This window comes from Manacus candei, unplaced genomic scaffold, assembly GCF_025592945.1.
Source record: "Manacus candei isolate 608988 ecotype Guabito, Panama unplaced genomic scaffold, ASM2559294v1 h1tg000011l, whole genome shotgun sequence".
NCBI classification, from domain to species: domain Eukaryota; kingdom Metazoa; phylum Chordata; class Aves; order Passeriformes; family Pipridae; genus Manacus; species Manacus candei.
This window is the reverse complement of record NW_026138059.1, coordinates 22378311-22499903: the sequence shown is the minus strand read 5'-3', so window position 1 is coordinate 22499903 and position 121593 is coordinate 22378311. Positions and strand designations below refer to the sequence as shown.

General features: G+C 36.7%; 1 protein-coding gene across 1 annotated transcript; it reads right to left on the bottom strand.

Moving 5' to 3' along the window:
- Window positions 1–10102: 10102 nt before the first annotated feature.
- Window positions 10103–86430, bottom strand: MEI4 (meiotic double-stranded break formation protein 4). The gene is made up of 5 exons (XM_051778050.1): window positions 85753–86430; window positions 76451–76702; window positions 64006–64541; window positions 50653–50784; window positions 10103–13849 (listed from the first exon to the last, which is right to left on the bottom strand). The coding sequence occupies exons 1-5, from the start codon at window positions 85772–85774 to the stop codon at window positions 13598–13600; spliced, it is 1194 nt and encodes a 397-aa protein (XP_051634010.1). The 5' UTR covers window positions 85775–86430; the 3' UTR covers window positions 10103–13597.
- Between the last annotated feature and the right edge of the window lie 35163 nt (window positions 86431–121593).

Genomic DNA, 121593 nt, shown 5'->3' with positions numbered 1-121593 from the left:
ATTTAAAACCAGAAATAACACAAATATATAATAAAAAAGTGAAATTCTAAGGTAAGACTCCAATAGGAACAAAAGGAGAAATTGCAGAGTTGCAGAGATTGTATTTCGTGCAAACTTAGTATTATCAGAATTTCATTAAAACTCTGAATTAAGGCAAATTTTGATATGTGAGTATTTTCAATTAATTTCATATTCATCTTATGCTTCACCTATTTTCTTTGAAATTATTCACAAGTTAAGTTAGTGTGTTTATACCCTTTGTCTTTGTAACTTGTAGAGTTTCTGTACTAGAGGAGGATTATTCTTAAAATTTTGGGCAATCTGAAGCCTTCAATGCGTGAAACTTGGTACTGGGTATAGCAGGCCTCAAATTTTAGAAATTAAAATGAATGTTTCAAAATCTACCTACTTTTATGCATTAAGAATCTTATGAAGCTAATGGGTTTTGAAAAAAATCTTATCAAACCAAATAAAAATAGAAATTGAATGCCTGATAATTCTAATAAAAGTATAGAATACAATAGTTTTATTACAAGATATATTTCTTACATATATTTATATATAGAGAGAGATGTATTTACCCTACTCTCAACACCTGTAAATGCCATTTTTCCGCTCCATGATTTCATGATAATTTCAACACCTTAAAGGTTAATCTTGAAAATGCTGTGGACAGAAACCTATGCTAACATAAATTTCACAAAAATCACAATTTTAACATAGTTCCTAATGAGGTTATTAAAGCTGAACTCAATCTTGCTCATACTAATTGCTCTTTATTTTTTGTATTATGTTTATTTACCTTTATTTCCTGCACACTACTGAGTGAATCCATCTTTACTCTCAGTTTCTCTCTTCTTTAATATTTCAGCTGCAGCTATTTCAGGAGACAGTCTCCTGAAAAACAGGTATCTCCTATTGCAACTTTTTAAATTGCTACCAATTTTTATAAAAGTTTCTTTTTTTCCATTGTATACTTTGAGGCCCTATTCCCAGTAAAGCTGTCCTTTAGAAGGTCAAACCAAGATATTCTTTTTCTGAGTGATTTCCCTTCCCCTGAGTCTTAATTCCTTTACTTTCAAGCTGTTCCCCCTTACAATTACCATTTCCTTCAGGATGATAAACACCAGAGTTGATATACAGGTAAGATCAGTGGTGCTATCAAAGATTTAAACAGGTGCTGGAGATGGAATCTGAATATATAACAGGACCCCTAGCTTTAATGATTCCCCCCTCTAAGCCTGGCTTGTTCTCCTCTGCCTTGGGGACCTTATGTGGACTGCCATTTAAATTTCCTCTTGAAAGTTTACCCATGGCTCATACATGCTACTACTTGAGTAAACTAAAAACTGACAAAAGCAGCATTAGCAAAAAGTAGTGACAAATATTGGTGAATGACTGCAGAAAGCTATCCTGAAGCGTATTGCAGAAGAGGGTGTTAAGACTGACAGCATTTCATACTGTCCTAAGTGATCTGCAAGAAGGAGTAAAGATTGTATTAGTGACAGTCTCAAATATAAGCAGACCATAAGGAGACAACTTGCAAATCACAAACACAGCAAAGAAATCGATATGAAAAATTAATCAGAGGAATAATTAAAACACAGAGAATTTCAGTTAACAGAAAAAAAATGAAATCAATGTCTTCAGGAAGAAAATAGTCTTGAAGAGATTTCAGCCCAGGATGGTATTTTGGTTCCAATGGCTGATTATATTTGGCTGATATTTGGTTCCAACGGCTGATCCAACGTGATCTCTCACATGTCATCTAATTTGGAAGCACAGATACTAGCTGTACTTTTAAGGAATCCTTTTCTCTGACTTCCTGTAATTCTCCTTCCTGGGAGTTCAGTCCTCATGGCTTGCCACACCTCTAATGCTCTGCACCCCTGCTTCCTCTAGGACTTTTCCTGACACCCTGTCCAGAGCTTCTGAGAACCTTTGATGACATTTCCATGTGGGTAGGATGACATTTAAGGCAAAGGGCACAAGCCTTGTGATGGAATTTCTAAATACACGTAGCTGGATATTAGGCAAAGCCTAATACACCCCCACAAATTTCTGGCAACAGGCACATCTGTGCAAAAACTTATTTCAATCTCTGCATGACCTTTGAAACCTCGGGACTTTGTTTGTACTGGGGAATCAAGAGAGTGTCAGGACAGAGAAGTTAAGTCACCTATTGCTGAAATTTCAGAACAGTCCCTGGTACCTTCTTTTGACTGGTCATCTAGCACGTGCCTGTATGATTCCCTACAACTCAGCCCAGGGGCTGGCACAGGTCATCCCACAACAGCTGTTTTGGACATGGCAACCCTGATTAGAAGACTACATAATTTTAAGCTGGCTTAATGTCCAAAGGAAGATATGGTGATGTGGCTAGTACAGATGTGGCCTTTGAATCTTAGGCCTCACCAGGGTGGTACACATCTTGCAGACCTCAGAACAGGAACTGCAGCAGGCAGGGAGCCATCCAATGCCAAGACACTTAGCAAGGCCCTGTTTGTGCAACGTTAGTTTCTGGGTGAATAACAAGAAGGATGTGTCTTAAATGTTACCCTTTATGCAAAATGATAGTAAAGTACTTGAGAGCCACAGGTTATATCTGTTCTGAAAATATTTGTCCAGAAGCCTTTCTTAGAAAGACTGAGCAGGGACAACTGATTTTCAGCACTTGGATGAGTGACCTCCCTGGATACTGTGTAAGAAGAATGAATGAATGTCCTTACTACAACCTTCTGGGGCCACCTTTCAAAACAAGATACCTGCAAATGCATTTTGTGAGAAGCCCTACAGATCATATTGGCTTAGGATAATTCTTTGCATCTATGTGGTGAGTGGTGCAAATAGTACAGGTATCTATGAGAAGAAAATGAGGAAGGGGGAAGAGAGAAAGGAGTTAAGTGCACAAAGAGGAAAGGAGAACCCAGAAATCGGTAAAATTGCAGACAGGTTTTTTCCTGACTGCAGCTGAACTGACTGAAAAGGTCAGCTTCCAGTTGCTCATGACTGCAGCTGCCTGGGATCATGAAGACCTACTGAACTGCTCTTGTTCACACCCCAAACCCATCTCAGCTGAAATGAGCTACCAAAAAGAGCACATTCGTGCTAGACTGACCCATCTTAACCAAACACCTATTTCAGTGTGATCAGAGACCGGCTAGAAGATCTTAGCTACTTCTTTCACTGAAAAAAAAAATAAAAAAGGATGCACATCTAAATTGTAATGCACAAACCTGTCCAGTAGTGTTAGTGGACTTAAGTGACTAATGTATTCAGCACATTGTACTGTGGTTTTTACAAGCAGCTGCAACACGTTTAAGGAAGATTGCAATCATACAAAGCAGACCAGGTGGAGTCACAGCTAGAATTACTATTCTCCAAGCAGAATAATGTTATCAGAAAGCTATTATCAAATCAGCTCAGGATATCAACACAAATAATGCTGCCTGGAAAGACTGAATCACAGGGGACAGCCTAGAGAGTTAAATGAAAGCAAATGAGGAATATAAGATCTGACCAGGGACAGGGAATATTAAATGGATGTATTCCTGTTTATCAACACTTGGTAGCACATGTAAAATGTTCTGCTGTTTATCAGGAAATTAGTAAGATGTTTGTTCACTAATCTTCCTTTGAAGTATTGTTGACATGAATTCTGTCCCTAAGCCTAAAGGTGGATTTGATGATTTGGTTATGATGAGCCCTTTTTTTTTCAAAATGTTTTTGAAAATAATCTATCTGGAAGAAATACAGAATGAAAAAGCAAAATTGCACAGGCTTCTCCATCAGTGTAATCTATAAGGTTTTTGTCTTTCCTGCTTTTTGGGACAGTAGTGCTATGGGAGTTTAGGATTCATGCCTCTGCTTTTCTGTTAATTCCTGCATCATGGGTGCATCCTGAAGTTAAAATAAATTAATAAATCAGGAACTGGAACAAAAAAACCCACCCTAATTTACCCCAAGTAAGGAACAGAGAATCTAACCCTTCATTATATCTGCGTGCTTGCAGCCACCAAAACAGGGCTGAAAGATCTTGCAATAATAAAATAAGTAAGAAAACCTTGGGATTGTTTAATTTTAAAGGTGATCATAAAATTTCAGTATTTCACCCTTCTCATTAATATCCAAACAGGTTCAGATTAACTCTAATTGTATGGTCTGCCAACCAAAGCTGAAGACCTGAGGAGAGGGGAGTACTCTTAACAGTAAGAGTAGATTTGATATTTTTGTGCGGTCTAGTCACAGAATGCAGCAAAGCCTTTCAGCTGTCAACATTTTCCCTTGTTAAAAACCAAAACCCTTATTTTATTTCATAAGAGCCATAAGGGAATTTTGTGTGGCATAGGATCACTAACTCAGCAGTGAAATGACTTGAGTGCAACCCGCCTCTAGTACCCTTTTCAACTTTACGAGAAACTAATGAGTAAAAAAATCAGAAAGTGTCAAAAATAATTCTAGTGAGATACAGGAATGGCACTTATTTCTTCAACTTACTTGTTTCACTTGTTGCCTTAAGTGATTTTCATACTACAGTATAAATTATTTTAAGTAGGTTTTCTTTCTCATTAGGAGAAAAAACTAGAAATGCCAAACAGAATCCTTAAGTTCATAGTCTGTTTACTTGTTACAGTTTCAGATGTCAATTTTGGTTTATATAATCATTAGGAGAAAAAAAAGAGAAGTAGAGTATGCTGCTCAAGAGCATACATTAATATCACACAGAAAAGTTTTCAATAGTAGCTTAATGCAAGAAGGAATTTGGAGTCCAGTGGTATTCATATGGAACAGGCTTCCTTCATCCTTCTCTTAGCTTCTAATATATGAGTAGACTTTTGAAGGATCAAATAGTACAATCCATTTTCTGAATAATAGAATAAATTGCTGCGCAAAAAAAAAAAACCTATAAAAAAATCTATTATATTCTAGTAGTGGCAGCCTAACATTTAAAGTGTTGCATAATTTTTTATAAATTGTCTCTACTGAAAAGAGCTTTTTATACAAAAAGAGAAAAAGTGTCTCCTTTGAAATTGTTTGTTTGCCTCAAAAAGTAAGTGATAAATAAGGACAAATTAATACTGAATGGGATATTAGCAATCTACATTGCCTAGTTATGAGGGGCTTCTTTTTTTTAAAAAAAAAAGAAAGAAAAACTGCAACTGGCTCTCCATTTAGGAAGCAGACTGTGCTTAATTTTATAAAGAAGACCTGTAGTGAACTACCTGCTAAGTGTCTGAGTGCCTGCCCTAGTGATCCAAACCAGTTCGTGCTGTAGATCCCAGAGGTGCACAGTACTGAGGACACAGCACTAGGCTGTAGGAACATTTTTCCTACTGCCCGTGCTATCTCCAGCTAGGCAAGGACCCTGAAAGGCATGATTTGGTCTTGCTGCTTGGACTCTTAAAAGGATGACACACTGCTGAAGGCTTTCAGAAAATTTTGGTGGAGTTGGCACTTTCTGTGACGCATTATCAGGTTTTGTCATTTTGTTTCTTTGTTTTTCTGATCTGTCTCCTTTCTCTTGTATTGGAGGACAAGACAGCCTCAGAGTAAGGTCAATGTGGAATTATCTCAGCTCTTAGAATCGTTTTTATGGATGGCTACTAAAATAAATTGAAAGATTAGCTGGAAAACACTCTTATCTCTAAGGTCTAAAGAACCTTGATCTTGAGAGGACTCATTACCATGTGAATAACAAGTACCCAGTGAGGTACCAGTGAGGCATCTTGATATCCTGCAGAAGTCCTGAAAACAGGTACTGAGAATCCCCCTGGGGATAATTAGCCCTCTTGTCTCCACCACCACCCCACGCCTCCCAAAAGAAAAAGAGTACAGTCACTAAGAAAAATAGTAAGCTACAAGATTAATCTCATTCTTTCTTTTTCTGGCTCAAGACATATTTCCTCATCTCTAATATGAAAGACAAAGCTCAGAATATGCAATGGTCAAAAGTAACAACTTTCCAGAGGAAGACATACTGAAGGGTTGTGAAGCTCAGCAGTGACCCAGTATCTTCCTCAGGTAACAAAAAGAGTAGTATATAAGTACGTTCACAGCCTTCAGTGGTTGTAAACCCTTGATAATTCTGTATGTTGAAAAGATAATAGAAAATTAGGCTGACACAGTTTTTACTTGCATTCAGCAGAAATATAAAGTAAATGCTTCACTAATGCAATGGAGCTGATTTATACTACAAGAAAACAGATTAGACTTTGTATCTGCCTTTTAAAAGTCCTTTCTATGCTTTACTTTCTTTCAGTACATAATAGTAATTTACAGGAGTTTCAATTTCTGGTGTTTTCTATAGAGTTTTTACTTCATAATATTCCTCAGACTCTACAAACTTCGCTGAATACCTCAGAGTATACTTATGAAATTTGTGGGTGTCATCATGCTGCGGTCAGGGGAGGTTGGTTACTCTGGAGGACAAAGATGAATTTCAGTCTTCATAGGCTGGAAAGTCTTCAAAGAATATAACTAAATTCAGTAATTATAACAAAAAAAGCTATGCTTTGACAGAAGAAACACCAGAAAGAGCAGCTGACAGGACAAAGCAAGAAATCACCAGGACATCTTAGAGGAGTAACAAACATCATTACTAAAATCTGCAGTATACAGTTTCTCATGCTGTTGTGTCAGAGAAAATGTTGATGAATGCATGTGTGCTGCTTTTTAAGCCACATATACCGAAGAGTTGAATTCTGTAAGGTGCCAGAACTGGCCTTCATCAAGTCATGTGAATCTATGGCATTTGCAGAAATAAGAAAAGAAAGAAAAAGACTGCTCTTTAGAGCAACCCCAAACTTGTCTTGGAAGTCTTTCTATTCACTGTGGGATATTCCTGGTTTGCTGAGACTGTTTCCTTAAGTATAACTTAAAAGAGTATCTCAAACATGAACTCAAGCCTGGTAAGCAGTGCTATTATTAAGGATGAGCCTCTCTAGTATAACTATTCTAAAGGTGGGCATAACCGTAAAGAATTCAAGATGAATTTGAAATCAGCAAGTTGAAAAGAAACCACGTTGAAAGAATGGCTTAATTAAAGCAAGGTTGTAAACTAACTTTGCTTGTTCAATTAAGAAAGCAGGTGCAGACTAAGTGAATTTACTTAAAAGCAAAAAGGGAAAACTAAAATATAGGAGGGTGGAACAATTTATATAAGGGGGAGGTGATCTAATAAAGGTCTAAGTGAAGCACACCATCTGGATGAAATTGCAGAAACTGTCTCAACTCAAGGCAATTAAGAACTGCAGAACAGCAAAAGACCCTTTCTAGCACGTGACAGGCAAAAAAAAGCACAAAGCAGGAAAGCTACAAGTACACAGCTATAGAAACAATAAGTATACAAAACTTCTTTCAGCTCTAAAGGGAAACATACATATATGGACAGCTAATCAGAGAACAAAAACAAACATCCTATGCTTTATTTGTGCTTTGCATTATGAATAATTAAAAATATTTTAAAACTTGCCCCTTTTTTCACTATTCAACTGAAATAGAGTAAGATGCTAATGTTAATGTAGTCCTTTGATTATTATCTGACTGGAGTTCTTAACTGCTTCTCTTTTAAGCTGAAATCTGAGATGGGACAGTGAGGTATGAAGAGTTTTATTTTTTTTTCAAAAAGGATTAGAATTGAAGAAGCTGAAATCAGATTTGTGGCTGTGAGGGAATGAGGTGACAATACCTTACTACAAAAACAATCTGCTTTTGCCCTGGTATTTTCCCTTTTTTCCTGTGAAGAGGTTAAATGATGTTCTTTTAGAGTACAGATCTCTCTGCACATTGTGTCTTTGTTGCCCAGCCACGTGATAGTCCTGTACTCCTCATCCCACTTAGCTCTTCCAGTGCTGTCAAAGGGTCCTGCTCACATACACCTCCTTCTTCATCTTCTCCACAGTCTTATTTTTTGGGTTCAGATGCTTCCCCCTTGGCAAGGGGATACTGAAGATAGGTACAGGAATTATGATTGTGCAGGAGCTAAAAGAGGTTCTGCATGTCAATACTGTATTTTTAATATGCTTGCTCAGAAGTCACTGCTATTTTACCTTGCAGACAAGGAGCACTGCAGTGTTCCCTTGCAAGTCGGGAATTCTGGAGAATATCCTTCACTTCTACTGTGTAAAACAAGTTATGAGTAGGGCTTTCCACCTCTGAGAAGTTGTTTTGGTCCACTTAGTTGCCCCTGCAGGCTAGACATGCTCATGGGTTGCAGAACTAAAAAAAAAAAGCAGAAGCTGTAAGACATTTTTGGTTTGATGAAACAGTCATTCTGAGTCCTCTGTTCCTATACCAACTAAAGACTAAATTCCCTTGTCTAGATCATATGAACAAAAAATATGAACATATATTAATGACCTCTAAACCTATAGCTTTTTAAAACAAGCTAAGCTAAACTGAATTTCAGATTAAATAATTTTATACAAATCTGATGTTCAAAGCTAGATTTCTTGGAAGTGAAAAGATAAACTTAATTACATTACTGATGACTTCCAAAGTGATTTACCTCATAGTATTTCACAGATGGCTTTCAATCAAATGAAAGATTTCTCAAAGGATGAAACTTTTTGTGATAGCAGGCACATACAAGGCTGAGAAACTTGATGCCCTTTTTAGTCTCAGCCTTCAACAAGGTCTCCTGGGCCCTCCTGCTTAGGTGAACATGTTCAGTAGGAGGGACTGTCGGGGTAGCTGAAGATCAAGTTGCGGTTTTGTCATATTTCAGCTCGTATATGTCTATATCTTCCCACTGTGGAATCAGGTGGTTTAGATACATGGGTGCTGACAGATTTGGTCAGTGTCCTTGCAAAGCAAGGATAGGCTAAAAACCAGGTGGGTGAAAAAATTACTTGATGATCAAGCTCACAGTGTAGTGGTTAACAGGTTGCACTTTACCTGGATGCCTGTTACAAGTGGAGAAACAAAGGGAGCCATCAGGGGATGTGTCCTGTTTAACAACTTTACCAGTGACCTGGAGGAGGTCATGGAGTGTACCCTTATCAAATTTGCAGATGACAAAAAAATTGGGAGTCCTAGTTGATATGCTTGAGGGCATGGATGTCATTAGAGGGTCTGATGATGGCTGGAAGAATGGGCTGACAGGAGACTATGAAAGGAAGGACAAGTGCTAAGTGTCCAGCCTGGGAAGTAAGAGTCCTTTGCAGTGATACAGGAGTGCCTGGCTAGGGAGCAGTTCTGCAGGCAAAGTCCTGGGGGGCCCTGGCAGGCAGTGAGCTGACTGTGAGCCTGCAGTGGCCATGGCACTAATGAGGGCACACAGCATCCTGTGCTGTGTCAGAAGGAGCACACATTGAGGAAGGGATTACCTCCCTATAATCAGCACTCATTAATCTGCATCTAGACTACTATAGCCCATTTTGGGGCCCCAGCAAAAAGATGCTGATAAACTGAAGTGTGTTCAGCACAGGGTTACCAAGATGGCTGGGCCTAGAGCAGCTGTGCCATGAGGTGGGCTAAGGGAGCTGGGTTTCTTCAGCCTGGGGAAGAGATGGTTTCAGGGGACCTAACAGAAGCCTCCAGTGCCTGTAGGAAATGTATTAAGGAGATAGGTCCAGGCTCTGGGTGGTGGGAAGACTGAAGACATGTCATAAATGAAGCAACTATATACAAATTCAGACTGTATACAAGGAAACATTTTTTCACCATGAAGACAGTGAAGCAGAAAAGCAGGTTATCCAGTCTCCATCCTTGAAAGTTTTCAATACCTGACTGAAGATTAAAACAGCAATAGACAATGTTGATTTGACCAAGACTGGTTTGACCCCACAGCTAAATTTGATTCAACCAGGAGGTTGGACTGGAGGCCGTGAGGTCCCCTCCAGCCCAAATTTTCCTATGCTCATGTGAACATCAGCTGAATGTTGCACCACAGTAAACTATACAGTGTTACTCTGTACCAGTACTGAATGAAAAAAAAAATATTACAAGATTAAAACAAGGTACACTTTTTTCCCCCCACTGTTACCAACATATATAAGCAATAACTTGTAAAATCAGTAAATGAAAAGTATATTATGAAAAGATTCCAAATTAGGCTTACAAAAATATCCTAAGACAGTTCACTTCAAAATCCCACCCACTACTGTCATTAATAGGTATGTAAAATTCTTCAGTGAATAGAACAGTGAATGAACAGCCATAGAATAAAAATTTATTTTCCTTGTCTCATAATTTTTCTACTCTCATAAAAAGAGACACTCTACCACAAAATTCTTTTTAAAACAGATGGAGACAAGTACAGAAGACAGTCATCCAGGAAGCTAAGAATGTGGCAGAAAAACAAATTACAAAATCATAAACTGAAATTAGGCTACTAATAAATAATCACTGCTAATTCAACCATATAAATATATAATTTAACCCTGTGTGTATATGCATATATATATATTTGTATTTATAAGGCTGAACAATTTGCATTTTCAAAACATTATCATTTTGCCAAATTTTAAAGTACATTTATTTACAAAAAGAATCTGCAAGACAAAAGAAATATCCTTGAACTGTTCATTCTAAAACTGTAAGTGTAACTCAGGTGACACACTCCAGGGAGCAATGACAGATCAGACCGAGTTATTTTTTAAGTGTTTTCTGTTTAGTTCTACGATGTGTTATGCTCAGCACATGGGATTTTGAGATTGTTCTTTTGAGACATCCTACACTCAGCAAAGAGCACAGATACTTTCTCTGGGTTTGGTATTCCTCTCTGGAGGTCAGATAGGTAAAAGTTGGATGTGTGGATGTAAAACTAAAAGACTTAGTTTAAGTCCAAGACTTGTAACCTGGTTGTAAATCTTCCAGGGACTGTCTCAGTCATCCTGTTTTATTACAAAACTCAGTGATGTTTACTCAAGTTACATCTAACAGTCATCAGACAAGACTAGAAATTGTCTGAAGAGCAGGGATTTAAACCTAGGATTTCCTACTCTAAAAAACAGATAAGGTATCAAAAAGGTAGGATTTAGTTTTCACATTAAGACACCTAAATGGATGTTCGTGAGCTGTATATCCATGCTCACGCTATCACCACTGCTCAATTCAGTTGTCTAAGCACACACTTTAAGTGACAGTGCCACTAAAGATGCTCCAGGGTATCAGAGGCATCTACATGAAGAGAGAAAATGTGATGCAGGTCTTAGAGAAGATCTGCAGTCCTTTGTGGTAGTAGCTGGATACCCAGGCCAAAACATTGGGGTACTTTGCAAGTGTTTCATAGATTGAACATCTCAACCACAGGGAGACATCTAAATGCACCTGTCTACCTTTGCACATCTTCATCTAAAGGCAAGTCCCATCTTGGTGAAAAATCTCTTCAAGAAATGCGAGACGACAATCTAATGAGTATTCTGATTGCAGAGGTTATTGCTCCCACCAAAGCTGAGGTGCTCATTAATGTGGTTCACTGCATTATTTAATTTTCCACTGAAACAGATGAAGAGAGCCCAGGTGACCAGGTGACATCCCTTTTGCAGAGAGGCCAGTGTGTGTCTAGATTGCTGCAGTGGCATTACAAGGGGAACTCTCACTGCCTCAATGCTTTCAAAGCTGCATAACAGTTTCAAACTCCCGTCAGAGTATAAGTGCCATGTAGTTATGCCATCTCTGGACACAAAACCTCCTCTCTCTCTATGCTGTGAAAAAACATGTCAAAAATCATGTCTCAAGTGAGCAGTTACTTCAAAATTTACCAGCAATGAATATATTTCCCAAAATATCCATTGCTTTTCCAGTGGCCTAGAGAGTTTGCTGGTGAGAAAATGCTACATTCTGCAAAGAAGAAAATATGCGTCCCTTTGTGCTCCTGTTGTTTTACTAGTGAAAAAAATATTTTTTGCCAGTCAATCAGCAAATGTGCAGTAGTGTGCAATCTAGTGCTGAACCTGTTGTTTGGAACTAGAGTCTTGAAACACACACAGTTTGCTATTATACAGATGCCAGTATCCTCCTGTGTTTAGTGTCTTTTGTTTACAAACTACTTTTGAATGAAGTTTTTTTGAAAAAATGAAAATGAAAATTATATCAATTAGATAACAGTTCATTTTGTTGACTTCTCTCCTTGCTCTTTTTGTAACCATGTTTTCAGTGCTGTGGAGGGAGAACTGATTCTCTTATCTTAATGAAACAACCAAACAAGCAAGTAAAGTAGTAATAAAAAGGGCATGGCAGTTCCTGAGTAGCTACAAAACACATTTATTTTCTTTAGCTTGGCTAAACTCATCTGATTTTGTCATGTGACTATTCAGAAATACTTGCTTTGCAAATCAAACATTTCTGTGGAAAAAAATTTGCTTAAAGAAAGCGTTAAATAACTGTTACCATATGACATATCAAATATGAAGAAACAGAACAGTGGCCAGTGTCAAACTAAGAAACACTCTTTGGGGAGCCAATTCACCATCACAGTAATTCACCTGCCAATTCACCTGCTTTCTAAATATCAATGTGTTTTACATATTTATAAACAATGGTTTATTACTAAATAAATGCATTCAAATTAACAAGATAATGGTGTTTCAGCGAATTTTCCTGACATAAAAATTGATCTGATGAAACAAGTGCAAGGGGAAGGATAAGGACTAATTCTCAAAATTTTTTATATTTACAGGAAATATGCACTTCTAGGAGACATAATACAACTAAAATGTTGTTTGTCTACTAGAAAAAAAGTTGTTTATCATTATAGTTATCCTCTAGATAAATTAAGTACTCTGGTTCTGTTAAGGTATTATTGAAATCACACTATAAAGACCTTTTATGTTTAAGATAATTTTTGTTAAAATCTTTTACTTTAATTATTACTATGAATATAATACCATCACACAGGAAAACAAAAATTAAAAATCAGATAAAACAAAGAGGATTTTATCAATATTCATTAATTTTGAACAGAGAGGTTTGAAGTAACCACTAAATGAGTTATATTTATTCAGATTAGATCTCTGAAATCATTACTCAACTCAGAATGAATTAGGCCTACTGTACCTACACTTGTGCATACACAAGCAAAGCCAAACAGTATACGAGTGTAAGAAAGCTGTAAAACTGAGCACCAGATTTTATTTTGCTCAGGTAATGACTATTTTGATTAAATTGTTAACAAAGTATGTCCTATAACTATTTGTAATGATGAGTTACCAAGTTTAAAAATAAGCATTTCTATTTCTGCCAACCAGACACTGTATCTAAATTATACAGAAGCTACACAACTCTTAAAGGACAGGCAATAGTTTCCTAACTTGGAATCTCTACACACATTTTATGACTCAACTTTAAAATTCATAGTGTTTATTTTAAACAGCACCCGAAACAACTTTCTGTGTTCCATTTTCCCTGTGTACAGAAACACCAACATATTGTTTTCCATTACATGAAACAGCATTTATTCAAAATGGCACCTGGATTATTACATATTTTTCTATATTTAAGTTTGGAAATAAACTGCATTATCTCTGAAACTGGTGTATAGAATAGTAGTTTAAAGTAAACGTTTTCCAATAACAACAATTTTCCTGTCTGGCTTGAAAACCCTCCAATGCATACCCCCCAAACAAATGCACTGTTAAAAAGTAGGCTGCTTGTTTTAATCAATTTGCATTTGAGCTGAGTTTAAAAGAACATTCACTCTCCATAAAAATAAAGAAAACAGAGGGAATTCATCTGAGAGATGAAGAATAATTTGATCAAGGTTCTTCAGAAATTTGATTTTTTCTTCTCCTTCATAGTCTGAGCTCGAAACGTTACTTTCTTCTGTCTTATTTTGAAGAAGTTTTTCCAGAATCATGCACAAAGGAAAAATATTCTCATACTGGGTAATGTCATACACAGACTGGACCTGGGAATAAAATAAAATCAGTACATAAGCACAGTGTGAAAATGTTTCTGCAGCACAACATCTCAGATGACAGTGTAAGGAACACCGTTAAAATTGGCAGTAGTATTTACATAGTCAGAACAGTTATACATTCAGGATGATTGTTTCTAAGAAATGCTTCCTTTTCTGGTGGTAACAGCCAACCATACTCCATCATACTATCAAAAGTCATCATAACCTCCTCTTCATGAGTCAGAGAGTTTTCTTTACCTAATTATCCACAGGCTGTGACATACAATAGTGATGCAGAGAAAAACAACAACAATAACAGCTTTGTTTGTTTTAGGCATATAATTAGAATTGGTGGATTTCTGTTTTCTGAGAAATAAAATAAAAAGCAAAAAAGAATTTTTTACTCCTAAAAATAGACAATCACCTATTCAATTGACACCTCTAGAAAACAAAAGTCCAAATTCTCAATCTCAATAGAAACTACACAAGCCAGTTCTGAGTCAGTTCAAGTGGAAGAGTCAGTTTGCCAAATTAGCTCACTGACCAAACTAAAAAATTTTTAAGTCTTACAGCTTAATCCAATATAAATTTACCTGTCCTGTTTTTGGAAACTGGAATTTTAAACAGAAGCTTCCTGAATCTCTTCCGTACATAGGAAATAACTGGGAAGATAAAAACTTAAATCTTGGGGAGTTGTCTCTCTGGAATGAAATTCTGTGTACTCCTTAACAGCAAAAATCTACCAATAATATGAGATGACTTTGTTCTGAAAAAGGCTGCAATTACAGTAGGTAGATGACCAGAACTGAAAGGTAAAATCATTGCTGCTAGAAAATTAATTATATATTTTAGAAAATGGACCGATAGCTCTAGCAAGTCTAAAATACTGTTTATGCCACTGGTACAAAGCCAGACAGGTCCAGGCTTTGATATGGGTCTATGAAAAAGTATGAAATAATTTCACTCAGACTAAATTACATACTGTTATAGACTTTCTGAAGTGTGAAATTTGTTATACAATTATTGTTTTTTACAAATAATGCAAGCTGGTTTTGATTCCATTAGAATCTAACAAAAATACAGCACTTTACTTTACTTTTACCTTCTTCAGGTAAAACTGTGGAAGATTGTGGCTCAGAGATTGCTCACTTTGACCTTAGTTCTTGTAATTTGGATATTAGATGTACGATGTTACAAGCAAAAAATCTTTGTTTGATTCTTAAGTGAGGAATCTATATAAAATGTTTTAGAGAAGCTCTTCCAAGCAGTTAGGCAATTGTGTTACTTTCAGTAGGTCTTGAAAATTGCAACTAATTGCAACTTAGTAAGCTATCTAATTTATTATGGATAATAGAAGCTACAAGTTAACTAATTAGCTTTTCTCTGCATTAAAGGAAGATTATTTTAGTCACACAGAACTGACTTTGAACAGAAAGGGTAAGTCTGATGGCAAGGAGGAAGTATTTTTTCAGAAAATTGCTTTTCTGGAGACAAACGCACTTTGAAATACTGTATTATAAAACCATGGGGGAAAAAAATCAGTCTAGAACATTTTCTGGCTCAAGGCTTATTAACCTTTCCAAACCATTTAATAATCTCAACAAAATGTGTCTGTGTTTCTTCTGTTAGATGTCTTCCATAGCACTAATTGATGCAATTACTACCACTGCACATTTATGCCACAGAATTTGTAGAGGGATACCTTTACTGTTACCTAATGGTGCACAGTCAGGTAATACAGCTACTAATCTTGCCCACCAGTGTCTGTAGGTGGGTAGCAGTGTATGTGCATGTACACACACACAGAGCTAGTCCACCCAGAAAGTTCAGAGGGTATGGCTACAAATTAGCAAGCCTCATATATATGCTGCTATTCCGGAATATATTAATACCAACCTTAAGTAACACTAATTCTGTTCTTCAGAGCGAATTTTAAGATAATCACTCTTGTTACAGATCAGATGGGTGTGCAATATGGATTTTGGACACTATCTTTTATGAGATCAGTCCTTGTCAATTTTGCCTCACCAAGTACTTTGAAATGTGTTTCCTAGCAGTAATACACATTTTCATGATCCTCAGTTTTTAATTTAATTTTTAAAATTATTTTCTTATTATGATTTCTCAATACAGACTTTTCAGAGTTAAATAAGTTTAAAAAAAATTATTTATATAAGATTGAGCATTACATGAGATGGAAACAAGGGTTACAAGGACCTCCTAGCTGGATCTGATGATCTGCTAATCAGAATTAACGTATTTATATCATCAAGTTCAAAATGCAGAAAGTGTCAAAGCTTTTGGTTGAAATTAATTCTCCAAGCTTCTCCTACATTACATGGAAACCACCTGGAATAGAATGCATATTTACTACATAATCTGAAAGCAGCGAGAAAGTTCTCTCACCTGTCTTCTTTACAATGCTATCACAAGAACCAGAACTAATATGTTAAAGGAAACTGCTATGTTCCAGGTCCCTGGCCCTTTATCATACTTCCTCTTTGGAAAACAACAGATCAGATGGCCCTGGATCAAATTCCAAGTTGCTGCTCTCTTACTGGACAGAACTGGAGTCTTACTGACAGGTCATGAAATAGATTAGTGCAATTCTAAATGGCACTTAGAGTATTTCTTTTTCTTGTCTTAGTGGTTCATGCATGTTTATTTAATTTATTCAAATGCCCTTAAAAACAGCAATATAAAACAAGAAAAGGAAAATAAATTTAGTCTTGAATAAATTCTCTACAATTCTTAGGTCATTTCAGTAGCCACAAGTCATATTTCTAGTGATGAAGTCTGTGAGTCTGGAATTTTCACATGCAGAAGACTGATATTACTTTCTCAGTATAGGTGAGTAACTTTTATTCCTTTTATATCTCAAAGGACCTACAGAATAGAGAGAATATTTTGACAGTGCAAATAAAAATTAGATGAAAAGAAAGAAGGTATGTTCATGGCAACTAGTATTTGCTTCCATTCAGCTCAGATACTTATGTAAGCAATGGACAAAGTGTTATCAACACCTGCACACTCTCTGTAATAAGACAGAAGCAGCTCTAACTGGGGAAAACTTCTTTTTGGTTTAGAACGGAAGACTGAAATGCTGAAATTTTGGACAAAATTAAAATAATTAAAATTAATTTAGAAGCACCACTATGATTGATTAATGACTAAAAAAAAGTCCCGTGATGATACCACATTTAAACGTATGTTGCAACAAATAATTATACAACATAGTGCTATATAAAATACTGACATATTGATACAAACTTTAATCAAACTGGAAAGATGAGAGTTTATACACTTCTGCTGTTTAGGAAGTCATAAAATTAGCACTTCTAGAAGATAGCCATCTTAGCAGAAAAGTATTCTGTCCAAATCTTCTCAATCCATCATATTCTAACAGTTTTGCTTTTTGTAAATTTTTTCTTGCAACTTTTGCCTTTCCCATTTCTTGGAAAACCTTTCCTATGCACCAAGGATATAACTTTTTTTGCTAGCAAGGTGTCTTTTCCATGTCTCAATACAAAGTTGAAAGTTGGTATTTCTCCTCTTTTACATGCATATTTTTCAGAGAAGCATAAGGGGTAGATTGAAATAAACAACAGGATCTGCTAAAGCCTGGCTAGTTTTGCCTTCAAATGGAAGCACAGGCAGTAGGAACTGCAGCACCACCAGCTGCTGGGCTGTGACCACTTAGTTAGGGAGGATGGAAGATAGAATAGAATCAAATTTGCCATCTAGCCATTTCCAGGAAAAATTCCCCATGGCCTGTCCCCTCCTCAGGGAAGCAAATGTAGCCAAAGCTGCCATGAATTTTCCAGAGCAGGTAGACACAGACAGAGAGCATACATTTTTCTTGATGCACCTACCACTGACCAACACATCATCTCAGCAAATAGTCCCAGTGCCCCTTTGCTTCCTTGCAGGTAGCTGCTAGTACAGGCATGTACATGTGCAGACTGAATTCCTGGCAAGCAAATTCCAATTCATGGGCTAGGAGCCATAGAGCAAGTGTAAGCTGATGTCTTGGGTAACACAGAACATAGGACTCACACAAACTACTAGAAAATATTTGAAGTGGAGAATGCCTGTTAGAAAATGTCTGAGCTTGATTTACACATTTCTAGAAACACACAATCCTGGAGACGTTGCTTAATGGGCAATTACTCTGGCTCTTTTTTGTTGTTGTTGATTTATTTTATTTGCTGCCTTGGTTTTCTGGTGGTAAAAAAGGATACTCCATCTAGAATTAAGAGGAAGGCATGTGGTACTAAACAACATACTAAATGCAGCCACTGCTGTTCACAGAAATAAAAAAATTACTTCTGTGCTCACTATGCCTACAAACAGGAGGAGGCTTCTCTAAAGCTGTCTTCCATATTTTAACACTGCAGTTCTAACAAGTATGTAATTATAAAACCAAGTTCCTAAATAGACAAATATTTGACAGCATCACTTTTGAGGAAAAAAGTTTCTAATGTAGCATAATGAAAAATAAGAAAAGAGTGACTGACTGGAAACTCTATCAACAAGCGGTCACTTTCTAGTAAATTTTGTATTTGCCAAGGGAATGCTGACCAACTTAAATTTTCAGTAAAATCAACATTGTTTTACTGTACCCATCCAGTCTAAATCAGAGGTTAATGGAAATATATTTCAAGAATGACTAAATTGTTTCCTCAAACGGCAGTACATTCTCATTTTATGAATAAAAAAGATTAATTCTCACAGGGAATTCTCTTCTTGACCCTTCATTTTTCTTTCGAGAAATCCCTATCCAGGTTACTCATTGCTGTGTTCAAGTGTTAAACACAAGACATTTTTTTTGGAGTACAGTATGTGCACATTTGCATAGTAGGCATTTTACTTCAAAATAACACAGAAATCTTTTAACTGGATGTTCCACAATCATGTGAATAACCTCTACATGGATCATTAAAATTTACTAAACCAGTAAACACAGTATAAGAAATCATAGTAGGATAAAAGATTATCTCTAATTGCTCTTTAGTGTTTATATAATATGTTGATATGCATCCCTAAAACATGTAAGGCAGGCAGGCATGAAAGATTTTATTAAGAATCTTTTTGTTCTCTTTTTAATACTATTGTGTTTTGGTAAAAGGTAATTACAATTGCCATGACACTGGATTCAGCTTTTAGCTGATTAGCACTTCCCTTTAATTGCTTTTTGTTTTGTGATTTAAAAAGCCTATTTCCTGAACATCCCTCCCAGTAATCATAGTCCTCATAACCATGTCAATATTCACCTGCCAAGTAAGTTCAAACTGATGTATCCCCTCTTTCAATACTTAAAGCAAAATTCACATCACCTAAAATTCCTTATTTAAATTTATACCCCCATCCCAAATTTTCAAAATATTTTGATCTTTTATTCAATGGGTTCTGAAACTCTAATTGTGTCATCTTTATTCATTCTGATCATTTTATTCTCAAGTAGCTCCCTAAGATTCTTAGAGATCAAGACCAAATGTGACTGCAGAAAGGGTCAAGGAATTATCAGCATTTGTGAAAGTTAAATTCCAGAGGAGAGACCATCAGCTAAACTCTTGAAACAACAGAATCTACAGCATGTGCAGTGACTGGTCCTGAGCAACATCCTGCCAACAACACTTCAGATGTCCCAGCCAGCCTCATGCTAGAGAGGTTTTAGAAGCAACAGTAAGAATCTTGTGAAAAGAGTATCTGCCCAGACACAACAATTTGGCATACCCTGGAAAACGCTTTTTATAGAATTTCAAGTGCTTGTTCTCTTTGCTATCACCCAAGAGGAAGATACTTATACCTGAGGCATCTATGCACTGTGCTTCTTCCACACATCACTAAGCAGGGTCATCCGTTACTAGCCCTTTCTATGACACACAGAATTACAAGCAATTCCCAAGCCATCTTAAGCAATATTATTCTTATCTAGTAATACAATTTCCACAACATATTGTAAGAAATTAAATATACCAGCACTAGAGCACTGACATTTCCATTTTGGAGTAAGAATCACAACTATTGCCTTGCAAGTAACATAACAAAAACACAGAAAGCTTTAAAAAGAAAATTCTGATCCCTTTTATCCTGTTAAAGAAAGTTAAAATATAAGGCACTAACATATACCATTTAGAGAGAACAACCAAAAAATATGAATGTATGAACCTTCTTGGGATAATGGGAATCTATAAACATATTTTACTCCAATCTACAAGGCATATACTTCAACTCTCACTTCTGTCATGTATGTTATTTTTAAAGCCTATTCTAAAATTATAAAAATTCATTCTTTACAAGTTGAAGCATGTGAAATATGTTGTTTCGTTCTGTTTTCAGCAAAGAATCTGAAATAAAGATTGTGAATGTATCTATTATAATGTGGGTCCTTCAAAATCAAATGGGCTACTTAAGCATAAGTCTAATTTAAAAAAGACACGATCGAGAGAAAGAAACCAACAAAAACAATCTAATGAAATTTCTCAGTTATGAACTCTTCAGTATTAAAGGACTTTGTTGTGGTTTTTTGTTTTTGGGGGACTTGCCTACTTGCAAGTGTAGGAGTACCACATGCAATAACCATATCATTAAAATAATACATGTTGTTTGTTGACATAGAAATCATATTCTCATCCTACAAGAAATGTCATAAAGCATACAGCAAGGCCAGTAATCTAAGCAAGTCTTGAAAATAAACATCACACACATAAAATTTTTATAGGTAAAGACTGACACTAGTGTAAGAAAATTGCTTTGAATAATAGCAAAAATAAAAAATCTTCTATTAATTAAAATAATCAGAAAACAATGGATTGGTGAAAAATACAGCTATATTAGTTTCAAAAGGTTTATTGACAGAAGTTTACCTATCTTTAGAAAATGCAGAGAAGTACTGAAAGTGAATAGCAATCACACATTTATTTCTACTTAAATTACACATTTATTTCTACTTAATTGTAATTCATTAATTTTTGAAAAGAAGCTTTTCAACATGCTTTTCAACTCATAAGGCTTTTTTTTTTTTCTAAAAGCATAATAACTTTGCCTCACATTCAGCTTGACTTACTAAAATTACCTCTTCCAATACTAATAATGGAAAGCATCAGCTGAATCTAGCAAGTGGCAGATGGCTGGTACGAGGTTATCATACAACATGCACTTAAATTGCTTGCCACGGGACACCGTGAAAGCTGAAGGCTTGCATGGGGTGAAAGAAAAGTAAGCAATCATCTGAGTGAAATCCACTGAAACACATGAAAGAAACAGTCACCCTTCACCTTAGATAGCCCAAATTGCTGGATACTGGGAGACTGCTCCTGGAAACATTTCCAAACTCCTACCTGAACGTCTACTATAACCACTCCCAGAAGCAGAATATTTGACCTCTCTGACGGCATGGTCATTCTCATGCTTTCCTATCTCCCAGTCTAATTTGCTGCCCTACCCACTATCAGTGTTAGGTTACTTCAGAAAAGAAAATATTCCACTTTCCAGACCAAGTTAAAGCTTGTTTTCAGCTCTGAAAGCTTGCAACCATTGCTACTATATACATCCAACACTTCAGTCTTCCTCCAAAGCCAGAGACACAATCAGAGTCTCCAGGTTCAGAATCATAGAGAAAAAAAGTCCAAACGTAAGCAAAACTAGGAGGCTTTGGACTAACTTAAAACTCAGTATGTGCCCAAACCTTGTATTTATCTGCTGCAAAAGAAAACAGAAAAGCCATGAAAAAAAAGGCAAAACAAAACACCTAAGGAGCAAGAGGAGTGATTTTAGACATCGCCTTGTGTGAGGAAAAGGACAAAGCTGGGTGAAAGACAAGCATAATTCTGTATGAAAAAAAAGCGACATCTGCTTTCTGAATCACTTTTATCCAATGAATCAAAGTCTCTGTATACTTATAATAGTTAAAAAATATACTGCTAATGAAGACAGGTTTCCCTCTTATTATGCAGTTATTTTTTTTCTTCCATAGTTAGAGGCTGAATAATCTGTAACTATTCAGGGCAATAATATTGTTTTGGAAAAAAATCTTACATTTATTGTACAGAAAAAAGTCTTCAGGAGAGTATTTGTCTTTCATATAAATAAAATACTTTCACAAATTATTTTCCTAAAATGGATTAATATTTCCCTTAGATATGACTGAAATAAGACAGCAATGGTGTTTCAATGATCCCAGCATCTGTCTAAAACATCTGCTTTCCACTAAAATTATGCCACTAAATCCCATAACAACCTCCGAACTTTCAGAAAATACCAAGACAGTTTTCCAAACTTTAACAGGAAGACTCAAGAGACATGGCAGGATATCATAATTTAATGAAAATTTTACAGGATTAACAAGCAGTGCCACTTTTTTATTTATTGTATTTAAAACTATATGGCATACGTATGTAGAATAAATCTTGAGTGGATCATGCAAAATATAAAATGTCATGAAATCATGAGTACACCACAGTGTATCTAAAAGTTTATATATATGCATTAAAACTTCATTTTAGAAGCAACTACACCTTTTGACTGAAAGCATAATAAAACATAGAATAGATTGCTCCCTATAATCTTTTTAGGCTTTACAGAAACTAAACGGGTACGACTGTGAGCAAATATGTTTTTGCTTTTGAATTTTACTTTTCCACTAATTATCTAGTAGACTCTTCTGGAAAGCCCCAAACCAGTAGTTTCCTAGAAATTTTCACATTTTTTAATTTGTATGTTTGTTTCAACTGCTTCAGCAGCACAGTAGTGTAAAAAGACAGTAGTGTAAAAAGGTTTTTAAGAGCTCCAGAGCAGCAGCTTAGAATGGATACCATCAAGAAAGGATGAATCTGGGAACGCCAGGATATGAAATGACCTAAAAGAAAGCTAAAGAAAATCTAGGAAGATTTACATATGGTAAGAGAAGCATTTGATTTTTCACTCTGGTATAATTTATGCCAAAGCTTCAATACAACTCAGTAAGACTATGTGGAATTGAAAAGCAGTGGAGACCTTGACAAGCAGCTCACTTATCTTTCACAGACTCTGTGAAGGATAATGTTCTGATGTTGAATTGGATACTTAAGAGCTGAATACCCCAGCAAAAATACAGATGATTTTATCAATAAAGATAAAATAAATATTTTATCAATAAAGAGAGAAATGACCAGACACGCACTCTTCTGCATTGAGTCACCCAAAAGGAGACTATTGCAACCAAATCACAGAGATATCACAGAAGTTTAAAGCAATTAAGTTTGAAGCAGAAGCATCAATTCCAGAAAAATATTAGAAACAACAATCCAAATGGAGTTTGAAGTACGTTGAAAGTCAAAAAACAAAGGCCAAATGAAACAACATTTGCCTTGAGAAACCTAAAAGACAGTGTTTTAGGCAAATTACTGAGCTGTCTGGTGGACCTGTTACAGAAAGCTGACATAAATGTACCTGCAGGGGCCCATAAGGTACCCTGACAACAGTTAGCAAGGTAAAGTTTCCATAACACATTGTCATTCATGTGAATGTGGTATGACAACTGCATAAAAGAAATGCCAAAATAACGAAAAAAACAACCAGAGAATAACACAATGGCAGCAAAAGAACAGCGTGTCAGTGATGCCATTGGAAGTCAAGAACATACTTGCACTTGTTGGAATTGAATTTTAGAATGGCCTGGGTTGGAAGGTACCTTAAAGATCATCTAGTTCTAATTTTTTGTAAAAAAAGAGTTAAACCCTACATTTCAGCTAAGGTTGTGATGTCCTCTGATGGCCTGCACCAATGATAATATAAGGTGAATTGCATCTGAAAACCTCTCCTGTCTTCCTTAGCAGTTACAACTTGCTCTGCCATCCCTTTCCCTGCTGTACTTCCATCACCATCTTTTTGTCTCTTCTCTATTTTTTCTCTCCTCCATCTCCAGAAAATAGAAGGCAAGTGTCCCATTGGTATGACTGTGAGCCTGGGCTATGCCTCTGAATTCTGAATCTGGACAAAATACAATTTTTATTTGATTTGAACTTCCCACAAGAACATGGTATTGAGGTGAAAAAAAAATAAAATAAAATGCAAGAGTAGAAAATGAGTAAATCTTCAAACTGAAGAAAAAGCTAAGCTTCAGTTGGAGACAGATTTTTTTTTAATTAAATCATCTGGAACAAGAAATAAGGTACGTTCCTAACTGTGGACCAGATGTAATAATACAAAATATCGTTATGTTATTTTACGTACGACAATATTTACAATCAGGTAATAATTATCAGCAGGCAACACAAAGAAGAATGTAGCAAAGCTTCTTTAAATGCCTTCAGTAACACAATAGTATTCCTCTTTTCTCTTTGCTACAGATATAATGCTGTAAATTTAATGCAATTTAACATAATTGTTTAATTTATTAGGCAAGATTTAAATTACTGTGAAAGATATTAAAAGGTCACATTAACAAATCATACTAAACACACAGGCCACCTTGCTCTTCAAAATTATTTCAGATGACTGCAGGAAATACATTAACAAAAATACCACAGAAAATCATTACAAATTGACTCATTAAAGGAGCACAGAAGAGACAAAATCAAACTATCAGAATTGAGGTACACAGATCATCTCTGTTATGCTGTAACTGACTCCTAGCAAATTTCTAGCTATTAGAAGGTCTGGCCTATCTGGCATAGTAAGCATAACATTACAAATTAGTGAAAGACAACAGCTGCAATATGAAAAAAATCTCCTCTTTTCATGCTCCAACTTATTTTATTAGAAGAAAATCACTCTTCTCCATCTGAGCTTTTATGTGTTCATTGCTGTTAGTGCTCACGTAGACAATATGTGTGTTAGAGCACAGGGAAAACTTCTGAGATAATAGCAGCAATTTGCAGAGTGTGAACAAATAAGAAAGAGAATAATGCCACATTTTTATGGCTTTAAAGTAGCCATGCAATACATTCCTTCAAGATTCCCCTGATGACAGCAAATTAACCAACAGGGAACACATGCTCTGACTGTTTCTGTGACCAAACTTTATTCATTTAAATTGAATTAAGGTTCTTTTATACTATATGGGCACACAGTCATTGATTTAGTAAAGCTTTTAAGCTTTCCAGTCTGAAATGTAACAATTTCTCATTTGGTTTTGTCACAGGTTCATCTCTCTTCCTTAATACTGTGTATTTTATATTCCCTACTAGAGAGGAAGGAGATGGGATTATCACCATATAGAACTATGGTTCATTTAATGTTCTTTTCAGTTCTCAATCCTCTGGACAATAAGAACTTAAAGACTTTGACATCCTTAATCCCAAAAGGGTTAATTAGACTCATTCCATCTACTGTTCCCTCAGTGGCATCTCAGTCTAGTGCTCAGCAAGGTCAACCTTGAGTCTGTATGTTGCTTTACTTTCCCATGCAACTTTCTCAAAACCTATGATCTCCTTCCAGAATAAAATATGCCCCATCATTTGTTCCAAACGCTTTTGTCCCCAAGTGACAGGGATTTAGCAACAAGCAAGAAATCAGGTTTTTTTTCCAACCCAACTCCTGAATGTCTGCAATTGTATCGGAGTTACCAACTCAAATACTCATGTGCGGATGAAGGAACTTAGTATCTGGCCTCTAGACTGATTTCAATTCCACTCTTTTTTTTTAGTGGTGGTGGGGGGAAGGCAAGAACCTATGAGCTGAAGAGCCTTCTTTCTTTTTACAGGAACCTTCACTTGTTTTTGAGATCTGAAGAAAACTTAACCTGTTATGAAAGATCTTCATGAGCATCATCCTTTAACAGGGGAAAAGTTAACAGCAGTTCCAGGTGACAGTAAGGAAAACAAAATGGAACAGCTTCTGGCTGTGGTAAAACAAATGTACACACAGAGATATAGAGTAAATGAACTTATTAAAGAGGGGATTATAGTCAAAGCTGAAAAAAGTAATAAATAAAAAGAGTAATGCATCAGGCCTTTGGGGTTTGTCTACTAAAACCTTGTCAACCAAACCCTTCTCAAACTAGGCTGTCATCTGAGTGGTGCTAAAACCATTATTTCAGTGGATCCAACTCTGTCTGTACACATGGAACAGTGAAAAAGCATGGCCTCACTAAGTATGATTTACAGAACTGGATTCCTCTGAAAAGTAATTGTCGTTAAGCCAAGGGATCTTAATGTGGTTCTAAAATCTTCAATGAAAAGAAAGATCTCATCTGTTCTGTCATAGAAAGGAATGAAGTTACCAATAAGTAGATGACCATCAAGAAAAGTATCTCTCTAGGTAAACACACAGACTCAAACTTGAGGTACTCCTCATGAAAACTGTACATCTTGCTTGACAGGGAACATCAGCACAACCATTGCTTCCTTTAACTTATATTCACACTCATGCAGCCACAGAAGTAACAAGAAACCTCCTTCATGAAACCAAATGAAAAGTCAATCAACCCAGGTTGTTTTTTTTGGTTTTGTTTGGTTGGTTTGGGTTTTTTTTTTGTTTTGTTTTAATCTATCTATTCATTACATATCTTGAAACTCAAGACTTTGATAATGGCTTTGCCAGATCTAAAATAGCCTTGTTAACAGAGAGATATTCTGGCCACCATTTGCTGACAAAGGAAGCATTCTAGAAATGGATGCACAGTGATCTGTGTATGCCACAATTGTGGCATCACAAGGAGTGTAACAAGTCTGAAGAGAAAAAAGCTTCGAAATACTGCCAAATCCACAGTCCAGCTAGTCTATCCGGAGGTTGGCTAAAAGAATTCAAGTAATTCCAAAGGTAATTCTCCTGTATCATGATCTTTGAGTAATAACAATGAAAGTGATGCCAGACACAGTATGTGCATCTTCTGCTGGCGTTGAAACATGAGACTGAAGACTTCCTGCTGGATAAAGTCCATGCCTTTTGCTGCCTTTCTTGGGTTTGATTAGTTACTTGACAAAGTTACTACTAACAGTAGAAATTGTGCAAAGCTTTGCGAATTTTTTCTTAACGCTGAAAAAAGGTAGTAGAACCTGAAAAGTCAGCTTTCTGACTTCTTCACTCATCAGCTGGAAATTGTCAGTGTTTGGGACAAACATCTTTCATTTCACAGCTCTGTTTGTACACTGAGTTCATACTGCCTGACTTAAGACACTGGCTTTTTGTCAAGCAAAAGTGCACAACAGCAAAAATGGTGAAATATGTTTGATGATTATCAGGACTAATAATTGGAAGAGTCAATAAAACATTCATCCTAAACCAGTTTTTCTCATCACATTTGTGGCAGAAAAAAAAAGCCTAACAGTTCATGTGAGTAATCCACATGCATTGCTTCTGAAAGCAGCCAGCATTCGAAGGTGGGAGACTACTGTGAAAAGGAAATAGCTATTACACTGATATCTGATCATCTCATCCTTGCCAACATGTGCTGCATTTTCCTTCTGGAAAACTGAACCAGTTTTGGAAACATTCAGAAACACTGAGAGTTTTCAAAGAAAATTTGCAGTTTTTTAATTCTTTAGTACATTTAGGACTCCTTTTTTAAATTGCAGCATCTTCTGGCAGTTTCTAAGAACAAGACATAGGTTAGAATCTCAGTCCTTCCCGAATTTACTCTTCTTACTCACCCTTTAGGATCCATCAGATATGGATCCTCAGAAAAGCACAAAGTGTTGACTGAAAATTCTGCCCTAGAGAGAAACACATCTGCAGTGATATCAATAGTCCAAAGATAAAAGGTGAAGTAGAAAATTAAAAAAGATTACATAGAATTAGTGCATATGACAAGAATTTTCATGGACTATTCACACGGCGTATGCAGCTAGAATGTTCTTGCACAGGATCTGAAGATACACTAGATATACCTTTGAACATAGGTGTCTGTTTCTCAGAGGCAAGGTTTTTTCTAACCTTCAAATTTCAATCTAGTTCTTCCATAATGATAAAGGGCAGAAAAAAAACCTCTCAGTTTTTATTTACATTATACACTGGTTAATATACTTCTGTTGTAAACCCTCACTTGTTTGCTCTTTAAATCACAATCCTTTGCTCTCTCAGAATAAAAGACTTTACAAGTCTCTAAATCTGATGGGTTTATCCAAACTTTCTCTAGTCTGTTACCTATTTTCTGAGAAAACAGTATCACAGGACCAATTTTGCCATAACTCATCATCTGTATCGTCACCTGCTTATCTCACAATCATAATAATATTTTAGAACAGTTGCTCTGCATGGAAATAATAGCTAAGAGCCTATCTTCTGTACTTGATTAATGGCATTAAAGGCTTAACAGCTAAAGGTTAAACACAATAATCATTTATTACATTAATGAGTAAAAATTACGCTAACCGCAATCTTCAAAATTTAAATTTACAATAGCTAGCACCACCTTGCTACATTAATTGATGAAAGCATAATGACAAAATACATGGAGTAGTTTTTAATTTGCTGCTCTTGCATGCAGTATGATTTATCTTAGGATTTAAAACTGCGCTTAATTGCATATTAAATGATGGCAATATGTACAACAAGATTTTATTAATATCACTGCCTGTCATATTTCATATTGAAAACAATCTACATTGCCTCACCTATAAAATGAACTTGCAACAAAGGCCTACTTCATGCTAAGTAGCACATTATTATTCTACACAGACTGTAATTGCCATTCTCCTGGTTTTATAATATTCGTGTTTGTAAGCATTTTTGAATAGCAGTCAATGACTTGTTCTTTTGGAATGCTCTCCTTGCATTTATATTAAAAGCATTTGAGAAGACAGTCACTGAGTGGTGGGAATAATTTTGCAGGAACATAGATACATTTTTTAGATTTATTTTGACTTTATAAATGTCTGAAAGGTTTTTTTTTTGTCTTTGTTTTTAAAAAAAGTTAACTAATTCATGTACAGTGATTACTCCAATAACTTCATTATTCACTACAGAGACAATAAAGCTCTGAATTGCTTTAGAAAGATACAGTATTAGAACATACTGATACAAATTCGTAGAAGATGACTGCAAATTTGATACTGTCTTTTAAGAATGAGCTCTGGATGATAACATGGTGTGATCAAATTAAAGGAAGGAGGAGTAAATGTAATACAAATACAAATGATCTATAAGAAAATTAGAATAACACAATACTTAAGGACAGTTTTGATGAGAAACTGTGAGATAGCAAGACTGGGTGTCATGGTTTAGGAATGGTATTCTCCAATTTAGTGTTCCTGCTAAAACCAGGCTGTCCCTTGCTTGCTTCCCTGTTTCCCTCCCCTCCCCCTGCAGTGGGCAGTGGGAGAGGAAAACTGGAGGCACAACAGGCTGAGATAAGAACAATTTACTGGAAACAGCAATGAGATGAGAAAATGAACAGTAACAGCAACAATACTAATAACAGAGGGCACAAGAAAGAGGCGAACGATTCACATGGAAACAACACCACCGGGCAGCTCCCTCCACAAAAGGGACCCCTTCTCCCCACCCCCAGCAATGATGTGAGGTGGTACAGAATAATCTCTGTGTCCCAGCCATGCCCCCTCCTGGCTACTGCAAAAATTAACCCTGTCCTGGCTGGAATAAGGACACTGGGAAAATGTAATGTGTCTGACAGAAGACGTCCTGTGCTGCTAACCCTTCTACACTGTTCAAATGTTGCAGAAGGTGATACAAGTGTTTTCCCTGTTTATTACCACACTAGTTTGGCTGTGCTTGTTTATCAAATATGAATATTATGTAAGTAGTATGTCAAGTAGTATGGTAGAGAATATAGTAAGCTGTGAAGGACAGCACAATCTGTTAGTCTAAATCAGCAATTAGGTGGTACAAATCTATCTCTTCCTAAGAAAGTAATTCTCTGTAAGAAAATGGGACATCAGAAGCACTTTTATGTAGTGATTTCATTTAAAAGGACACACAAATCTCCTCCTTCCAACTTCCAACTTGAAATAAAAGGTTTCGATACTTCAATAAGGAAACCACTTAGAGTTTGTAGACTGCAATACTGCAGGTGAGCTGCACAGAAAAACAAAATTTAAGACACACACATTTCTTTAACTAACAGTACAAAGACTATCTTTTGGGGTTTTTAAATCAAGAAACATACAAAACAAAAATATGAATACTTAGTAAAAATTAGATGAATAGCAGTTTAGCTTCTGAAAGTAGTCAATCAAAAATACAAAGTTCTGTAACTAGAAAAATCAACAGTCTTAAGGCAAACCATATAGCGAGATAGTAGGGAAAAATTAACAATGCAAAGCTAACAAAGTTGCAAAAAGATTCGAGAAAGACAGCAAAAATTGGCTGACAGCAAAAAGTCAAATAGAAAAGACACTGACTCACCAGCCCACTTTGAGCAGCACACCCTTACTAGGAAATCACATCTATTGCTCAGACTCAAATATTATCTAAAAGCAGGCACACAAATTAAGCACCAGAAACAAGATGGTAAGAACAACAGTAAGATGGCAAGAAGTTATTTATTTTTAGAATTTACAACTAGATATTCCTTGTTTGTATGTTATTTGTAGCATTTCCTTGTGTTTGTGACAGGCATTATTATTTCTGGTTTTGTGTGCGTATATAAGACTGCAGAAGGCTGAAATTCTACACAGTCCATAAAATCAAAACAAAAAGAAAATCCTCCTTTGCTGCTGCCTTGCTTACTTAGAAATCAATTCTCAAAGGTTTTCTTTTTGCTGTACTCATATCTTATGACATAGTTACTCTGCTCTTCATAATTCCCAATTCATACCCATTCATTGGTATTTCTACAGCACAACTGCCCTTGAAAGGTTGGAAAGGCCATTTAAAACCAAACTAAATGAACAAGTTCATATTTTTCAGAAAAAATATTTTTACTTAAAATTCTCACAGCAAAGAAACATAGACCAAATCAGAGTAGTAGTTCTACCTCTTTTAAAGAATAATTCCAAGTTCCTAGTGATTCTGTATCTGAAAGTATTAAATAACATATTTAATGTTATTTAATGTTATTAAGTTTTCACACAGTCTTATTTTTAAATCTAGAAAGGACCACAAACGCCACACTGCTTGATCTTTTTTCCCCACAGAAAGCAAATCTACTTGTCTTTCAGAAAGATATGTAGTTTTATTTTAAAGATGATAAACTACAGCAGTCACGGTTTTTCCTTGTAACCTGCCAATATGTCAGCTGAATTTTCCAAGTATCAACGTCAGAAATGGAAACATATGCTGATGTAAAAGTAAACCCACTAAAGGAAAATGTGAAAGCACTGATAAAACATTAAATAATCTATATGTAGGAAGTAGAAGAGATGGCAATGAATGGCAGTGAAGGTGAGGTAAAAATTGTAATGCAAGTAACTGATGAGAGAATCTAAAGGGATCACAGAATATAAATAAGTAATAGAGTAAAAACAAACAAATGACGCCTGCGAACAACAACAAACCAAATCAAACCCAAAAGAAATAACTTTGAAACAGGTTAGGAGTAAAAGTAAAGCCACAGATGAAAACAAAGATACCCTACTAAATATAAGTAGGACAATTATAAGCAGTTACAAAAAAACCCCCACAGAAATACTACGGAATGGTTTCTGATGAATTCTGAAGTGGAAGAAGAAAAGGACATTTCTATTCCCTATGATATTGTGGACAGAACTAAAAAAAGTGGGGATACGAAACCTCATCTGCAACAGCCTAACACTTCATTGAGAGATGTTCTCCGGTACTTTCAGAGCACCTTTGCAGTATTTCTCACAATGAATATATGTCAAAACCCACGTTAAAACATCAAACATGTATATTAAGTCCTAGGTCACTGCTTGGAAGACCTATTTCAACAGAACAATGTTTTTGGCAAAAAGGCAGGGGGGTCTGTCTACTAAGACATTTCCTTTGTGCTAGTACAGTTAGGAACTGACTAGAGCACAATTCTGGCCCCTACATTCACACTGAACATTATGAAAATACAAGGTTTCCAGTGCAAAAAGTGTTATGTTCAATACAAACATAGTATTTCATGGTTTGGACTGCAAATAAAGAATATCAAAGGAAGTAGACCTTTCTTCTACCGCAGAAAGTTCTTCGCACTAACTGATACTTGATTATATTACAAAAACAGAAGTTTACTTTTACATAGTTAATTACTTTTAAATAGCATGAAGAAGCAGGAAAATAAAATTTATTATTATGGTTAATCATTTCAGGGACTATAATTACTTCTCAAATAGTATTTGTAAGATTTTAAGTATCACAGTTCACTGCCTGCATTCCTGGATACAATTGGCAAGTATTTGTTATTTATTAACTTAGCAGACAGACGTGCAGTTACTAAATTTCATATTAATTGCAACCATTTCTCTACAGTAACAAAGTTCTGAAGGCCTTGTTAGAAATATGTCAACTGAAACTGCATTTCTGTATCTGAGTTTGTTTTTTAGATGCAATGCTTTTACATTTAACTATTCAGACTTCAGAAAAAAAAAAAGTGTTTTTTTTCATTTGCCAATGATAGAAACAATTAGAATCTGATAAGAGAATTGTCCATTACTGCTCCTGCAGACCCTCAATATACCATAAGGGCAGTTAAACCAATATGCCTCAATTTTAACATAATTAAATACATAAAAAAATCTGCAGACAATGCACTGTCAACCAAGTTTTATAGCTACACTGATAGCTAAGAAATTTCTGAAAATCCTGAGATTTCACATGATGCATTTGATTGAAAATCCTCCCTCCTTTAACTTCCTACTAGAGGAAACAGGTTCCTTAGAAATAACTTGGTCTTTTAGACTCAGCTTTAAATTTTTTTATTACTTTTTTAAAGTCTTCTTTGAAATTTGGAACTTAGCATAGGCTGATACTTTACAAATAACATATTACTGATCAAATGGCTACAAGAATGTTATCTTTGTGAATGAAATTCTAGAAATCTGTCTCCTGATGAGTCAAATGCGATTAAAAAAAAATAAAAATCAGTGCCTTGTGCACAAATTACAATAAAATTTGCCATGTTTATGTTATACTAGTTCCTGCATGTGCAGAAATTCACTGGGAGCCATCACTTCTGCACACATAAACTACTCTCAGTTGCTCACAGGGAATTCACATCTGTATACTGATACTGATCAAGGAGATAAAAAAGTCATATTCTTTCCTAATACTGCACTGCTTATTTGAGGAAAGAAGTGGGCATGAGGAATGCATCTTTGAAGACAATACAACCAATGAAAAATTGAGATCTTTTGGGTGGAGAGGTGGTGGTGCTGTATGTAGGGTTAGAAGTAATGTTGCATGCTGTCTGCTATTCTGACAGAATTTCTCATACCTGCAACAGTGACAGTAAAGTGACTTTAAAGCTGCCAGCAAAGATATTTAAAATGCTCTGCTTTGGTTCCTCTCCCTTACTTTTCAGGCAGGAGAATCAATCAGTAAACACCTCAGGATGACAAAAGATGTGCCAAGGTGCTGAGTCAGCAAATGATCCTAAAGGGCTCTAAAGGGAGAACTGCTGCATACAGGTTTGGTGGCAAACTGTCTGGGATGCTGTCCCACAGGACCCGAGACTGATGGGGTACCAGGGTCATATGGAAAAGCAAAAGCCCTCTCAGTTGCTTTGCCTGTCAACAGAAAGAATAGCTTTGCCATGGCAACTATGCTATGTACTTCTCTATGTTTAGTAAATCTTATTTTATATATATCTTTGGGATGTTGGGTTAGAAACATAAAATTTCTTCCCCATTCCAACACTGTTAAAGAATGAATAAGACTGGACCAATCTCAAATACCATTTTTTTTGTATCATGATAACCCCTCAAAATCCCTGCTCAATTTCTTCCTTGAATGTATTACACTGCAATTTAAAGCTGTTCAAATAGGAGCAGTAAGAGAAGGAAAATATGGATGACATGAAAACAATTATAAAATACTACAGACATCTTACACTATTAAGATTTCTCCTCTCTTTAAACCAAACATTTGCATTTCTTACTGAATACATATTGCTGTAGCTGATGCTTTCTCACAGGAATCACAACAGAAGTGGCCGATAAACAGTCTGAAGATGCAAATAGAGTACTTCAGGTTTGCTAAACGTGAATATGGAGAGAGAAGAGATTTATTTTCCAGAGCATCAGGTAGGAGAGACAACAAAGGCAGACATTACTGCTAAGTACAGGTAGCATTATGTAAGAGTTCATTTCATAAAAAACAAAGAAGGATGAAAGCATGCCTTCCAGAGGATCATAATAAAAACTAGTGATACAAAGTAAGGGTTATGTGAAGGAGAAGAAGTAAAAATTATAAATTGCTAGATAAAAACCTCAATTATACTTATGTAAACAAATTATTAATTCTTGTTTTATATAATTATTAATTCTAATTTAATTATATTATTTTAAGAGCACCCAAACTCAGCAACTGTATAATGCTATCGTATTATAAATCCAAACATTTAATGCAATTTGACTGAAAAATGGAGTCCTCTAGTGATTGCAACAGGCTCTGGATCTGGTCTTTAAATTTTGAATCAAGCAGCATACAGAATGCTATTAGGCCATGAATTCTACTTAAATTTTTTTTTCCCTCAGATGGATTTCTTCCTCAAATAAATATTTTAACAAATAGATTATAAATAACAAAACAAACCAATATTTAGTCAATACAATTGATTCAAGTTGATTCAACATAAAACCAGTTGGACAATTCCTTACACTTCATTCATAATTTATCTAACTTACTATATAACTTTATATATAGCATTATATAACTTTATGAAGCTGTAATACCATTTCAGCATATTCTATCAATCTTGATCAGGACTTTTTGTTGGTTTTTTTTTGCTTTGTTTTATTTTTTTATAAGCTGTCACTTAATTTTAGGCAATAAAATTAAGATGGAGAAAGCCAAAACTCATAAGCTATTATTAAAGAATGAGGAGAATAATAATTTTAAACAATGAACAGAATCAATAACAGCTTTCAGATTTGATGTATTAATAACACATCCTTAAATTCAGCATCCGAAAAAATCTATTGCCTGTATAGAAAGATATTTGGACTAAATTACTCCTTCTGACCTCAGAATCCATGAATCAATAATATAATTAAACTTTCAAATGCATTTAAAAAAGTTTGCAAGGAAGTTAAGAAGTATGTTCTGAAATTGAAACATATGCTAAAATACATTTTTAAGAACAGCTCTTTTGATAAATAGAAATATTTAAAAATGAGCAAAAAGGCTCTTGAATATTATTAATTTTGTCACTAGCATAAAATAACCCAGAACAGTACATATTCTTTGAAATGCTATTCAGGTGAACACAGCTGTAGTCTACTCATTACTCAGCTCCTTACACATATGTATAGTACCACTGTGACTGTACACAATTCTACAAGGTATTGATCAGTGGTGCAGTCCAGTCTTCAGCTGCCTTTTCTACCATTTTTCAAGCCCTCTCTTAAAATTACCATTTCCTCCATCTTTACAGATAAAATATATTATACACAGGTGTTAGAGTGAATACTGAATATAATCAGTGACATCAAAAGTAATCTCTCTGAGAAACACAGAATCCACAGAACTCCAAAAATGAAATCCCCAAAAGGCTTCCTCTGTTGCAAACCAGTCACTTCTGCACAAAAAAATCACCTGTTTAAATCTCTGGCAGGACACAGCTAAGCTACACCCTGAATTTTTATTACTGCCTGAAGAATAGTTTTAACCTCTTGCATTTTGAAATCCTGATTCTAGGATTTGTTAGTAATTTTATAAAATGAGTCAGATTTTGTACATTTTCTGTAAAGCCTCTGTCCTGCACTACTAGCATTAATTATTACATCCTTATTATACCCATCTCCCCAAAACTAACATCCACACATTTAATCAGAATAGTATTTCAATTTCTTCCAGAACTGAGAAGCAGAGGAAATTTGCTGTGGAGTTTTGCCTACTTCCTAGATCCCAGGCTCGTCCCACAAGCTCATCAAAGGGGTTTTATGTAAAAATATACAAGGTTTCAAAAATCTGCATGCAGGATTTATTAGAAGGGCCTTCAGTTCTTTTATACCTTGAGAGAGTGCATGGGAGAAGACATTGCACACGTTTCTCAGGAGGTTAAATAACACAAACTGGCAAACTTTAGAAAACTAAACTTTTACTGGCAAACTTTAGAAAATAAGGGACCTTGGAAAAAGTTTAAAGGGCAACATTCAACCAAAATAAAGCATTTCACAAAGCACTGACCTAGCACATGCTAACCCATACAACTTAGCAAAATCCAACCCATTCAGCTTTAAGTTACCCAAATATCAAGAAATGAGATTAGAAGAAGTAGTAAAAAATGAGAGAGAGAGAGAGAGAAAGAAAGAGAGAAAAGAAGAATTATAGCTATCACCCTAGATAACAGCATAGATCCAGCTGTCAGGAGTCCAGGAAATGGCAGGGCTGCAACAGTGCGGAGCCCACGTCTTTGGTTTTATCTGCTCTGGCCCCCCTGCGGCCCTGGGTGGGACTTCTGGCCCACTGGCCACTCTGGGGCTGGCCTGGGGCTCCAGGGCGGGGTGTGGGGCAGTGCTCCTGGTGTGCCAGGGACCGACAGCTACTCCAGGGCTGACCAAGGAGGCTCTGAGGGGCTGGGGTATGGAACTGGGCACCATTTCACCTTCATGAAATTCAACCTGGCCCTTTCTTCCCACACACACAGTTGAGTTTGCCTGAGCTATAACTAACATAATAATCCAGTGTTTTATACTCTTCCTGTGCAAATGTTGACCATAATGATTAATGTTAATATAACATATAAATAGGAGTTTAAGAGTTCAGATTTATAGCTGAAAGGGTGCTCAAGTGTTCTATTCACAACCCTTGCCCTGAAACAGGTTTAAGTATACTTATGTCACCCCCAAAAGGTGCTCATCCTGAATGCATTGGAGTACTTCAGTAAGTAAGTTTGCCATCTAACCTTAATCACCAAGTACATTTCTTCTGCTCAGAATATAAAAGGACTACTCCTTGAATGGCAACTTTTCATGTTCTGCAAGACTATTACAATTGCTCTCCCCCCTTAGTCCTCACTTTTCTAGATTATTTTATGGAAACCGACATTTCATCCACAATATCTCAAAATACGTCAAACACGCACACAAAGAATCCCATGAAGATTACCTATAAAACATGGAAATGCCCTATTCTGTGATTTACTGTATTTTTAAATAGATGCAAAACTTTAAAAACAAATCTAAACCACACTATGTAATAATGATTTTTTTTTTTAGTAATCATTATATTCCTGACATTTTGACCAACTGTTTCTTATATATGTCGCCTATATTGTGCTATACTAGCACAATTATAAGGAATGTTACATTATAATGATAACGAATGTTGGGCAACATTTCATACTCTTCATCACAAAGCAGCCTTTACTGTTTGGCCTATTTAGCAACACTATTTATGGAAAACAGATGAATTTTCAGAAAGATATTAGTAAGTTTTCCATGATTTCAAAAGTCACACTTTAAACGTGATTAGTAATGCTGTATAGCAAATAAAAAAAACCCTCTTACATAAAAAAGATAATTCTGTATGCAGTTTAATCCTCATGTGACTCTCTAAAAGCATTAGAGGAGCAGAAACCCTCTTCCTTTCTGTTAGTCTTAAACCCACGTAGTAAAAGGAGAATCTCAGTAGTTTTAAGCTTTCCCTGAAAGTTAACTTCCTCTACTTTTTCTACACTCAAGAGAACCAGACAGATATAGTTTAGAAATAGCTGTCTTTCATATGGCAATTAGTTTTAAGAAACTGTGACCATGGAAAACCATATCTTTAATAATCCACAAACTGGAATCAGCTCCTACAATACAGACAGAAAATATAGGTACACACTTCTAATTAATTAAATTCAGATGCTTATCGAAGTATACTTTCCTCTAAGCTAAGTAAAACTGAGTGATTCTTGAGCAACCCCTGTGTAGAATAAACTAGCAGGATGCATTCCAAAGGTTGGTCAAGGGATTCATTAGCAGAATTATGAAACATTGAAGAAATTAAGGTCTATGATTCAGACTACGTTCTCTAATATTGCAAATAATTATCTTATTTATTTTATATAGTTTCTTAATGTACTACTAGTTGCCTGCTTTTATTAGGAATAGCAGTTTTAAATCAATATAATGACACTGCAAGCCTAATTTGACTATTTTATGCCTACAGTTGTGTTTGGTTGTGGTTTGTTCTGTTTTTTGTTTTTGCAACTGCACTTGTTTCTGTTACTGTAGAGAATGGATGATGCTCAATTAGAAGAAATACTATTTCCTGTCCTTGTTATATGCATGGACATGAAATGTGTATCATTCAGTCTCTGCTCTGAATACAGAACTGATATTTTTTTTTTTTTAATGACAGTCATTGCTATAATTCCTCACACACAAATATTACTTTAACTTCATAAATAATTTTAGAGAGAGTGAGGTAGCACTTTCCTCCTTTTAAGAAATAATCTTTTAAATATTTAATGTAGCTGCTAATGCCAATCTCCACTGTCTAGGACATGGTTTTACAATGCCTGCTATCACACAGAAATACCTAAATTCAAAGCAAGACCCTTACTGGTTTCTGTGAAAACTCTGTATACTGATGTTTTCCTCTTTAAACTCATAGACATGCACTCACAGAAATAAAAATAAAGTAAAAAGTGCATACAGAAATGGCCTGAGACAGACATCTACAGAGAAAAAGTTTCAGCCTGAATGGTACACATTTGCCAAAATTTATGAAATGAAAAAAACCTTTCATGATAGAAAACAATATCATTTACCTGATCTACACTGTGGATGAATTTTGCTGAGTGAGAATTGATTTTTTTTCATCTTGTTACTGAGAGAGAAAAGTATTCTTTTCACTTTATATCCAAAAATTTATTCTGTTTTCAGTAGATGGTACAATAACAACTTTCAACCAGACAGCATTTCTCTGACAGAAGCACAACTCACTACTCTAATTTTGCTATCAATATTGGAAATACCAACTGGAAATACACACCATTTACTTTTGAGAAAAAACTTAGCAATTATCTAGAATTACTACTTAGTAAGAAAGAGTTTTCAAGCTTAAAAGCTCCTTCCGCTCTTTAACCCCAAATTTCTGATGTTACCTTCTCCTGGCTACTCAGGAGACAAGAGTCTGTGAAAGACAGACAAGGTTTGGTATGTCTTCTGACAGAAGAGAAAGGAAGGTAATTGTGATGGCCTTTAGGTGACTGAAAGGAGGTGAGATAACATCAAAGACCTAACAGTAATACAACAGTAGCAGACAGAAAATGAGTAGGAAAAGAGATATCATTCAAGATATCTAGATGGACACAGAAGCGAGGTTCATCACAGTGAAGGAACCAACCACCATGCTGATGACACTCCTGCTAGTGGCAAGCATTGCTCTAGATGTATTTTGAGATCTCAGTAATCCTTGGTCATTTCCCTGTTCCTTGTGCATTGGCTAAACAACAATACCTTCCCCAGAAGCAAAAATGATGTATGCTCTTGGACATGAGAGGACACAAAGAAGGTTCATCGAGCTTACAGTATAAGCTGCAAGCTTCCCAACTAAACTACACATCCTGATAAAAAACAAAACAGCTCCTAAAAGATCCAAGTACTAAGGTTTCTAGATAAATAATTTTGCTTGCTTGCTCTAGTTATTCAAGTTCTGAAAATCAGTCAAGTTCTAAATTAAACAGATAGAGAAGCTAATGTGCTTGTTTCCTAAAAACCGCTTCCTTCATTAAAATAATTAAAAAGTAACAACAGCAAAAATATGGGACATACTTGAACATAATTTTTTCTAGTAGTTATTTAAGGTCGCTCTGAAATATCTTTCAGCCCTGGAAGACTAAGGGCTACCTTAGTGGGTTATGTGCCATCCTCCAAAACAGATATTTCACTTTTTTAGGTATATGAAAGGTTTTCTACAGGACATTTGAGAAAAGTGAGTTTCACAGCATGTTTCAATATTCACCTTATGTTCCCATAAACTGATAATTATTAGCTTCACTGGTTCATAACTCCCAGAGTGTTAGTGAAGCTCCTATAAACTTTCCAGAAGAGTATTACTTCTTGGTAGGTAGAAATATAACTTGTCTTTATATGACTTAACACTTCCCTTAGGAACTCACCTAATTTACAACTATAATCTCACTTAATTCTTGAAAATTTATCAAAATCAAAAAGACGAATTGGCAGCCTGGTTTACAGGAGAGCAGACTTGGGCCTCTTCAGGAATTTATTTGGGAATATCCAACATGCTTTGACTCTGGAAAGAAGAAGGATCTGGGAGAGTTAGTTGATTTTCAAGGATCACCTCCTTCACTCTCAAGAATGGTATACCTGATGTACACAACTGCAAAGGTGGCAGGAGGCATGTGTGAACGCACAAGGATGTCCTGACAAAAAATACAAAACAAGCACACAGTGGGGTCAGGTGAATTGGGAAGAATATGAAGGCACACTGAGTGTGCACGGAGATGGTTAGGAAAGCCAAAGCTCATCTCATGTTGAATCTGGCAAGGAAGGTGAAGTGCATCAAGAAGGATTTTTACAGGCACATCAGTAGCAAAATGAAGATGAGAAAAATGTGCCAAGGAAACTGGTAACAAAGGATGCAGTGCTTTCTTTGCCTTGACCCTTACTGGTAAAACCAGCCTTGAGGAATTCCACATCCCTGTGACAAGCGGGACAGTCTGGAGCAAGGAACAACTTATCTGTGGAGAAAAAACAGGCTAGGGAACATTTAAAATAACTGGACATACATAAGTCCATGGGACCTGGAAGCATGCACCTGTGATTGCTGAGGGAGCTGGCCAATGTCATGGAAGGGATACTCAATTTTCTTTGGACAGTCATAGCAATTAGGGGAAGTTCTTAAGGACTGAAAGAAATCAAATGCCACTTTTTTCTTCAAGAACAAACAGGGAAACGCAGGTCAGTCACCTTCACTTTGATTCCTGGACAGGTGATGGAGCAAATAATCCTAGAAACCATTTCCAGGCCTATGATGGACAAAATGGTGATTGAGAACAGTCAACATAGACTTACAGGCTTGTTAGTTGAAGAGTGAAGGTGAAGACTGAAAGCTGCCTGAACTGCCATTCTTAGAGGGTTGTGATCAGAGGAATAAAATCCAGCTGGAGGTCACTTACTAGTGGTGTACCCCAGAGGCTGACATTGGCACTCAGTACTGTTTAACATCTTTGTGAATGATCAGGACACCGAGATTTTTGCATCTCCAAACTCAGCAGCTTTAGAGAACATACAAAAGTAGAAGTGATGGACATACCAGGGGAGTTTAATACTATTCAGAGGGACCTTGACAGGCTGGAGAAACTGGCCAAGAGGAATCCTGAGATGCCACAAAGGGAAGTGCAAAAAATGCTTTGAGCAGGGTGTCCTGCTTTGAGGAGGAAACATCATCTTCAGAGGATGTTTCCAACCTTTTCCATTCCACAATTCTACAATCATTCAATGAATTCACTCTCTTTAAGTTAGTCAACAGGATTGAATCATAGTCCACACAATCAAATTGTGTAGGAAGAACTCAAAATGGTTAACTTATTCAGTTACTCTAAACTAAGTTCTTTTACAATTTATTCCAAGTGGCAGAAATACTACTTAAATTTTTAGCTCTCTCTCATATTTATCATACACAATTCCCTATACTATTCTGTATTAAATATTGTAGCTAGGCTTAGTAAAAGAGCCTTGATTAAATGATAAGGTTACACAAAGAGTTCTTTAAAACTGCAACTTCAGCTAGAAGTTTAATAATCTGAAAACTCAAGAGACACTAGTAGTAACTTTTAATGAAAGAATTAATTATAAGGATGAAATAGAGCCAAAAGGATCTTGTTTCAAGACAATACACCCAGAGGTTTAATTGTGCTTTGCCAACTCAATTCCAGGAATGAGAGATGCCAAGAAATTCAAAACATACAAGCTACATCTTCAAAGTCTGCACTATAATCATGCAACCTGGGATGCTATTGTTTATGAAAAAGGAGAAATACCCACAAATTTTGTTTCTATTTTTCTCATTTTCTTGCTCAATGCATTTGAGTTCTCCCTACGTGAATTGCCATTGGAATCAAGTGAAAATAATCCTCTCTTATACAATAAGAAGCTAAACTGGAGTGGATTCAAGAAGGTTATTTTCTAAGACTAGTTTTAATTCTGTAATGTTGGTGCTACACGCATTTCAAATGTATACTTCAGCATGAATGTAATAATTCTAGAAGACATGCAATATACACAGTGCTATCATAAATTCTTTTGTGACCATATAAGTGTGTGCGTGTGCGTTTGCAACTGTGGTTCAACCCTGCAAAGGTACCTGGTTATCTGCATTTCATCCAAGTTCAAGACTGCAAACAGCAACGTCTTAATCCTTAATCTAACCAAGCCATAGAAATTATATCCTGCCTGAGCATACTTCAGCTTCTCTTTCTGGAACACCTCTACTTCAGCAAGGCATTCTGCTGCTCAGTTCCTGGACACCTAAGCCTTGCTCTCTATCTTAGAACCAATTCAGGAACTCATGTAACTAACACTCAGATCTAAACACACTCAGCTGCTTCTCCCTTCCTTTCTCACCACAAACCTAGACCAGTATCTCATTTCTATATCTCCAAAGCCCCTATGAGTCTCAATAAACTCACTCTTATTCTGACACTTACTCAGGCCCACCAATACATCTTCTTCACTGAATCCACTGCGGATTGAAAAGGCTACATCATCAGTGCCTACTGAAAATTGAAACCCCAGATTCCTAAGCCCTCAGCACAAAAACCTTAAATTTAGCTCTGATACCTTCTATAAAGATGTTCAACTTTAGCTCATCACTACTTATCTCCCTAAATTAAATCTACACCAGAAATCCTGTCAATGTAGCAATGCATAGGAGTTCTGAAAACTACTTTCCCCTCTAGGCACAGAATTAATAGTAGTTTGCTGCCAGATCAAGCCTTAACCAGCCAGGTAGAGTGCTGCCACTCAAAATCTATACAAAGTTTAAAATAAGCTATAGAACCAGATTTCATCTTGCACTTGTCTCCGTCATGCAAACCATTACTATAACCTTAGCTACAGAATAAACTCTAGGCAACCAATCCCTTTCATCCCAGACTTAAACCTACTCTATTAATGACTTTTACATCAGTTAAATCTTAGAATGATGAATTCTGCTTGTTTCAGAGCCAAACTTGGGACAGCAGCTCCTTCTGAATGTGGTGGTAGCATTCAGAAGCTCACAAGCACGTGTATTCAAATATACACCACCATCACCACTGTAGCCTACGACAGTTTCAACTGAGAAGTTAACCAGACAGTTTGTTCTAACACCAACTCTAATCCAACAGTGAACTAGCAGAACAAGTATAGTCTTGTTAGTCATGACAAACACTCCTAGGCCCAGTCTTTCAAGCATGTCCCTTTGTGGTGAGGATCTTATTTTTCTATCTTAATTCTAAACCCCATTCTAATCCTAAACGTAACTCTAAATACACTAGAGCCATCCTTCCCAATTAACAACCTAAGCTAAGAGTTCAATTCAAGCGCAAACAAAATGTAAAACAAACCCATTGCTTATCAAAGAACAGAAGCAGTTTTTCTATGCTTGATGGCGTATCACAGCGTACTACAGAGGACAGGTCACTGAGCATGTGCTTAGTGGTTATAACATCTCACAGTGAGCTACATAATAATGAGTTTTTAAAAGCATTTGAACATATTAGAAAGCACCGAACAAACACCAGTTAATCTTCCTGGTCTTGTGATTTAAAGTAGTGATGGTTATGCATAATAGGTAGATAAACACAGCTTTAAATGTATTTTTAGCAAACCAAACCAAACTGATAAAAGAGAGTCCCAATGGGGCAAGCTGATAAGTCATTATGTAGAGGACTGTCACACGTGCTTAGAGTGAGACAAGCGTGTGCAAAGCTAAGAAATTAAAAGCTATTGACGTGTCCTGTAAAATAAAAAGAATGTTTTAAAAGAAAAATGAAGTTATGATTTCACACTGGTATCCAATATAATTCTATAGTTTCCATTTACTTTTTACTGTATTTTTCTAAGCTCTTAAAGACAATTTTAATTATCAGCCGTTGTTACTTTTCCAAACAAAAATTCATTATATCAGTAATTCTTTGTTGGAAATTCTAGGGCTACGACTCTTTTTCATTTCATGAAGATATGAGATACTCAAGCAGCCAATAGACTGCAAAGCCACTGACACAAGAACTCTGTATTTATACTGTATCCCAAAAAAGCATTTAGTATAACTGTGTTAAAAGCGCAGCATAATAAAGACTTTAAACAAGTATCCAAAACTAAAAGCAGAAGGTAAATCTGTAACAAAATGTTACCTTGCCTGGAAATTGAACTTTTAAGAGCACATATGGTATATATACTATTCACCTGGGCAACTCCAATATCCAAAAGCATTAAGGAAGCAGTGCTTAATTTTTTGAAACATCATTCCATTTTGCAAATCATTGCCTGTAAGCAAGAATGCTCCAGGAAGAAGGTAACTTAACAGGAGCATTAAACAGGAAGGTAAATTAACAGGAGCATTTGAAGACACAGGTTAAGTAAAATCTGCCTGCCAGACTAACAGGTATACCATGTATGCCACAAAAATCTGATGCTTCTTCCTTATTCATGTTCTGCTTTCAGGCATGCAAAAGGATTAACTAAGTTGTAAAGAAAGCAATAGGAAAAGGACAGAATTAACACTGATAATAAGGAATTAAAAGTAGCATAAAAAAAAAAAGTGCAATGAAAGCTTGACAGCATCAGAAATTCAAACAGGTAATTTTTAGGTAATTTTATTTAATTTATAATCATGTTATTTTAGGCTTTGTTGGTTTGGGTTTGTTTGAGGTTTTTTTGTTTGTTTGTGGGTTTGTTTGGTGGTGGGGGGGGGTTGTTTGTTTTAAATCCTGGATTTTGTGCCCTATTTAAACTAAGAAGATTTTCAGGAATATTACTTATTTGCTTTTTAGATTTGATATATTCTGATTTTTGTAATTAAGCATTTTTCCTTTTCCAGTATTATGTTTCCATGAACGACATGATTCATGAATATTAAGAGTAACAATTCTCTAGTCAACACTGTTCTCCTCATGTAATTGATATTTGCTGCTTCTGTTCCCAAGCACACCTGAGGTTTTCTGATTACATGTCACCCTCAATTTTGCCAAGCACCTAAGTGTAGTCAAAGCCCTGCTCCTTTTAGCTCTGTAAGAATACTTCCAAACTCCTTTCTCCTTAATGCTATCATTTTAAGAAAGTATGACAGGAAAGAGAAAAACTGCACGAACCATTTGTCATTTTCCAGTTCTGTCTGACTCGTAAGCATCTTAAAATCTAATCTTTAATAGGGGATGACATATGCAGCAGAACCAGGTATACATTTCAAAGGTGTATGGCACTCTTGGCATATACTAAGTCTTGACTGATTCTTTCATTCCTGCCTTTCAGGGAAGAGATTTATGTTTTCCCAAATCCATATTTCCAAACTGGGTATATAAGAAAAAAATGCAGATCCACTGATTATTCTATCCAGTCATTATTTCCTTTGTTAACAGTAGCATCAGCAGTCACATGTAATAAAAATTAATCCTACATTTACCCAGAGCACTATTTTGCAGCATCTTTAACAATTCACAATTTGAAATTTGCTTACCAGCATAACAAGGAAAAAAATGACATCTTAGAAAGGATGAACAGATGTCCAGATGCAAGTTTAATTATTTTCATAAGATCTACCTGGCACCAATCTCTTTTCTTTTACCTAGGGGAAGTATTAGTAACCTGATGTGTCAGTAAAGCCAACAGTAGAAACTACAAAGAGCCAAATGTGCCTGATAGCCATTTTAGTACCTCAAACAACAATAGACTGCAAAATGTATTTAGCTTTTCTAGCTGCATAATATTCTCAGGGTTTTGTTGTGGGTTTTTTTGTTTGTTTGTTTTTGTTTTGGTTTGGTTTTTTTTGTTTTGTTTTGTTTTGTTTTTTTTTTAATTAACTATTTTAGCCATTTTCTACCCTATTTGGGAAAAAAAAAATGTATAGCTTTTTTTTCTAACCTGTAAGAAAACGTATATAAATTTATGGCTGAAGAGAGAAGCCATACTCCATAAATGAAGTAAACTTCTTGGAAAGAGGAGCTTATCTGAAGAATTCTCTACATCACGTCAGACACACTTGCACATGGAATAAAGCATGAGGTAGGTACCACACCTGCCCAGAACATCCACTGTACACAGAATGGATGCATGGAGAAAGGCTTAAGAAGAAAGTGTGAGAGACTGAAATGGTTAATGGCTTAAACATTGTTAAGATCACTGAAGCCTGCTTCCTGCCTGAATATGTCTCCTGGATTTCAGGGAACTGGACTGTGAGTTAAGCCTCCTTACGGGAACTTGAGATAAAGGTGGTACTATTGTACTCAGGTTTAAGGAGAAGTAAACAAGGCTGGGAGGAGACCATCCCTTTGACAGGACTGCCACCATCACTTCAACCAACAGGCATCAAAATTACAACTACCAAGTCTCATCCCTGGATCCAATGGGTGGTGACTATATAACTTTCTACTTTTATCCTTTCCTGTGGAGAAGCATACACATCACACACACCATAGCTGGAATGCATCTTAAAAGAAGCTTCAATACACACATCCTGCACATTCAATCACCATCAATCATCAATCTCTTGTGTACACTTAGAGAATTTGAACACTTGGGAAATAAGTTAACTTATTAATTATCCTAACTAAAATATAACTTGCTACAAACATCTAATAACGTTACTTATTTAAGTTTGTCAGTGTACAGACAGAAGTATGTTTTGCATGACTACCCATTACAACTGTTCTGTAGGATCAGGCACCTCAGGAAATAACACCTCAGATAATCCAAAAAGAGATCTTCATAGAGATATTATGGGATTTTCATCTCTTAACTTTGGATGCTTTCAATATAAATATCTGTATTTCAGCTCATCAATGTAAGTTTCCTTTCTCATAACCAAATGAGAGAAGTAGACAACTCAAGGGACAATTACAATAGTTATGCACTACAACATAGGTTAGACAAGAAATGACTTTTTCCTTCCCTTTGCTATCATGGAAAATTAAAGCAAGTAAATCAGATCAAAACACCCATGTCTACCACAAACACCTAAAGAAGAATCTCACCCTGTATGTCTTGTGTCGAAGTCTAACTGCACCAATCATTTCAGGTTAGAAGTCAGTACCCACATTTGGATTTGGACTTAACACTTACACATAACATTAAGAATTACATATAACTTGGTGTCTTTGTTTAAAAAAAAACCACAAAACCAATGCACAACTATTCCGTGTATGGCTCCAGGATAAAAATATTTAAAGTTTTAAAAAAATGAAAAATAGTATAAAGGAAGTAATGTGATATAAAAACATAATGCTAGACAAGTTATGTATCAGCAATTACTGAATAACAGAGTTTTCCAAAACCTCACAGTACATCTTCCTTTTTCTATTTTCAAATCTATTTTCTTGTTTTTAATTTTCTTCTTCATATTTCTTGGAATTATCACTGTGGGGTTAGAAATGGGCAGTAAACCAATATGTGCTTTCCATTTCTGGTCCTCTGTCTTTGAAACAGCTATCATAAAGAAGGATCATGGTGAGGAGCTCAACATTTGAAAAATGATCCATCTTCCACAATATCACTGTGAAATCTTAGTATCTTACAGTTTTATGTGGTCTGCAGTAGGAAGCCAATTGGGGATCAGAAGATTTCTATTCCATAGGGCAATAAGGTTCAGTTACTGTATTCTTATACACTGTATTTATGAAGCTTGAAAGGTTACTATTATAGATAAAACTGATCCAACATCTGTAAAAATTAAGGCATCCAATTGAGTTTATATTAATATGCTTTTGCCTAGAAGTCAGCATCCTGATGTCAGCAAAGTGCTGAAGTAGGAGCTTTACTTTAAGCACATGATGAAGTACTTGAATGAATTAAAGCAAACTACTAACTGGTCTGAGAGCTTACAACCATATACATTCATTTTAACTGGGTGGAACATCAGGATAATGATACTGTTTTATATATTTCTTACCTAATTTTCTATATTAACATGTGGGAATATCATATACAACATTATATTATTCATATATTTGACATTAATTTTTCGTATTGTAAGATTAATGGATATAGCCAATTAGAGAATATAAAAATATTCATGATAATCTCTGTACTTTTCTGTTCTAGTTTGTTCGATACACTCTCATATAGTCAACCTGATTTTTTAATTTGTAAAGCTAGGGACATAGGAAGCTTTTTGAAACTGTGGGTCATAGAAAGATAAGCTGGCTCCAAGAAGACTCAAACTCTCTAAAATCAGTCAGAATTCTAAAGTAAAAAATTTACAATATTTATCAAAGGATGTACCCACAAACCCACAAGGGGTTGAGCTGAGCACACTTCCCATTGAAGAAATGGCTGAATATAAAGTTGCATATTTTGGTATGCATACATTTGACAAACTATTTGGACCTTAGCTCAAGCCTTAAGGAGGAAGTTAAAATGAAAATGTTGAGCTATCTAGATTACTCATTTAGAAAAATTAAAAGGGATTTTGTTTTCAGTCCAAGTCAGTGTTGAAAAGCATCTTCAACTTTAAAAAAATAATTATTATTATAACATAAATACACAGAAATTTGCTTGGATGAATAAGCTATTTTTTCAATTTCTGTTTTCATCAAATGCTCAAAAGTCAATTGCAAGCTAACCTGAATACATGCCTCAGATGATTTCTTTATTTCTCCCATCTGCCAACACCAACAAAAAACCAAACAAACAACAAAGCAAAACAAACCCCACATATTTGCACATCTCTACTCAGAATTAAAATTCAGAGTCCCTAATTTGACTGTTTTCAATGGAACACATGAAACACCTTTGCAATTAACAGCAGCGTCGCTTAAGTAACAAACCACAATTAGGATACTTGTCAGCTAATGAAGTATTATCTTTTCTAATTTAAGTATTTAAGAAGCATTTTTTTTAAAGTTGTCATTTTCTGTATTTCGAACTGACACTGTATCATTAGATTTGATTCCAAAACAAGGAAAAAAATACTTTAACCCTTTTTAGAATTGTACCTACCAAAAATAATGCTACACAAAGTCAGAAATTTAGAAGCAGGTCTGTAAATCAGGCCACCAGAAATACCAGAGTTTGGAGTCCAATTGTGATACATTTCCATATTATATTATCACACACGGAATGTATAAGAGTTTTTAAATGAACACAATATATCTATTTGGACTAAATGCAAGAATGCATGAAATTTAAAAACACTGACTTCACAGCAAGCTAAGCAAACCAGAACTTCAGTTACTTTCCCTACACAAACTGCAGCTTTTCTAAGTCCTACAAAGTGTCAGCTACAGACAGACACACAGCTCCTAAGGCTTCATCAAATACAAAAGCAATACTTAAAATAATTACAGTACAGCAAGGTTAAGCACCACAGTAACCAACTCAGCAAAGTGCAATGTTCAGTGTAAGCTTGACATCACTGTGGAGCATTGAAAGGTTCTGTGCTGCCACTGGCAAAACCAGGAAGGATGACTAATTCTGTTACACAGGTGAGATTTAATAATGTTAAAAACTAACAACTTCTTTAAACTTAAAAACCAACTATTGTTTCTAATTACACTTCCCTATTCTTACATTTGTTAAAAGTTTGTTGACTTTTGGTTGCCATCAATGTCTTGTATGCTAACAGTGACTCAAAATAAGACACAGCTCTTTGTCTAATTCTTTTGAAATTTGCCTTTCTTTTCAGTAGTAGAAACCAGTGTTGGAAATTATACATTCCCTCCCAGCAGTCTGAACTTACTATCATATCATACCCTAGAGAGAAAAATAATAAAGTTCTTGAGCAACACTTAAGACATTTGTTAAACTGGACCACTGCTGAATATATCTACAACGAATGTTTTCTGTATGTATCAATACATTTATTGGCCACCAAGTAAAAAGCTGCATGCTTTCTTTTTATTGATCATTTTAGGATAGTGTGCAATCAACTCCTAATCCCAAGTGAGGCTGAACACTTTGCATAAAATACATACCCACAACATAAAAATACATGAAAAATCTATAAAACCTATTTATTTCATACCTCTCTTCTTCAAATGTTAAAGCAACATTCACTTTCTCTTTTCCTCTCTTTTTTTAAACTCCATAGTTTACTGAAAAAACTTAACCTAAATATAAATTTTACCACAAGTTCTATTCTGCTCATTACCTCCTATTCTTTGCAACAAACTAAATACAATATTATGTGTTGGATAACTTTTGCATAATGAAAGTTAATATTATGATTTGAAACATGAAATTTAGTTATAAAATAAAATGAAGCAATGATCTTTCCAGTTTTACATGAGCAAGAGACAGAAATAATTTGTTCAGGTGGATCCCCAAGTTGTACTGCCTGCATAATCAACAATTTACACATTACACTAAGTGTTCTAACTAATTATTTCAAGTGTTTTTCCAATTATATAGCATAATCTTAAAACCTATTGAGTCTATTTATTACACAGTCTGATAATTTCACTTTTCCATAGGGAAATGTTCTTTTACTTTATACCTCCTTTTTTTTTTTGAATTTCCTGTTTAAGTTAGGTCCTAGCATTTTCTGGGTTCTTGAACCTGCATATTCCATAGGCTAAAGCATTTATGACGTTTTATGAAACAAACAGATACAGCCAAAACACTCCCCAACACCACTCTTCAGCCCTTCTCCAAAAGAAAAGACGACAGTACCTGGTGGGCCTGCAACAGCTGCTCAGCAAACTGACGTACTTCTGACAGTAGAAGCGATATTAAAGAATTTCTTAATATGTTGTTCCTTCCTAGCAAAATCAGTGTTTCTGATACAGAATGCAGTGCCTGAAACTAAAGAGAAATAACAGTAAATTTAATCTTTCAGAATACATCTCTGTCTTTTTTACTGCAATTATGTTAAATACAAATGCGATTTACGTATTCAAATTTTAAAGAAAAAATCAAATTCAAAAATGTCAACTGTTTAAAAATCTATTAGTTACATACATATGAGATCTATGACAAACTGACATCTGTTCTCAAAACATTAACACTACAGGAAACTCTCATATGAACAAACTCCTCCAAAAGTGTGAATTCCCCAGGACACACCTTTGCAGCATTAGATAACATCAAGCCCATCTGCTGACAAAGAAAGTTGATGACTACCCTGCACATACAGTACTTCTGTTTGTCACAGGTAGACAAAAAGGAACAAATTCTTTGAAATTCAAACACTTATGCTAAGACATGTACTATGGTTTTCTGTCAACAGAGTTATTAGGAATAAACCTAATTAAATGCTAACTGCTGGAAGACACACTATATTTTCAAATTCAAACAATTCATTTTCATATTGTTTTTTAACAATGCATTTCTCCTGAACCACAGGAGTGATGTGAATTTACATGAGAATTTTATTAGGTTTTGGGGTTTTTTTGCCGCTGTCTTTTCTATTAAGAAAACATTATAACTGTTTTCTTTGTTCTCTGAAATTAATAGATATTATGTAACAAAACTTACTGCTCTACAAAGTGTACATGACATTCTTTTGTAAAACACTACTGGAAGAAACTGTCATTTCTATATATAAAAGCTCTTTCAAAGAAAAAAAGACACATTAAATACAATTACTCTAAATTCCATTTTCATATAAATGCATACCCTTACAAAATTAATATTCAATAACTCTTTGAGTATTTTTGACTGATAAAAGGATATTCTGACCAAATATTTTATTTCTAAGAATAACTGCCATGTCTTAACCACTCAATATCAGACCACTGCATCCTATTAACGATGTAGATTATACCTCTAGCCAGCTCACCTGTGTATACACACATACACATGCATATATATGAATAAAAATACTTGCATGGGATGAATCCTCCTGGAAAACATTTCCAAATACATGAAAAGTAGAAAAGTGATCCAGGTAGCAGTCAGCATGAATTTATTAACATTTACCTTAATTTTACCATGGTTTTCAACACTGTCTCCTATAAAATTGTAACTGACAAAATTTTGGGCTACATAAGTGGACAGTGAAGTGGACTGAAAACTTTTGCTGTAAAACCAGTTAATTAGGCAGGTTTGCATCTACAGTCACTGTTTTCCTGCCTGATGCAATGCCTTTTTACTGGCCTCTTGCAGTTGAAGAGTAGGACCAGCTTGGTTATCATCCACTCAACATGAGACAGCCATAATAATCAATCTGTAATAAATCTTTTCTCTGAATCATCTCACTTCTGCATGTAATCCCAAAAGAAATAGCAAAAGAAAACTACAGAAGACAAACGAGTCTCATGTTCAGAACCAAATCTGCAGTTAGAGATACAAAGTAAAGAGATTAAACTTACAAATTGAAGAGATTTCATAAATTGTAGGCATATAGCTTTGAAAACCTGCGAGATTAAAATCACCCATAAACATATACACAAAATATCCCATAAGGATGAAATGTGAAATAACGTGAGATAAAAATAGATTTCTGAACAATTACAGTGATATGAAAGGATAATGTAATCCTTGCACCTACATGTGCCTTGAAGATATATGAATTAAAATCAGACTTTTACTTTTTTTATATAAATTAAGGAGGGATACAATATTTTACAGTTCTACATTTTCAGTATATAACATTGAGTATACTTGCTAATTTGCCTTTGGCAAGCAATTAAACTAGACAATCCAGAGTAGTTTTTCAATGCTACCCCTCCCAAAGATCACAGTAAAAGTATATATTTACACAAAAACATCATAGTTTTTGTTCTTTTTTAAGCTCTCTTCTATTTGCTTACATGTTTTTTTTACCAGATAGTGAAATGATGGAATTTTTTTTTTGGTGCAGTTATTAATGTTAGCAGCTGAGATTTAAATAAAATAGGATCTTTCACAAAATTTCCATATCCTTTCTGGTTTGGTAAGAGTTGCCATTTTCTAGCTGGAATTTTTTTAGGACTAGATAACAGGGGATCTTCAAATTTAAAGCCTGAGCCTCTATTAAGAGACGCAAATAAGTATTTTGTAAGGATGCCACTTAGAGCACTTGAGATTAGGATATCAATGCCACTGAAAAATCCCACCTGTGAAATTATTAAGATTTAATAAATATTCTTATTAAATATATACTTATACAAATATTTTAAAGTAATATAGCAAAGGTACTATAATTATATTTAATATTATTAATAATTTTTAAAATAATGCTGATTTATTAAAGACTATGGATTTTACATTGTATCTTGGTGGATCTCAGTATATTTTAAGAAAATAAGAGACAAGAAAGAAGGCTAAAAAATGCTCACAGTCTGTATGCCTTAAATTAATATAGAACAAATTTATAGCATATAAGTAATAAATCTGTAAATAGCAAACAGAGGTAAGATTGCTGTAGAGCAATGCTCATGTATTGCTAATTAAACTCTGGAAACATTCAAACTGAAAATACTTCAAATAGTGTGCAGTTTCATTAAAGATAAAAGTGTATCTTCAGCTCTCAAATCTACCCAATGTTAAAAAAGAACAAAAATCTTTTAATCCCTTGGACTTGCTTAATGGTGTAGATGAAACAAAGCCTATGTGCTTCAGAGATTCTCAGGTAAAAGCAGTCAGAAAATTAGATTGTAAAAAAATATACTATTAGAAACAAGAAAATAATGAAGCCTGGTTCACCGTTCAGGTGCTGCATCGTTTGTCTCTAACCCTCCTCCTACACTGCCATTTCTGCTGTCTTCCCACGCTTTCAGGATGCAGAGCAAGACAGAGCAATGCTGTGACAGTAACTGGGAAGGATGTGTGGATTGTCGACCCGGCTGTTGTCAAAACGAATATATAATGTCAATGTTCTGCTTACCTCAAGCATACTAACTTGATATCTCCTCTAGCCAGCTACTGATTTTAAAGCCTACTTGAAGGTATTACTGACCTTCCACTTTTTTGCAAGTGATTTCAAAAGTAGCTATCAAAAGTTACTAATACAGGGAAAGACCGATGAGGAAAAGACAGCACACTCCTATGAGCCCTGTTTCTCAGGAAACAAGATAAAAAAACTTATGAATTATTCTTTTATTATTCATTTATCAGTGTGTTAGACTTTTCTTTAATAATGGATATCCAAAATTTGTGAGTTTAATTCTTTCATGAGTTGTGCGATTCACTACACCTTGCAACTATGATAACTGCACCTCAATTTCTGTTTCGCTAATTTACTGGTTTTGTGCCAAGTAACAGCTTTCTTCCCCAAGTGACTGGCATTTCTGGCAATATAAGTCTAAGGCAAATAATTATTACGGGTATCCTCAAATTGTGAGGTGTTAAAAACAAAACAATATTTTTGCCTTTGATTTTGTATCACCCTTGCCCTTTGCCCATTTAGTGCAACCTGACTTCCATTCGTAATCATCAGTGCCAATTGAAAAGCTTCACTTCTATACAGAGAACATTAGCACCTCTTTTCTTATCTTACTGTCACATTGCTTCCTTTGTAAATTGATGCTTGTCACTTATCTCTCCTCCTGTTCACTATTTCTCCTATCTTCATGTCTTGGGATTCGGTACATATTAATTCAACTCTTTGCTCCGTAAGCCCCATCTTAAGCCCTTGCTCTGCCCTTATCTCTTCAAAGAGTGTCAAGGGTTGGAAGGGACCTTAAAGATAATTTAGTCCCAACTCCCCTGCCATAGGCAGAGACACCTTCCACTAGACCAGGTTGTTCAAGGCCTTATCCAGCCTGGTATTCAACACTGCCAGGCTTGGGGCATCCACAACCTCCCTGGACAACCTGTCCCAGTATCTCACCGCACTCACAGTATAGAATTTTTTCCTCATACCTAGCCTTAAATATCCCCTCTTTCATAATCTTGTTCATGCTTTTCTCCACTCTTCTAAATCTGACATTCTCTGCTAGGACCATCAGTTGGCTTCACTGTTGCAAGCTGCCAGTATCAGGCTTGTGCCCCATGGGCAAGCTGTGGGGTGAGAGCCAAAGGTTAGAGGAACAGGGTGCTAACAACGGGTCCTCTGCTGCTGACTCTGAAATGTGCTGGCTACACTGAAACACACTTGCACTCTTCAGGAGATGAGTCAGGGACTCCTGAGGTAATGAAACCAACTTAGACTTAAGTACAGCCTTGCTGAATTCGTGGAATGAGAAGGAAGATCTCCAACGAAGTGCACCACACAAACTCCTCACAGTCATCATTACTGACCATGAGGTTTTTACGTCAGACTGGGAATGTGAAGGTGCAATTTCTTCTACTTACAGATTGGAAATATCTTTCTTAAATTTATTTCTTCATGGCTGCCTAAAAGTCACTCTCCAAGTCACTGATCAGCTCCAACCCAGTATCACTTCCTTAGTGAAACAGGCAATAATTAGTGCATCTGCTTGCTCCTGTCCACAGGCTAAACTAAGCCAAGTCGGCTGCTGCTGCCACATCGGCAAGGGGGAGCGATGAGAGACCACAGAAACTGCTGTGAAGCACAGATGCACTTGCAGAAACCTTCTTACTCTCTCCTTTCCTTACTGTTTCTTAACACCACAAAGGCCTCCAGCAGAAGCAAATTTCCCAGACTATTTCCGAGGTGTTTACCCTCCTTCCTAGCGCAAGGGAAAGCTGCTACTGTTGACATAAGGATGACAGGCTTGGACCAGACCCAGCATACCTGCAGAGACTGGACTACCCTTGAGTAATATGCCCTCTGACATCCACAAACCTTTTCCCTCCTCTTCCTGTTAAGTATAAATGCTCAGTATAGAGCACAACTTGCTGCTACTTCTCTAGCTGTTTCTTTATCCAATAAGAAAATGTAAAACATTAAAGAACATCTTTTACAGTTTTATTAATATTTTTCTAGTATGAGCTCCATAACAAATGCTTTACTGAACACCAGACAGATAAAAGCTACCAAATTTCACATCTGTAAACGCAGTTTATTTTACAAAGAATGCTCTTATGTTGTTCTGCCACAATCTATCTCTGGTAAACTCATGTTGCATCTTATATAATTTATCTCTAAATCTTTAATTGTTCTTTTAACTTTGCTACAAAGCTTTGCATGCTTTTAAGATAAACTGCTACCCTGGTAACTTCCACTTAACCTTCACTTTCAAACACTGAGTGTGCTATATTAGAAATTCTACAGTTAGAATAATACTATCTCTGATTCTAAACTTAATTCACTTTTTTCTTTCAGTTGCATAGGATAAAAACTTGTCTTTCCCATTTTGAGCACCTTGCATTCTCCTGAGTTGGCTAATATATATAAAACAATGACACCTAGTTAATAGGATAAAACACACGTAACACATATAACAGATCCTGTGCATGTCTGTATTTGCATTTTTTAAACAAGAACAAAGAAGGCAAACCAAGCAAACAAAAACTACCAACCCAAAACTAAAGCACAACCTGAATGTCCATTAATAAAATTCACTGTCATGTTTAATGTAGTGACTACCTCAAGATGGTAATATCCATTTCCAAACACTAAAACCTTGCTCTATCACCTCGCTCTAATCACTTTTACAGAAAAACCAATACTTTCTTTGTGACCACGCAAGCACACAAGTCATCAGTTCATCTGAAGACTAAGTACAAAAAAATGGTGTATTAAAAAGTTAAGCTAACTACTAAAGACACTTAGGATCCTGTTGGCATCAATCTTCAACAATAAATTTACTTCAAACAATGCTATCTTGGCAGAGATCAAGAACATCTGCATCTTCCTGGGATTCATCAATTAGGCATCTAAATATCTAATTCATCCAAGAGGCTAGATCCAGTTAATACTGTCAACAGAAAGACAGTATCAATCCCAGTTAAACAAACAGTATTCACAACAGCTGCCACTCAGACACCTCTAATGCTGCTGCTGCCCATTTTTTTAATAACTACTGTAAATAGTCTACTGATTACCAGGGAGGAGCTCTAGATACACAGTCTTCCAGACCTGAGAGATTAAAATTTATATTACTCTTGATTCTTCCTTCTTAACTAGTCATAGTCAGAAGCCTTGCAGAGTTGAAGAAGTACACATCTGTCTGCTGATGCTGAGTTGCTAAGCTATATTAATGGAGACAGAAGACAGTATGCAACCAGTGTGAGTTTGCTCAGAGCAGAAGAATATGGATTCAGATTTTTCATCTTCTTAGAAAAAGTCACTGGATAAATTAAAAAAAACTGGTATTTTTTAGCTTTTAGATTTTTAAACTAAAGAGTGAATGGGTCATCCTTAAAAAGAAGCAGGAATATAAATAAATGTCTCATTTAAGTGTCTAAGATTTACAGCCAGTTCCTGCAAATGAAAATGGATTTCAGATGTTTATTTCCCAATCCTTCACTCTTTTTCTCTGGCCCACCATGTGTGAGCTACTTTGAATACCACTTAGAGATGCCAAGTATCCGTCATGCATGCCTACAGAGTACAGCAGTACCGTTTTTAGGGTTGTGGATTTCACTTCAGGAGTTGAGCACTAAAAAAGCAAGCAAGGAATACGCAACTGTTTTTGCAACTGTCTGCAGATAATATACAGCACAGAGCTTACTTTTAATTTCTATTCTATCACCATAACACAAACACACATCCCACTTGGGCACATAAAACATATTTCTTAGAGAAGCATGACAAATTCAAGCTATGAGAAAAGTTTCATTAGTAAACAGGCAGAAGAACAGAAAAACCCTAAGATTCTAATTATTAAAGTATGTATATACATTTAAAGCTATGCTTAAGGACTACTATCAAAACCTCCTTGGGACATACAGCTGCCCTCAAAAATTAGAGGATGCAAGAGGTAATTTTCCCCTAAGGAAAAAAAACCCCAAACATCAACAAACTGAATTTTTCCATGAAAAGAAAGACAATCATCACAGCAGGAACAGTGCTAAAAGTGGCGTGAAAGTAACCAGAATGGAACTTAAGAGTTGGGATAAGTAATGATGTGTTGGAGCTAAGGTGGTCCTAGATCAGGTTAGTCAGACAGGATCTACCCTTTCCTAAACCGGTACTGGCTGGGTCTGATCCTTGTCCATCCTGTAGGTGCTGTGTGATTGCACTTAGGATGATCTGCTCCATAACCTTGCCAGGCACTGAGGTCAGGTTGACAGGCCTGTAGTTTCCTGGGTCCTTCTACTGGCCCTTTTTGTGGGTTGGTGTGACATTTGTCAACTTCCAGTCATCTGGGACCTCCCCAGTGAGCCCGGACTGTTGCTAAATGATGGAGAGCGGCTTGGGGAGCTCTTCCACTAGCTCCCTCATCACCCTTCAGTGGTAAAAGAAAATTCTGCTAACTTCATCCTCTAGCTCTTCTGTAACTGTAGCTTTAGTGAGTGATGTATATCAGCTGAGGCTGGCTGAGGAGGGAAGGTGGACACAATTTTCTTTAATTCATTCCTGTCTAGCTGCTCCTGTGATCCACTTTACTGAAGTAAATGAGAGTCAGTCAGTTTGGCAATTGCCTTTCACTGCAGTGATTCACAAGACAATGGATTTTGCTTAACAAGCTCTCTAAGTAAGACAACAGGTTGCTGAGAAAATTTAATTCAACAGTCAAGAGATTCAAACATTGACCCTTACTAGACCTTAAAATCCAGACAACTTGTTCTAATATTCATACAAATGAAATGTTCTTCCACTAGATAGGCAAAATTCTTTGACTGATGAAAATGTACCCATGACAGTCCCCTTGGGACTCAACTAATTTAGGAAAACTGAAGCCCACTAATTTTACAGTTGAAAACCACCAGTGACATGAATAACTATTTTTAAATCTTATTTGTCCCTAGCAGGCAAAACTCCTGTAAACTGATGAGTTAAGGTAGTCCTGGCTGACAAAAGATTGTGCAAACTACACACAGTCGGAGGAATTTATTGTCACACACAACTAGTTGGAACATGTATTAAATGCATACTGTTGCATATAGTAAAGCATCAGAGTAACTTCATGATTACTCTCTTCCAGGCAAATTCAGTCATTAAAGATTCATACAAATTTCACTACAAAGATTCAAAGCCAGGGTTCTGATTAATGTGTACTGTTTTCAGCTCCACAGGCACACTTCCATATATTTCATTATATAATTGCCAATGAGATTCAAACATTTTTCTTTCTGCTTTTCTCTGTACTACTTTTCAACTTGTTATTTTCATAAAGAATTATGAATTCTTTCTCACATAAATACCCAGTAAAGGCATTAAACTACTACTCAGAACTCTTGCATTTCCTCTTCTGCTAAATATATCAACAGTAATATTTTGAGCACTTGCAAAATTCTACATAAAGACTTTCAGATGAAACAGGAGAGAAAAATGAAAATGGGCAGTAAAGTCCCAAATAGGATAAGTTCCTAAAGACTATGTTCATGTCTCAGTGTACATCCAGATGCTCTTAATGCTAAATAGCTTCAAAACAACTACCCTAAAGGTAGGGTAGCCAATTTCCAAAAGTGAAAAGGGTTAAAAAAAGAGAAAGGAAATATCAATAATCCTTTTTTTTTGTGTGTGTGCTCTTTGAATGGAGCAGGCAATTCATGACTCTTAAAAGTCAGTACTGATGCTTTAAACAGCACAAGAAGTAAAAAATGACATATCCCTGAAACACATCTCTCTTCCTTCTGGGTCTTGTTTGAAAGAGATTATGAGTGAGATGGGCCAGAGGCACGAGGTATTTGTTGAACAGGAGCCCAACACAGCTCAACCTTACTCTGGAATCCTAAAGGCAGTGTTTGTGGTTTGATTAAGTCCTTAAAACAAGACCTCCAAGAAACAGGTACAGAGCTCTGTACAGAACCCAGGGAGAAGACCAAGATCTTTTGGTACATAATTGATGCATTAGCCGTGTTCCAAATTGCAGCATCAGCTGCACCTAAAAGAAGTACAATCAGTGAATAGAATTGTCTTCAATGATAATAAGCTAGAGTGGTACCACTAGGAGTCACACACAGAAACCCATGTAATGTAGCACCCTGTGGCTGTATTTGACCATGACAACTTTGAACATAGCTGAACTGCACTGAAAGAAGCCAAAGATAAAACTATTTTTCTTCTATCTCCAAAGCAACAAATGAGAGTCTGGATTCCTTAACAATAACTGTCTTGAAGTTTCACACAGTTGTATATACAAGAGATGCAAATATGACATGTATGAAAGGCCTTAATTTCTGTTGTATGGATTTGACTTCTAAAGCTAATTCTATGAAACTACAGCCAGCCCAGATTCACCACAGCAGGCTTCCAGGCAGGCTCCAGGATGTTCTCTCTGAAGTGCCCTACTGTCACAAGCTGTGCAAAACCTTCACCAGAAATATAAACCACATATGCTATTCTAAGCAGCACAGCAAGTTGGGAATCCCCAATGCCTCTGACTGTTGCATTTTTCTGGTATAGGAGAAATGATCCCCTGTTCAATACATCCTGGACAACAGAGACAAACCTCAGCAGAACAGGCACCTTTCACTATCAGTGACTGAGTGATGTAATCAGAAGCAGGAGAAATGCACATTTGCCATGTCCCTGTGGAGGTGGATGGAGATAGGTGTTGTCAAATTCCAAATGGGTAGATTAAGGAAAAAAATGTTCTAGTGCTTCCTCTCTGAAGGAGAAGTGACAAAGTAATTTGTTAGGAGCTGTAATTACGTACCATAGCTTCTACCAGAGTTTTCCATGGGAAATGTTTTCCCATGTTTTGTAGAGTCCATTTGAAGGTAGTAGAGTCCATTTGAAAGGAAAGGGAAATTTAAGAGGCTACTTGCAGTTTTTTTATTTAAATAATTTTTATATTTTAAGTAATATTACCTTTTATTTTACCTCACATACCTTAATTGATAGACTTATTGTTTTGTCCTTCCTATACTCATGGCAATTTGGGGTTTCAGGCCAAAAACTGTATCCAAAGTGCACAGCTTTAGGCAACTGAATCCAGAAAAAAAATTTCTGAGTACATGTCTTTGCTTGTTCCTACAGCTTCCAATGCTTTATAATTAGAAACATCTCAAACAATAGGATTCAACAGTTACAGCAAGTAATTCTGCTACTGTTTTTCTTCCTTTACATCTAATGCAGAGATAGTTATCTCTTTTCCAATTCTCAAAGTTTTTTTAAGTTATTTAACTTGCTCTGAAAAATGCTGAGACTGCTTTTGAAGATGAGGCATTAAGTGTAATCCACAGCCCCTTTGCTCTTTGTTCACTTTTTGAAGGTGTTTCTCACAGCCTTTTGTCCTTAAAAGCTCTTGACAGTTTTATAGGTGAGGATGGTAAAGTTGTGTCAAATACTATACAGCTGTATCGATGGCTGTCTATACAAATGCTTTCTGGCAGTAATATTAGATACAACAAAATTCTTAATATTTTTATAGTGGAGGGATTTAGGCATCTTCCTGGAACTGAAATTCACACAGCTTGCCACTCTTTCCAGTTTACAGCCTTGTAATTAATGGTAATTTTATTTTAAACATATAATCTTGACAGTTCAATCACCACTTGAGTAAACAGTGATGATTAAAACTGAAGTATAAAGGGTCTCTGGGAGATATTTGGTACACAGCATATGAAGAATTATTTATACAACTAATACTACTAATTCTGAATTCTGCATATTTATTTCCATATTCTATTCAGTTTAAAGAAAACCAAACCTCTAAAAGGATTTTTCAACTAATCTTTATAAACATTGCAATTACTACACACAACTTTTTTCCTGTTCCCCTAGAAATCTGGAACCTCCACAATTATACCTTAGTAATTGGTTTATACAATTTTAAACTCAGCTGTTTGATTCAGGTAATGGCTGCCCATAGTAATGACTGTGTCCTAGTTAGGACAGCTGAGATCAGTTCATCATGGTGGGTGTAACCCAAAACTGTATTCTATAGCCTTCCATGTCATTTCCCAGAAACTAGACTATTGTTGTCAATAGACTATTCGCACCCTCTGCCCATAGAGCCTGACTCCTCAGGCTATAAACTAGGTGTTAAGAGGCCTGTGAGATAGAAGGATGTTTCTGTCCTCACACCCTTTGTGAACTCCCCGCCCTGAGGAGAGTACCAAGCATTCCTGCCTGAACTGGAGGATATATAATCTTGGAGTTTTGGAACATTTTTTCAACCCACTCGTGGGATCCAGAGGACGGCTGCATCTCATCGCTCTCAACCAGACTTAGACCACCACTGGACTGCGATCACCAGTTCTGGCCAGACTGCAGCAGCTCTCCCACCAGCAGGTTCTTCCCCTCTCCCTTTACTTTGGACTCAAACAGGGCCCAAGGAACACCACTTTGCTCAGGCCCCAGGGTACTGGGTTACACATTTGGGTTTTTGTGGGTTGAGACCAATTGTTTGTTTGTATTATTGTACTTACTGTATTATTTTAATAAATTGTTATTCTGACTTATAATCTCTCCTTTGAGTTGGGTTCATTCCCCCTGCTGGTTAACTTTTAAACCAGCACACTGTTAACTCAATATTTTGGTGGAAGCAAGATATAACGCATCGCATAAAAAGCCATCTGTTTTAGTGAAGTTATTCAGAGAAAATATGCCACTTTCAAATTACGTGGACGTACTCCAAATGATTTTAAAAAGCATTTTGCAGAGTTGAAACATCCCTGATCTATCAGGGTATTTTCACTCACTTAACTTAAACTTTGCCAGGTTCCTCCAATCAACAAATAATCCCTCTCTGGATAACCTCTTGATTGCTCTCCTACAATTAACATTGCTTTAATTATTTATTGACTTCCCATTAGGGCAGAAGAAGGGAGAGGGTGGAAACACTGGACATCATCAACTATGAAGAAGTCCTCAATGAAGGACTGCTCAGACTCTCTTTGTTCTGTATCTAGTGATCGCACAAAAAAATAAAAGGAGTCACACCTGGATGACTCCATTCCTGATGCCACACAAATAGAAGGTAAAGACACATTCTTTCAAAATACTGGCCAGGGACACCTCTAACTAAAAACTAAGTATCACACTGTGGTGACACTGAAATGGAACGCATTCTGGTATTAGAGACACAAGGCTCTAGTCCTGGAAGGATTTAATTCTGAATGCTTTCTAACCAAAATACAGGTATATCCTTTCCAGCCAACTCCCTCTTAATTTGGTAAAAATGTTTGTTTGATGTTTCTGTTCTGGGGTAAATAGTCAATACATAGTGAGATTCATATGAAATTAAGGCAAATGGGTACATCCATCCACACGTGCAGCACATGTCTAAAGACAACTTTGGAGCTCACCTTAAAATAGGCACCTAGTACCTTGTCAGCATTCTTTAGGTTCCAAGGATTAGAGAGGATTCTCATTTAGTATAATGATAGTGCAGTTGCATACATGGGGACACTAAATTGGTACATCTAAGTCTCAAACAATACCACCATCATGTCTGTTCCAAGTTACTCTAAAAGTCAGAATGAAAACCAAAAATCCTAAGACAGGCAACGGAATCCACTACTTATGGGGCATCTTATGAAGACAGGCTGGGCATATTTCAGTTGAATGAGGACACTAACAAGATGGTGCATGGAACAGCACTGACTGACGTGTACAAACAAAATGCAAGGCAGTGCTATTTACTGTTTGTGCTAGAGACGTGCTATTTCTGAATTCTTCACTCATTTGCTGATCTATTTTTAAAACAGAAATTTGCAAATATCTAGAGAGTGACAGACCTGCAGTAAACCAACCTATTTTATCTAGGTGGTCAAAAAAGAATAAAAATAATTGTATATTTGCTACTTTGTGAATATCTACAATATATCTTCAGCAAGAGAAACAATGTGTTTTTCTCTCATATTTTCTATAAAGTTGCTTTTAACTGCCTTTTTATCCGTTCTTAAAAGACCTATACTCAGGAACAGGATAGAACTTCTTGCATGCATGAACAAGAACTGTTTCAAATGCTTTAGAGCATTTATTGCCCATATCACAAAAAAAAACAATCACAAAAATCTCAAAGTGGTATTCTTCGAAATATAATAAGGCAAACTGATATTTAAGAAGTGCATAAAACTAGGAGAATATTCCATTATACTGAAGTGGGGTAGGAAAGATGGAAGATATTTTAAACTTACCCTATTGACACTGCTGTTTCTTAAAATAATTTGAATTAGATTTTTCTTAAATTCTTCCAGCTTCTTGAAACACTTTTTTAAAACATGATTAGATAGTTTAGTATCAGTTATTAAACTGACCAAAACACAAACTGCTTCAGTAAGAAAATTCGAAACTGGAAATTTAGGACTGTTGTAAAAAACAGTCAGTCCATCAAGTAACTGAAACACTGAATTGCATATGGTGAAAGAATCATTCTCAAGCTCTGAGAAATCTGCTTGAAGAATTCCTCCTTCTGACAGTTTTCTTATTTCAAGCAAATGTTGCAAAAACTGTACTGGAGCAGTCAGAGATTGCTCCTTGCTACTATGGCAAAGATTCAATGGGGGAACTTTGACATTATGCTCAGATTGGTGAAAATCTGAAGCGATGCCTAAAGAATCAAATGCAGAGTCATTAGAGACATCACATCCAGAGTCTTCTAGCTGGCTTGAGTAATTCGTAGGGTTTATAGATTCTTGATTCAGAAGAGTTTCAGCAGAGGTACCTGGTTTTCCTGAAACGCAAAGGTGAAAGTTACATTTGTGCAATGTTTCATTATGTATGTTTATGGAAGGTGCTTTCGGGCAAAAATCACATATTACATGTGTATTTTGCTCCCCGAGAACTTCCCATGACTAGAATTTAGCTGTCAAAGAAGATGATATTTTTAAATTAAAGTCAAAAGTTTCAAAAGGTAGTGTCTATTTGTGAACAAGGTGGTTTATGCTTACAGCAATTTTGAGTTTCAAACTATCAGGAATTTTAAGTTTTCACATATATAATTTAGGTAGATATAACACAAACAATTTAAGTGAGTATCTATACTCCCATTAATTCCCAGGGAAGAAAATGCATGTAAATTTCTGGTGGCCCAAACATTTTCACTACTTTTACTCTCAAGAACTTCGACTGCTTTTAAAAGACAGTGAAGGTCTGTTACTATAATTGCATCAAATAAGATATTCTCCTTTATGTGTACTCTTTCTCCCCAGTCAGGTAAGGAATTCTAACAGAGTCAAAGCTGAACAGAACATTACACTTGATTTTTTTTATTATTTAACAGAGAAAAACATTCAGAATCAAAAGCTTCTCCAGTCACCATCTATCTCATCTCATCTTCTTCAAAGACAGCCAAACTACATTACAGAAGGTATGCATTGCATTCACACCAATAAATTACTTTTGTGTACTACTGTAGAATCTCTTTCATCCCATTTCTCACATTAAATACATTTAAGACAGTACCTCTTGGCATAAACACAGTACTAGGTGACAACAGACACCTGTTCTACATGCAACCTATGCAAAAACATCACACAAAACAAGCAAGAGCAGTGAAGTGGAAGACCAGTGCACATAAGCATCTTGATGCCACGAGGCAAAGCTAGAACCCCATCTAGTTCTGCTCTGCTTACTAGGGCAGAAATTACAGCCACAAATTGCTTCTCCTCTCTTAAAAAACTTCTATATACTCTTCATATTTTCCACAAGGATCCAAAGCAATACCATACTCCTCTCTCTTGGTATTCTTAAATTAATAAAAGAGCTTATAGTTGGTTTGGCCTAAAAGGAAATAAATGTTTCATTTCATAGCAAGTTAAAGAAAGCATTTTTAACACAGCAATCCAGAGTGTTCTGTGCGCTAATAAAACACTACTCAAAAATTTTTATACAGACTGCACTAAATTTACAATTTCAAATTGAATTCTGACCATTACTTTAGTCCCTGAAAACATACCAGATCATCCAATGACAGTACTGCTACCAAGATCAAAAATGGAAACATGGTTTATTTATTTATCGTTGAATTTCATGCCTTTAACATTCAGACGTATTCAAACTGCACAGGATTCGTAACAATTGACTCAAAATGAAAGGGCCAACTGTAGGCAAATAACTGCTTTTTCCAGGACATAGGAAAAGCTGGGCTTTTAAGGTCAGCCTAGCATTTTACAGAATAACACTGTTTCCAAATGCCCTGCAAGCCCAAACTTGGAAAGCAAGCAAAGAAGCAAAGCATGCTTCCCATGAACACGCACCAATCTCTCATATCTTCTCTCCCTAGGGTTTTGAGCAAAACACATTCCAGAAGAAAAAACCTGAAAGTTGGCTTTGGTGTCATTTAAGGAAAATAAGCCCTTCTAGGGAATCCATCTACTGTGAGTTCCACTATGAGGGTATTTTATTCCTGTTCTTAATCCCACGGGGCAACGTGAAAATTGCTCATGCGGATATAATGCCAGAAGTCAAAAGAAGAAAGCAAGAACTACGGGCAAAAAATCCATATGTATGTTCACTGATTCTCTTGTGGAAGAAAAAAAAATAGCAGAGGTGAAAGAAAGGAGAAGAAAAGAGAAGAAAAATGGAAGGATAGTACAGCAATATCCACAGGAACCAAACTTGAGCTGTTCTCAAATGTAAGAGATACCATGTTCAATGAAACACTCCTTCCAGCAGGAGACAATGTTGCATTTACACTTGGGTTTCTATTCACTGACATATCAAACTCCTGTCCCATGATGAGCTTCCAGAAAACCGTGTTACAGTCCCCAATATCAGCATATTCCCAGTTAAATGAGTAAGACAAAATGCTTTAAAAATGTTTACTCGTTTATATGTTCTAGTCATTTGGGGAGATGGCAGTTATCTTTAAAAAAAGACAAATAAATAACCCACCAGGCAATACTTATTATTTCCCTCAAAATGCCTAGAAATAGCTTATAATTTATTTCTTGAAAGAAGTTACACTAATCACTTTGTACTGACCTATTATTTAAAGAAGAAAGCAGTCTTGACATTCACACCATGTGGTTATCAAGTACAGAAAAAAAACCCAACAAACAGCATTAAGCTTGCCTCACACTAACAAGAATCTTTAAACAGTAATTTCAAGAACATTTGACTATAAATATATTGGAACAAGAAATGTGAAAATTTAGTGTATGTAAACTGATCACAAATTTTACAATGCCTTTATATAAGTAATTAAATCTCTGGTCATGAGCAATTTTGCAGCCTTCTTAAATATGTCACATAAGATTAAGGAAATATTTAAACTCTTAATTCCTGTTTAGGACTTTAGCTCCTTACTACTGTAAGATTCTGAGCTGAAAAAACAAGCAAGATCCTGAGCACCGAGCAAAGCAAGATATGGACACAAGAAGAGCCTTGGGGTGCAAAGGCTGAAGAACTGACATCCCTCTAAATATACTCACCACTGCAGAAAGACTATGGCCTGAAAACCAGAAATCATTAAGGGACAGGGGAGTGACTTGCAAACTGTGTACGGTATGTCAGCAAAGTGTGTAGGCACTAGAACTCACACGTACATTCTGCAGTGGGACCACAAAACACAGAGGCTTTTGTCGGGGCAGTGAGGTGCCAACCAGCCTTATGATTAGATAATGAGGAGTCTTCAGCTAGTCCTGAGGAAGCAGAGCTCTGGCAAACACCAAAATCAACCCCATCTCCCAAATTCATTCTCTCATACCTAACATGGGTTGAGAAGCAGCCTGTAGCAGGAGCAGGGGTGGTGAAAGATGCTTTCTTAGACACCTGTGTACTGCCACAGACCAGACAGCATTTGAATGAGGAAGGTCACATGCCATATGTAGTTCAACATTTAAAAACTGAAGAAGGGTCCTCAGCTCATGAACTTGTTCCAGTCTTTTGAAAAACTTAATATATCTGCAGCTCCACCACCACCAGGGATTGTAGAACAGAAAACAGGCTTGAAGGTGGCAGAGGCAAGAAACAAAGTGAATACATTATCTGAATTCTGCAAAGAAAAAATTACTTCAGTTTCAAGCATTAGACATTGTTAATACTCTCTCACTGTGTGAGCATATGCATGGATTATCACTTGAAAATCAAAACCAATGACATTAGACATTTAAAGTTCTCTTAAAACTCGATAGGCTCAGTTCCATTTCTAAAAGAAAGAGGCAATTAAAAACGAGACAATCTTGGAAACCTCTTTGATGATACTGCATTCTGCTTTCCAAGTAGGTGTTCAGTCAATAACCTCTAAAAGGAAATGAAAACCTATGTGAAATTATGTCCACTTCTGCATTTTTCAGGACTATCGGTTATTCCTCATTTAATCTTCATTGATTGGTTTGTTTGAAGTGTACTTTATATGAACAATGAATCAGGTTTGTTCTCTTATTAAAAAACCCACATGCCTTTTCTTCATATGTAAACGTCTCTATTCTGCTGTTTTCATTACTAACAAAGCTGGCTGGTTGAGAAAAAAAAACAGCCCCCCCTAACCCAACCCAAACCCAATGGTGTGCCATATATTTGGCACACCATTGTTGTCCTGACCTGGAACCAAGCCAAACTTCTGTTTTCACTATTCTGAAATAATAACGAAAAAATAATAAAAAGATTCTAGGATTCTCCAAGAAGAAATTTTAGAAGCCATGTATCCCACACTTTTCATCTGCATTTCCATGTTTTTTTATAACCACCTTGGAAAAAAAATGTCCTCTGTTTAAATCTAGGGTGCTTTTTTTACACTTTTTTTATGCTAAGGTGCATGCTGACATACTTTATCCCATTTAGGAATAATTTCACAGAAATGAATATAGGATTGAGTATCTAAAATTCTCAATGGATTGCTCAATGCCGGGGGATAAATGCTTCTCTGAAGGCTTAGAAGCATATACTTCAATTTGTTAAGGATTTTGCTAACATAAAGCATCTAAATGTTTAGAATTCAGTAAGAACTGAGAAGGATTTTGAGGATATAAACATTCATTTTAGGGGATTTCTGTAGATGACAGCACAAGTCTTTTGTAGTTCAAGTCAAATAAAGAATACTTGCAGTAAAGATATGAAAGGATAAATAATCAGGTGACAAACACAGGTCTGGGTCAGTTAATGCTCATCAAGCAGTATGACAAAAGATCTGACAATCTTTACAATATTGACCATCTCAATGACATGACTGAAATTTGATTTCTAAGCTAGATAGGGGATATTTCAAGATACTAAGTGAATTAATGTTACCTACAGACTGCAGGTCTGAACTGGTGGTACTGAACTGGAAATATTATGTCTTATTACAAATGCTTCACATTGCAAACCAAACTGAGCTTTGCTAAGAGACATGAAGTATCAGCCAATGACATGGATGAAATGAAGGCTGAAATGAGGTGGACTCCTTAAGAAATCAGCTAGAGTATTCCTTCCTAAAAAAACCCCTCTTTTCTTGAATATAACATGGTATAAAAACTTAGTTTTTCTCTTCATATATACACAAGGACACAAACAAAGATTAGCTTGAGGAACTGAGATTCTAAGCTTGAGTTAGCTTAAGGCTGCCCAAAGAGGTTGTGAAATCTCCATTCACAGGGACATTCAGAAGCTGCCTGGACACAGCTGTGTCCTGCACAACTGGCTCTAGGTGGCCATGCTTGACAAGGGACTTGGAAAAGAGGAACTTCAGTGGTCCCTTCCAGTGTCAACCATTCTGTGATTCTGTATTTCCAGTGAAAAATTTGACTGATCCTTAGCTTCCTACAGTAGACTTATTGGCGAGAGGATCCTAATTGCCATGGCCACACTTCTTAACCTGTTTTTACCATATACGTTTATTTTTCCCCAAAACTACCATTGTTACTCAGAAGAAAAGAAATTAATCTATACTATATTCTGAACCCACTTGCTTTTATGAACCTTATTCCCAATAATCACCATTCATCTTATGAGGAACTTGATCTATACAGGCAACTAATAAAATAATAACAAACATTTCCTCTTGTGGGGACAATTGGGTTGGTTTTGCCTCTGAACGGGTTCCTTACACAGAAGTCTGGAAAGAAAAGGATGCTTCTTGGGTCCCTTTACCCTAAGTATGTGCTTAGAACAGCTGTAGCAATGCCAATGGATAAGATAGAAAGCATCTGCTTTCAAAGGGAGAAAGTTTCCACAACCAAAACAGACCTGTTATCCATGGAAGGAGCAGTACTCTGAGATTTCAATGAATCATTACACTCCAGCTGGTGCTTTCTCCAGATTGCAAATTAACTTATTTAATTATCCTGAAAAGGCCTCAGCTTTCATAAAGTTCCCCATTGTGTCACTACAATTACGGAGAACAGATTTATCTCATCATCATATTGCAAGAGCCATATTCCTATAAATCTGTACTAAACACAATTTAACTTCATTTTTGCCATCTCACAGATCTGTTCGCAATTCTCTGCTCTCCTCATAAAAAATAAAATACTTTTTAGGTTGTGAGACATTCCTTGCAATGCTGCCTACTTGCATTATTTCCACTGGTAGAAGCACGGGAGTACATTAGTACACTTTAGATGTCAAATGATAGTTCATTTTTTAAGTACTGTCTGTTTGACACCCATTATGCCTTAGAGAAAAAAATGTTGAGATGACACACTGGGCTGCCCTTATAGATCTGTATGGAGAGAAGGATACTCTTTTTTTGTCGGAGAGGGAGAGGAAAGGCAGATGTAAGGAGGAAGAATGTCTTTATGCAGAAACATCACATCCCTAAGCACCAGACAAAAATAATCAGAACTGTTTTCCACGGCAACACCAAACTAAGTGTTGACTGCTGCCCAATGGAGAATCCTCTCACCTTGGAAGGCATACAAAGGAAGAAGTCAAAGGTACCGCTCAGGGGCTGACAATTCCTTTACAACTGTCATGCTTTTGCATTTCTTGCTTTCTGCCAAATACCAGGGGAGAGAAAGTGCTGACAGGACACAGCAATCTGTAACAGCAGCTCATTCAAACATACCAACTTGAAGAAATAGCTTTTATGTAAACATACCACGGTAACTTGGTAATTCCAGCCTACAGTCCTCCACCTTACTACCATGCCATAGGAACTAAAATTGTTGCTAAGTGCTACTCACAGCAGATGTAAACATTTCACACTATTTAATCTACTTTCTGGAGAGGGAAATAATTTCTCCTAATAGATTAATGTGTTATTATTATTCAGCTAGATTTGGACTGCTGCTATCTCCACTAACAAGGAAGACTTCTTTATGAGGCTGCAGATAACATATTCACGAAGGAATCTGCATGTTTTGGTCTGACCTTTCTGAATTCATCTAATTGGTTTCTCTTTGAAAATGAGCTTAAACAAAATCTATCATCAATTATGTTCTCTCGCCACTCCTTTTAATGTAAGGAGGCAGAGGAAGCATCACAAATTACATTAAGTCATGATGGAGAGTTTTGCCCTTTCAGAAATTTGAGATCAAATTAGTCAGAAAAGATTTGGCCATCACTTTTCCTGCCACCATCAAAGCAGAACTTATCTGATCCTGTCTTTGCCCACCAAGGAAATGCTGAGGCTTTAAGATGAGCATCCAGAGTTTCCACCTCTTTCCATTGAGCAAGAAATACCCAAGCCATGACTTACAGGGAAACAGAAAGGGAAGGGAAGGCTGAATTCTATGACCCAAACCAAGGCTGCTGGTAAATTGGAGTTGGGTATTGTTTATAATCAGTTTTACTTCAGCTGTTGAGTGGGCTGGTTCCAGTTCTGTATGCTTCTACTTACACAGGAAGTCTGAGAAGTCTGAAGTAAGAAAAAAGGAGACTGAAGTGTCTTCATTCATACTAATCTGCAAAGGAAGCTGCTCCCTTTTTCCACGCATACAACTAAATGCCTCAAGGAACACACCAAGTTAAGGAATGAAGCAGGAGATACAATATTTTTTTTTTCCTGGCTCTTATTCCCAAAAGAGATACAAGTTGCTTCTTTGACACAGGAAATAGAATATCCTGCAAGGTCAAACACAGCCTCGGGGTACAGTTAAATATCAGACATTCACATTAATCACATTCTGACTCAGAGTTCAAAGTTTCCCTAAACACACAGACACGCTACAGTAGGGTGGATTGGCAGCCACACGCTACTGTTGAGGCTGAGAACAGGAGGGGACTTCAGGGCATGGCAGATGAAGTTCTACTGTAAATTATCTATAAAAGGAAGACTAAACTAATTCTAGAAAGGAACAGTGTGGAAAGAATCTGATTTTTATTTCAATTAGAGGAGCAAGCAGTTCAGACATTTTATGTCTACCCACTGCATAAGAAGGGAACAACATGAACCAAGACTGAAGGTGAAGCTAAGGAAGGGAGAACACACACGATACAAGTTTTGCCAAACATATACCCTGGATAATTGATTTGGAACCCTTCAAGAGCATCAGCTGAAACCAACCATGGCAGTAAATATCTACCCTTTAAATTGTCATTCTTAAAATATGTGCTTGGCAAAAAAAAGTGTAGAGTACTGCATTTATGCCTTCTTAAGTCGGAGTAACAGCTGCAGGCTTTTCAGAGCTCTTTAAAAGAGCCTGCCAAGAAACAATATGATCATTGATTTTATGAGCTGATAACAGTGAAGGAATTTGTCTTAGAGGACAGGTGCTTCAATCCATGAATCTATCAATTTATCAGTGCTTTGTAAGACCCTTTATCTTTTCATGTAGCTCCCAAAGCAAAGTGACAACAGAAGGCTCAAATACTTTATATCCTTATTCTTGGAATAACACCAAGAAGTTTATATCCTCCTTACTGTGAAATTTCAATCTGAATCAAAGAAAGGCAGGAAACTTTGATTTAATATGAAATTTGACTTTTTTTCTACTCATGGGCATAGTTGTCAGGACAATACTGTCAAGGTGAAAAATAATGAACAGATAATTACAAAAAGATTTGCTTCTCCTCCTCAGATGATGATGATTGACGTACAGCCAAAAGCACCACCAAGGAATAGAGTCCTTGTATTCAGAAAGGCAACGGAACAGGAACTTGCAGACACAGCACAGTCATTGAATATACACTACAGCAATTTTATAAACACATTAAACTGTAACAGCTCACACCACCAAACAGTTTACCTGCAGCAAAGCATGCTCCTCCCCCGAAGTTAGGTACCTTTAACTTTTTAAGGGTCTCTGAGAACGAAGAACTGTTCAGATGGGACAAAAATAATTTAGACAACATATCTTTAAAAAAATGCATTCTTTGTTCTTTCTCCTTCATGTGTTTGCACATCCATGCTGTGTGCAACTTTATGTGGAGAGGGAAAACAGGTATCACAGCTTCAAAGAGCTCACAAATTTCTCACATCAGGGAAATAAAACTCCGTGGGCAGTCTCTAATCATTCCTGAAGCCTCTGAAAAGACCTACTATTATTATTACAAACAGCAGGTGGGAGAGGAAAGCTCTCACACTCAGAATGCAGAGCAGGGAAGATACAGCTGCAAAGTGAACCTTGGCTGAAGGACTCAAACTCTTCAATTCTGAAGAGGGACCAGCAGAAACAAATGCAATATGTTATCCTTACTGCATGAGATTTTCTGTTAGTGGACTCTGTGAAACCCAGGCATTCTTTTATCTACAGGGTTGTTAAACAAAATGCAAGAAAGCCACATAAAAGCTGAGGGTTTGAAACCATTTTAAGAGGCTGCATTATTTTAAGCAGAATACCAACTCCAAAAATGAGGCTGGAGAAATGAGTAGAGGAGGAAAAGGATCCATGATATCAGCAGATTATTTGGTACTCAGAACAATCCTAGCTATCCTCATCCCTAAAGAGCATGTCTCTGGTGTGATATTAGGTGGTACACTCGGGCTACCTATACTATCAACAAAAAACTATACAAATGGCTTGATGGATCCACAGTAGCTTTCAAGTGAACAGGATGAAACAGCACTTCTACCACTTTTTTTCTCAACTTAGATTCAAGCTCCTGATGTCTCCATATCTCAGCAGTAACCACCTCTAGCTTCTAATCTCCATGAGCTTGAAAAAATCTCAAAACTGGCACAACACACAAGAAAGGATTTTTTTATTTTCCCTGCAGCAGAAGATGTCAGTGGTGTAATGGCCCCTATTTCAGGAAGGCTTTGCTCCTATGACCATCTTCCTATATATAATAACCACAGGTGTTCTACTATTAATATATATCACCAACTCGATCACCAGAGGAATGCATAGATCTCACCAACAGATAGCCCATCTGGTATCAGTAACAATCTTACTTTACTCAAAAAGCAAGAGACTGGGCATTTGTCTCCAATGTCACTGTAATCACGAATGCCCACTAAGCAGTTACATCTGATGATGAACATCCTCTTTCCAAAATAACATATGGCTCAAATCCATTATCAAAAGAGATCACATGCCATACCAAAATTAAAGAAGAAAAAAAAACAAAGAGCCAAAAGAACAAAATATCATAAGAAAAAATGGCCATCTCAAAGTTACACTCCAAGAATCTGAAAGTGTCCTTTCAAAGCTAAGGAAAACGTGCATGAAGAAATCTATTCAGTTCAGATTTTCCACATATTTTCGTGTTCTTACACTCAAGTGGTTAAGAGAAACTGAAGGGGAAGACTATGCCCTACTTTTCTCGGACAGTGTGTGATACAGCTGGGGTTGATGTGAACTCCCACAGATATTTCATATGTCAAGAGGTTTTCTGCCTAACAGGTTTATAAACACTGTAGTCACAAAAATAAACACTTCAAGGAAAAAGCAGCTACACACTAGTCCTTCAAATCAGTCAGGTGCTGGTTTTGAACTCCAGAGAAATCAAGAAATATAGAAGGATTATGGACAACAGATACTCATCTCTACTATTTATGAGTCCATTAGCTAAAAATAGACTGAAATTAAAGTTTGGCTTCACTAAAAAACTAGACTTGGTCAGATATGTTGAGACCTTGAAAAATTAAAAAAGCTATCCATGAAGAGCAGCTTACTTAAGTGATTTGGGAATCATAGCACTCTTTCTAAGCTAGTCAGACTACTACGAGCAGAATGCAGACTGAATTTTTCAGACAATTCCCCACATCCATATTAGTGAATATTGCAATGGGTCAAGTGAACCATAAACTGCAGAGTAAGCATGCTATTTCCCTGTACAGGTAAAGAAGAAAGCACAGAAATTTAGTGTAGCTGTTGACATCTAAAATTACAAAAGATTTAACACATTTCATATCTGTGAACAAACTTCACTGTGACTAGGGCAATGAAAATTAACCACCTTTGCAAGGGGTGTTATCTGCCTGGGATGGTTGCTTTTCTCTTCCCTTCTCACAACTAAAATTTAAAGACTCTTTCAAAAGCAAGACTTAGAACACAGAAGTTGCAGATGAATTGGTTTTATTTGCTATGTTTTGCTAATTGATTAATGTTTGCTATGTTCTGCTTAATCCACAATTAGAATATCCTCATCAGACATTAGATGTTAATAAATCTCTCCTGAAATCTCTCTAAAAGCTACTTTTACTCTTAGACTTCATGTTTGGAACAGGTTGCAGAGAACTGACACATAAACAATAAGTAAGTATGAACGGTCATTAAATCACTTCTCTAGAGAGAAAAGCCTATTATAAAAATTAAATAAATAAATCATTAGAGCTTCTAGCTAAAGTCTAATAATGCATCCCCCCATCAGTCAAAGTTAGAAACTAGAAATCTCACAAGGCAATAAAGAAGCCACTGTTTCAGTACAAAAGCAGTGTGGTAAAGCCTCATCAAGTTTTCTATGAGGGAAACTTCTAAAAATCTCAAGTCATAAATCAACTATTCATCTTGATTTTAGCGATCCCCTCAACAGCAAACTCTCTCTTTCAGCCCAGAGCATTTTGACCTCCTTCTCCCAGGGAAACATCTTCCCAGAACCTGTAGACATTCTCCACTGCCTGATTTCCAAGCTCACTCTGTGCCACTGATCTCCTGGAGCAAGCATGACTCACTCCACATGCACGAGTTAGAGAAACAGTGCTGTTTGAACCCATCTGTTTTAGTTTTATTTTTTTTTCGTCTTCTTTAACTAACAGCCTCCTTCCTGAGTCCTACAATATCAGACTCACAATATTTTATCATATGCCATAAAAAACCCCATTCACCCATCCAGAGTCTCAATACATTAAGAGAATCAGCAGACATACAGTCTTTTGCCTGCCCAACCTTCCTGTTATACATATTAGGGATTAGCACTTCCAACGCATTAGGCTTAAATTCAGATTTTAAACATCTGTAAAGTCATTAAAAAATATGCAAGATGTCTTTAAGACCTGTTCCAAATATAAATAGGGTACATCAGTATTCTTACAAACTACTATCTCCAAGGTTATAGAGTAACATTTTGTATTGACAATTTTTGCTGCAATTATTCTGTATAATACATATTGATTCTGAGGGTTAAATATGTAAATTCTGCTTAAGGACCAAATTCTCAAGCACAATCCCATTACAAATTAATTAAGTGTTCCACTACTTCAGAGCTTTGGAAAAAAACCAGAAAGCTGTACACTGAAGACTCTCATATCTAGGCAAAAGAAATGCTACAGGCAACGTGAAAGCTATTTGGTCCCCCGCTACTGAAACATAGTCAGAAATTATTTGAGAAACTTACTATTTTCCAAGCAGAATCTTGGACAGATCCGGTTCAAAAGAAGTTCTTGTCTTAATCGAAGAACTTCAGCTTCCAGCACTTCAACTTTCCACTTCCATCCAAAATCTTGTTCAGATACAGTTTTGGCAAGATGCTCAGTATATTCTTTGGAACTCTTCCCTGGTGGTTTCGAGTGGATAATTGCAAAAGCCAATGCTAGTTTTGATATTTTCAAATACCAAATTTGATTTTCTCTTCCATCTTTGATTTCTACTGCATTAGAAAAATAGAAAACAAAAACATTACTTCACTATGACTCCTTTAAGGAAATTATGCACAGTATTTTCTTGACTTTGAAAACTATTTAACAGCGAGACCAATTCTTTTGTTTCTAATGCATTCCTAAATCATCAAGGAGAAGAGTAGAAATACAAGCATCTGTGTGCAGTGTGAGAATAAAACATACATGAGCTGTACTCCAGCTATAAAAATAAAATTGAGGCAATGTTTGAAAATAATTGCAGAAATAGCACGCACTTCAAATAGGCTTATTCGAGCAAAATTTTAAATTCAAATGTTATCTCGACTAAAACAAAGATGAAGACACTAAAAAGACTAACCTCAAAAAAAACCTTTGACACCCCCTCCTCCTTACCAAAAAAAACCCTAAGCCCATGACTAAAGAAATCACAGGGGGATTATTTACACTTAAACACAATACATATAATTTTTTACCATGAGTTTAAAGTGCTCAAAAGATAAAACTTTGAGGCAGTCTCTGATTTTGAACACCTGGTACTGTTACCCTTGGAAGTTCTAAGAATACACTAAGCCTCAAGCCTGCAAAAAGGTCTATGCAGACAGCTGCAAGGTGATGTAAGTGGCTAGTAAGGTAAGTGAAGAAGACAGTTTCATCAGGTCTGGTACAAACAATGAGGATGGGGCAAAAGGCACTTTAGGAGTCAGAAAAAGAAAATATTTAACTAGATGATTATGTCATGGGCAACAGCACAGGACTTGGGAACAAAAAAGGTAAAAAATAAATTAAAAATAACTAAAAATAACTAGCCTATCTAATTGCTTGTTTTTTCCTAATTCTACATCAATTTAATTCAGTTGTTTAATGTATTTTTTCTTGAAAAAATACTACTCCCAGACTAATAATAATAATAATAATAATAATAATAAAAATCACTTCCTACACTTTTGTCCTCAAATTCTTTCATCCTCAAAGGATTAGCACCCCTGTGGGACAACTAACTGGTGTAGGACTCTTGTTTACCTTATACATCAAAGGAAATGTTTACAAATACAGAACTATGCAATTAATTGAACTGCTTTCAAAGCTGTGAATAAAATGAAATACATGGAACCACACTGAAAGAAGAGTAAATAGCAACAGTAAGGTATTCAAAACATTCAGCTTTGAACCTGAAAGGTGCTTCCCAAATTATCTCATCTTCTAAATAGAAGCTGCACCCAGATACTACTCAAACAGTGTCTGGCAAGTTCCATTCTTATAAAGTTCCTTTGCAGAGCAGAGCCATAAATTAGGGCACGCAGAAAGACGTCTTACAAAAAAGGCTTTCACTAGTGATTTAACATTTTGGTATCTCCAGAGACTGCTTTGCAAAAGCTTTCTGATCCACCTTCCTTTTAAGGACAAATAAAGATTTACTTTCTGCTTCAAAACATGCTTTGTCAGTATTGGCATTCTCCTTTAAATTACATTCAGGGAAGTTGCAGAAGGACCAACATTCTAGTATGAGACAGGGAATGGCATTTAATATCAGCATGTCATGAGTGCCTGGGCGCCTTTTATCATCAAAGTCACCACCAGTACCTTCTTATCTATGGTACTCTGTTTATTTCTACTTACATATTATTACAAAAAAACCCCAACAAACAAACCCACGAAGTTAGCTGTCTGGCCACTGATATATTACCACTATGCTACAGTGAAAAGTATGAAATACTACTTTGGTAGCATTTTTTCACCACTTATCACCAAAATAGAGAGAGGTATTTTTTTACTTTGTTTTAAAAAAAGACTACTGTGTTTTAAACATAAAAAAACCTTAGTGCTCAAGGTAATAACACAACACAGACAAGCAAGGGGATATTTCACCCACAACATCCTAAAATACCATTTTCTAAAGGAGATGTATTCCTAATAAATCACATATACGAACCATTGTGTCTTACCACCTAATTTAGCTTTAAATCACAATCCTTAAAATTTCAAATAGCACTCCACCTTAACACTCAGGACATACATTTAGTTAATGACTAATTAATAAATATTAGTTAATAGAATTTAGTTAATAATTACTTTGGATTCTGAAGAAGGCCTTTTCCTCTAACATCTTATACAGACTCCTACAGTAGGAGTGTGTTACACTGAATGATTTTAAGGAGATATTTTTACTCTGGAGAAAAAGAATCACTACTTTTCTAGAATAATTACTTGTAAAGATGCCGTTAAAAAAAAAAAAAAAAGGCAGATCACAAAGCTGGTTCTCCTTAGAAACAAGACACAATCAAAGCATTTTTTGGAGAAGTTATTCTTTCAGAATTTTAAAAATCTCTTGTCTAAAACCAGATAATTAATGAAAAATAGCAATATTCCTGCATATTTCCAGAAAGAGTAGATTTCTCAAAGATTTTATGGAGAACATACAGCTCTCTCACCTCCTTTCTGTCACTGTCACTGTCACTGTCACCATCTCTCTTCTCTTTGCTGCCTTTATGATCATGAAAAGAGAAGCTTGTTTAACAAAAAGCAGGAGTTCTACAGGCCGATTCAGGTTTTTCACTGTTCCCTAAAAGGACAACTGCTCTCTCAGAAACCACTGTAAAAGTCCTCTAGAAAATAACACACCGGATGATGCTGTTAGAAGTAGAGGGATGCTGGCCAACCATGCATTAGCAAAAATTGCACGGCAATCTGTTGCTCTCAGGAAGTGCTGCACCACCAAATGTAAATACATTCCACTAAAAGCATATTGGCAGCTACAGAGTTTTATCAATAATATTTTTGCTCCTATCAACATAGAAATTACACCAATGCTTAGGAAGAAAAAAAAAGTTTTAGACCAAACCAAAAACTTTCCTTGATTGGGAATAGTATGAAGCCAAGAGCAGAAAGAAGTCACTAGTCTAGTCCTGCTAATGCCAAAATATGTACGACAGGAATCAAAAGGATCAAGAATTATCCTCCAAAACATATTTGATACTGAGTGGGAATAAGTACTTACACACAAAGTTCTATTTGTGTGCTTACTGAGTGTTAAGGAGAGAACCATCAACCCCTTGCAAACTCTGCCAGAAGCAGGGCACAGCACAGATACCATCTGGTGACAGGTTCCCTATGCAACCCCCCCAGTCCACAAACTGGAAGTGCCCTCAGAGGACCTGATGGGTTGACATCACTGTCAAACAGGACTGGGTCCCCAGATTTCCAACACCAGAAAGAGAGATCTCCCTGTCTCCAGCCTTCTAATCCTCCTGCAGGACCCACAGCCCTGCAGAGATCCTAACCATGGAAAGCTGCTGAGCAACTATTCACCTGCAGAAATAATTAGAAAATAAGCAATGAACTGTCCTGTACAGCTCTGTGTTACATAACCAAGGGGAACTGAGATGTAGTGTAAGATTCTTTGAGGACCTTTGATATAAACTTCTGGTAAGTCCTACCTTGTTTTTTACATGGTCTGAAACATGTGAAGAGGAAGTAATTCCCACTAATCAGAAAAAAAAAAGCCCACCCCACTAGTTTCAGATGGTCACAGTTTTGGTTTGCTTTCTTCTCAGTCTGAACTTCATATATTTAACTCCATTCCAAAGGAGAAAGGTTTCACATTATTGTTAAAAAACGTAAAGAATTCAAATCAATCATTATTATCAAAAAAAAAAAAAGAAAACATTCACTAAAGCCGTGAAACTTGCATCTAAACTTAAGCCATTCATTAGTTTTAACAACCTATAAAATCTCCTATTTCCAAAAATAGGACCTGCACCGCCACAAAAGGACTGCACCTTGCTAGTTAGTGGTCCCCACTTTCATACCAATTACTTCTTGTCAAAGTCTGGAAGCTGAGGTCAAACACGTGACATCTTCAAAAAACAAGGACAATTCCCTGAGCCCGCTACTGGCATAAAGGCATCCACTCCTCCCCTAGCACTCTCCACTCTCTCAGCTGTCAGAAGATGATTTTCCGCCTCTTACTTCAATGTTTCTATTTTTTTTTCTCCACTGTTAACTACATAAAACTGAACAACTCAGTCCCTGAGTGCACACTTTTTGTTGTTTTGTTTTTCTTCCCCCATGCCAGAATGCGCTAGTGTCAACACAGGCTGACAAGGATAACAATAATTTTCTCTCTTTAACTGAAGTGCGGGGATGATCCCTTCATTTTTCTTTGCATTAACACATGTGAACTAGAGTAATTGGTCTCCCAGAAAGGTTTAACCTAGAAAAAGGTGCAGTTGAGTTTGCAGTCAGATCAAAATGGACTGCCTGCTGAAGAAAAACCCCAGTGATCTTGGGATGAGCCTACCCCAGCTCCTGGGCCTATGTCCACTGGAGCTCCTCAGCAGTTCTGGATTTCTCTACCATGAGGAGCCACAATATATGCTGCACCAAGACATCAAAGGATGAGCTACTCAGTTTGCACAGGTGAATCCTCAGCTCTAGAGCTTTTAAGAAATTTTTCACAGGTCTTTATGGGTAAGAGAGGTGAATTTTAGATAATTTACCTTTCTGAGTGGTACACAGTTTTCTGACTGATACTGGAAACAGGCAAGTCACAGAGAAACAGGGGGGAGATGGCTAAATTATGCTATGATTTAAAATTATAAGGTAGCTCAACATAAAACCAAAGCCTAAACTTGTTTGAAATAATTAAACATTGGAGTAATCCTCATTAATGTCAAAGAATTGCAGACCTCAGGCATGATTTCTAAGTTTGGCCATGAAATTCATGGCTAATAATGGAAGAAACTGCTGCAAATGTTATCGACAAAACCTTATTGCTTTCAAGAGGACACTCACTTGTTACACAGATCACTATAATCTCAATTTAAAAAATAATTTAAAAAATTAATAGTATAAGACATGAAATGGACTGTAACTCGCTTAACTTCCAGGCCATTCAAGGGCTCAGTTTTCTTCACATTTGAAATTTTTTTTTGAAAATAAGAGGATTTGTCAGGACAGAAATAAATTGTCATTCATCACTACTACACAGTTAAAAATCTTCAGACAGTCCTAAATATTAAAAAGAAATGCTTTTCCTTCTAAATTTAAGTGTATGGTCTGTCCTTAAAGGTACAAATACAAAAGGAATAATTGACTTGTTGCCATGATTTTTACTTTAACTAGTCTGTCAATTACACAGTGCAAATAAAGGTGACAAAATTCCCCACATCTCTGTAACCTCATTCTGCTTTACACAAGAGAAATCAAGATACTGACTCACTGTGATGGAGCACAAAACCCTGCAAGTGCTCCAGTGGAACTGGGCTGAGCTGCAGACACATAAGGCCATAACATTAAGCAACAATAAAATAAACTTGATTTAATTGGCATGTCTAGCATAATACTGTCATCCATGTATATAAAAAACAATGATAATGGGACAGCTGCATAATCAAGATGAACCAAAGTATGCCTTGTGTTCCAATTAAGCAGCTTTTATTGTAAAAATGTATATTAAACCACAGCTGTGGTTTAATATACACAGTGTCATTTTTAAACAACCTATTCTCGTAACACACAGTTATGTAATGTGGACATACTCACTGAGCAAAGAACTTGCTTTTCCTAAAACAAGCCTAAACAATAACTCCAGCATATTTTTAATGGTTCAAAATGCTGAAATAATATTGAAAATAATAAATACTTAAAAGCACGAGAAAACTTGATTTAAATGTAGCACGATTTTTTTCTTCAAACTATTTAACTTCTAAATAATTTTAGTTTCTAAAAGTTTTACAAATTCTCCAAAACCAAATAATATGAATGCATTGAAAAAATATTAACATTCCCCAATTATAACTGTTTCAGAGAATTTAAGAACATAAACAAGCATAATCCCTCAGGATTTCAGTAACATTTTAGAGGTAGGATTCATCTTCTCTTAACAGAAATCTACAATTTAGAAGGCTACAGCTGCCTAGACTTCCTTTATTATCCATGGGCAGAAATAGAGGTTTCGAACATTAAAAATAAGCCAAGTTATTTGTACATCGACTGTGTGGTGAAGTTAAGTCGTGACCCAGAACCATTTGTTTCTCTTCACAGACTACACAGAGTGTTCAGATGACTAGATCAGGTGCACACATGCACTGTGGACAGCTAACTTCAGTGAGATGAGTTGCTGCACCACAGGCAGCCAAAGCTGAGACCTTCAAAAAACTATTTAAGTGCCTAACTAACAGAAAAAATTCTGCAAGGCCGAAACCACCACCTTTTAAAAGACGTTTGTAATTCTAGATCTTTTGAATATTTCTGGGGAAAAAAAAAAGCTTTCTAGAAGAAACTCCAAAAATCATGGAAAAAAATTGAAAGAATAACTTTGTGAACATATAAACATTTTCAATGCACAAACAAAATAGCAAAGTAAAACAGCAGGAACGTCAAGTATGCCCAAAATTATACGAGCATAAAACAATCAGTTCAGCCCCTCAAAGTTTCTGTGCATCACTCTTCAATGAGATCATTCAAAAACACTAATATAAGCCTGAGTTTTCTGGAAGTTTAAAATTGTGTATATGTTCTCCCTAGAAGCTGAGAGTTCTTCCCTTTGCACTCCTTTTTCTCCTCCAACAGGTTTTTTTTATGTGTCACTTACAACAACGTCTAATTGATCTGGCACACACTACCATTACCATGTGTCTCTTTACTATTTTGACTACCAAAGACATGAAAGTATTTCCAGAAAAGGGAATTTATTCTATAAAACCCACTGTTCAGAAATTAAATTATAACTCAGTGGTACAAATTTATCTATTCTTATGTCAGCACAGATTTCATCCCCTACCAAAACAAAATTGTGATCGTTTAGTCAGCTGAGTGTAAATCCACTCCGTTCAGGAATTGAGGATATACTTTTCATTGCAGCTTTAAGAGACAGACCACGAAATTCAGACTCTTACTCTTTTACAAAGTTTCATATTTGGTAGTAATAATTACATAAAGTATAAATTTACAGTTGGCATTTTGGACTGTGGAAAACAATCACAGCCTTTATATAATGCTAAGTTACAACAAGAAAGCAGCCATATCTCTCCAAGATTTTCTTATTACTAAGACTGCATTAGCTTTTCAATGTAGAATTTCAAAGCTGAGTTCACAAAAAAGATAATTATCAAGAGTTTGGAGGATTATACAGAGGCTAGTGACTAAAATATCACCATTTTTCTTTTCAGTTTCACACTTTCAGCCTTTACCTGAACAGGCTGGTTTCCCTAAGTTTTTAAAAGACCAGTATCTTTCAGTGAACAAGTTTCATTCAAGTATGCTTCCAGAAAGCATCCATCGTACTTAGAAAACCTTGCTCTTGGGTTTCTGACAGAAATTTAATATTGGCAGAATGAAAGATGAGATTGTTCAAAAGAAAGGAAATGTTTGTACTAGAAAACAAGGAAAAGATTCTAGGAATCTAGCTCTCTAAAAAGCATATATACTACAGATACTAACATAACCATAGCCCCATTTGAATATGTAGTGTATAAATAAGAATTTATGAAGCACTAGAGATTGTAAAAAATATTGAACCACTGAAGGCACTTGCCAAGCATTTGTAGCCAAGTCCATAGACAAGTACTTTTTACACTTTAATTCAGCTCAATTAATAGTCTATTCAAATTGAAAAAACGTCTGAGTCACAAAGATGGTCAGAGGGCTGGAGCACCTCTCCTATGAAGACAGGCTGAGAGTATTGGGGTTGTTCAGCCTAGAGAAGAGAAGGCTCCAGGGAGACCTTATAGCAGCCTTCCAGTACCTAAAGGGGGCCTACAGGAAAACTGGAGAGGGACCTTTTACAAGAGCATGTAGCAATAGGAAAAGGGGGAATGGCTTTAAACTTAAATATAAATCTATTTATATTAGATATTAGGAAGAAATTCTTTACTGTGAGTGTGGTGAGATACTCGAAAGTGTTGCCCAGAGAAGTTGAGGATGCCTGTCCTAGTTTCAGCTGGGACATTTTTTCTTAATAGCTGGTATAGTGGTGTGTCTTTTGGATTTATTATGAGAATAATGTTGATAACACCCTGATGTTTTGGCTGTTGCTATGGACTGTTTACCCTAAGTCATGGACTTCTTAGTGCCTCATGCTCTGCTAGTGAGGAGCTGCACTGGAAGTGTTCAAGGCCAGGCTGGATGGGGCTTTGAGCAGCCCAGTCTAGTGTAAGGTGTGTCTGCCCATGGCAGGGGGGTTGGAACCAGATGATCTCCAAAGTCCTTCCAACCCAGGGTATTCAGTGGTAAGACAAAATTAATCATTGCTTTCTTCCATCAGCCACTGAGAAAAATGCAAGAGACGACGCACTATGATTTCTCAGTTTCAAAGGATGGGGTGATCAGACACAATCATTTGAATTCACTGACATTAGAAATATTCAGTTTCAGGTAAAAATACTGGCAACTTCGACAACTCTTTACTATTCTGTCATACTTGCATATTCATGCAACCTTTTTTTAACAAGCAGAGCACTAACACCACTAATTGAATCCCAGAATCTATCCCATACACAACAATACAGTGTTCTTACTTGTGATTTGGGTGAAATGAACACAAAAAAAAATTCAGACCTGTAACAAATCAAAAAACTACGAATCTGAATAAATATTGAGAGAAGACACTCATAGCTGATATTCGTCATTATTAATAACCAAAGCAGTGCAACTTCCATGGGAAGGCTTCCATTTCCTTCCAAATAAACCAAATAAACTCAGCCTTTCCTCAGGAAACTGCTCCTCGAACATTTGAGGCTTGCCACGTGAGGCCTTCCACCTGGAGAGCCAGGCAACCGTCCCAGGGGAACCAGGAGTGCCAGGGGGCTGTCCCAGGGGAACCAGGAGTACCAGGGGGTGTTCCAGGGGAACCAGGAGTACCAGGGGGTGTTCCAGGCAGCCCCCAGACCGGCACCCCTGGGCGCGGGGTTTACACACGGGGGATGTCCCCAAAGGCCAGAGGCACTCACTGACACCGCGGGGTGGGGGCACCTCCTCAGGCTGCTGCCTCCATCCCGGAGCCTTCGGTCCCCCTCCCTCACCGCCTCCCCGGGCAGCCCCGAGAGCCTCGGGCCCGACCCACCTGCGGCGGCCCCCAGCGCCATGGCGGGGGCAGCGCCTGCTGGCCCGGGCAGTGGGACGGGAGCTCACCGCCCCTGCTGGGATCTGGGATCAGGCACAGCGCCAGCCCCGAGGCGCTGTGGTGCGGGCCCCTCGGTGCGGGCCCTCTGCGTCCCACTCGTGCTGATCTCGGCCACACACGCGTGTTTCGTGCGGGTGTTGGAAGACCTTACGGCCTGGGCCTCGCCTCCCGCTCCAAGGCCGCCTCAGTCGGGAATGTGCAGGGAGGAGGAGGCCAGGGAGCCCCGCAGGAGACATGTGAAGGCCCCTTGTGCGGCCAGAGAAGGAGGGGCTGCAGCCGCGGGCAGGCTCCGGGCCGTGTGGCCCTGCGGAGGGTGCGAGCCCAGCCCGGGACCCGCCCGGCGCTTGGGCTTCGCCTGCTGAGGGGCGAGGTGTTTGTCAGAGCTCGCCGTCCCCTGGGACACCTGAGTGGGCCCCCACGCTCGAACACTTTTTACTGCTTTAAATTGCATGCAGGTCTCTCGAAGTGTTTTGCGGGTCAATTACAGGTCTCTTTAAACTTTTTGTGTGTTTGAATATCCTAAGAGGAAATGAGATCATAAAACTTCAGAACAGTATTTCTCCAGCAGTGCATTGGAAATAGAAGCTGCCCTTTAGCTGAAACACTGTGATCAAAGCTCACAAGTTAAGAAATTAGCTTTGTATGTAAAATTATATTCTCTACACAAATTGTGCTGAAAAGGCTGTGTAAGGCTTCTTGGCCAGAAATGGAGTGTATAGAGTCATAGAACCAGAGAATGATTTCAGCTGAAAAAGACCTTTAGGGTCATTGAGTTCAACCATTAACCCAGCACTGCCAAGTCCACCACTAAACCATGTGCCTAAGTGACACATCTATAGTCTTTTAAATACCTCCAGGAGTGGTGACTCCACCACTTCCCTGGGCAGCCTGTTTTAATGCTTGACAGCCCTAAGAAATTTTTACTAGTGCTGAGGAGGCTAATGTTGAGGAGGCTGAGTAAATTAACATTAGTTTATTTACTAATGTTGAGGAGACTGAGGAGGGAAGACAGGAGGAGAGGTAAGAAAGTAATGAAGCAAGATGCATTAGGTGCAGTTAGTGTCATCACAGTATGTCAAGATCTTAAGTAGAGGGGGATGAATCTTTCTAAGCACAGAAGTATTCAGATGTGACAAACAATATGTACTTTTAAAATTCTTACCCCCATTTCTTGTTCTTGGATAATCTCAACAGCTTTATTTTTATCATGCTCTTTTGTTCAAAAACAGTATACATAGTTGTAAACTTCTAAGCTAATGTACTTAATTTTCTTTTTTTTTTTTTTTAAATTACCTTCCCAACTACTGAAAATTGTTAACACATTGGAACTTTCATTTTAGATTTCAAATGATAAATTAGACTGCATAATTTAGAGACTCTCTTCATTCTGACAGCACTACTTATTTCTCAGTGAAACCCAGGGGGGGGAAATAACAAAACATTCTCTAGTCTTCCAGTACATTGACATAGCAGCAGCTACACTTTATCATTTTCTGTGCATCTTCTGTGCATGTAAGTGATGCAGATGCTTTGCAAAGTGGACGGGCATTTTGTAGATCGGAATGTCCATGTTTTCATATAATCTTTTCCACTGAGACTGCAATAAAAGATTCAGAGACATCAGTGCTTTTAACTGAAAACTTATGGTTTGTATACAGACAGCTGAATCTAAAAAGCAGAATTAGAAAGAGGCAACATTATTACTGGTCTAAAAAAGAAAGTGGCTCTTCTTTTTCTGAGAGTCCCAGTCCTGCCTGCAATTGTAAGCTTACTGAGAGACACCTAAATATCCTGAGGCCTTCTACTATTAGCTGCCTGGAAGGATGTTTTTCACTTGATTATTTTGTACTTAAACTGCATAAATAAAAAAAGAGCCATGTAAATTTAGCTTTAGATGGACAAGTCCTTTTATTTTTTTAATTTTTTAAATTTTTTTTTATTTGGAACTAGTAGTCGTTAAAAAGAATGTGTCTTAAACTTGCAAAATTATTGTGTACAACTTTCAGAATATCAACCAAAGTACACCTTATCACAGGTTTTAGGTTTGTTTTTAAAATATGTTGACTATCCCAATATTTTCAAGGTGAAAAAAAAGCTGGTGTCTCCCCTTGCCATTAACAGAGCAACTCTAAGGACTTTTCATCTGAAAGCAGGAAAATCAGAACACAATCAACTGCCGAATCACTGAGATGTGTGCTCCTGTTTTATTGAAGAACACTTTTCAAAAATAACGTATAGAACTTGTATTAACTTTATGCAGTGACTATTTCTAGTGATTACATAGAATCACAGAATCATGAAGGTTGGAAAAGACCTCCAAGATCATTGAGCCCAGCCTTTGACCGATCACCACTCTGTTAACTAGACCATGGCAGTGTCACAGCCAGTTGTTTCTTGAACACCTCCCGGGACGGTGACTCCACCACCTCATTCCAATGCCTGAGCATGCTTTCAGGGAAGAAATTCTTCATTGTGTCCAACCAACATAATCTAACATTACTTTTTAATAAATGAGCAAAGCGTTTGTGCACATGTATTTGTGCACACGTGCAAATTCATGTTATGTCCAATAAATAAAAAATAAGATACTATTCCCATTTTTATGTCCAAACATGAGGTGATTAACACTGTGTGTAATCCCAATTGAAACAACAGTGAAATTAAGCTTCGATTTGAAATAAGCTGTTTGCACTTCATGAAGGAAGCTGATTCTACTAGTTGCACATGAATTCTTTTGATCTCTGTTTCTGAAGATGTCTTTTGATCTCAAGAAGAGTGAAAAGATGCCTTTGTGGCAAAAGGTCATACAAAATAATTAGCTGGTTTTATTAATAATTAAACATAAAAGCAGTGCAGGTGTTTAATTACATCAGAGGTCATGAATTCTCAGTATTTAACCAATCCACGTACTGAATAATTTCCAACAACTAAGTGATCAACTGAGAACAAACTCCAAAAACACAGGCTTCAATCAGTTGTTAAAAGTAATATGAAATACATTACTGTCAGACATGCACTCCCTGCTCTTACTGGTTGCCTACAGTATCAACACCAGTTTGAGCATGAAAGAATATTTTTTCATTTGGAGAACTACAGTCTGTCAGAATTTATAAGACATCTTTATTTTTTAATGTATGTCTACTTACCTGAGAACTGGAAGTGTCTGAAAACACGTATAAAATATGCTGTCTCAACTATTGTAGTTGCAATTTTGTTTAGTTGATGTGGGGCTAGAAATAGTGTCTCGAGAAGAGCACGTGAAAATCATGAGCAGGAGCATCAATGTCTTCTCATTTGAACTTTTTTCCATGTGTTACAGGGCTATATTTAATTAAAAATAAAAAATTTTGGCATCATGATTCTTCATTACTCAGCATCATGCTCTTTTCAAAACAGATTATACTGTGTTCGTGATGGCTCAATTTTGTATGTAATTCTGATGACACCAGTATGGCTCAAGCAGTCCCTTTGAGCATAATCTGCAATTCTAAACAAGTCATCTGATTTAGAATGTTGAGGGAGTTATGCAATGAATTCTTTGTTTCTGTGCAGGAAACAAAGTATTACCATGAGGAAAAAAGGATCACACTTCAGGGCCTGATGCAATGAAAACGTCAATCTACAAAAGCAATATAAAAAGTTAGACATAAGATGAGGAGAACAGGGAAATAATAAAAACTTGTTACCGTTAAGAGGCAACATACATCAGTTATGAATAGATACTTTACAGTGCTTTATTTAACTGTCATCACTTACATAAAATTAGTAACAACAGTTTCCATTCCTTTCTTTATAGTATACATAAAGAAAGATAAAACCTTTCCCTCGAAGAATTTCATATCTGGAAATCTATACGAAAAGATTCCCACACCACAAGGTAAGAAAAAGGGTAAAAGCATGTTAGCAAGTAATCAGAATGATGTTTAAAAATAATGTGACAATATAGCAGATAATTTTCTGCATTTACATTTCATCATTTATCTAAGAGTAACAAAACAGTGTTGTGAGACATTTCTCTGTATAGGTCAACAGATGTCTGAGAATAAAGAAAAATTAGAGCAAAGACATATAGAAAGAGTTTTCATTTTATTTAGTACTTTTTATTGTAGTTCCACAAGGCTTTCTTTATGAAGTTTATAAAAAAGCAGAGAGATGAACAGGCAATTGCTATGAAATAGCTAACTTAGGATACAGAAAATTCAGGTTACACTTCTAAACACAGAACTTTAATCAAAGAACCTCTGAGCAGTTCTCCCTAACTGCCTCATCATATAGGAAATTGAGTGCATTAAAATATCCACATTATTCTGATTTAATCCTGAGACATTTTGATTGCCATTCCTCTGTGCAGGCATTGGGTGTCAGCTGCATCATGGGTTACAATGTTCATTTATTTCTATTGACTCAGCTGGGTCAGGCTTAAGTTTTGATGAAATGAGTTTCATTTCTTGTAGCATACTCACTCACCTTCATACACTAAAAGTGCCAGATGCCCACCTAAGGCACAGTTGGTTGTGCTATTGCTTCTAACTCCTCACCTGTCTAACCAGTTCAGAGCTTGAAGGATACAGAGTAAATTCTTTTCCTGGTGGAAGTTTGCACCTTTTTTCCCCCAGGAACATTGCACCCAGCAATCCCAGTGGTGTTCTGGAAGAGGTTTGTCTCGGTTACCTTTGCCAAAAATTATCAGCTTTGGATGGAATTAAATAGACTTTAGGCTACAGGGAGCTTTAATATGGTGAAAGAGCAATTACCTGGCAGGAAGATGAGGGCTCCAGTTTTGATTCCCTGCTCCAGGGACCAGGTATTTTTCTTCGGACAGAAATTTGCCCTATTTTCAGATAAGAAAACAAATTACCTTTATGTGAGAGGTTATATATGATATCACATAATGTGTAGATATGGTACTTCAAGACATGGTTTAGTGTTGAAGTTGGCAGTGTTGGGTTAATGTTTGGACTCGAGGATCTTAGAGGTCTTTTCCAACCTTAATGATTCTATGATTCTATGCTGTCTCAGCAAAGAGTCATTCCTTTGATGGAAGAGCTGTAATAGCAGTGTTGGTCTTGATGATAGTCCTACTTGAAGTGGGACATAGGACTGACTAGACATCCTCCAGAAGTTCCTTCAAACCAAACCAAACCAAACCAAACCAAACCAAACCAAACCAAACCAAACCAAACCAAACCATACCAAACTCAGAATGTTCTGCTCTGACCTGCCACCTAAAGATATACTGTAACCTGGTGAATTGGTCTGCAAGGTGAGAGAGGTGGGCTTGAACACTGACTTGGAAGCAAGGGGAGTATGTGTGCCACATTGTGGGTGAGCCCTCTGACCACTGGGTTATTGGACAGAAGCTGGTTAGAGTAGCTACTACCTGTATTTTGTAAAATTTTTTACTATTCCAGACCTAAAGTCAGGAGAGGTTTTCTGGGTTGTGACCTATATGTGGACATGCATGCTCTTATCTACACTGTGGAAAATTGAAAATGGTCTGGCAGTCTTACCCATGGGTAAGAATTTTGACTCATTCAGGAATCTCCTTACTTGGCACCTGCCTTAGTTGGTTTCATCCTCCCCAGGGTCCTTGGCAGTAGTGCTGAGAAGTCTCCTGCTAAAAAATATCCAATCTTTGCACTGCATAGCAACAGGGATGCTGTTTTATGGACCTGTGCTATATTGTGGCACTATCCAGGTCATGCACTGGCCTGTCAGGCTGTCTGCACACATAACTAGTGCTTAATATGGAGTCCAGTTTGATCTTCAAAGTTACACTAACTTCTCCCCTTAAAACAGCTGTACTGTACTGCTCTTGTGGGTAAGGAGAGGGAGGGCCATCTGCTAAGCTGTGTAAATTGTCACCATTTCATTGACTTAAAAAGAGTTCTGTCAGTTTGCTCTAACATGTCCCACTGAGTTTAACAAGCTTAAACCATTAGTTCGTTCATTTTTCCTGGTGTGAAATGTAGGCTTCAGGTTAAATTATTAAAAATATAGATTCTTGGAGCCCAGAATTCCTTGTATCTAGCAGTTATGTAAAGAAGATTGGAGAATGAAAAAACTCTCCTCGAAAAAACTTAGATATTTTAGACTAGTAAAATGAATTTCTCATGCAATTTGCAATGTAAATCGAATAGGTCATATATAGAGGTATACATATATAAATATATGTATATATATACATATATATACATATATATATGTACATGCATTTAGACAGATGGATAGAATAGACACATAGCTAGATACAAAGTGACAAAGTGACCAGGTTATGGTAAAGAGGCAGAGAAAGTAATTTTTTGTTACCTGATTAATATATTTTAACTATAATAACTGGTTTCCAAAGATAAAACTTTGTTTCTTCTACATACAACTTTCCTTCCCTAAGAAAAATCCCATCACATATCCTAGGTCCGTGGTTACTCAACTTTACAGCTGAAGGGTTGAACATAATTTTAACAGATCAAAGAAGCTCCAATCAATACTGTGCTTCCTGTGACTCCTGTAGTCCATCAGGGAAGGGCAGTGGACCTGACATAAATCCTTTCTTCCAGCAGCTGGGCTGCTGCTGCAGAGAAGAAGAGCATCTGCTTACAGCAGGAGAGGGTCACATTACCAGGGTTCCCATGGCTGAAATAAAATAGTGGTGATGTACAAATGTGAGCACCAGTAGATACAAATGAAGATGCTATTTAAAAGTTGCATGGTGTGACTCAAGTGATACAATTTAAAATTCAAATTAATCCGTACAAGTTACGTCCTGATGCAGCTGTCCAGAAATCCAAAGGTCTGTACGTGGGCCTCAGGTTACAGATTAGAACCACAAAGGCTGGGCTGTGCATATTTTAAGGGGAGAAAATTGCATGTGCCCATAAGTTTCCACAAATACCCATTCCATAGGAGGATTTAAGAGGCAATCACCCATCTGCCAAAATGTGTGCTGTCTTTAATCATGTTTCTGCTGAATGAGTAGAAAACATCAGAAGAAAATAATATTAAAAAAAAAAAGACCAACAACAAAAAAATCCACCCTGCAAAAACCAAACCAGGATTACCAACGCTGTAATTATTAAGAAAACAAGTGATTAGAAGGAATAGGCTGCAATGAAAGTGAACATAAATTTTATTATATATGCACTTTTGGAACTACACATAGTTGTCATGACTTACAACACTAAAACCCTTGTTAGAGGGGAGGACACTTCATTTAAATCCATGAAAACTACTCTATAAATGTAGTTCATAAAATGAACTAAATTCACTTCTAACTTAATTCTATTTAGTTTAGTTCTAACTAAATTCTAGACTTTTGTTGAAGTAATTCACAGTTTGATTTTTTAGTTATGTAAAATAAATGCACAGTTCTTTTTTTCAGGTCTAACATTCATTTGCTCTCTACTATAAGCTTGATTACTGTATAAATTGATATCTGAAGAATTTAGGAAACAATGGAAGAAAAAGCAGCAAGTCAACAGAGTGAAATTCTTGTGTAGGTTCCTTAGATAATTCATATCCAAGAATAAAGAAATATGAGTCCTGTGGAGTACATGTGATACTTGATATATGTGCTATATATATATATATATATATATAAAATTTCCTTAAGGTCTATAAGAAAGTTAAATTGAAGTTTATTCAGAAGTTTTGCTCTGCACCGATCTGTGAGAATCTACGGACCAAGAAATGTGTTTATGGAGGTGATCTTTTATTCTCATGCATCTTGCATTTGGAGGGAAGTTGTTTTCCAATAGCTTTTATAATTTTCTTGTCTTCTTCAACTCCACTATTTTATTTATGCTTTATTGCCATATCCTACACAACAGATATGTGCATGATTTCATTGAGAGTCATGCACATATGAACATATTTCTCTGAAGAGAAAATGTGTTTGTCAATAAATATGCAATGTGGCACAGTTGTGATTGAGCTAGACAGTTCCAAGATGCTTAACTTGATAATTTCAAAACCATATTTCTTCAAACATGCCCAAGGCAGGTATATGTCAAGTTAAAATTTACATGAATTGGAGTGTAAAAGGGCAACCTAAACATTTTTCAAATTATTCAGAAATCTGCTTATATTCCATAACTCAGAAACAGCCAGACTGGATTTTTACTACACTTTGATAATAATTTATAGTTGGGTAGTGAACAAACATGAACAATATTAGCACAACAGATCATGTTCTTAAACCTCTAAATGTCATAATAGAAATTAAATACCTTCTCAATCACATTTATGGCCATTGCAAGTGAGGTGCTGTAAAAAGTTAAAAAAAAAATGTTTTCGTCTTTGTTTCCTCATTTGAAATGTTCATTTAGGTACCCCTCAGAACACTATTTCTTGCTATTAAATGTCTTCAAGGAATAATACTTTAGGTGCTTCAGACTGCTCAGAGTTTTTGACGTAATGTCAAAATTCAACAAAACCTATGCTGCCACTGGTGTTTCTTCATATGCTAAGAAACCCTCTCTTCCTCATAAGTAATTACTTCTACGCTTGTTTTCAGGGCTAAAAATTGTTCTGCCAATATTCATGAAGATGAGCTTGTCCTTGCTACTTATATTTTATTTGTGGAAAACAAATGAGATATACTGTGTGAATGCTCTGGGAGTTTAGTTCAGTTTAAAGTCAATTCTGAGCCAAAGAGATGATCCCAGTGTCCCACAGATCATTCCTTAGACTGTCAATCAATACATTTCACCTGGGTCTCTCTATCTACTAAATCAAGTAGCGAGTAACACCAAAGAGGGAAGCACACATCAGCACACAAAATGAACACCACAGTAGGTGAGACCAAGGGTCCATCTAGCCCAGTTTTGTCTCTCATACAGCACAGTGGGACAGACTGCTAGAATATTTTTGAGAGTTTACTTTCTGGCATGCATTTTCTCCATTGTGTGTTGTTTCAGCTTGTAGACACTGTTGAGCCCTTCTTTAGTGCCATAAATGATCTTCCTTCATTCCCAGTCAGTATTTTTTTTCCTATACTGTGTCCAGCTCTGGGGTCCTCAGCACAAGAAAGACATGGACCTGCTGGAGTGAGTCCAGAGGACCACCAAGATGGTTAGAGGGATGGAGCACCTCTCATATGAGGAAAGGCTGAGAGAACTGGGTTTGTTTGGCCTGAAAAAAGGCAGCTTCAGGGTGATATAATTGTGCCCTTGCAGTACCTGAAGGGGGCCTACAAGAAGGACAGAGAGGGACTTTTTACAAGTGCATATAGCACAGGACAAGGACAAGTAGATTCAAACTAAAAGAGAGTAGGTTTAGATTAGATATTAGGAGGAAGTTATTTGCTGTGAGGGTGGTGAGGCACTGGAACAGGTTTCCCAGAGAAGTTGTGGCTGCCCCATCCCCAGAAGTATTCAAGGCCAGGTTGGATGGGACTCTGAGCAAAATGGTCTAGTGGAAGGTGTTCCTGGCCATGGTAGAGAGATTGGAACTAGATGATCTTTAAGGTCCTTCCAATCCAAACTATTCTATGTTTCTATGGTCTTTCTATTTCCCTCGTATCTTTGTGGTAAGAAAGTGCCATTGCTTTAATTTTATTGAACAGAATGACACAGGGAAGCAACCACAGAGTGAGAAATTAAACTTCTGTCTCCAGCTTCTTTACTAGCACCTTGTCTAATAAGGTCAGTTATCCTATCTGACCCATATGATGAACAAAGATACTAATTAGCAACTAACTTGGACTGAAGACTCACCAACTCTTTTTAACCCATCTGCTTTGATAGATGTTAATTTGTTTAGCCTTCTTCAGTTTTTATAGATTTGTTTCCGAGATCATCCATTAGGTTTTCTTATCTGTTATGTTCAAAGCAAAAATGCAATTTATACAGATAGTGTTTACTAATAAAAGTAATTTTTTTTAACCAGAGCTCATTCCAAGTTTTACTGATCATATTCAAGTTGACTTCAGCTAATCTTCCATGGTAAACAGGTCACCTGTTGGTTGAAATAAGTCAGTAGGAGAAAATACCAAACTCCTTCAAATTTAAACAGTAAGATGAAGAAACTGTCCTCAATATAGCAAAAAGGAGGAGTTTATTAAAGCTGCCAGAGAACAAAGAATTTGGAGGCACTAAAAGGAAGTTAGTTTTCATTAATTTGCCTTTTCAAAAGTGGCTGCTTTCCATTTATATTGCCCTCAAAGCTCTTTAGCTTTTGACTGAATTTTACAGAGCCTTACTTCACTCTTTTGTTGGAGGACTTGTTTCAAGGCTTTGAAATTACACAATGGTTTTTTTTCTCCTTCCTTAGTGAAATTACACCTGTAAGTCAGGCTGTGGTCATATACAGCATCACTATTTATAAATTCCAAAGATATATAGTGATGCAACAGAGATGTTATTCAGTTTTCAAAAACTGAGTGCTTAGATAAATTGATTATAAATTAAATAGAGTAGGTTTTGACATGTGTCCAATCCACTATTCCGCAATCCTAAATTCTTTGCACATTTGCAGGTCAGAATATTTACATTTTTCTTAGAGAACTCACAAATAAAGATACTACACCATTTGTAAGTGAAAAAATTGCTATCGAATACTGTGTCCAATGTCATCCCATACTGATTTTCTACGCTTAAATTACAGTTGCATGAGTTATATGCAGTAAGCTTGTACCACAGGACTAAAGAGCCACTTTGAAATATCTAAGTAGTTCACAGGAACCTTGCAAAATCCTGTCAAATATGGGAAACCCTAAAAGGATCATTCAGTTGTCCCTGAAGGAATTAAAAGATGTTGTAAATGTCCTTGAAAGTAAAACTTTACAATCGAAAACCTGAGAGGTCCTTCACTATAAAATCATAAATGCAACTCAATGCGACTTTTGTAAGGGCTTAGACAGTGAGTTTCCAAAGCAAATCCTTTAAAGGAAATATTGAGTTCTTAATATTAGAAAATTGTGAACAATGGATTGCTGGGTGACTAAAGCAGTTCAAACTAAAAAGAAAAAAGTGTTAAAATATGGATTTGTATTTTCAATTTGAAAAAATGAAAGAAGAAGATCCTAAAATAATTTTGAGCCTCCACAAAATTCACAGGGAAAACCTGTACACTGGAAATTTTTCCATCTTCATTATTTTTGCCTGTGTCAATTTTTAGTTTCTAGGCTCACTTAGAAGCTGAAGTATCTTTCATGGTGATTAGATGTTGGTTTTTGGTGAGAGCACATTGAACAATCCCCTAAAAATTTCAAAAAGAAAAAAAAAGTAAGTATCTTGTGGTTGATAGACAACTCTCCAATATCCCAGTTATAAATACTAAAAAAAAATAGGTTGTTACCATAATTAGAAAAGGAAATACACCTTTGATTCTGAAAGATGTTAAAAATATTTGGTGGCTGTGATGCCAGGTGTCCTCCAAGCCTCCTACGCCTTATCAGAATGGGGGTAGGGGAGAAAATAAGATGGAAAAAACCTCATGAGTCAAGAAAAAGATGGTTTAATAAAGCAAAAGTAAAGGTTTCTTATGGAAGTAAAGGAAAAACAAAAAATATATACTGTACTTCCCACCAGCAGGTGATGTCCAGTCACTTCCCAGGAATTAGGGCATCGGTCTGAGTAGCAGTTGCTTTGGAAGACAAATATTATAATGAAGCAGCCTCCCCCTCCCCTTGACACAAGTCTGCACAGTATGTTTAAGAACAAAAATATGCTACTGAGATACAATTGAACTGATTAAAAAAATATTTATATAAAGTTTTAAGATCAAAGCATCCTTTCTTTTCAAAAATAAAAATGCTGCTGCAAAGACTTAAACCTAAATAGCCAGTGAGGTGAAAACTGACTGAACCTGCTTTTTTGATACCATTTTCTAGGAGGGTGATCTTCAGTCACTTCAATCATGGGTCAGTGAATAAAAAGGAAGGAACTTCCTTGTTGATCAGTACCTGCCACTGTTACTTGTTTGCGCCAGTCTGGTGCCAGTCTCACTGAGACTGAAATGAAATCCTGAAGGCGCACAAGTGGCACAGTGGTTTTGACTTAGTTTCAGTCATAGAGCTATAACATTATATAAGGTACCCATATTTTCTGAAGACTGTAGATTATATGTCTCCTTAAGTAAATGTTTTGGAGGTCAAGGAGCTGTTCGCAGTATCAGAAGATGAGCAGAATTTAATCTTTTTTCAAGAAAGATTGCTCACAGATGATTCAGCTCCTTCCCCATATCCCTTAGAGCAGTGGGCCTTTGGGCTAGGGCCCATGAAAGGTACATTTCCTTTTGAGATCAACAGAAGGACTTGCTGCTTTCCAGCTCTTAGCGGGAATCTGCCCCGCTTCTGTGTAGTTGCTGGGCCAGGGAAGCAGATGCTTGCCAAATGTACACTATGTGTGCAAACTGTTTCATGTAGTTTTGCATGTACAGCAAGTCTCAAACATCAGGTATCTGGGTTTGGATCCACAAATTTTGGCAGATGGAGGACAAGTAGGTCTCCTCAGTTACTCATACCATCATAGAACAATAGAATGTTCTGAGTTCATAGGGAGCCAGAAGGATCTTCAAAGTCCAACTCACAACCCTGCACAGAACAGCCCCAAGAATCACACTGTGTGCCTGAGAGCTCTGTCTAAACACTTCTTGAACTCAGACAGGCTTGATGCTGTGATCACTTCCATGAGGAGCCCGTTCCAGTGTCCAGCCACTACTGGATGAAGAACCTTTTCCTAATATCCAACCTAAACCTTCTCTGACACAGCTTCATGCCATTTCCTCAATCCTGTCACTGGTCACCAGAGAGAAGAGGTCACTGCCTGCCCCTCCATTTCTCCTTGTGAGGAGGCTGTTGACTGCTGTGAGGTCTTCCCTCAGTCTCCTCTTCTCCAGGCTAAACAGACAAAGCGACCTCAGCTGCTCCTCCTACAGCTTCCCCTCAAGGCCCTTCACGATCTTCATTATCATCCTTTGGATGCTCTCTAAGAGGTTAATATCTTTCTTATACTGTGGTGCCCAAAACTGCACGTAATTTTCCAGGTGAGGCTGTACCAGTGCAGAGCAGAGCGGGACAATCACCTCCCTCAACCAGCTGGCGATGCTGTGCTTGAGTTAGCAAAAGTGAGCTATTATGAGCCATCTTAATTAAATTCCTCTTACGCAAATTACTTGCAAAATCCTTACGACAAGGAAGGATCAGCCAGGAAGCTCCTGTGAAATTAACAGAGAAGGGGAGGAGGAAGGATACAGAAATTTGAAAAGTAATATGAAAATGGGGGATTTTTTACTGATATTTTGGAGGCAAGCCAAACTACTTATTTGGATTCCTAATTGCAGAGTTTCCCAGTCTTCCTTTTACGTCCCATAAGTAAGGGTTTAATTGGAAAAATAAGGACACAGAAGAGATTTATAGAAGTACTTAAGCTGACAATCCAGGTGCCATACAGTTTGATTCTTTAGGAAATTCCCACTTCTACAGTGGGCAAGTCTCTCTGCTTCCAAAGAATTTTAGGAGAGTCATAGGATGCTTTAGATTCAGCAGGATTTTTCTGTGCCAGAAGAGAACAGTAATGTGCATTAAAAGCACGCTTTGTTGGTGAATTGGATTAATTTTACTAGTGAAATAAATGAGATTTAGATGTACAAAGAAATATTTTAACTGTTTAAAAGCTGGATGGAAGAGCTTTACAGCTAAACACAGCAGGCCAAATTTTGAGGTTCCTGAAGTGCTAAAGATTCTGCCAGGTCTGGTTGGAGTTTCCTATAGGCTGTTTCTATAGTTTCTATATGCAATCTCTGAAGGAAGTCTTCACAACTGGATTCACTGTACCTGTTAATCTCTCACACCCTTTTCTTTGGCACTGCTCTCTCTATGAATGAAAGCTTGCAAGTTGAAATTAAGTTTTCTGGCAATTGCCTTTCTGAAGACAAACAAAAGAACCATTAAGGAGCTATGCAGAGCCTTTCAGAAAGATATTCAGCAGCTTGAAATTCTGCTTGTCAGGAGTTTTCCCTTTGTTATTGAACTGATTGCTTCCTCCTTTAGTATCTCCTCTTCTGCCCTGCAAATGAAACATCCAATCCTGTCTTTCTGGAGAGAATTGATGGATGAAACAGTTTCATACTATGCACTGCTAGCCAAGCTCTTTTTATCCCAAATGGATTCTTCATATGGCTGATTTTCCCCATACAAAGTAAGAAGTAAACAGAGGATGATACATATTGGCTTTCCATCATCTGATCTGTCAGCTGCTGTACATTAGGAAGTTATCTATGCCTTTAATTGTGAGTAGGAGAGGGATTTAGAGCTTACAGGAGCGTAATTGTTTCACAGTAAATCTACAGATAAGTCCCTCTTCCTTAGTGCCCACACACTTCCACTGACTTTAGAATATTAAATTGCCCCTTTCTCTTCAAAAACTGGTGCCTAAAGGAAGATCCATTATCCTGAAGTCTTATTTTTAGCTTAGACTTTAATAGGATGCTGATATTGCAAACCAATAACAAAAATGAGGAAATATTAAAATGAAGCATAAGGCTTCTTTTATTACTCCCATACTTCTTTACTGCATTAATTTTGAAACATTTTTCTATTCTCTATCTAATCCCAGTCTTAGTGATAAAAGTTTTGATAACTGACAAGTTTCTTTCTCGTGTAATGTGTTCCTGGAGACAAGGTGTAAGCGTCTGGGGGAGGGCAAAGGAAAGGAGGATTTCTATCTTTTAAAGTGCCACGGACTGTGAAATTTTCCTTTCAGCTTACTTAGATAAAATGGACTTGTTTTGATGTCTAAATCTCAAAGTTTGGTGAATTGTTTATTCTTTATTATGAATGGGTTTGAATTCAAGTAGCTTAAGAAAATCAGGTAAATTGTCCTGTAATTAAATAAATATTTGCAGTCCCTCTGGGTGTGTCTCTGTTTCTTTTGAGCTCCATCAATCTTGTCTTGTTTGTGCGGTGAGGATACAAGAATATGTGCCTATTGAGTAAAGAGTGCTTGTGTAAATGAGATAATGAACAGTTGCTTGTATTCTCCAACCTACCTAAGAAGACAACTGATTTTACTAATTGATATTATTAATAAGAGGAATGTACACCTGAAAAATGTCCATCCTCTGTTCGTAGATGTAATATGGAGTCATTTCATATTTAGGGTTAGTCTAATTGCATTCTTTGAATCAGTGGGTGATGAAAAGGAATCATGATATAAAAAAAGAGACAAATACTATTTGCACCAGCCTCAGGTAGGACATGCTGTTCCTGTCCTACCTCTCCAAACAAGCAGAACAAGTTACATCATGCTGGTCACATCCTTGAAGGTTTCAGTGACAAAAGTGACCAGGTCAGAGGACACAGAGATGTGGATCTGCAGCTGGAACTGCAGCTTCTGTCCAGCTGGACTTCCTGCTGCACTGACCTGAGAAGACTGGATATCACCAATGAAAGCCCATACAGTTTGTGAGTGAGCTAGTGCCTCCTCTATATCCTTTTTGTCACACAAAGCAGTCAATTATCCTGGTGTCAAGGATATCTGGCATTTTTACAGAGGGATGCATGACTATAGATAGTTTATTTTTGCCTTGACTTCAAGCTTTTATTCCTGCTGTCCTCTTTTTTTTCCATTAGTTTCATGAAAATAAATCTCTTAAGACATACAAAGAAGCATACTGAAAAATAAAACTTCAGATAAGTTATTGGAATAAAACATTTTGACATTTTAGAATCAGAAGGTAGAGTAATAGCATTTGGCTTGGTATTTCCTCTGATAAGGAGATAATTTACTCTAACAGCTACCTGATAGAACAGGATGATGTTAAAGGAATAATTAATAATTTGTGGGATTTTTTGGTGCTTGACACCTGTCTTTCCATTATAATTGAGTTAATAGAATTCTCTTTTGTGTTCTGTGTGGTTATTGTGGTTATTTCAATAACTATTCAGTGCTAAATTTTCAGGTTGAACTTCAAATATCTCAGAGTAGCACTTTGTACACTGAACGACGATGAACAGAAAATACAATTCTATTTCTTTTACTTTCTTATTTTTCTAAGTTGAGGAAGTGAAGTGTATGCTGTTATAAAACCAGCAGAAATTAAAAAGTCAGGCTGTGATCCCAGTACTCTTTATGAACAACACAATCATATACCTCTATGTATGTACAAACCTAAGTAGAAAAATGAGAAATTTTTGATAATAGCGCCTGAGACTGGCTTGACTCCATATTTACTGGCCTCTGAATCCAAGCAATTTTTATGTGCTTGAGAAAGTATTCATGATGACACTACATTTTAAAGAGAAGAGTATTCATATTATTTTGTGGGTGCTTGGCTGCTGCTGGGAATAGAAATATATGTACACAGTGAAAACAGGCAAATGGAAGTTCAATAAAGGCTTAAGTAATATCACTAATGACAACCACAAAATAAGGTAGTAGAAAAAGAAGGGAACTGACCATTGAAATTTTTCAACAACCCATAACAATATAATATTTATCTTGAAACATTGACTTGTGGACTGTCCAATAAATTGCATAAATTACTTAAGGGATTAACATTAAAGGGATTAAAGGGATTAACATAAGGGATTTAACATTAAAGGATTTAATTACTTATGTCATTTGCAATACACAGCATGCCACATCCTATTGCAATACTCAATATATTATGTGTAATCATCTATCCAGACTGTTGTTGCTAAATTTTCTTAGCTCCTGATCGGTATATGAGGAATAAAATTCCATCTCCTTATATAATTTGAGGAAACAAAATGAAAATTTAAATGTACATGGAAACCATTTATTATTTTGACATTGAAATTTCTCCTCTAAGCACCAATCTACAGCCAAGAGTTTTCCCAATCTGACACCAGGGCTATTGGTTACAACTGGTTGTGAAGAAGTTGACTAGCAAAACAGCAGATAGTTTCTGACAGTTATTAATTTTATTCACTGAGCTTATTATTAACTTAGCTTAGTAACTTTTCAGCTTTATTGAACACTGCTAAGTTAGTTCATTGAGCAAAGAGTCTTTTAGAAGTAATCCGGTCTTCTAAGAATTTTTGGAGTTTTGGATATTTCAATGGCTTTTTTCATTAATTCTTAATTTTTTTTTATCAATCAGTAATATTATTGTACCTTGATTTTTTTGTCATTTATCTCAAAAGTTTTATAAACAGATTTTATAAATAAAATCTCCAGATTCTTTAATATTTTTCTTATGAGTAAATTAAATCTAAACTGACGAAGTTGGCTGTTTACTGAAATGGTACATGACTATGGAACTTCATGCTTCCATGACTTTGGTTTAAATATAGCTTTCACTTACAACAATTAAAAAATTAATTAATTATAGTAGGAGAGCTCTGTCAGCTATGTTGGTGGTCACAGCAAGGGGAACATTTAAAAAAAATCCTCATCTTTTGAGTTCAGTGTGGATATTTACATACTCTGGTGTCAGTCAGTCCCTCTTTTTAATTTTGGGTGTAGATATTAGGAGTCTGGCTGATGTTTTGTATGCATTAGAGTATGAGTGTGGATTTGTATGTGTGTGTGTATATACACAATCACATTCAGACAATTTGTTTTGCATCTTCTGGGATGAACAAAGTGTAAGAAAGGAATTTTGTATCAACTAGCAAAAACTTTCTACAGTAAAATGCAGAAACGTTACTGGAACAGAAACAACTAAGGATGAGTTTTGCAATGTGCTGAAAACTTTTACTCTTAAACATGGAACTATTGGTCTGCTTAGGGTTGTATATGTCTGGTATAAGTTTGCTGAGCTGGAAACTGCATTTTGCAGGATCGAGCAAATCCCAGTGAGACTTTGCCAACAAAGATTTGACTCTTAACATAAGGAATCAAAGAATAGTGACATGAGAAAAAAAGTTTGAGAAAGTTTAATTTAGCACTAAATGAGAACTTCATCTTGAACATCAACAGATGTTTCTTGTCCCACTGATTGCCCTTATTTTCTTCTGTGCAGTTTATGAATGAGAACAATATAGTCAGTGGCTCACTTATTTATTGTAAAGTACTTCATGTAATGAGACCACTGTTCTTCTATGCTATGTGGCTTTTAAGTGGATCTATACTCATTGGAATTATGAAATATTACTTTAAATGTGCTGAGACATAAATACTATAAGTTTCAATTTCCCCTTTGTACTTACAGACATAAATATACTTCCAGCAATTATCTTTGAGAAATGTACATAATCTCCTTCTGCTTTTCTTGGTTCCACCTTTAATTTTGCTCAGGTAATGTTAGTGTGGTTTCCTTTATTTTCTTAATTTTCAAAAATCAGTATTTATAGTCCTTTTGAGTTAACTCAGTCTGGGGTTGGCCTATTGGCAAACCAGTTTTAAATGGTTTAGAAATTTATTTTATTAGCTTCTAATGATGTTTCTTCATCACTGAGAACACTTTTTGTTTGTATTGCTCTTGCATCTTATAATCTGCAAAAGAATATTAGTACCAGATGCTGGGAGGACCATGTGCAGATCTTTCCTTATGTAGAGCAACTTGCTTGCCAAAAAAGGTTCTGTTAATGCTAAAATCATTTTGGTGCACATTAAGGTCAAGCTCTTTCTCTGCAAACTCCTGAGACTTGGCAATGCCACATGCAGTTAGCGTTAGCCAACTGATGTCCCTGTAGGTGCAGGACAGACACCTTTGGAGAGTGGTGAGGTCCACCTGGAGAAATCTTGGCCAGCTGTTCCTGTCTCCTTCCATTAGCTGGAAAGGGAATAGACCAGTATCTATATTTCTAACCTTTAGAAAGCTGAAGTTAGGTGAGAGGAATTGCAGCCTCGGTGGCCTAATGCATTCCTGCAGACCTTGCCGGGCTGGGGTTCAGGTGCGGCCGACACGTGGTGGTACCTCAGAGCAGCACAGCTGTGGTGCTGGCCTGAGCATCCGCACGGAAGGAGCAGGGGGTGGATGGGGGGTGGCTCACTGCTGTGCACTGCAGCAGCACCCCAGCCTGCCCTGACACCAATCCCTGTGCCAAGATGTCAGAGCAGGGAAGGATGTGCACTTTCAGCATGCACTGCCGGCAGGCTCCGGCTTGCTGGCTGAGCATGGGGATTGTGTGATGGCAAAGTAGGGCTTGGGGTAAACATGACAGGGGGGTGAAGGTATGCAGCTGAGTCACAGTTAATGAAGCTGGGGAGAGAGCTGGGGAGATGGATTGTGTATCAGCATGAAAGATCCATAACCGGTGGGTGAGGAGGGAAAGGACAGTAACACATTTTTTCCTGCATACATGCACTGCCTGACAGACAATCAGAAATTGCTGTTATCAGCATCCAAGATACCTTCAAAGACAACTGAGCAAATTAAGTTTAAAATGCCCTGCTATAATATTTGCCCAGTGCCTCTCACTCCCAGAGCATACATTAGGACCAAGGTTCATTTTGTCTCACTGAAAACTCCTGACACATATGGAATAACCAGGATTTCATTAAATGACTAAGAATTCACTGTTGGAGATGAAGTAATCATTCAAGAGTTGTGCTCTCATGAAATGGCTATTTTCTTGTCTTTAAATCTTTTTTTTAATGACGTGTTTTTCATTCAGTTTGTTATAAGGAAATTACTTAAATTATCTCAATAAAAGTTTAGGCAGTCTTTATTCTGTAACTAAAAGCATGCACAAGAACAAATAATTCCCAAGATATATATTAAGTGTATGCAAACTCTGTAGAATCATCTCTTTTGAAGCGATTTTGTAAAACCACTTAAAATCATATAGAAAGACATTAGTCTTATAAAAAAGTAAAATGAATTAAAATATACAGAATTAACTTAATTTGCGCTTGTTTTTGAGCATTTATTATTAAAAGATATTAAAACATAATTATTTACATAAACATACATAAACATATTTACAAAAAGCTCACTTGGTCTCATCTTACCACTTCCAACATTGCTGTAATGGAGGCAATTTTCTGAAAGACTATTATTGTTTTGTAATTAGTTGTATGAGTATAGAGGAAAAAATGGTTCCTCTGTTCCCTCAGTCATAGCATGGAGAGCAGGATGGCCATCTCTGTGTAGGCTCACCTACCTTACCAAGGCCTTATGGAGAAATCTTGGCCAACCATAGCATTATAGCTCTGTCTGCAATTCCCACAATAAGCTCATGCATACATACCCTGCAATATAGCTCTGAGGAGATGGTCATGGCTCCATGCTGTGGAGGGGTCTTCACAGAAACTCAGAATAACCCAGCCCGGAAAAGCCTGAGTACCAGATATTTTTCAATGATTGAGACCCAGGATTTACTGGTAATAGGCAAAGAAGGGACATTTGAAGTGACATTTGAAGGGACATTGCTTAATAGGGCATAACTTGTTTGGTTTAGCCAACATATAGCCAAACCACAATGCCTTACCCAATACACTGTGTTAAATCATGGAGGTTTTTGTTCTGCTGAAGTGTGAGAGTTCTCAGGAAATTTAATGGTGCACCAGACAGAAAACATAAGAGACCAGAAGTGTCAGCAGTGCAGAGGCCAGTGTAACAGCAATGAATCAAGTACCTGTGCTGGAGCAGCCTTTGCCTGTTCCTGTTCCTCAGGTGAGTAAGGGATGGTCCAGTGTCTTCCTGTGCAAAAAGTGCTTTTGAATTCTGTAGCAAATTGCACCTGGAAATAGATAGATGTGCATGGCACCTACAGAGAACATGTGGTGCAGGCTCTTTGGCCATCTCTGCTGTAGCCCCTGTCTTGAAGGGGTCCTCAGCAGCCGTGTCAAACCAATTCCTAATCTACACGTGGCTCATAAGCTTATGAGCTGGTCACCTCCAGCCTGAATAAATCTCTTCAGCTATGGCAAATACACAGCTTGCCCCAAGACCTTGCTTGAATTCTCCTAATAAGGAGAACACCCTTGATCCCTGCACACCCAGCACTGTCTGTGTTGTCTGTGTGGTCTCGGACATGTCTATGATGTTTGCAGTGCTGCACACGTGGCCAGCTGCCCTGTGTGCCATCCCCATCCCTGCACTAGCTCTGTCTTTGTGAGTAAGGCCAACTTCATTCTCAGGTATGACTATCTCCCTCACAAAAAAGGATACAGAGACAGGAGTTTAATCTCTTTGTGCTGAAAAATTAGGACAGGCATAGGTGATCTGTTAGGTGCTACCAGGAGGTGAACAAATTAAAATGTAGGAGTCATGACCATGTCAGACTTTTGAGTCTAATTCTTACCTTGAGCCAACATGTGAGCAATAATCACACTCTCCAGTGAGCTGCTCTATGGACATGAGTAATTATAATCCCTGATACACAAAAGCGTGTATCTCATTATAATGAAGCACAGAAGTAAACAAAAATAAATGGACTAGAACTAAATGTTCAGAATGCCATTTGTATGCTTGGCTTTAGACAGTTGCCTCAAATTTTACATGAAAAGGAAGTCTGCATGTGGAATTCTGGCCTTATAAGTGGTGTTTGTGTGAATAGTCATTAGAGTTATTTGTCCAATATCTAGAAAGAAAATCGCTATTCAATTCAAATATTTCATTTGGTGGTGATCAAAGTGAGAAGTTTGCAGAGATACACTGCTTCTAAAGTTAAAATTCAATTATCTGTTCACGTTTCTGTGGTAACTAACTCAGTAACATTAATTAATTCAATATTCCAGTCCCATTTTATTAAAATCCTTAAGTACTTACAAAAATAAGTATAAAATTATAAAATTCATGTGACTAGCTGAAGTCAATTAGAGTCAATGCAGATCTAGGGAGCAACTCAGTTCATCCTAGAACAGATGCCTTAAATATACTGTGGATACATGTAGTTAATCAAAAGAATCTAACATAGCAATATACAAGGCCTAGACTTACAAATCTGATCTCCATGTGTTCAGATTTCATTAAAGTCAAATTTATACCAAACTTTCTAGGTATTCACAAAAGCTTACCATGCAAAAAGCTGCAGTGGAAACCCATGTGGTCCACCCAACTGTCAAGACAGATTTGGAGACCAGTCAGTAAGGTTCAGTCTTATTTTTCTACTTTTGTAGGGAAATTAACTACATATGACTACTAAATTCATGTAATTTCCAGCATTTCTGTGTTTCCTTGCCTGAAAGAAGATGGCACTGAAACATGTACATGACGGAAATACTGGTTCCACTGAAGGCAAACAGGACATTTCTTGGATTTCTTTTATTTCAGAAATGCCAGGATTTCACCCAAGGACAAGGATGGTTGTGCCATGTAACCACAAGTGTTCACAGGAAATGAAGATAATTCCCCAAATTTCAGAACAAAATCAAACAACCCCTCCTTGTTTGGCAGGCTCCTGATTACATGTTCCATCAAGGTATCTGCTGGCAACTCTGTTGTAGGGAACAGGTTGTCTTGTGCTTGAAATGTGAACAAAGAAACAAGTGCTGGAGTTCAGTGATGACTCACATCTGGCAGCACATATTCCTGTCACTTCTGAGTGGCACTGCCCTGCTCTGCTCCACAAAAACATTCTAAATAATGTGGGAGATATTTTATATGGAGAAGCAAATCATGCTGTACGTGACTCAAAAAGATCTTGTAATTACTTTATCCCTTATTCAAATTACTCTTTAGATCAAGATTGTATTAATACTCATAATTAATTTGGCCTTACATAATGCTTTTAATCCAAGTATCTCACAACACTTCTTGAGCATTAATCTAGTCACAATATCTCAGTGAAGTACTCAAGGAACCTGCGTGACTCTTTTCACCCACTGCCAAGAAGTGGTCACTTCTGGGGTCAAGTAAGGCAGCTGTTCAGTAATGCATAGTGGTATTGTGCCACAGTTTGGAGGGATGTGAGAAGTAAAATCCCTAATTGGAATTACGCGGGGGTTAAGGAAGGAAAATATATTTATCTGTAATTTCATATTTAAAGGTGATAACTTGTCTTTTCCTCTGAAGATTGTCAAAGGCTCTTTAATGTTCAGTTGTTTTTCTTTAGCTCATGACTTTAAGAGGAATGCCTTACCATATCATGATTTAATGACCTATTTTACTTTGAAATTTCATATCCACACATAGCATTTACTTGCCCAAAGTAAATAGCTAGTGTGATTCTTTGATCAAAACTTGTAAGCACTTGCCAATATTTAACATTTCTCCCTACAAGGCTTATTTCAAGCGGTTTTATTATTCCCACTGTACAGAAAGAAACTGAAGCACTGGGAAAATAAATGATCTTCCTCTACATACTGAGAAAGCAGTGATTAAAAGGTCATCAAATCTTATTTTCCAAGCCTATATTAGTTTGCTAAGCTCTCACTCATCCTTCTTTCTGCCTGTTAAAACATCCCCAATGTTCAGTCTGTTTGACAATTTTTCTATTTTTGATACCCTTAATTAAAGTGCAGCTTGAACACAGAGTCTATAATATTCTGCCTAACGGGAGAGCTTTCACATATCCATTCTTGTTTGTTCCTCTACAAAAACAAGATTTAATAAACAAAAATCTACTAACCCCACTGAAGAAGCTCCACAAGTATCTTTTGGACAACAGCTCCCCAAAGCAGGTGCACCTCTTTTGTGCCTACTGCAGCTTCAGCCCCGATCCATCCCCGGGGGGAGATGCACCAGGCACCAGTCACCCAGGCTCTCCAGGGCTCCACAGGCTGAGACAGGTGGGATACAAGCCTCAAGGATCTGCCAGATGGCGGACAAATGACTTCACATGCAATTCTCTCCTCTTGGCAAGGGGCAGGAGGACGAATCCCATGGGCAGGATAGTCACTGATAACAGCTTTGAACTTTTCATGGGTTCTTGCAGCCAGATCAGGCTGTAGTGATCTCCTGTAACCTTCTCTGTAGCACGGAAAACAGTAGATATCACAAAGGAATTTTTACATAAGATAAAAACCCCATCTTAATTTAGATGCTGAGAGACAAAGGATCTGCTGTGTCTCCAGGTGAAGTACTGGAATGGAAAATTACACTCACCACTGAACAGTAGAGACTTTACTGTCTCAATTTTAAGAAAACATATCCCTTGTAGGTATTTATAAACAAGTTTGCTGAGACAGGGGAGGAGCCTGAGAAGCCCAGATATTTTTGCCAGGGCCTAGAAAAGCAAAAAGGGCCAGAAAACTCACCTTTCTCTATCTTGCTCATAGTATAACAGGAGAAAAATATATACATATATATATTTCAAACCTTGACTTTCATGTGCATATCTTTTTTTTAGTTCCCTGTAGCAGAATGTGTATTTTTATGAACATGAAAATGGTGAAAAATTATAACGAACATGCTAAGAATTTGTAATGATTAATAAATTCTGAGAAAACAAACCTACTACTGTAGCACCTGGACAATACAGGTCTTAAAATATATAGAAAATGATGTAAAGACATCTATAAACCCAGTATTTTTGCTATCCAGTAATGATATAATCTGCAGTGACTTATACCATCTGTGAGAACTGATGTACATTATTATTGTCAAGGGAGCAGAGAGCTGACATGACCATTCCCAAGATGAAAACACCTTTGTGAGATGACTCTTTAAGTAGAGCTCCTATAAGGATGAAAATTCCACTTCTTGAATGATTTAATTTCTCACCAAATCTTGGTGCTTCCAGATCTCTTATGCAGTTCTCTTATGAAAGAGACATTCTGGAAAAAAAAAATCCATCAAAGTTCATTTTTCCAGTTTTCTGATTATGGAATTATTACAACTATGACATTGTGTAATTCCTGAAGGGAAAAAATATGAAGACATACTTTAGTCTACAAAAGTATTGTAACAAAAAGTTCTGACATGCTCAACCTATCTCTATGTTACTTGGGTTAAAATTAACGGTTGTACATTTCACTGGAGCAGAACATCTGTCAAAATTTTAATAGCTATTGTGATGTTCTTTAAGCAACTTCTCTCACTTTAAATAATAATAAAAAAATTGTACTATTTCAAGAAGAATTCCTTAAAAAGGAATTTAAATTCTCTTTCCAATTACACAAAAAAGTCCACATCTCTTTCACAGTAGATCATAAATTCCAGATGACTGTATGAATTGTGTTCATGATGGTGTGCATCATGGAACAGCTGTAGCTTCATGGCCACAGTAGCAGCACTTATGTTTCCTTTGTAGAAAGATGCATGCCCTTTCTGCTCAAGAGGGACAAAGAATGTCTCTAGAGTCAGCTACAAATAGCTGAAAAATGCTGACTTCATCTCATTGCAGGCCAGGGAAACATACCTTGGGGAGGGATGAAGTTAACTTCAGGGGATTAAAAGAGAAGTCAAGGTTGAGCTCTTTAAAGTGATGAGGAATGTGGGCTCCTAGGTGATATATCTCGCTCCAAATGAGGTACCTAATTACGTACCTTCCCCAAGTTAGGAAAAATAATTGCAAGCTGGAAGTTCCTGTTATTCTGTGCTGACACTAAAGAGAGTGAAAGTTAACTAACTCACTCCTTGATAACTAGCTATGTTCTATTCTAAATGTCTACAATTATCTTCCAATACTATTTTTAAACTGTTTATGGATTTTGATAAGCATTCCTAAAACCAACAGGAAGCCATGCAGTCTGGGCAAGTGCCAGGGTTTACACGCCTAAGGGTAATGCCAGAGCAATGACATTAACAGTGCTAATTGTGCAGCAACAATGTAGTATAAACTCATATCTCATGTTTAATTTTTCAAACAATATTGCATTTGAGTGAATGGATGAATAAATGTGTTTTTGAATATTTCTATAACTGTACTTGCTGCTGTACATAAAGTGGATGAAATATCAAAGACAACACAATAGATATAACAAAACACAGTGCAGTAACCAAAACACAATGACCAGATGTCTTGGTTTAGCACAGATTTGTAAATACTTTTCTATATGCAGAGCAGAAGAGATCTTTGATCTTATTTGCAAAAATTTATATAAAGAAGTGGAAACATAATTTAGAGCCAGGTTTAACTTCTAAATGTGTGTGTGCTAATGCAAAATCTAGCTAAAGCAATCACTTGTTAGAAATGTTAAACGAAAGTATTGCTGTGTGTCATTGCTCTGTTAGGATTTAGAGGCACTTAGAGGGAAAAGTGCAGACAACCAGCTGCTCGGATAAAAAGGGACTGAATTCTCCTCTTAATGGTATTGGCACATCACGGCTGGCAGAACAGTAGAAATACCTAAATTAAAAGTTAATTTGGGTATCTCCACATTGTGCAGCACTCTGGCATATTCTAAGTTGCCTTTGGTCGGACTGCACAGATGTTACAGTGGGGAAAATAAGCCAGTTCTCGTAAGTTTACAGCATATGTTTTGCTGCACTGCTCAGATCTGCTTGGCTTTGCTAGCCAAATTCAAAAAGCATGACATGGCAGCGATTTTTCTCTAGTTGTAACCATTTATTCCACGGCAAAATTGGATCACTGGTAGCAAAGGAAAAAAACAGGTGGTGGGGGAATGTAAACAACAGAGAAGCAATAGAGATTCTCCTAGAAAAATGTTCAAGTGAGTTATTTACACTGAAACAATAAAGGGCATCTCAAATGCTAAACAGTTCAACATCCTACCTTAATCATACTTAACCAACTATACAGGTTAAGATCATTATAAATAAATTAAGCCCCCACCCCCATACAGTGTTAATCAAATATAGAATCAAGACAGACGGAACCTCAAGTAGAAAAGGAAACATCTCATTTCTCAGTCATACTCAATCATCCAGGAGAACAGATGGCCTTAATAACGTACCCTGAAACATCTAATTATATGAGAAACTTCGTATAGTTTTTCAGGACTTTTAATTGTTCCCCCGTGTGTGGAGAGAGCCAAATGTTTTGATAGATTAAATAATAAATATTAAGATAGACTGTGTTACAGCATATACAAGACCTTGCTGAGTTACTGTTAAGGTGGATTTAACAAATACAACAATGCAAGGAGGTATTCTGCAAGTCCAGACTGTCACACAGACAAGCTATCTTAATTTCTTTGGAGGTCTTCCTCATAACAACTTGGGAACCATGACATCTCACAATATAAAAACAATAAGGTGTGTATGATAACAGATTTAGGGTCACTAAGAATTTAACCTACATAAATGATATGAGTGGAGCAATGGCCAGTAACTATAGCAAAAAGTAAAACCCGAACAGGAGAGGGGAATGGACGCCAAGCTGAAATGTGATACTATAACTACAAGATTAACAATATATTGGAAAAATCTAATAGAATTAATGTATATTTAGTGATGGAGATGTAGTTAAGTACCTAAACAGTAGCAAAACTAGATATAATCAAGTTCATAAAGTCTTATTAATCAACATCACCCCAAAATAAACATTAAGCGAAGCAAGGAAAAGTCAGCAACAGCAAATGTGTGTACTGAACTCATAATCTTATATAGAAATATAGGATCTACACCTTTATTACCCAAAACATGTAAAATATTTCCTTCTAGTAATATAGACCTTAGGAAAGCATAGGAGTTCTGCAATTTTGGTCAATCATATAATTTAATCCATGTTGTGATTGTGCTGCTTAACCAAATCAAATTTTGTGATGCAGTTAGAAAAGCTGTTCCAAAATGGTGCTGCTTTGATGCTTATAAACCTTCTTTTCAGGATAAATTTTTTAATGGCCTCCTTGTACCCATTTTTTCTTGTGCCAGCAGTGGCTATTAGTTCAAATAACTTTTCTCTGGTGTATTAACACACAGTATTATAGACATGCAACATTTTGTTAGGCTGTGAAAGCCAAGTTCCTCACCGAAGACAGAATCATAGAATGGTGTGGGTTGGAAAGGAACTTTAAAGGTCATTTAGTCCACCCCCCCTGCCATGGCCAGAGACATCTTTTTAGAGCAACATCAGGTTCCTCTAAGGCCCATCCAGCCTGGCCTTGAACACTTCCAGGGATGGGGCATCTACAGCTTCTCTGGGCAACCTGTTCCAGTGCCTCACCACCCTGATAGTAAAGAATTTCTTCCCTAACACCTAACCTAAATCTCTCCTCTTTTTGTTTAAAACCATTCCCCCTTGTCCTATTGCTACTGACCCTGGTAAAAAGTCTCTTCTTTCTTATAAGCCCCCTCTAAGTATTGAAAGGCTCTCATATAAGGTCTCCCAAGAGCTTTCTTTTGTCCAGGCTGAACAACCCCAACTATCTCACAGGAAGGTGCTGCATCCCTCTGACCATTTGAAAAACTTTCTTTTCCCTGAGCATCTTAGATGTCTTTCTCTGCTTTTCAGCATATTTAATTCTCTTGTGTAAGCAGCTATAATTGTACACTACACTTCATGTAAGCTCTTGCTAAAGTACTGTTTAGTACTTCCCTGTCCATGAGAATGTTTTCTATTCATATGGCTGCATCACATCAGGCTATTGGAGGATCACTACCTGTTATAATTTTGTTTTCTATTGTTCCAACAGGTGACTTTATTTACTGCAGAAACTCTAGATACTACTCCTTAATCCACTGATATAACCTTTATTTCACTGCTGGTTACTGCCACAGTGATCCTCAGTCCCACCAGTTTAATCTTGTCTTTCCTGAACAGTAAACCTATTACTCATTAATAACTTTATTTTCCTTATGCTTCTTGCTGTTGTACAGGAAAGAAGCAGGCAATCCAAACTAATCAGCAGCATTTTACATGTATTTCCAAGGATACAAGAAAGGAAGGACGATGGACAATCAAGACCACAAGGTCTGTTTTGCTTAACTGAAGGCAAATCCTGTTCTGCACAAATGCCAAGTGCTGCAGAGGTGAAATAACCATGTAGAACACCTAAAACAATAGTGCTTCCCCTTTTGGCTTGTATAGTTAGCCAGTATGACACACCTTCTTAGCTATCTTTGCGGTCTCCTTTTCTTTGTTCAGAAGTAAATCTGGTTGAATCAATGTTTACAGTGGTCCATAAAGATGTTTTTTTTCCTCTGAATGAAAGCAGAAATCCAGTTGTTGACCCAAGAGCTTCCTCTCTGGGTAGTACCGCAGATGTTTTATGAACCAACTGTGGAGGTTTTTCCATTCCTAGTACTCATTGCCCAAATACAGGGACTTTCTATATACAATCCCTGCCCTTTCATGCAGATCCTAATTGCTATGGATTAAAAGAGTGCAAAAAGCCTGGATTTCAGGCACTTCCCACTCATCCCCATTGCAGACACATCTACCATGAAAGAGTTAAATTGCAGTTGGTAAGATTGCCAGACCCCACTCCCCCACCCCTCCCTGGGGATTTTGTCTAGCTGAAGTTCTGCAAGGCGTACCCAAGCACTCAGGAGGCAAGATGGTTATGTCTATACCAGTAAACATACTAGTACCAAGGTCCACTCATTAATCCCCAGGCCAGCTGGCTTTGTCTGGCTGTGCCCACACTGATAATTTTTCTCAGCCTCCAAAATGGGATATCCACTTCCAAGCTGTCTGTTGTGGATGGAGTCTGTCACGGGCCAACCTGTGCTGTGGAGCTGCTCAGGAGGGTACTAGTTTGCTCAGATCAAAATGTGCCTGGGACTGGTTTAATAATCCCTGCATACATTTAATTGCATCAGTTTAAATTAGTATTGAAGACAGCCATAATGATGCTCATACTTTTACATTTCAGTTACAGCTCCCATATACATATATTTTCATTTGTGCTCCTTCTTATGAATGGATAATAGAAGTAGTGCCAAAATATTTATTTGCAGCTATCAGAAGGTCTGGGAGTTCAAGAACTTCTAATATTATAGCTCCTGAAGCACAGAGATTTATGAGTAGCAATTAGCATTTTTGGGTCCCTAGATCTTGCCTTTCACAGGCAATCTGCTCATGGTGCAGATGCCTGTAGCATCTACTGCTTTGTGCAATGATTTCCAGAGGCTGGAAAAGTTTTCTTGTATCTCAAAAATTCTACAATGATGTACAAGAAAGACAGTCTCGTTTAAAAGTGTAAAGAGCTAAAAAGTAACTTCTCTACACTTTAGACATCTTGACAGCTGCACTGCTAGAGGCAGAGCTGTACTATTGGAAATCTTTCAGGGTGAAAAAATAGGATAAGAAACAGGATAAGAGAAGTAGAATTAGAAAACCACAAAACCCCATATTACTCACAGGATGCTTGCTCTGCAAGATGTCCAAAGAAGAGATTGCAGCAGTAATGGCAAAAGAGGAAGGTAGAGGAAAGCCAAGTTTGGGGAAAGAAAACCAGGATCAGCAATCTCAGGAACTTAGAATACTTAGGTATATTGTCCAGGTTGTCCTGTTCTTATGCTGAAGTGAGAGTCAGACCATGGGAATTTGAATAAGGAAATTTTGAAGCAGTCAGAAAGGGCCATGAGAAAGTAAATTATAGATAAGAAAGGAAGAACATTATTTGGAAATACTATTTTGCATGATAATGGACAAGCCAAATAACATTCTGGATGGAATCACCTTACATAAATAGGGAAAGTGAAACATGACTGTCCTGTAATTGAATACAGATCTAACCAAGATGACTATTTCTGTTAAGTATTCAGCACACAGGACTGCAAGTTCACAAAAAAAAAAAAACAAAAAAACAAGCACATTCCAGAGACACCTATATGTGTGATCACTGTTTAACCAATCAAGCAGATGAATAAATTAAGTGAAGATTAAGTATATTAAAATTCTTAGCATTAGATCAGAATAAGAACAGAAAAAAAACCCCAACCCAAATCAAACTTGTTTGCAAGGGAACAGATCTATTTCTTTGAAATAAGAAATGTGAAGGAAACTTGTAAAACTGTGAAAACCGTTCCTAACTAGCAATAGTATAGTTCTGCAGAGTTATTCTGCATTGAAATTAGAGACAGCAGTTAGGAGTTGCTATCAAAACCACCCATCTGGGTACAATTTGTTTGCTATTTCCTATCTAGTTGTGCATTTGCTTTACTGTTTTTTAGTTTTAATTCTGTATCTCCAAAACTCTCACCTTCTTCAACATAAAAATAGGTAGATTGAGGCAGAAGTATTGTTTACTGGGTGCTTATTATAGGGTGGCTGTTAAACAAACTGATTAGGGTTTTGGAAACCATAAAACAACTAATCTGGATCAAGGCACATGGTCACATAGTCAAATTGAGCCTTGTTTCCTATGGTTTTAAGTGGTTACCTCTGGGTTTTCAAATTAGACTACTAGACAAGAAATCCAGTTAGTGCAAGCCTGTCACATTGCAGACAGATTGTATTTTAATTGAAGTACCTGTCCGCTAAAAGGCACTTTATGCATTAGAATAGTTTCCAGACCTTCACATTCTGAAAAATACAATTTCTTCTCCCTAGAAATATTGAAAATGTTTCATCTGAGATCTCAGTAACAGAGGTTCAGAAAAAATAGTTTTATATTCAATAAATTGGAATCTATAGTAACTCGATATTGTGAAAACAAAAGATAACATAAAAAAATCTACAGTCAAATTGACAGTGCATTCAAACAAAGGGTTATAACAAGAGGTTTTTTAATTACTTGTCTGCATTTCCCCAGGTTTAAGCAGAGTTATTGTGGGCAAATAGTGTTCACAAAATTTTATACACAAATAATAATTTAATTATAGAGGGATTAGAGAGTTGTAGACACTTAGAATGGAAAATGCTACAAATATAATGACTTCTTGAAATAACACCAGCATAAAAATTCATTATTTAATAGTTTCAGAATATTCACTGATGGCCATGGAACAGTTATGAAATCCTCTGCTCTGGGTTTAGGATGGATATATATATGTATGTCTGTCTCTGTACAGGTACACAGAGTTATAACCCAGTTATAATTCTGTGTGTGCATGAGGAGATGGGATGTTCTCATTTACCTTTTAATTGGAAGTAAACAGTGGCATGAGTCTTGTAGACCCTTAAAGAAACTATTAGTGTCTGAAGAAAACAGTAAACACACAAAATGAAAATGTGGTGTAAGAGCCATGAAATAATCAACTAGAAAATATGTTTGGACATGATAGAATTCCACTGTAACTATGAAAAAAAAAAAAAGAAAATTAGTATAGTATGGCTAAAATGAGAAAAACATGAATTACAAATCATTTCAACTGCCTGGCCAAAATAAGGATGACCTTTAGCTCACTTTAAATCAATTCAACTACACAATTAGGATCTCAACCTACAAATAAATAAACAAGTAACAAAATGTGATGACCCAAGATTATTTGTGCCTTTCCCACAGTAGCAAGGAGCCTTTTTGGATGACCCTGTCCAGCTCTCAAGAACTTTTATTTGGGGTACTTGTGTGGTAAGTGGAAACAACCATACAGAGCTAGTGGGGAAGAAAGAAAATGCTTTAAAGGTGGAGATAAGTAAGCGAAAATCACTTTCTTAGAATTCATGGAGATTTTTCACCAGTTTCTGGATGATCTAAGACTAAGGAGAGCAGCCTGTGGGAGAAGACATAAATGAGTCCCCAAAATAGTGCCCCAGAGTGCCAGGATAAAATATTATAGTAACTACTAAATAAATGGAGGGTTTTCTTCCTTTGGAACTTCTTAAATTAAGCTAAGTATTTTTATAAATTATATGTAGACTTCCTTGGGAATTTTTTAAAACTAAAAACCAACCAAATAACAAACTCCAAACCCAAAACGAAAGGTTCAAATATTTTACCTTGCCACTGCGTGATTAAATAATTACTGTAGACCTGCATTACATAGCACTGAGATGGTTAAGTTTCACTTAAAAAACTTACTGTTACACTTGAGTTAGAGTGGAGGCACAAAGACCAGCTCTTCAGGAGTCAGTGCGGCATCTCAGAATAGAAAGTAAACTAGAGCAAGATGAAATTAAAGGCTTCAATTAAGATCACAGTGAACCCAGTATATGAAAATGTCAAGAAGTGTTGTTTAGCTTAGAATGACAAACCAAACAAAAGAATGGGAAGCCATGTAAAAGAAAGTGTCAATGTTTCTTTTGAGTGACACAGCACAAATTTTGAAACTCTGGCAATTTCACATGATGTAAGTATTAATTTGCAGCCAGTTCTGATAAATTCAAATGCTGCACAGTGTTAAGCAAAGGATGTATGTGCAATAGTGTGAGAGGACAGATAGGTAAATGTCTGAGATGTATGTCTTAACCCTTACCTTATAGTGGAGACCAGAAGACCAAAAAGTTCTCTCAACTCAAAGTCAGATTTTATTAAAACACAAACCAAAATGATAAATGTTTTAAAGGTTTAGACTTAGAGTGACTAAGTAAGACAGAAAAGAAATAAAACTGTACATAAACAAATCTGCTCCATCTATCATATACCCACAGGCAGGTTCTTGCTTCTCTGCTTGCTTGCTGTGATCACAGTAGGTTTTGATTTACAGCCAGCTCCCTCTGATCTCTGAAAAGTTCCTCTCTGCCACAGCGGGGGTTGAGTTACGGGTGAGTCAGATCTCTACTCATTCCAGTACTATCTCCATGGGCTACAGGTCCTGCCTTCTTGCCATGTCCCTGTCACCCACAGACACTTTTTCTTCTCCTGGGGCCAGTGACCATCTCCCAGGCCTCTGGAGGCTGGGTCGACCTGAGTCCACCACTCTGCTGAAAGGCACATCACATTACAGGCAATCTGAGAACAAACTGTCCACCACGTGTGCCACAGTCTGGTTGTATTTATTTTTAGAATCTGATATTTGGACCACAGATACTGTTATACTGTTTGGCAAGATGACAGCTTCTGATTTAATGAGTAGAAAAGTATAGTTTATTTGACTATATGAGAATAATGTTGTTTCCTCTGTGAATCCATTGCCAATATTAATTAGTTTTTTCTGTATATGAGTGGTTTTTTTCCTCTAAGAAACTCTTCTGATAAAGTCTTTTAGAAGTTTGAAGACTTTATTTATCTGTGTTCAAAGGATTTAACAGTTTTTACATGAGCACAATCAATTTTGACTTTTTAGTGGGGTTTTTTTTTATAGCATTAAATTAAGGGAAAAGTTTAAGAGCTTTCGCCTCCAAAGGGGAAGCAATTTCAATTTTATTCAAAACAGCACAAAGAAAATTGCCTGAACAAAAAAAAAATGTAGATATATCTGATAATCATACTGGCAGGTTGGAGGTGATGAGAGCAAGGATGAGTGCTGCCCAGGGAAGTGGTGGATTCTCCATCCCTGGAGGTTTTTAAGATGAGACTGGATGTGGCACTTAGTACCATGGTCTAGTAACCACGGTGGTGTTGGATCAAGGGTTGGACTTGGTGATCTCGGAGGTCCCCTCCAACCCAGCTGATTCTATGATTCTATGAGTGCCAATATTCTGCTCATGGAATATGAGGCACTGAAGAAAAGACTCAAAGACAGAGAAGTCTCCCTGATGTAAAGACTTGCCACATGCAACATCCAGGAAGATGTATTGAATCAATGTCATCTAGGTTCAGTTCAGGCCATTTAATGACAAATACTTATGAAATAAAGCTGCAACTTTTGCTGAAGATATTGGTTACACATTAAAAATGTTTTTCTTTCTATTGGCGGTCGCTTCAGCAAGTCTTGTTCAGTACACAGACTGTGGCCAATACCATTATATATATGACATCTTTAGTGAAACATTGTGCATGCAGTATGTTTAAATTATAAAACTGAAAAAATTAAATTACATTATTCATATAAGTAAATTTAAACATCTGAGTGCAAAATACAGTCCAAAATTTGGAACCTATTTTTGCAGTCACCAAAATTACTTGCAAAATCTAGTGTTAATTCACACAGATTTCCTCTATAAAGGAAAATTACGATATTTCTACATAGGAACAAGCTCACTTAATTTTGCCATCTAATGATGAGATTGGCATATTTAAAATCAGGAATGAGATAGATGCAGAACTCAGTTTTCATTAACATTTTGCTCAATGCATGGGCAAACCCTTTGTGTTTTCTGAGAATCTCTCTGGAATTTATCAGAGGATGCAACATAAGTTGATTAAGGTACCAGAATTGATTTTAAATAGATTATGATAAAAGACATAAAAGAGTATGAAAATGCCCAGAAATTTTAACTATTTGCTTATTTTACTGTTTTGTGGACTCATTCAAAAAGAAAACGTTGCATACCAATTCCAAGCAATTAAAAGGTATATAAAATGGACATATGGTGCTAGAATCTCATGATAAATATAAATAAAAGAACCAGGAAGCAAATATTTAAAAAAAAATAAAATTGCAAAACAGTTATCTGTACAGCCATCTGGTTAAAAGCATTACTCATGTTTAGAATACATCCAGTATCTATGATTGGCTTGAGCAAACATCTAACCTGTGCTCCAGGCAATCACATTTTAATTGAGTAAAATGGCACATGAGGATAGATTAGAAAAGCTTACACTTTTGTGGCACCTAATTCTGTCAAGAGATTCATGAAGGTAATAACATTAATAAACGAGCAGCAGTCTTAACTTACTAAAAGTCATGTTCTTTACTAGATTTTCTTCTAGTGTCTTTCCAACATAAAAATCTGGTTATATCCATTAGAATAAAAAATGGAAGTAGATTTAAATCATCTTTCTATACACACAGAGAAAATCTACACATTCAAGTGAAAAGGATTTCAATAATATAAGAGAGAAATGAAACCAGAGAATTAAAGAAAAGTCTTTATAATCAGTTAAATTCTCAAAATCTTTACATTGCTAGAGAAATTTTATTCTTTCTTTCACTCCTTGTTTTAATAATTTCAAAGCCAGAAGGTTCCTTTTAGGCTTTCTAGCATTACCATATCACTCCAGCCTCTATGCGAGACCCTGATGTTTCTGAGGGTAGTGTCAAAGACAAAATAATACATTCACATTCCTGTCTGCTTCCAAGCCTGTATTTGCCATCTGCATCTGACATCTGCCTGTGCCTCTGTGAGTCATCTGCTCAATGCAGTGTATT

Bases quoted from the DNA above. Each gene is read 5' to 3' on its own strand.
- MEI4 (XM_051778050.1), bottom strand. From the start codon at position 85,774: ATGGCGCTGGGGGCCGCCGCAG. The intron at 76,703-85,752 runs GTGGGTCGGGCC...TTTCTAATGCAG, and splicing joins GGCGCTGGGGGCCGCCGCAG to TAGAAATCAAAGATGGAAGA. The intron at 50,785-64,005 runs GTAAGTTTAAAA...ATTTCTCTTTAG, and splicing joins GAAACAGCAGTGTCAATAGG to TTTCAGGCACTGCATTCTGT.